Source organism: Bos mutus, chromosome 7, assembly GCF_027580195.1.
Source record: "Bos mutus isolate GX-2022 chromosome 7, NWIPB_WYAK_1.1, whole genome shotgun sequence".
In the NCBI taxonomy this organism is placed as follows: domain Eukaryota; kingdom Metazoa; phylum Chordata; class Mammalia; order Artiodactyla; family Bovidae; genus Bos; species Bos mutus.
In genome coordinates, this window is record NC_091623.1 from 50644537 (window position 1) to 50788715 (window position 144179).

The window sequence follows — 144179 nt, forward strand, 5'->3', positions numbered from 1 at the left end:
GCTCTGGGAGTTGGTGATGGACAGGGAAGCCTGGCATGCTGCAGTGCAAGGGTCACAAAGAGTCAGTCACAAGTGACTGAACTGAATTGAACTGATAAAGCACCCTAAAGTTAGATAGAGGTCAAAGGAATTTTATTAAAATTGATTTGGGAAGCCTTGTCAAAAGAACACTTAAAAAAAAATTAAAAATACAACAGGACCATAGGTCACTGTGAAACTTAGCCAAAGTGATAATTAAAGATTTCAAAGGCAAATACAGATTGCTTAAAAGGTAAATAAACAAAATCTGTTATAAAAGGCAGTTTAGCATTTTCAGAAAACTTGTCTGTTTTAATAGAAAAGCCAAATTTATATTTTGCACTAGCTTAATTTTAAGGTTCATTTACTCAATTAAATTTGTTTTAAACTTAGTCAGTCCTAACTGATCATATACAAAACCCTTTTGGGGTTCTATTTTCCATAAACCTTTCATTATTTAACATACTTTAGCACAATTTTAATTTTTAAGTTGTAGAATATCTAAAGATCATTAAACATATTTCTAAAGGTACACACAAAACTCTTGTCTCATTTGTACTTTCTTTCCTCAAAAGTTTCTTCACACTGAGTTACTTTCCCTGCTGACAAATTTGTAACGGATGTAATACCTTATTTACCTCATGTTAAACCTAGGCACAATTAAAGTACTATACTTAATATTATATTAAATATGTTGATGACTCACAACATGTCTATATTATATATAATTAGATCAACAAGCTTAAACATTAATAAAATGAAAGTGAAAGTCTCTCAGTCGTGTCCAACTCTTTGCAACTCTGTGAGCTATACAGCCATGAAATTGAAAGATGTTTACTCCTTGGAAGGAAAGTTATGACCAACCTAGATAGCATATTGAAAAGCAGAGACATTACTTTGCCAACAAAGGTTCTAGTCAAGGCTATGGTTTTTCCAGTGGTCATGTATGGATGTGAGAGTTGGACTGTGAAGAAGGCTGAACGTCGAAGAATTGATGCTTTTGAACTGTGGTGTTGAAGACTCTTGAGAGTCCCTTGGACTGCAAGGAGATCCAACCAGTCCATTCTGAAGGAGATCAGCCCTGGGATTTCTTTGGAAGGAATGATGCTAAAGCTGAAACTCCAGTACTTTGGCCACCTCATGTGAAGAGTTGACTCATTGGAAAAGACTTTGATGCTGGGAGGGATTGAGGGCAGGAGGAGAAGGGGACAACAGAGGATGAGATGGCTGGACGGCATCACTGACTCTATGGACGTGAGTCTGGGTGAACTCCAGGAGTTGGTAATGGACAGGGAGGCCTGGTGTGCTGCGAATCATGGGGTCGCAAAGAGTCGGACACGACTGAGTGACTGAACTGACTGACGGAACTGACTGAGCTATACAGTCCATGAAATTCTCCAGACTAGAATACTGGAGTGGGTAGCCATTCCCTTTTCCAAGGGATCTTTCCAACCCAGGGATCGAACACAGGTCTCCTGCATTGCAGGTGGTTTCTTTACCAGCTGAGGCACGAGGGAAGCCTTAAATATTAATGCCAGGTACTAATTTGATGTTAAATATTTCCAAGTTCATGTGAGCCTGAAACTCATTTTGTTGGGGCCAGTGTGAGTAAAGCAGGAGAGACACCATCGTGAAGCCTATCATCCATCTTAAAGACAGGATGTGAACTGGGCCTGAACCCTGCCCAAGAGTGAGGAAACCATTGCTAATGAATACCAGGTCTCCTGGAGACTTCCCTCCCTACAGATGGCAAACAGAGATTGTAGTTGAGGTCTGGCTGCCCCTATTAGATTAACCATGGAGACATCCCCCTTGATGTATAATCATTGTCCCCCCACTACCAACCTTAATTGTTTGTTCTCCTAGCACCCACATGTTGTAAAACTCAATCATATACAACATACACAAAGAGTTTGCTAACACGTAACCAGTCACATAGCAGGGGGCGTGGGGGAGCAGGAAGTGGGGGCGGGTATAGAACTGGGCCTCTCAGAAACACCAGGGTCCTTGTTGGGTACTGATTTTCCTTGGACCTGCTGGCATAATAAACTGTACTCCATTGTCTTGAATGTCCTCTGAGGTGTGTTTTGTGACTCCAGATTCCACAACATTTCAACTTCTCTTTTATTTAGAATTGTTTGGTTTGTAAGCACTTATTACTTTTATTTAAGCTAATTAAATAGAGCTCTTTTACAAATCAACCATGACAGTGCTATCCAAAGACAAAGATGCATACAAATACAGGGAGGCCTCAATTCTTCTTTCAAGATTTCAGTCCTGAATCAGGTATAGCAATGTAAACCCATCAGTTTACAAAAGAGGTTGGGTTAAAATTGGGTTCTGACAGTTGGAACAAATCAAACTCACTTGGCTAGATAGCTAAATATTTACAAAAAAAAAAGCAATTTCTAATTACCTTGGACAAGCCAATTCTAAATTACTTTACCCTATCTAAAATTTGCATTTTAAAAAGACAGCAGAGATAAAGGTTCCTGAGAAGATCAGACAGGACATTTGCATCTCAAAGATACAGACAAGTTTTTCCTGCTGTTGTTCATTTGTTTAGTCTGTTCAACTCTTGGCAACCCCGTGGACCATATCCCGCCAGGCTCCTCTGGGCATGAGATTTTCCTGTCAGGCATACTAGAGTGGGTTGCCATTTCCTTCCCCAAGGGATCTTCCCAACCCAAGGATCAAACCTGAATCTCTTTTAAGTCTCCTGCATTGCAGGCAGATTCTTCAGCACTGGGCCACCAGGGAAGCCCAAGTTCTTCCTAAGATGACTTTGTTACCCTTTGTTTAATATCTACAAGCCTCTTAATATAAACAAAGGAAGGTTTGGGGAGTAGTAAAAGGATTTTTGGAGCCACCCTTCTGGTCTTGTAAAGACTACATTTGTAAAAACAAGGACAATTTTGTTTTTCCTTTTTGTTTTGAAAGAATTGGGTGGCTACTTTAAAACTGAAGGACTGGCATACCCATTTACCTATGTTGAAAAATTTTACTTTTCCTTCTTTGGCTTAGGGGAGAAGGCCTCTTGGGAAGACTAAGAGGCAACACCTTGGCTCCTGTAAATCAATCTGGACTTAAAGGGAAAGAGGTGAAGGTAACAGGATTCTTCAGACTGAAGAATCCACCTCATAGTCCTGCTGGGAAGGCAGTGACCAGGAAAGTGGGCTTGAACCAGTATGTGCCTGACACAGTGCACGGAGTTTTCTTGTCGGGACAGATGCTCTAAGAGCCTGGTCTGTTCTGTGACCCTCTTATCCTGTCATGTTACTACTGCTGCTAAGTCACTTCAGTCGTGTCCGACTCTGTGTGACCCCATAGATGGTAGCCCACCAGGCTCCCCTGTCCCTGGGATTCTCCAGGCAAGAACACTGGAGTGGGTTGCCATTTCCTTCTCCAATACATGAAAGTGAAAAGTGAAAGTGAAGTTGCTCAGTCGTATCTGACTCAGCGACCCCATGGACTGCAGCCTACCAGGCTCCTCCATCCATGGGATTTTCCAGGCAAGAGTACTGTCATGGGAGTCTTCAAATGACAGGCGCCCTAATGGCTTTTAAGTGTCTGACCCCATGACCTCACCATATTGATTGGCCTGGTCCTCAGTTTAAGGGAGGAAGAGGAAAGGAGAGCCCTCACCCACTTGGGTGGCAGCTACCAGGGCACAGTGGGCTGTGAGCCTTTAGAACACACAGGAGAGTAACCTCAGCCAGAGTTCTTCAGTCACTCCCACAGCTACTCACCTGTTCACAGAGGGTCTAAAGGAGAAAGAAACAAACTGTAGAGGAAGCCTTAGAGGAAACAGTTAGTACCAGATGTCCATGCATCACCAAAGTAGCCAGAATAAGCCAGAACCTCGCCAGCCAGAAAGTCACATTAACTAACATGATTTCCCAGGCTCATTAGACTTCTGACCTTTCTCTAAAAGGTTGGAGTTTTCCTTCACAAGGGAAGCTCTCTAAACTGGAGCTGAAACTCCCCATTGTCAAATTTACCAGGGACTCCTGTAGGGGAAATTAGAATCACATGTTTCAAGTCCAGGCGAGCCTGTAGGGTTATTCATTATCACAGTGTTCCTCTACTTTGCAAGGTGCTTCTAATTGTGAGACTGTAACATGCACTCCAAAGAGCTTTCCTTTCAGTTCAGTACAGTTCAGTCGCTCAGTCGTGTCCGACTCTTTGCGACCCCATGAATCGCAGCACGCCAGGCCTCCCTGTTCATCACCATCTCCTGGAGTTCACTCAAACTCATGTCTATCGAGTCTGTGATGCCATCCAGCCATCTCATCCTCTGTCGTCCCCTTCTCCTCCTGCCCCCAATCCCTCCCAGCATCAGAGTCTTTTCCAATGAGTCAACTCTTCGCATGAGGTGGCCAAAGTACTGGAGTTTCAGGTTTAACATCATTCCTTCCAAAGAACACCCAGGGCTGATCTCCTTCAGAATGGACTGTTTGGATCTCCTTGCAGTCCAAGGGACTCTTAAGAGTCTTCTCCAACACCACAGTTCAAAAGCATCAATTCTTCGGCACTCAGCTTTCTTCACAGTCCAATTGTCACATCCATACATGACCACAGGAAAAACCATAGCCTTGACTAGACGAACCTTTGTTGGCAAAATAATGTCTCTGCTCTTCAATATGCTATGTTGGTCATAACTTTCCTTCCAAGTAGTAAGCGTCTTATAATTTCATGGCTGCAGTCACCATCTGTCATGATTTTGGAGCCCTAAAAATTAAAGTCTGACACTGTTTCCACTGTTTCCCCATCTATTTCCCATGAAGTGATGGGACCAGATGCCATGATCTTCGTTTAGCCAACTTTTTCACTCTTCTCTTTCACTTTCATCAAGAGGCTTTTTAGTTCCTCTTCACTTTCTGCCATAATGGTGGTGTCATCCGCATATCTGAGGTTATTATTTCTCCCAGCAATCTTGATTCCAGCTTGTGCTGCTTCCAGCCTAGCGTTTCTCATGATGTATTCTGCATATAAGTTAAATAAACAGGGTGACAATATACAGCCTTGATGTGCTACTTTTCCTATTTGGAACCAGTCTGTTGTTCCATGTCCAGTTCTAACTGTTGCTTCCTGACCTGCATATAGGTTTCTCAAGAGGCAGGTCAGGTGGTCTGGTATTCCCATCTCTTGAAGAATTTTTCACAGTTTATTATGATCCACAAAGTCAAAGGCTTTGACATAGTCAATAAAGCAGAAATAGATGTTTTTCTGGAACTCTCTTGCTTTTTCGATGATCCAGCAGATGTTGGCAATTTGATCTCTGGTTCCTCTGCCTTTCCTAAAACCAGCTTGAACATCTGGAAGTTCACGGTTCACGTACTGCTGAAGCCTGGCTTGGAGAATTTTGAGCATGACTTTACTAGCGTGTGAAATAAGTGCAATTGTGTGGTAGTTTGAGCATTCTTTGGCATTGCCTTTCTTTGGGATTGGAATGAAAACTGACCTTTTCCAGTCCTGTGGCCACTGCTGAGTTTTCCAAATTTGCTGGCATATTGAGTGCAGCACTTTCACAGCATCATCTTTCAGGATTTGAAAGAGCTCAACTGGAATTCCATCATCTCCACTAGCTCTGTTCATAGTGATGCTTTCTAAGGCCCACTTACCTTCACATTCCAGGATGTCTGGCTCTAGGTGAGTGATCATGATTATCTTGGTCATGAAGATCTTTTTGTACAGTTCTGTGTATTCTTGCCACCTCTTCTTAATATCTTCTGCTTCTGTTAGGTCCATACCATTTCTGTCCTTTATCGTGCCCATCTTTGCATGAAATGTTCCCTTGGTATCTCTAATTTTCTTGAGGAGATCTCTAGTCTTTCCCATTCTGTTGTTTTCCTCTATTTCTTTGCATTGATCGCTGAGGAAGACTTTCTTATCTCTTCTTGCTATTCTTTGGAACTCTGCATTCAGATGCTTGTATCTTTCCTTTTCTCCTCTGCTTTTCACTTCTCTTCTTTTCACAACTATTTGTAAGGCCTCCCCAGACAGCCATTTTGTTTTTTTGCATTTCTTTTCCATGGGCATGGTCTTGATCCCTGTCTCCTGTACAATGTCATGAACCTCATTCCATAGTTAATCAGGCACTCTATCTATCAGACCTAGTCCCTTAAATGTATTTCTCACTTCCACTGTACAATCATAAGGGATTTGATTTAGGTCATACCTGAATGGTCTAGTGGTTTTCCCTACTTTCTTCAATTTAAGTCTGAATTTGGCAATAAGGAGCTCATGATCTGAGCCATCGTCAGCTCCTGGTCTTGTTTTTGCTGACTTACAGAGCTTCTCCATCCTTGGCTGCAAAGAATATAATCAATCTGATCTTGGTGTTGACCATCTGGTGATGTCCATGTGTAGAGTCTTCTCTTGTGTTGTTGGAAGAGGGTGTTTGCTATGACCAGTGCATTCTCTTGGCAAAACTCTATTAACCTTTGCCCTGCTTCATTCTGCATTCCAAGGCCAAATTTGCCTGTTACTCCAGGTGTTTCTTGACTTCCTACTTTTGCGTTCCAGTCCCCTATAATGAAAAGGACATCTTTTTTGGGTGTTAGTTCTAAAAGGTCTTGTAGGTCTTCATAGAACTGTTCAACTTCAGCTTCTTCAGTGTTACTGGTCGGGGCATAGACTTGGATTACTGTGATATTGAATGGTTTGCCTTGGAAACGAACAGAGATCATTCTGTCGTTTTTGAGATTGCATCCAAGTACTGCATTTCAGATTCTTTTGTTGACCATGGTGGCCATTCCATTTTTTCTAAGGGATTCGTGCCTGCAGTAGTAGATATAATGGTCATCTGTGTTAAATCCACCCATTCCAGTCCATCTTAGTTCATTGATTCCTAGAATGTCGACATTCACTCTTGCCATCTCCTGTTTGACCACTTCCAATTTGCCTTGATTCATGGACCTAACATTCCAGGTTCCTACACAGTATTGCCCTTTACAGCATCGGACCTTGCTTCTATCACCAGTCACATCCACAACTGGGTATTGTTTTTGCTTTGGCTCCATCCCTTCATTCTTTCTGGAGTTATTTCTCCACTGATCTCCAGTAGCATATTGGGCACCTACCGACCTGGGGAGTTCTTCTTTCAGTATCCTATCATTTTGCCTTTTCATACCGTTCATGGGGTTCTCAAGGAAAGAATACTAAAGTGGTTTGCCATTCCCTTCTCCAGTGGACCACATTCTGTCAGACCTCTCCACCATTACCCACCCATCTTAGTTTCACTGAGTTAGACAAGGCTGTGGTCCTAGTGTGATTAGATTGACTAGTTTTCTGTGAGTATGGTTTCAGTGTGTCTGCCCTCTGATGCCCTCTTGCAACACCTACCTTCTTACTTGGGATTCTCTTACCTTGGACTAGGGGTATCTCCTCATCTTCGCCCCTCCTGACCTTGAACGTGGAGTAGCTCCTCTAGGCCCTCCTGCGCCCGCGCAGCCACGGCTCCTTGGACTTTGGGTAGCTCCTCCTGGCTGCGGTCCCTGGCCTCAGGTGGTGGGCAGCTCCTCTCCACTGCTCCTGCGCTGTCGCAGCCTGGCAGTCTCGGCTGCCGCCCCTGACCTTGGATGCGGGGTTGCTCCTCCCAGCCGCCCCTGACCTCAGATGCAGGGTAGCTCCTCTCGGCCACTGCCCCTGACCTCGGAGGCGGGATAGCTCCTCCCGGCCGCCACCCCTGACCTCGGATGTGGGGTAGCTCCTCTCGGCCGTTCCTGCGCTGTCACAGCCTGGCACTCTCGGCCGCTGTTCCTGACTTCGGACGTGGGGTAGCTCCTCCCGGCCGCTGCCTCTGACCTCCGACATGGGGTAGCTCCTCTCGGCCGTTCCTGCGCCATCACAGCCTGGCACTCTCGGCCACTGTCCCTGACCTCGGACGTAGGGTAGCTCCTCTTGGCCGCCGCCCCTCGGGCATGGGGTCCTCCCGGCTTCTACCCCTGACCTTAGACGTGGGGTGTTGGAGTTTTCTCTCTGGGACTTGGAAACAGCGAACCTGAAAGAACAACACTTGGACAGTCTCTGCAAGGACTGACAAGTTTATTTTTGCAGTAGAGCCTTTTTATAGGAACAAGGAACAAAGAGCTTAGAGCATACGGCCAGCAGAGCACTTACAAGGCTAAGACATAATCAGTAAAAGATACTTCAAGGAACAGCACATTCTTAACCACCCATGTGTTTATCCATGACCCATTTTCTCAAGCAACATCTTTAATGTTTAATTGTTAAATCTTGGCACGGAGCATAGCCAAAGGCAGGAAATGTTTTTCAGCTATCAGAACATAATGCCTGGGTACTTCTGGCCCTTTGCCATTTTCCCACAGACCTTCTCCTTCAAGGCTATTTTGCACTGTGCCTCCCAACATGGGGTATCTCCTCCTCTCGGCCGCGCTTTAGTGCCATCACAGCTTTCCTTTAGGATAGATGAAATATGTCCCATTTTTATAAGTGTCATAATATTAAAACAGAAAAGATATAGGCAAATTTCAACCAAAAACAGCACAAATAAATTGTATCAATGCTCAGATGATCTGATTCCCAACTCAGATAAATAAATTTACCTTACAAAAATGAACTAGTTTCAACTAGGGTAGGCTTACCCCCATAAGAACTTTTCCAATGAACCAATTCCAACTCAGATAGTCCAACATCTCCCCCATCCAACAGGGTAGCCTGACCAAATTGGCTTGTCCTGTAAAAGAAAAAGCCCAAGTTGAGGGTGAAAGATGTTCTTGGTGCGCACACCAGAGTGATCTACCCTACAGAATCAAGCCCATCAACTCATAACACAAAAAGCACACACAAAACCACAAGCAAATGAACTGCTATTGTATTGGGTAGATTTATTCTAAAAATAAGTTTTTTCAGTTCTGTTTCACAACTGCCAAGCACTGGGACAGTTGGCATTGTTTCAGGGAACCTTGAAAGAAAGATCCTCAGGACAAATGGTCCCAACAGCTGCTTAGGGCCGTGTCTCAATACTTCCTAATAGGGGCTGGCTAGCCATGAGCAGCAAGGCTCCTGAGTTGGCTCACCAAACTTGTTACCGAGTCCAAGCTCACTCTGCTTGTTGCACGATAGGCCAGTGAGATGTTGAGGCAAGGAATGTGACCTGAGAATCCTGAGAAGAGGAACATGAGCCCCTGAGTACTTGGGAAGCAGATGCTGACCAGGGACAAGGACAGATGCGGAACCAAAAGTCATGAATGACATCACTCCTAGTCCTCTGCCCCACTTGGTCCTGGCAGTGAGGTGGGCTTTAATCCTTGCTGCTCTAATGAGGAGACAGAGGGGCTCAGTCCTAAACAGACCCATCCCCTAGAAGGCTACTCCCCGGGCCCAGAGATTTGTCTCTTTTGTTCCCAGAAGTGTCCTGAGTACCCACTGCAGGGCCTGGCACAGGATGGACCACTCATCAATACTTGTGGAACCAGGGGAATACTTGCTGGTCACTAAGCAACCACTCTGAAGGGACAGGTGAGTCTCCTTTGGGGTGGCCCCAAGGCTATAATGTGGCTACTGCATTGTCTTTACAAGGAGACTGTATTAAGCATCAGAGATACCCAGGAGTGGGAATAGCTGTGAGGACCAGGCCTTTCTCCTTTTCCCATTATGGCCCTAAGGGCAGGATCCAGCCTGATTGGGCTCCTGCACCCACTAACTCCAAGGGATGGGGTGAGCCTGAATGTTTGTTGAATGGACAGTCCTTCAGACCCTAGGAAAGCTGGTTTATGCAGGAAAGCATCAAGGCTGTATACCCAATCTCAGTCCCCTCCCCACCACTGCCTTCAGCAGCAGGTCTGGGCACCAGCAAGAGTGGAAACCCTGGAATCTTAACTCTGTGAAGACTCCCTGGACCTCCCTAGCACTCTCCTCAGGTGTTCTGGTCCTATCAGCAACTCCCCTCATTTCTGGGCTCAGGCCCATGACTCCTCCTGCCAATCTTTAACATCTGTCTCACATCCACACTTCTGAAGCCACCCTTATGCCCACTCAGCTGGATTCCCACAGCTGTGCTCCATGCTCCCAGCAGGACGTCAAAGCTCTGGCTTCAGCCACTGGACTCTGAGCCCTGCTGTGCAACTCCAGGAAGAGGTGGAAACCAGTGCTCTCTGGGTCCAAGATGAAAGACACGAGTTGCTTGCATCAGTTGAAACCTGAGGGTGGGCTACAGGCATCCCTTGGCCAGGGGCTGGTCCCATCTCCAGGTCCACGCATCTCCTCAGGTTCTCCTGCCTTCTTCCAGCTCTGTGCTGACTCTCAGGAAGGTCCCAGCACTTCAGACTTCCACGTGCCCAGCTTAACAAACCTACAGGAAATAGTCCCTACAAAAGTCTTCGGATAGTGTCCTCTCATTCTGGGTTCAACGGCTGCCCACCTCAGAACCAGTAGCTTTGTCAAGGAATGGAATTCTCTAAATCAGTCTTTGGGCCTTGGCCCTGTGCTTAGAGTGGAGGTGCTGGGAGAGGTAATCTTGCTTGGACCCCATATACTGAGAGTGGGGCAGGGGAGATCTCCAAGGAAAACCTACGAAAAGAAAGGTGGATGCTGAGTGGGCAGAAACAGCCAAGAGCTGTTTCACCAAAACACATTGGTGTCCGCTGTGTCCTCCAGTGGCACCCCTCAGCACGCCTCATGTCTCTACTGCTGATGCTGCCTAGACATGGCTATGGAACTGTGTCTGGCCACTGGATATGCCATTTGGGCTTCAGGGCCTCTCTTCTTTGTTCCCTCTGCATGCAAGCACCTGCCCCAGTCCCAGCCCAATAGGCCCTTTTGTGGGGAATAGCCTGAACCAGCTGAGTCCTGCAGTGGAACCCTCCCCACATTCCCCACTGGAAGAGTCAGTGAGGGGCATCAGGGCAGGGAAACATGCCTGACACTTAATATTCTAGAGGACCGAGTCCCAGCCTTTCTGATCTCTAAATGGAGATTAGTGGCCCAGGAGTTATCAACTGAATTCCACTCAGAGGCCTTTGTGGCTTCTTGGGTCTGGCATGGTCACCTGATGTTTGAGGCCCCCTATGTTCACATTCCCAAACCCTTCTACTCATTACCACGATTCTGTCTTTAAGGATGAGGATATCTTCTTAAATTAAGGGTGAGGATAGCTGTGGGAGGATTATTCTTTGCAGAATAAGTCATTCTTGAATATAAGCTGGCCAATGTGTCTCCCAGGCAGTGCTTCTAATGAGGCAGTAAGCTTGGAGAACATGCCTTAGACATCCCTAGATGAGCTACTCCAGGTTGGAGTGGTTTAGGCAAACCAGATTATTGTTTTCAGGGACATAAACAGTGGTTCCTAAAGGTCATCCACAAGTAGAGTGTCCTCTGGAGTCTGGAGCAGAGGTAAGGGGTGAGAATGGTCCGACTGAATTCAGTGACTGAATTCAGGGGCTGACCCAGCTCCTCCTTCCACAAGCTTCTTGCACCATCTCCCCACAACACCTGTTAAGAACACAGCGGTGAGGGGCAGGCCTGCTCAGGGCCTTGCCTCTTGCCCTCTGACAGGACTAGGAGGGACAGCATTTGCTTTGGCTTCATTGGCTGATCAACACCCAACTCAAACCTGTACATTCAGAGTGTCAGGCCTATTCCACTCAGAAGAGAGCAACAGTGAGGGTGGAGAGAGTTCCCCAGTCCTTCCCTTGGTGGGACTGTACCTGATCCTTTCTGAGAGCAAGAGAACCTGGAGGGCTTGGAGCATATCAGATCTAACAGTATGTGTGCATGGGGCTCCTGGCAGCCCTTGAGCACTGGGAACTTAGCCAAGGCACAAAGGGAAGACTTGGCACAAAGCCCCAAATTGATGAATGAAGTTCTGCGTAAGGCCCAACATTGTCCATTCCAAGTACTATCTTAAGTGGCACAGACAACTGAGTTCAGTCCGGAGGAGAGCACTAGCTGGTGGGGCTCATCCAGGAAGCTCCTCAGAGAAAGAAGCCTGAAGTTAAGAGAAAGGGGAGCAGCAGGCAGTGTGTGTGGGTGAGGTCACAGTGGTGAGAAGGTAACAGGCAGGAAGGCCAAGGGTCTACAAACAGAAGAAATAGGCTGCAGGTGTCAGACATTTTTTATCTCTCCCTTAAGCTGCAGGAGGAAACAAACTACAAGTGTCAATTTTTTTCCTTCTCTATACAAAATTAAAAGGAGGTTTCTCTTAAAATTCTGTGTTGCCGTGATGACACCTGGTTCCACCTGAACTTAACTTTTCTCAAATCTTGAACTAACCAATGTGTTTTTCTTATAGAAATGTTTTTCTTAACCTATGTTAATGAAACTACCTATTTGCTTTGGAATTTGCCTTTCTTCAAAATCATTCCACCTAAAACTAACTTTTTTTTCTTTTCTCAAACCCTGGGCTGATAATAGCTCAGCCAACCAGTATTCATATCAATTGTTTTATGGCTGGGGGATGACACACCTCGTGCCATGCTATGTCAAAAATGCATATTGTGGGAGAGGGGCCTGGTGAAACTCCCTCAGCCTTAAGGTGTCTTTCCTATCTGATTAATAGCTTTCTAACAGACATAAACGGAGAAGGCAAGGGCACTCCACTCCAGTACTCTTGCCTGGAAAATCCCATGGATAGAGGAGCCTGGTAGGCTGCAGTCCATGGGGTTGCTAAGAGTCGGACATGACTGAGCAACTTCATTTTCACTTTTATGTATTGGAGGAGGAAATGGCAATCCACTCCAGTGTTCTTGCCTGGAGAATCCCAGGGACGGGGGAGCCTGGTGGGCTGCCGTCCATCGGGTCGCACAGAGTCGGACACGACTGAAGCGACTTAGCAGCAGCAACAGACATAAAACATCTGTCTAAAGACTAAGGGCAGCACCCTGCTAAGGGGAGCACTCTTTCTGCCCTCTTCTGATGTCTATGTCAAAAGCTTTGTCTATCTCTTTTATAATTTAATAAAACTTTGTCACACAAAAGCTCTGAGCAACCAAGCCTTGTCACTGGCCCTGGACTGCATTCCTCTGCTCTGGAGGCCAAGAATCCCGGTGTCTTTCACAGCTCAGCAACAACCTTCCAGTGGTACTGGGAGGCAAGAAACGGTGACTCAGGTTAGCAGCAGTAACAATCTTGGAACTCCCCAGGGTTTTCCAGAAGTCAGGGAGCCAGGGTGGAAAGGGTTATCCCTCCTGTCTTGTTCTTCCTGCACCAGCTCCAGCTAGGAAGCCCTGGGCAGATACCCAGGGGCAGCTGGCACACTCTGCTTTTAGCAGAGATTCGAGGTGGGCTGGGAGGACTAATGGAGGGAGGAGGGCCTGGGGTCCTGAGCCAAGGCCCCGCCCTGCACTCAAGATAAGAATTCCGAGAGCTAAGGGGAGAGGGTGACAAAGGGGGCCAGCCCATCCAGCTATTGTGCAAGAAGAAAGGAATGTTTCTGGTCAAATTTCAAGGCTTGTGGAAACTGTTTACTGGTCCTGGGTTAGCTCCAGCAGACCCCCTCCCCACTGACCTAGATCTGAAGTATGGAAGATAAGGGAAGCATTTCTCATTGTCAGGGAGAAGAGATTCTCATCCCAGTTTACAGACAAGAACATTGGAACTCAAGGAGTTGATAAAGCAGCCAAAAGGTCAGGCAAGTGGGAGCAGGCTGGGAGAAGCCCAGGGTTTCTAACTGCTGACACTGGGCTGTGGAAGGAGGGGCTGGATGGGCTTATGCTGGGAAAGGGCAGACCTCTGGGGCAGTTGTGATTACTGACTTGGAGAACAGGAGGGTGAGAGTTGGGAAGACTGACAGGAGTCAGGTTCAGAAGCCAAGGCGATCTTGGGTCAGCAGGGGCAGAGCCATACTGTGGACTGATCCAAAGGGTATGGTCAGGTCAGGAGGCAGGGCATCAGGAGCGGCCCAGGAGTATCACTTGGATCCTACTCAGAGGCCTCTGGGGCTTCCTGGACCCAGCATAGTCACCCAGTGTTTGAGGCCCTTTGTGTTCACATTCCTGAATGCTTCTAGTCAATCCCATGATTCTGTCTTTAGATAGGTCTGTCTTTTATCTCACCGTAAGCGCTTTCAGTCCCATCTCACGATTGACTGCTTGAACTAGGCTGTACTTACAAACTGCAGCTTACCAAAATTCTGAGCTTCTGCCCCCACTTCCAGTTTTATCTCACAAACGCCTTCCAGGAAGCACTCCTGCACCCGGAATTTCTCTGGGTCCTGGAACATATCAGTGAATCACTCAACACTGGCAGAAAAACTAGTGTGTGTCAGACACTCACGGAGAAAAGAGTACCCACCATCCTCACTTCTTGGAGCTGACATCGTTGAGAAGACAGCCAGCCAGGGGAAGAAGCAAATACACAATGGCAACTTTGACATGGACTAGTGAAGGGAATGATCAGTGTGCTGAGAATGGAGATGAGAGGGGAGGCCTCTCTGAAGTGGGGAGGCCTCTCTGAGGTGGGGAGGAAACCTGCTGGCATTCCTGCGTGGACCTGAGATGGAGCAGGAGGGCAGGAGGCTGGCGCTGCCTGTGGGGGATAGAGGCCCTGGCAGAGTGGACAGATTGTGTGCACTGAGGGCCTGATGGCAGGTTTGGGCTTTGCTCTTAGGTCCATAGGAAGCCACTGTAAACTCCTGGGAAGTGTGTAATAATGATAGTAACCGATTTGAATTTGGGAAACTTCTCTGCCTGCTGTTGTGGGATGAATTGGAGAGTTCAAGGTTGGATCCTGGGACATATTTGAGGCCATGGAAGTCGTCTGGTTCAAGATGATGTTCTTGGATCAGGGTGGTCGCAGTAGAAATAAGAAATAAATGGATTTGGGAAGCAAATCCTTCACTGCTACCCACCCTTCCAGACGGATTTCATTTGTACTGGGGACAGCCATCACAGGTATGTTCCCAGTTCCCAAACCAAGCACTTCTTGCCAGATCTGGACCAACTCCCAAGCTCCTTCCAAACACTGCACCTCAGGGTCCTCAGGCACCCCAAATCCCATAGGGCCAAACGAAACGTACATATCTCCCACCCTTCCCTCAACCCCTGATCGCCCCTGGCTCCTGTTTCTCCTCCTGCATACTCTACCAGAGCAAAGTCACAACAGTCACCACTCTAGACCAGGGCCTTCAGACTTGAAGGTACATGTGTGTGTGCATGTTCAGTCGCTTTAGTTGTATCCGACTCTTTGTGACCCTATGGACTATAGCCCATCAGGCTCCTTCTCTAGGCAAGAATACTGGAGTGGGTTGCCATGCCATCCTCCAGGGATTCCTGGCCCAGGGATCAAACATGAGTCTCCTGCAATTGCTAAATTGCAGGCAGATTCTTTACTGCTGTTTACAGCATCGGACCTTGCTTCTATCACCAGTCACATCCACAACTGGGTATTGTTTGTGCTTTGGCTCCATCCCTTCACTCTTTCTGGAGTTATTTCTCCACTGATCTCCAGTAGCATATTGGGCACCTAGTGACCTGGGGAGTTCCTTTTTCAGTATCCTATCATTTTGCCTTTTCATACCGTTCATGGGGTTCTCAAGGCAAGAATACCAAAGTGGTTTGCCATTCCCTTCTCCAGTGGACCACATTCTGTGAGGAAATGGAAAAGTTCAGTTTTCATTCCAATCCCAAAGAAAGGCAATGCCAAAGAATGCTCAAACTACCACACAGTTGCACTCATCTCACACGCTAGTAAAGTAATGCTCAAAATTCTCCAAGCCAGGGTTGAGCAATACGTGAACCATGAACTTCCAGATGTTCAAGCTGGTTTTAGGAAAGGCAGAGGAACCAGAGATCAAATTGCCAACATCCCTGGATCATTGAAAAAGCAAGAGAGTTCCAGAAAAAACATCTATTTCTTCTTTATTGACTATGCCAAAGCCTTTGACTGTGTGGATCACAATAAACTGTGGAAAATTCTTCAAGAAATGGGAATACTAGACCACCTGACTTGCCTCTTGAGAAACCTGTATGCAGGTCAGGAAGCAACAGTTAGAACTGGACATGGAATAACAGACTGGTTCCAAATAGGAAAAGGAGTACGTCAAGGCTGTATATTGTCACCCTGCTTATTTAACTTTTATGCAGAGTATATCATGAGAAATGCTGAGCTGGAAGAAGCACAAGCTGGAATCAAGATTGCCGGGATAAATATCAATAACCTCAGATATGCAGATGACACCATCCTTATGGAAGAAAGTGAAGAAGAACTAAAGGGCTTCTTGATGAAAGTGAAAGAGGAGAGTGAAAAAGTTGGCTTAAAGCTCAAGATTCAGAAAACTAAGATCATGGCATCTGGTCCCATCACTTCATGGTAAATAGATGGGGAAACAGTGGAAACAGTGTCAGACTTTACTTTTTTGGGCTCCAAATCATTTCAGATGGTGATTGCAGCCATGAAATTAAAAGACGCTTACTCCTTGGAAGGAAAGTTATGACCAACCTAGATAGTATATTCAAAAGCAGAGACATTACTTTGCCAACAAAGGTCTGTCTAGTCAAGGCTATGGTTTTTCCAGTGGTCATGTATGGATGTGAGAGTTGGACTGTGAAGAAAGCTGAGCACCAAAGAACTGATGCTTTTGAAGTGTGGTGTTGGAGAAGCCTCTTGAGAGTCCTTTGGACTGCAAGGAGATCCAACCAGTCCATTCTAAAGGAGATCAGTCCTGGGGGTTCATTGGAGGGACTGATGCTGAAGCTGAAACTCCAATACTTTGGCCACCTCATGCAAAGAGTTGACTCATTGGAAAAGACTCTGATGCTGGGAGGGATTGGGGGCAGAAGGAGAAGGGGACAACAGAAGATGAGATGGCTGGATGGCATCACCGACTCGATGGACATGAGTTTGAGTGAACTCTGGGAGTTGGTGATGGACAGGCAGGCCTGGCGTGCTGCAGTTCATGGGGTTGCAAAGAGTCGGACATGACTGAGCGACTGAACTGAACTGAACTCTTTACTGCTGAGCCACCAGGGAAGTCCAAGGTACACATAAACCACCCAAATAAAGGTACTGATTCAGCAGGTCTGGAAGGTCCAAAATTTCGAATTTTTGATAAGCCCCCAGAATGTGGCTTGTGGACTTCCCTCTCCCTCACCCACCCACCTCCACATCCTATATACTTTTTGAATCTGCCGTCTCCTTTCTTCCTACCACACCTACTTTCAGGTCCCATGATCACTAACCTGGGCTGTTTCAACACCTGCTGATCAGTCTTCCTTAGGTTCATGTTGCTAAGGGGTGTCCCCAGGAGAAATCAAATGTTCCATGAGAAGTACTGCTTGGTCAGGCATCTTGACCACAATTGCCAACAGGGTTCTTGCCAAGGGCAGGCTGCAGAGTTGAAGATGTTCCTCACCACCAACTCTGAGCAAGGCCGGAGGCTGTGCACAGAGTGGAGTCCTGGAGGGGCATCAAGATCCAAGCCAGCAAACGGGCTTGAACGGAGTCATCCCATCAACCCTGGGATGCATCCGACAGCGGACCCGAAGGTCCTGGGCCAAGGAAGGACACTACATAATGATCAAGTGATCAACCCAAGAAGAAGATATAACCATTTTAACTATTTATGCACCCAACATACGAGGTTCTTAATACAAAGGTAAATACTAATAGCCATAAAAGGGGAAATAAATAGTAACACAATAAGAGTAGGGGACTTTAACATTTCACTTACACCAATGGATAGATCATCCAGATAGAAAATTAATAAGGAAACAAAGAGTCACATTTTGGGACAGCAAATTTTGCTCTTTTATGATATATGGACACACTGCACAGGAAACATCCCTAGGTCCTCCATAAACTAGTAGTGAAAGTTAATGATGTTTCTGGCATTATCATCTTTCACTTGATTTATGATAATTTTACAGGATAGATTTAAAGCAAAATTTTTTATTTTACTTTTTAATCCTAGCAAATTTTTAAATAAGAGATTATATTAGATGACAATACATTTTGGTTTTTTCTCTTTTTTAAATTTTTATTGGAGTATAGTTGCTTTACAATGTTGGGTTAGTTTCTGTTGTACAGCACAGTGGATCAGTTATACGTATACATATACATATACATATACATATACATATAGCTAATCCTTTTTAGATTCCCTTCCCATTTAGGTCGCCACAGAGTACTGAGTTCCTTGTGCTATACAGTAGCTTCTCATTAGTTATCCATTTTATATATAGTAGTATATATATGTCAACCCCAATTTCCCAGTTCATCCCACCCCCTCTTCTCCCCTTGGCAACTGTCAATTTGTATTCTACATCTGTGACTCTGTTTCTGCTTTGTAAATAAGTTCATCTCTACCAGTTCTCTAGATTCCACATATAAGAGATATTATATGATATTTGTCTTTCTCTTTCTGACTTACTTCATTCTGTATGATAATCTCAATATGGAATTGGCATTCTTTTATTCCTTTGAACAAAATAAAATTCCATTGTATATATGTACCACATCTTCTCTATCCATTCCTTTGTAAATTATAATACATTTTGAATTGGGGAAAGAAAAGAATTAAAAACCCCAAACTTCTATCAATTTCCTCAAAATAAAAAAATATATAAAATTATATAAATATAGGTTAACTCTTCCCACTATGTAAATTGATGCTGCTGTTTGAAAGGCTTGAAAATTATTTTTCAAGTTTTAAAGTCCATCTCAATCCCTCAATAAAGTATAACTATATTTTCTGAATGCTAGTTTCTGGGAAGGCTTCCTTGGTAGCTCAGCTGGTGAGGAATCTGCCTGCAATGCAGGAGATCCCAGTTTGATTCCTGGGTTAGGAAGATCCCCTGGAGAAGTGATAGGCTGCTGCTGCTGCTACTTCTGCTGCTAACTTGCTTCAGTCGTGTCCGACTCTGTGCGACCCCATAGACGGCAGCCCACCAAGCTCCCCCATGCCTGGGATTCTCCAGGCAAGAACACTGGAGTGGGTTGAAGTGATAGGCTACACACTCCATATTCTTGGGCCTCCCCGGTGGCTCAGGCAGTAAAGAATCTGCCCGCAATGCGGGAGACCTAGGTTCGACCCCTGGGTTGGGAAGATCCCCTGGAGAAGGGAAAGGCTACCCACTCCAGTATTCTTGCCTGGAGAATCCTCATGGATAGAGGAGCCTGGAGGGCTACAGTCCATGGGATCTCAAAGAATCGGACACGACTGAGCGACCGAGCACAGTTTCTGGGAGAGAAACTACTCCACGTGCTCAATCAGCGGGTCTCAGATTTTCATAGTGTGTACTAAAAATCACTTGTTAAAATGCAGATACCCTAGCCCCAATAGAGACTGTGATTCTGTCTCCTCTGGGGAATTAATATTTTATAAGAAAAAAACAGCAAACCAAAAAAACCGTTCAGGAGACAAAGATGCGCATTCAACTTTGGTTCTGGCTGCTTTTCTTCCCTGATGCAAATGGCCCCACCTGGCGGTCTTAAGGTGAATTACAGGCACTCCTAAAGGAAGGTTACCAGACGAAAGGTTACCCTTTCTAGGGCAGGGTACAGGCTCAGGACATACAGTATCTCTTCTAATTTTCCTCAGAACTCCTTTCATGAGATAGCCTCATCCAATATCACTGATGGAAAAACTGAGACTCAGTAAGTAGAGGTGACTTGCCTTATTGATTGCTTTGCAGTTTCTACAAATATCATTATGCCTGAAACTAATATAATGTTATTTGTTAATTATACCTCAATAAAAGTAAAGAGGAAAAAGAAAAGGGAGTATTGACAGTTAAAGGTTTCCACAGAGAAATGGGGAGTGGGTGAATTGGGTTGCAGCAGAACCTCTTGAGGTCCTCAAGGTCACCCAGCCCAGAGGGAGTTCAGGAACTATTCCCAGCTGCCCAGGGGGCCCAAAAGTACCAGGCTTGCCAAGGCCAGGGGCACCTACTCTCTCCCAGGGCAGCTCTGTGGTGGCAGCTACTAGCCAGCAACCCTGCCTGGTTTTTCTTCCCTGTACATGCAAACAGAAGAACAAGAGCCATTTGGCACTTAAGGAAAGACTAATAGAATCCCCATATTGCATATTTTATCCTCACCTAAATGATGTCCACAGGCTTCCCTGATGACTCAGACAGTAAAGAATCTGCATGCAATGCAGGAGACCTGGGTTTATTCCCTGGGTTGGGAAGATCCCCTGGAGAAGGGAATGGCTACCCACTCCTGTACTCTTGCCTGGGAAATCCCATGGATAGAGGAGCCTGGCAGGCTACTGGGGGTTGCAAAGAATCAGACACAACTGACTGACTAACACTTTCATTTTTTTTTTCCAAATACATCCACAACTTGCTTTTTCTTTCTGTGTGTTTTTTCAGATTCTGTTGCTGTTTAGTCGCTAAGTCATGTCTGACTCTTTGCAATCCCATAGACTGTAGCCCACAAGGCTTCTTTGTCCATGGGATTTCCTAGACAAGAACACTGGAGTGGGTTGCCATTTCCTCCTCCAGCAGATCTTCCTGACCCAGGGATTGAACAGATGCTTGAGAGGTGGATTCTTTACCACTGACCTTCCTCTTGAGAAACCTGTATGCAGGTCAGGAAGCAACAGTTAGAACTGGACATGGAACAACAGACTGGTTTCAAATAGGAAAAGGAGTACATCAAGGCTGTATATTGTCACCCTGCTTATTAACTTATATGCAGAGTGTATCATGAGAAACACTGGGCTGGAAGAAGCACAAGCTGGAATCAAGATTGCTGGGAGAAATATCAATAATATGATATTTAATATCATCATAATATCAAAATTATAATATCAAATATCTCAGATATGGAGATGACACCCTTATGGAAGAAAGTGAAGAAGAACTAAAGAGCCTCTTGATGAAAGTAAAAGAGGAAAGTGAAAAAGTTGGCTTAAAGCTCAACATTCAGAAAACTAAGATCATGGCATCTCGTCCCATCACTTCGTGGCAAATAGATGGGGAAACAGTGGGAACAGTGGCTGACTTTATTTTTCTGGGCTCTAAAATCACTGCAGATGGTGACTGCAGCCATGAAATTAAAAGACGCTTACTCCTTGGAAGGAAAGTTATGACCAAACTAGAGAGCATATTGAAAAGCAGAGACATTACTTTGCCAACAAAGGTCTGTCTAGTCAAGGCTATGGTTTTTCCAGTAGTCATGTATAGATGTGAGAGTTGGACTATAAAGAAAGATGAGTGCTGAAGAATTGATGCTTTTGAAGTGTGGTGTTGGAGAAGACTCTTGAGAGTCCTTTGGACTGCAAGGAGATCCAACCAGTCCATCCTAAAGGAGATCAGTCCTGAATGTTCATTGGAAGGACTGATTTTGAAGCTGAAACTCCAATACTTTGGCCACCTGATGTGAAGAGCTGACTCATTTGAAAAGACCCTGATGCTGGGAAAGATTGAGGACAGGAGGAGAAGGGGATGACAGAGCATGAGATGGCTGGATGGCATCACCGACTCGATGGACATGAGTCTGAGTGAACTCTGGGAGTTGGTGATGGACAGGGAGGCCTGGCGTGCTGCAGTTCATGGGGTTGCAAAGAGTTGGACACGACTGAGTGATTGAACTGAACTGAGCCACCTAGGAAGCCCTCTTTGAGATGTATTCATTGTAAATAAATCAAGTAGTTAAAATTTTCAAAATTCCTATGTATGCATGTTTCTCAATTTATTAAATGACATGTAGGTTGATTTGGTATGGCTTTGTTCTGGTTACTATAATTACAAATAATGCTTAATAGCCCTGTGGCTTTGAAAAGTTACTTCGAACCTCTCTGAGCTTTTGTTTACAGAAGCTCAGTTTACAGATATTGATCTGTAAAATCAGGGTAACATTAGGTTTGCAATTAGGAGTAAATGAATTCATAAATGTAAACAGCATGTCTCAATCAGGATAATTTTGTGCCCAGGGAAAATTTGGCATTGTCTGGAGACAATTTTGGTTGTGACAACTTGGGGAAGAGGCTGCAGCTGTTACTGGAAGGTAGGTTAGAGACTAATGTTACTCTGGTAGGCAGAGGCCAGGGATCCTACATTGTACAAGACAGCCCCCATGCACAAAGAATTATCCAGCCCAATATATCAGTAGTGCTAAAGTTGAGACATCCTGGAATAGTGCATGGTACAAAAAAAGCACTCAGTAAACATTAGTTTTGAATTGGTGTTGGAGAATACTCTTGAGAGTCCCCTGGACTACAAGGAGATCACACCAGTCAATCCTAAAGGAAATCAGTCTTGAATATTCACTGGAAGGACTGATGTTGAAGCTGAAACTCCAATACTTTGGTCACCTGATGTGAAGTACTGACTCACTGGAAAAGACCCTGATGCTTGGGAAAGACTGAAAGCGGGAGGAGAAGGGGTCGACAGAGGATGAGATGGTTGGATGGCATCACCGACTCAATGGACATGAGTTTGAGTAAGCTCTGCAAATTGGTGATGGACAGGGAAGCCTGGCGTGCTGCAGTCCATGGGGTTGCAAAGAGTTGGACATGACTGAGCAACTGAACTGAACTGAAACATTAGTTATTTTTCAAGAGCAGCAGTGAAGATTCTCTTATTTTCTGTATACAAGCATAAGAATCTCTCATAGAAATAATCACTGCCTACAAATACTCATAGAACATTTACCAAAATTATTTTACTCAGCCATAAAGAGCACCTCAGGAAATTCTGCTGCTAAGTCATTTCAGTCGTGTCCGACTCTGTGTGACCCCATAGACGGCAGCCTACCAGGCTCCCCGTCCGTGGGATTCTCCAGGTAAGAACACTGGAGTGGGTTGCCACTTCCTTCTCCAATGCATGAAAGTGAAAAGTGAAAGTGAAGACGCTCAGTCGTATCCGACTTTCAGCGACCCCATGGACTGCAGCCTTCCTACATCCACGGGATTTTCCAGGCAAGAGTACTGGAGTGGGGTGCCATTGCCTTCTCCGCAGCAAATTCTAGAATATAGCAATTGTGCAGAATATTTTCTTACCAAGAAGCAGTAATAGGGAATTCAACTACAGAAGGAGAGCTTCTTCCTGCCCCACCAGTACCTCTCACACGTACTAGAATTCCAAGGCCACAAGAATTTTTAAATTTTGTCAGTAGCTCTTTTTAAAAAGAGTGACATAGAGTGAAATATTAATTTATAAAGTACTATCAATAATATATCATATATTAAAAGCTATTGAGCATAACCAAAAGAAAATGCAGGAATAAAACATACCACAATCTTATGAAATTTTATAAAATAAACATTTTTAACTTTTTAATTGAAGTATAGTTGATTTGCAATATCACATTAAGTTTCAAGTGTACAGCACAACAATTCCACTATATACGTGTGTGTGTGTGTATATATATATATATATATATATATATACTCTTTTTCAGATTCTTTTCCCTATAAGTTATTATATGATACTGAGTATAGTTTCCTGTGCTATACAGTAGGTCCCTGTTGGTTCCACACTTGGTTTTGATGTAACAAATGTTATCTTTCTTCTTCCCCTTCTTTTCTCCTTCTCCTCCTCCTTCTTCTCCACCACTGCTGACACCATCACCACCACCACCATCACTCAGCCCCATCCTGGGCTACACACTTCCATGTGTTGCTTCTTAACCGTTTTCACTGCAACTCCAAGAGGGAGAATTATTATTTTATAGATGCAGAAACTGAGGCACAGAGAGGCAAAGCCATCCACCAAAGGTCCTAGAGTCCCAGTGTGGTTGGGACTAGAGGGCAGCAAGTGAGCTGAGTCATACATGTGGAGGGTCTGCTTTGGGCTTGATTGAATGAAACAAAGAAAATTCAAAATAAATGAGTTAAGCATTCACTTCTATAAAGATAATAAGTAGTAAATACCAAGATAGTAAGAAGAGGAAATTAATAACAATAAAAAATGAAATAAGAAACAAAAACAGCCCCAATAAATACATATTTTTGTAGCCCACCAAGTTCCTCTGTCCTAGGGATTTTCCAGGCAAGAATACTGGAACAGGTTACCATTTCCTACTTCAGGGGATCTTCCTGACCCAGGGATCAAACCTGAGTCTCTTGTGTCTCCTGCATTGGCAGGTGGGTTCTTTACCACTAGCACCACCTGGGAAGAGAGGTGAGAAACCCACAAAACAAAAATGCAGAGAAGAGGGGGGAAAACTTACTGTTTTGGAGTACTTCCATGGTAGTCCAGTGGCTAAGACTCTGCACTCCCGATGCAGGGGGCCCAGGTTCGTTCCCTGGCCCAGGAACTATATCCCGCATACCATAACTAAGACATGACACAGCCACATAAATAAATATATTAAAAAGTTTGGAAGCTAGAAAGCAGATATTGACACATAACTGACTTAGACTCCAGATAATCCACACAATAAGCCAGTGAGGAAAGCTGAGAAACTCAATTAAAACCTTGGATTAAACCCCTGAACCACAACCTGAACCACGTGATCCACCAGCAGCCACAGAGCAGCAAAGTCCCTGGCTACCACAGTTCTCACTCCAAAAACAGTGCATGGGTGGTGGTGGTATCTGCCTGCAGCAGCAGCCAAGTCTCGGAGTGTCCCAAATCGCACACTATAATCAGGGACTAGCAGGCCCTGCAATGGCACCAGCAGGAAAAATGCTATGCTTCCCTGACTTTCACCAGTGGCCAAAGGAAATCCAGCCCCAGTATCTTCTGTGTAGACATCAGTTCAGTTCAGTTGCTCAGTCGTGTCCAACTCTTTGCAACCCCATGAATTGCAGCATGCCAGGCCTCCCTGTCCATCACCAACTCCCGGAGTTCACTCAAACCCATGTCCATCGAGTCGGTGATGCCATCCAGCCATCTCATCCTCTGTTGTCCCCTTTTCCTCCTGCCCTCAATCCCTCCCAGCATCAGAGTCTTTTCCGGTGAGTCAACTCTTTGCATGAGGTGGCTAAAGTACTGGAGTTTCAGCTTTAGCATCATTCCTTCCAAAGAACACCTTGATCTGATCTCCTTTAGAATGGATTGGTTGGATCTCCTTAGACTGTGAAGAAAGCTGAGCACCGAAGAATTGATGCTTTTGAGCTGTGGTGTTAGAGAAGACTCTTGAGAGTCCTTTGCAGTCCAGGACCCAAGGGACTCTCAAGAGTCTTCTCCAACACCACACTTACAAGACTGGAGCAGTCTGTGGCTCAGATCATGAACTCCTTATTGCCAAATTCAGACTTCAGCTGAAGAAAGTAGGGAAAACCACTAGGCCATTCAGGTATGACCTAAATGAAATCCCTTATGATTATACAATAGAAGTGATGAATAGATTCAAGGGATTAGATATAATAGAATGCCTGAAGAACTAGGGACAGAGATTTGTAACACTGTACAGGAGGCAGTGAACAAAACCATCCCCAAGAAGAAATACAAGGCAAAATGGTTGTCTGAGGAGGCCTTACAAATAGCTGAGAAAAGAAAAGAAGCAAAAAGCAAAGAAAAGGAAAGATATACCCATCTGAATGCAGAGTTCCAAAGAATAGCAAGGAGCGATAAGAAAGCCTTCCTCAGTGATTAGTGCAAAGAAATAGAGGAAAACAATAGAATGGGAAAAACCAGAGATCTCTTCCGGAGAAGGCAAGGGGAAACCACTCCAGTAGTCTTGCCTGGAAAATCCCATGGGCGGAGGAGCCTGGTAGGCTGCAGTCCATGGGGTCGCTAAGAGTTGGACACGACTGAGCGACTTCACTTTCACTTTTCCTTTTTATGCATTGGAGAAGGAAATGGCAACCCATTCCAGTGTTCTTGCCTGGAGAATCCCAGGGACGGGGGAGCCTGGTGGGCTGCCATCTATGGGGTTGCACAGAGCTGGACACGACTGAAGCAACTTAGCAGCAGCAGCAGCAGCAGCAGCAGCAGAGATCTCTTCAAGAAAATCAGAGATACCAAGGAAATATTTCATGCAAAGATGGGCACAATAAAGGACAGAAATGGTATGGACCTAACAGAAGCAGAAGATATTAAGAAAAGGTGGCAAGAATACACAGAAAAACTACACACTAAAGGTCTTAATGATCCAGTTAACCATGATGGTTATGATGGTTAACTGCGATCACTCATCTAGAGCCAGACATCCCGGAGTGTGATGTCAAGTGGGCCTTAGGAAGCATCACAATGAACAAAGCTAGTGCATGTGATGCAATTCCAGTCGAGCAATTTCAAATCCTAAAAGATGATGTTGTGAAAGTGCTGTACTCAATATGCCAGCAAATTTGGAAAACTCAGCAGTGGCCACAGGACTGGAAAAGACAGTTTGCATTCCAATCCCAAAGAAAGGCAATGTCAAAGAATGTTCAAAATACTGCACAATGCACCCATCTCACACGCTAGTATAGTAATGCTCAAAATTGTCCAAGCCAGGCTTCAACAGTTCAACCATGAACTTCCCGATGTTCAAGCTGGACTTAGAAAAGACAGAGGAACCAGAGATCAAATTGCCAACATCTACTGGATCATCGATAAAGCAAGAGAGTTCCAGGAAAACATCTACTTCTGCTTTATTGACTACACCAAAGCCTTTGAATGTGTAGATCACAACAAACTGTGGAAGATTCTTCAAGAGATGGGAATACCAGACCACCTTACCTGCCTCCTGAGAACTCTGTATGCAGGTCAAAAACCAACAGTTAGAACTGGACATGGAACAATGGACTGGTTCCAAATTGGGAAAGGAGTACATCAAGGCTGTATATTGTCACCTTGCTTATTTAACTTACAAGCAGAGTATATCATATGAAATGCCAGACAGGATAAAGGACAAGCTAGAATTAAGATTATAGGGAGAAATATCAATAACCTCAGATATGCAGATGACACCACCCTTATGGCAGAAAGTGAAGAGGAAGTAAAGAGCCTCTTGATGAAAGTGAAAGAGGAGAGTGAAAAAACTGGCTTAAAACTCAACATTCAAAAAATTAAGATCATGGCATCTGGTCCCACCACTTCATGGCAGATAGATGGGGAAACAATGGAAACAGTGACAGACTTTATTTTCTTGGACTCCAAAATCACTGCAGGTGGTGACTGCAGCCATGAAATTAAAAGACGTTTACTCCTTGGAAGAAAAGCTATGACAAACTTAGACAGCATATTAAAAAGCAGAGACATTACCAACAAAGGTCTGTATAGTCAAACTATGGTTTTTCCAGTAGTCATGTATGGATGTGAGAGTTGGACCATAAAGAAAAGTTGAGCACCAAAGAATTGATGCTTTTGAACACTGGTGTTGGATAAGACTCTTAAGAGCCTTTTGGACTGCAAGGAGATCAAACCAGCCCATCCTAAAGGAAATCAGTCCTGAATATTCATTGGATGGATTGATGCTGAACCTGAAGCTCTAATACTTTGGCCACTGATGCGAAGAGCTGACTCACTGGAAAAGACCCTGATGCCGGGAAAGATTGAAGACAGGAGGAGAAGAGGACAATAGAGGATGAGATGGTTGGATAGCATCACCAACTTGATGGACATGAGTTTGAGCAAGCTCCAGGATTTGGTGATGGACAGGGAATCCTGCTGTGCTGCAGTCCATGGGGGGTCACAAAAAGTCAGACACTAATGAGTGACTGAACTAAATTGAACTGGCATAAAAACACTTCAACAATCAATTACAAATTGTCTCAAAACACATGAAAAAAGTTTCAGCAAAGAAAAACATTTATAAAAAAAGAATCAAATGAAAACTGTAGAACTGAAAAATACAACATCCAAAATTTAAAACCTCACTGAATAAACACAACAGTAGGTTGGAGACGACAGAAGACAGAATCATTGAACTTGAAGACAGTCTGAACTACAGAGAATAGACTGAAAAATAATAAACAGAGACTCAGGGACCTGTGGGTCTATAATAAAGGATCCATATAATCAGGGTTAGAGGAGCAGAGGAACATGTGGGACCAAAAAGATAATCAAAGAAATAATGGTTGAAAATCTCCCAACCTTGGTGAAAGACATAAACCTACGGTTTCAAGATTCAGAGAGAATCCCAAACATGAGAAACACGAATAAATCCACATCAGGACACATCACAATTATACTTCTGTAAACTAAAAACAAAGGGAAAAAATTGAAAAAGCTAGAGAGAAATAATGTACTATTTACAAAGCAACAGCAATTCAAATAACAGTGGCTTTCTGATTTCTCTTCTGAAACCATGGGGCCAGAAGGAAGTGGCATAACATTTTTCAAGTGCTGAATGAAAAACTGTAAACTCTGAAGTGTAAATCTGTTGAAACTATCCTTCATAAAAGAGAAGGCAATAAAAAACTTCTCAGATAAAGGACTTCTAAGAGAATGTACTGCCAGCAGATCTATTCTTAAAGAATGGCTAAAGGGAATTCACTAGAAAGAAAGGAACTCATGACAGAAGAGACTGGGCCCTCAGAAAAGAAAGAAGAATGATACAATTAGTAAACAGACGTAAACACAACAGATTATCCATTACCGCATGAGTTTAATTATATTTTATGGATGAAGCCAAAAGGTGCTATAACATTTAATGTATTAACAGTATAACTTTAACGGGGGTGCTTTCCTGGTGGCTCAGCTGGTAAAGAACCCACCTGCCAATGCAGGATATGCAAGAGATGTGAGTTTGATCTTTAGGTTGGGAAGATTCCCTGGAGAAGGAAATGGCAATCTTCTCAAGTATTCTTGCCTGGAAAATTCCATGGACAGAGGAGCCTGCCAGGCTATAGTCCAGGGGGTCAAAAGAGTTGACTCATTGGAAAAGACTCTGATGCTGGGAGGGATTGAGGGCAGGAGGAGAAGGGGTCAACAGAGGATGAGATGGCTGGATGGCATCACCGACTCAATGGACATGAGTTTGAGTGAACTCCTAGAGTTGGTGATGGACAGGGAGGCCTGGCATGCTGTGATTCATGGGGTCGCAAAGAATCAGACACGACTGACCGACTGAACTGAACTAGGCTGGTCATAACTTTTCTTCCAAGGAGCAAGCATCTTTTAATTTCATGGCTGCAGTCACCATGTACAGTGATTTTGGAGCCCACAAAAATGAAGTCTGACACTGTTTCCACTGTTTCCCCATCTGTTTGCCATGAAGTGATGGGACCAGATGCCATGACCTTAGTTTTCTGAATGTTGAGCTTTAAGCCAACATTTTCACTCTCCTCTTTCACTTTCATCAAGAGGCTCTTTAGTTCTTCATCACTTTCTGCCGTAAGGGTGGTGTCATCTGCATATCTGAGGTTATTGATATTTCTCCTGGCAATCTTGATTCCAGCTTATGCTTCATCCAGCCCAGCGTTTTTCATGTTGTACTGTGCATATAAGTTAAATAAGCAGGGTGACAATATACAGCCTTGACGTGAAAGTGAAGTCGCTCAGTCGGGTCTGACTCTTTGTGACCCCGTGGACTGTAGCCCACCATGCTCCTCTGTCCATGGGATTTTCCAGGCAGGAGTACTGGAGTGGAGTACTGGAGTTGCAATTTCCTTCTCCAGAGGATCTTCCCGACCCAGGGATCGAACCTAGGTCTCCCACATTGTAAGCAAGATGCTTTACCGTTTGAGCCACCAGCGAAGTCCTCCTTTTCCTATTTGGAACCAGTCTGTTGTTCCATATTCCATGTCCAGTTCTCACTGTTGCTTCCTGACCTGCATACAGATTTCTCAAGAGGCAGGTCAGGTGGTCTGGTATTCCCATATTTTAAGAATTTTCCACAAACTGTGGAAGAGTGGATTAAAAAATAATAACTCAACTCTATGTTCTTTATAAGAACCAATACAATATTGTAAAGTTAAAAAATAAAGTAAAATTAAAAAAAATACATTCACTTCAAACATGATGACAGAGGTAGCTTCAAAGTAAAAAGATGGAAAAAATATCTCCAAACCCAGATGGCTTCACTGGAGTATTTTACCAAACATTCAAAGAATTAATAAATGATTTTAACCTATTTCAGAAAATAAGAGAGGAAGGACGCCTTCCAACTAATTTTATGAGCCTATACTATTCTGATCCCCAAATCAGACAAAAATAGCACAACAAAGAAAACCACAGACCATTATCCCTCATAAATTTAGATGCAAAAATCCTCAGAAAAATTTAGCAAATTAAAGAACACATTAAAAGATGATATACCACAACCAAGTGGGGTTTATCTTTCCAGTTATAAAGGTTGGTTACATATTTCACAACCAAGACTGAAGGTCATATGAACATTTCAAATTACACAGGAGAAACATTTGACTAAATTCAACAAGTTCATCATTCATGATAAAAATTCTATGGAATAAAAAGGGACTTAATCTCATAAAGAACATTTACAAAGCCAATAGAGAACATCATACTTAATGGTGTGACTTTCCCCATGAGACTGAGAAAAGAAGGCAACAATATCTGCTTTCACCACTCCTACTCAACATAATACTGGAATTTCTAAACACTGTCACAAGTCAGTTCAGTTCAGTTCAGTCGCTCAGTCGTGACTCTTTGCGACCCCATGAATCGCAGCACACCAGGCCTCCCTGTCCATCACCATCTCCTGGAGTTCACTCAGACTCACGTCCATCGAGTCGGTGATGCCATCCAGCCATCTCATCCTCTGTTGTCCTTTTCTCCTCCTGCCCCCAATCCCTCCCAGCATCAGAGTCTTTTCCAATGAGTCAACTCTTCGCATGAGGTGGCCAAAGTACTGGAGTTTCAGCTTTAGCATCATTCAGACAAGGAAATGCAAAAAAAAAAAAAAAAGAAGAAGACATCCAGAGTGGAAAGAAAGAAATAAAACTTTCTCTACTTGCAGACAACATGCTTGTTTATGTTGTAAACGCCAAGGAATGTATAAAAATCATCTAGAATTAATAAGTGAGTTCAGAAAGATGGCAGGATACAAAGTTACTGTGCAAATGTATTTCTATATGCTGATGACATTCAAGTGGAAACCAAAACTAAAGATACCACATAGAATTGCTCCAAAGAAATGAAACAGGTATAAATCTAACAACACATGCCCAAGATCAATATGGTAAAATTTATGAAATACTGATAAAGAGACATAACTTGTTCAAGATTTGAAAGATTCAACATAGCAAAGATGCTAATTCTTCTCAAACTCATTCACAGATTTACCACAATCCTCAACGAAATCTCAACAAGATCTCTTTTTATAAATATAGAACGGCTTATTCAAAATTTTAGATGGAAAGGCCCTAAAACAGCCAAAACAAATTAAAAAAAGAAAAGCGGGAGTCATCATTCTTTTAAATGTGAAGCGTTTGCTACTAGCTACAATAATATTAATAATATCATATTAGCAGAGGGATAGTCATATAGATTAATGGAACAGATAGAAAATGAAGAAATAGATCTATACAAATTTGTTCATCTACTTTTAACAAAGGAAAAAAATCATTCCAGTGAGAGAGAGAGAGGGTTTTCAGTAAATGGTGCTGAAGTAGGTACCTATAGCAAAAACAAAAAACCTTAAACTAATCCTTCAACTTTATACAAATTTTAACTCAAAATGGTGAGTTTTTACAAGTACGTAAAATGTAGAACTTCTAAAAAAAATATGATAAAATAGTCAAGACCTATTAGGCAAAGAGTTCTTAACCAAAAGTATGATTCATAAAAGGAAAACTTGATTAATTGAACCTTATACATTCTAAAACTTTTGCTCAGCAATTGACCCCATTAATGAATACGAAAAGACAAATTATGGACTAGGAAATATTTGCAAATCACATATTTGACAGAGGATTTGTGTGTGGAATTTACAAAGAACATCTCAAACTCAAGATTTAAAAAGACAAACAATCTAACTTTTAAAACAGGCAAAAAATATGCATAGATGTTTTATGAAATAAGATATGCATATGGAAAATAAGCACATGAAAAGACATTCAACATCATTAGGAAAATGCCAAATAAAACTGCATATCAAATAGAACTACATACCATTCATAATTACAGAAATAAATACAGTAATAACACAAATGGCAGTGAGGATGTGGAGAAACTGGATCCATGATAAATTGCTGCTGGGACTGTAAAATGATAGAGTAATACAATTTTTGTAAATGCTATCTTGACCCCTTTTTGATGCCCTGGCTAGAGGTTGGTCAGTTTTCCTTCTTGAGCACCCAATTAAGCCCAAACTCCCAACTATTGATTTACTGGGCTCTCATACTCCTAGCCATTATTTGTTGTTTTTGATGTCAGTCACTAAGTCATGTCCGACTCTTTGCGACCCCATAAACTGCAGCAGGCTAGGCTCCCCTGTTCTTCACTATCTCCCAGAGTTTGCTCAAATTCATGTCCACCGAGTTGGTGATGCCCCTTCTCCTTATGCCTTTAATCTTCCCCAGTATCAAGGTCTTTTCCATGAGTTGGCTCTTCACATCAGGTGGCCAAAGTATTGGAGCTTCAGCATCAGTCCTTCCAAGGAATATTCAGTCTTGCTTTCCTTTTAGGATTGACTGGTTTGATCTCCTTGCAGTCCAAGGGACTCTCAACTGTCTTCTCCAGCAGCACAATTCGAAGCAGCAATTTTTCAGCGCTCAACCTTCTTTATGTTCCAACTCTCACATCTGTACACAACTGGGAAAAACCATAGCTTTGCCTACAGGGATCTTTGTCAGCATGTGATGTCTCTGCTTTTTAATATGCTATCTAGTTTTGTCATAGCTTTTCTTCCAAGGAGCAGGTATCTTTTAATTTCATGGCTGCAGTCACCATCCACAGTGATTTCGGAGTCCAAGAAAATAAAATCTGTTCCTGCAGCCACTTTTACCCCTTCTATTTGCCATGAAGTGATGGGACCAGATGCCATGATCTTTGTTTACTGAAGGTTGAGTTTTAAGCCAGCCTTTTCACTCTCTTCTTTCACCCTCATCAAGAGGCTCTTTAGTTCCTCTTCACTTTGTGCCATTAGAAGGGTATCATTTGCATATCTGAGGTTGTTGATATAGCTCCAGCAACCTCGATTCCAGTTTGTGAGTCATCCAGCCCAGCGTTTCACATGATATATACTCTGCAAATAAGTTAAAGAAGAGGGTGACAATACACAGCCTTGTCCTACGCCTTTCCCAATTTTGACCCAGTCCGTTGCTCCATGCATCTTTATTGGATTTTAACAGTCTGCAGGACGTGCCTCTCGCCCCTGTGCTGTGACCTTACTCCTGGCAGGCTGGAGCCTGATTCTTCTCTCGGCCCTGGTTGGAGGCCAGAAGAATCATTCACGACTAAATGTCTTGTCTTTATAGAGATCAACATACTGGCTAAGCGCGAAAGTCTGAAAGCTTGTCCTGTTTCTAAGTAACTGACAGGCCAAATGAAAGAGAGGGACAAAAATGAACAGCCTGAGACAAAAAAAGAAGAAGAAGAAGAAAGAGTTAGTTGGAAAGAGTAGGAGCGTCAAGAAGATGATAAAGTAGAAACGACAGGCAGTAACAAGCGAAGAGAGCGAGAAGAGGAGAACTCAGACCCTGAGAGGCGGGCACTGATCACGGAGCCCCAGGGCCCGGGATAGGGAAGAGAAAAGGCGGGGCCTGCGGAAACTGCGAGCCGAGAGCGACCGCCCCGGATGCTGAGTGGTCGCGCCCTGCGGCGGTGGCCAATGGGCGCCCGGGATGTTGGAGCGGCAGCGTCAGTCGCGGCGCTCTCTCGCTCGCTCGCCGCAGAGGGGGTGAGCTGGGGGAGGGGGACGGCGGCCGCCGCCATGATGCTTGTTTGCTTTCAATGAAAACAAGGGGGACGCGGAGGAGGAGGAGGCGGCGGCGTCGGTGGCGGCGGCGTCGGCTGCGCGGAGGCGAGGGCAGCGGTGGGTGCAGCGAAAAGGGAGAGGCCGGAGGCCGAGAGGCCGAGAGGGCGTAGTGGCGGCCCGTCGAGGAGGCTGAAGCGGGCGGCTGACGCGGTGGATCTCGGAGGGGGAACAAAGAGCGGCGGCTAAGGCGGCAGAGGAGCGGCGACGGCGGCGCTGCAGCTGCGGGCGGGACTGGTATGGTGGTTCCACAGGTCAGACCCCGCTGCACTCACAGGCAGGAGGCGGCGGCAGCGGCGGAAGAAGGCGGCGCACCCCAAGAGGTGAGCGACACCGGCCCGAGGCCCAGCCGGGCGCTGCTCCTCGCACTGGCGGCGCACGGGCCGCTCTCAGTCGTGTCCCGGGGACCGTAGCGCGGGGCACTCGAGCGAGAGCACCTTAAGTTTTGTGGGCGGCGGGCCTGCAGCTTGGAGGAGATGCCGACTGTTGAGGGGTCCCTAGATGCGCATCTGTCGCGACCCCGCTGATTCCGGGACCGCGCCCCCGCGCAGAGTACGGGGCTGAGGGGTGTTGATTGACTGCGGGGGTGGGGGCGCGCAGAGGGGCGCCGGGATTGGGGGGAATGCCCTGGCTCTCGGCTCTGGCTCTGGCCACTCGTAGGAGGAGAGTTGTTGTCTGGGACTCTGGGCCAGGATGGGTGGCAACTTTGGAGAAGTGGCAGTGTGGGATTGCGCGAAGTGTAGTATGGAACTTCGCACTTACCGCAGAGCGGGAAACTGTTTGCCCCAAATGTGTTTAAAATTAAGTTTTAGGCAATTATTTTTTTTGGGGGGGGGCGGGGAATGGATTGGGAGGATGGGAATGACATGGTTAAAGAAGCCCTGAGCAGCAGATGGAGAGATTAGGATATTGCTGAGGACTCAGAGATACAGTTACTTGAAGCTTTTATGTTTAATAACCTAAATCTTATCTTTCCTCCTTTTTTCTAACTACCAGTAATTATTTTCTCCGGAAACTTTTTTTCTTTTGACTCTTCTCCTTCTATCCCTTTCTTGAAGAGCTTGCTAAGCAATACCTGTAATCGTTTCTTGAACTGTTAACTGTAAAAGACCGCGTTGTGAATGGTTATTTTGCTTGTCCTTTTTGGATGTGTTATTGTGCTAAACTGACGTTTAAATAATCTCCTTGAATATGAGTTACCATACTTATTTCCAGGTGGATTGCCCCATAGAATCTTCTTGCCTCTTTGTATCTGGGGATTTTAATTTTGGGGAGGAAGAGAGTGAATATGAACAAGTGAAAAATAAAATGGCATTTAATTACACTTTGTGTTTTTCTGAATGCACTAGAGTTTATTATCCCAAAACAGTTTTGTAGGCTATAGGAGCTATGTCCATTGATCAAAAGGGTTTGAAGGCTTGTTTTGTAATTGCTATCAGGGTAATTATTACAGTCTTTAGAATATGATGACTTTTAGAATAAAAATTGCTTAATATTTTTAGATCAGTGATCTGGTCCAGTCGACTTGCTTTAAACAAAAATTTTTTTGAATAGCTACTAATGAGGAAACAAACTTAGAAAGGTTAAAGCGACTTGCCCAAGATATTACAGTTAAGAGGGAAAGGACTAGGTTTTGTGTAAGTGTGAGAGCACATGAGAGTGATATACTTGCCAAAGATTAGTTCTTTGGGGAGGGCAGAGTGTGTTTTAATAAATGGAAGTTATTTGAGGTAGTTGAGTCTGATCAGTTTCAGTAGGTGAAAAAGATACTTAATGAAGTGGTCAAAAAGGGAGGATGTGACAAAAGACAAAGTTTCTTGTGAAGCTAAGAAGATTTTGCATAGTTTCAGAAGTGTCTTCATCAGTGGTAATGTGTTAATAGATTAAGAAGCTCTTCTGAATGCTTATTTGTTTGTAGGGATTTTTAGTTTTCTTAGACCTTGGTGGCAAGGTAAAACTTTTCAGACTCTTGAATAGACATGAAGTTGGTTATAGAACTTAGTCCTGACTACAGATATTGGCATTTGCTTCTGTACTTGTGGTTTATAAATAATGTATTTTGGTTAGTGCTTAGGCATTCCACTGTGCCCACATTAGCCTTTTTTTAATGTTCTTTAAAGCATAAACCTTTTTCATGTTGTAGTGCAGCAGAAAGGGGTAATGTGTAAGGCATACTGGAATAAATGGTCAAGGCTGCTCACAACTTGTAGCTTTTGGGTCATAAAGCATGAAGACTCTTCAGCACCCTTGTAACTTTCTCATACGTAAGGTGCACTGGTTGAAAAACTGCTTTTAAAGTGTTTATTTGCATATAAGGTGGGGGCTCATTTAGGCTGCCTTAATCTTACCCTTCTCTGGGCTTTACCTCTCCCTCATCCATTTTAATTTTCTTGGTTCCTTGTGCAAGGAATAGTATATGCTGGACATAGTGTTGGACCCTGAGAATTAAAAAGTGAATAATAGTTGCTGTCTTATTATTGCTGTAGTCTTAGTAGGTGTAGAGAGCTGTGGGAGAACAGGAGAGAATGATTAAATTTGTAGAAGGTGTGGGAGCAGTTTACAGAAAATAACATGGAATTAGGTTTGTCAAACTGGGGAGACGGGTCTTTTCAAACGTAAGGAACTCTGGGTGCACTGAGGCGCCAAATGTTGGGGTAAGGCCAGTGGTGACATGTTACTGAAAAGGAGAGTGACGAGATGAGCCTGCAAAGGTATGTCCATCCTAGATTTTGAAGAACCATGCTTATTAAGCTAAAAGTGAGGTTTATATCTTTATCCTATAGGAAAGGAAAGAGCAAAATATTTTTCAGAGGGGAGCAATGTGATTTAGAGATCATTTAGGCATCAGTGTGGACAACTAAGTGGAGGCCTTACATATAAGAAAGTCACATTTGAGATAGTGTGAAGTTAGTGAATCTGAATCTGTTTTAAACTTAGATATATAGGGTATTTTGTTTCTGTGATCCCTTTTGTAGTGGGCTTGAGGACTCGGTTCAGTTGCTGTGTAATAACAGGGTAATTTAAAATGTTTTGAAGATTAAGAGCAATGAAAACAATGAAACCCATATAGTGTTACTGTAGGTAGGCATTCAGGCTTTTAGAACTTGTCTTCTCAGTTAGGCTGAGGCAGATTGTAGTAGTTAAGCTGGAAAAATCAAGCCTTTGCCCACCAGAAGTGAGAGCCACCAAGCTCAAAGGTTATGGCTATCCTGATGGTCTGTGAGGATATGGACTGTAAACATTTTGTGAAATTGGGTGGAGGACAGAGTTTTCCCTTCTGTATGGTGGTGGTGGTTTAGTTTCTAAGTTGTGTCTGACTCTTGAGACCCCATGGACTGGGGTTCCTGCCAGGTTCCTCTGGGATTTTCCCAAGCAAGAATACCTGAGTGGATTGGCATTCCTTTCTCCAGGGAATCTTCCCAACCCAGGGTTTGAACCCAAGTCTTCTGCATTGGCAGGTGGATTCTGAGCCACCAGGGAAGCCCAGAGCAACATATAGGTTCCTAAAAGTCACCATGGTAGGCAGAATTGTGCAGTAAAAACTATAGGCCTTTTGGGAAAAATGGTGCTGGGACACAACAGTCAGAACATTGTCAGTGACTTTATTTTTTTAAAAAGGAACCTGATAAAAATGGTAGCATAGTTTTAATCCTAAATGATTAAGGAATACATGAATACCACAGGTGCTGGAGAAGATTCTTCAGAGTCCTTTGGACAGCAAGGAGATCAAACCAGTCAATCCTAAAGGAAATCAACTCTGAATATAGATGGGAAGGACTGATGCTGAAGCTGAAGCTGAAGCTCCACTGTGAAGCTGATGTGAAGAGCTGCCTCACTGTGAAAAGACCCTGATGCTGGGAAAGATTGAGGGCAGGAGGAGAAGGGGACGACAGAGGAGATGGTTGGATGTCATCACCAACTTGATGGACAAGAGTTTGACCAAACTCCTGGAGATAATGAAGGACAGGGAAGCCTGGGGTGCTGCAGTCCATGGGGTTGCAAAGAGTTGGACACAGCAGCTGAACAAATACCATGATAAATGTGACACTTTACCTTGAAAAAGACCTGGTTTGCTTGTGGAAATGGGCATCAGAAGGGTTGCTGCTTGTGAGTTATTGTAAGGTGATGGAAAGAGGGTTACCTGAAATCAAATGGAATGTTATAATAACACCAGATGTGGATGGGTGTGGCTCAGCATATGTGTACACACAGACTGAACTGATGGAGCTGATAGGTGTTTTCAGGTGTGTGTATTTTGTAAATTTCTATGTAGCTCTGTTCAGCCAGGGGCAGGTTTCTGCCTTTTTCAAGTGTTTTTCTCAGACAAAATCGTATGTAAGCAAATGGGAATTTTGTGTTATGCTCAAATTTTCTAATATATTAGTTACATTGGAACAGATTATTTTCAGAATAAAGGATACAGCAGAACTAATTACGCTTCAACATAGCATTTTAAAGTAGTGCTAAAACTCAATTCCAGAAATACCTGAAACACGCTATTTTAGACTTGCTACTGTAATTGGGATGGTTGGAAAGCGTCACCAACTCTGGACATGAATTTGAGCCAACTCTGGGAGATAGAAGAGACTGGAGGAGCCTGGTGTGCTGCAGTTTATGGGGTTGAAAAGAGTCAAGACTTAGCGACTGAACAACAACAACAGCAGTAGGGCTTATGCTCTTTTATTTCAAGTGGGCTTATAATGGTGCAGAGAGAAAAACAAATGAACCAATAAAGCGCTCATCAAGTTACATGAGGAATACACACAGTATTTGGGGGATGCTAAAGAAGGAACAGAGGCTTCCCTGGTGGCTCAGATGGTAGAGAATCTGTCTGAAATGCAGGAGACCTGGGTTCAGTCCTTGGGTTGGGAGGATTCCCCTGGAGAAGGGAATGGCTACCCACTCCAGTATTCTTACATGGTGAATTTCATGGACAGAGGAACCTGGCCAGCCGCAGTCCATGGGGTCGCAAGAGCTGGACGTGACTTAGCAACTAAATCACCACCGCCAAAGAAGGAGCATCTAATTCTGCTTTGGAAACGGGGGAATTCATCTCAGAGGTCTTTGGGCTGAATTTTGAAAGTTGAATAGAGGTTTGTTAGACTGAGTGGAGGCATTTCAGTGGGAAGAAAGAGTATGTGCGAAGACAAGTTACGTACAACTTGGACTGTGAAACAGGTTGCAAAGATGTAAGGGACAGGAGAAGTTGCCAGAAATAGTCTATGAATGGTCTTAGGCTCTTTCTTAAAGTGTTGGGATGTAAGTTTGTATATAATAGGGATTCATTGAGAGTTTAGGTGGATGGGGTGGGGAAGTTGTATGTGTGACATACTTTTTCAGGAGACATAGTAAGAATGTGAAGGCTTGATGAAGAGGGTCAAGAAACTGGGGTCAGAAAGTCCTTAGGACTTCACTTAAGTCCTTATGAGGGAAATACTCTAGAATTGTTAAAGCCTTCATGATTTATATGGTCAGCATTTTGTGAATGATTTTCTGTCTTAGTTTTCAGGGGGAAAAAGGACTAGAGGGTCAAAATTGATTTCTAGTATACTAGAACTTCCCACAATGATTGTATGTATGACTTAGCAGCTAGAATAAATGTTGAATGTCTCAAAAGGCCAAAATTGCAATGAGATATGGTGTGGTCACTCACGTAGAGCCTGACATCCTGGAGTCTGAAATCAAGTAGGCCTTAGGAAGCGTTACTACAAACAAGGCTAGTGGAGGTGATGGAATTCCAGATGAGCTATTTCACATCCTAAAAGATGCTGTGAAAGTGCTGCACTCAATAAGCCAGCTAATTTGGAAGACTCAGCAGTGCTCACAGGCCTGGAAGAGGTCAGTTTTCATTCCAATCCCAAAGAAGGACAGTGCCAAAGATGTTTAGAGTACTGTACAATTGAGCTCATTTCACAATGCTGGTAAGATGTTGCTCTATATCCTTCAAGCAGGAACTTCAGATGGACAAGGTGGATTTAGAAAAGGCAGAGGAACTAGATATCAAGTTGCTGACATTTGTTGGATCATAGGGAAAGGAAGGGAATTCCAGAAAAACATCTAGTTCTTCTTCATTGACTATGCTAAAGCTTTTGACTGTGTGGATCACAGCAACTGTGGAAAATTCTGAAAGAGATGGGAATACTAGACCCCCTTACCTGCCTCCTGAGAAACCTGTATGCAGGTCAAGAAGCAACAGAATCTTACATGGAACAACTGACTGATTCCAAATTGGGAAAGGAGTATGACAAGTCTGTATATTGTCACCCTGCTTATTTAACTTATATGCAGAGTAAGTACATGGTGCAAAATGCCAGGTTGGATGAATCCCAAGCTGGAATCAAGATTACAGGGAGAAATATCAACAACCTCAGATACACGGATGATACCACTCTAATGGCAGAAAGTGAAGAGGGCTATAGAGCCTCTTGATGAGGGTAAGAAGAGAGTGAAAAAGCTGGTTTAACACTCAGCATTCAATAAACAAAGATCTTGGCATCTGGTCCCATCACTTCATGGCAAATAGAAGGGAAAAAAGTGGAAGCAGTGATAGGTTTTATTTTCTTGGGCTCCAGAATCACTGTGGATGGTGACTGCAGCCATGAAATTAAAAGATACTTGCTCCTTGGAAGGAAAACTATGACAAACTTAGACAGCATTTTAAAAAGCAAAAATATGTTGCCAACCTAAAGTCCATATAGTTAAAGCTATGGTTTTTCCAGTAGCCATGTATGAATGTGAGAGTTGGACCATAAAGAAGGCTGAGTGCTGAAGAATTGATGCCTTCGAATTATGGTGCTGGAGAGTCCCTTGGACCACAAGCTGTTCAAACCAGTCAGTCCTAAAGGAAATGAACCCTGAGTATTCACTGGAAGGACTGATGTTGAAGCTGAAGCTCTATCTTCAGCTAGAGCTTTGGCCTCCTGATTCAAAGAGCAGACTCATTAGAAAAGCACCTGATGCTGGGAGAGACTGAAGGCAAAAAGAGAAGAGGGCAGCAGAAGAGATGGATAGAGAGCATCACTGAGTCTGTGGACATGAATTTGAGCAAACTCTGGGAAATAGGGAAGGATAGGGAAGTCTGGCGTGCTGCAGTCCATGGGGTCACAAAGAGTTGGTTGCGATTTAGTGAATGAAAGACAACAAAAAGGGGTAGCTATAATAATGTGATCGTAAGAGAGGAAAGAGCAATTAGATGATTGAAAATCTGGCCAAAGATAAGAGATGAAAAGGTTTCTGTTGGCAGCCATCATTGTTGGATTGGTTGTTGCTTGTCCTATGCTAAGAGAAAAGATTTAGATTTAGTACTGGTGGTTGGCTCTCCTTACCTTTTTGATCTCAGTGATGTTTCACCACCCAAATTTTGACTCAACGCCCTTCATATTAGTTGGCATTCAGCTTTGTTGATTAGATCATAAATCATGATTGTCTTAATATATTCTTTTGCTCTGTACTTCATATTTGACTTAAAATATAGAAATTAAGATTTCTACACTGAGAAATATTTGTATTTTAAATTGAAATTTGTGGATGACCTGTATTTAGGGTACCTTTGTAGTTATATTTTGAATTGATTTATTGAGTTGAATTTGCTAGTATTTGTCCATTTTTGACCTTCAAAATTGGTAGTTTCCTGTGGTGTTGCAGTACACTCTCGCTTCTCTCTGTATTTTATATTCAATCATGTTATTAGGCACAGGCACATGGTTAGAACTGCATTTTATCAGCAGTCTGTCGTGGTGGTTGGTGGTTTAGTTGCTAAGTTGTGTCCGACTCTTGAGACCCCATGGATTGTAGCCTGCCAGGCTCTCCTGTCCATGGAATTCTCCAGGCAAGAATGCTGAAGTGGGTTGTCATTTCCTTCTCCAGGGGATCTTCCTAACCAGGGATCAAACCTATACCTCCAGCATTGCAGGCAGATTCTTTACTGCTGAGCCACCAGGGAATCCCCCTTAATAGCAGTCTAGTAAACTCTTATAGGCGGTTGGTTATTGACTGGGCACTGCAGATACAGACGGGTATGCCAGTCTTCTCCTTTGAGAAATTAGACTACTACGTCTGCTGTTTGACTCTGTATTTGGAGGATTATTTTATCATAATTTAAAAATCTTTTTTGCAGAGGTTTTACTGGTTGTAAGTTTTAGTTAAATCATTATGAACTTAAAGTGAGAAGTGTTAGTTGGTCAGTCATGTCTGACTCTTTGCAACCCAATGGACTGTAGCCTGCCGAACTTCTCTATCCATGGAATTTCCCAGGCAAGAATACTGATGTGGATTTCCATTTCCTCCTTAAATTTATTTTTATTCTCTGTGAGAAAAGGATTTAAGGAATTGAGATTTTGGGACACAGGAGAAGGTAGCTACTGAAACCTTAAATTTTTAGAAATACCACTGCAATGTTCTTTGCCTTTTTCGTTCTCATCCTCTTATGAGTATACTGTGCAGTTTTTCATAGACTAACAAATGTGTATGATATCTGATTAATTGAATTTAGAGTAGACAGGCTGTCTTCCAGCATGTTAGACCTTAAAGATTTGTAAAAATGTAAGACAGTGTCACTCTTCTTGCAAAATTTTGCTTTGTTTTTGAAAGTAGTTACTCTTCATTAAAATGCTGTGGTTAACATGTGCTAGGTTTATTATATTTAGTGAGTTAATACATGCCGGAGTCCAGCTCCAGCAGCCAGGGAATCAGCCTGAAGAGATGAGTGGTGTCGGCGGAAAATGATGCAGCCTCCAACCCACTCCAGTGTTCTTGCCTGGAGAATCCCAGGGACGGGGGAGCCTGGTGGGCTGCCGTCTATGGGGTCACACAGAGTCGGACACGACTGAAGTGACTTAGCAGCAGCAGCAGCTGACTCAAGGTGCGGGACTGCATGTTTATTTCAAGCTTCAGGTTTTCTTTTATACTTTGACAAAAGCATTAGGTCAGAGGTTTGACATTTTCAGTTCCTCTTCACCCAGATTATTGTCTCATTGTTGTCCTTCAAACAGAGTTCCTGATTACATTATAACTCATGCTTATGTCTGGGCTGCATACCACATTCCTCAGTTTATTTCTTATCTTTCTAAATCCTGCTTGCCCCTAGTATCTTAAGCTCACTATCTCCTAAAAAGGCTTATAGCTATCTCTAAAATTCCTAATCCCTACAAGCTATAGTAAAATATGCTAACACTACAACATTCCTTAAACTTTTAGCTTCTAACTATTCTTAATTATTCCTAAACCCTAAACTCTGCAGACTTCCTTTGCCATAAACATTCCCCTCACAAACAGGTCTTAGATAACAATCCTTCCCATGGCCTCGAGCTGCAGCCTGCGTGCTCATCCTGGAACGTTCTTTGTAAAGATCCTTGAACGAATGTCAATAGTTACTTTATAGATTATTTTCTGGGCACAACTGCAGAAGGCTTTGTGCTTTCTCATGCTTCTCTCAAGAACAATAAGCACCTTAACATTCTTTCCAGCCAACTCAACTGAAGAAAGGAAAAAACAAGTCAAAATCACAAGGCCTAACTCCTTCATCCCAGGACCGTGCCTGCGGGACAAGGAGAGGGGGTTGGGGCCATGCCTCCATTTTGTCAGTAATGCCTAACATGGCTCCCGACAAATACACTTTTAAATTCCTTAGTTCTTATTTCTAATACAGTAAATATTGATAGATAGAACTCACATACAAAAGGTCTTTGAGGTACTTGAGTATAAGGATCCTGAGATGATAGCATTTGAGATCTGCTGGAGAAGGCAATGGCACCCCACTCCAGTACTCTTGCCTGGAAAATTGCATGGACAGAGGAGCCCGGTAGGCTACAGTCCATGGGGTTGCTAAGAGTCAGACACGACTGAGCTACTTCACTTTCACTTTTCACTTTCATGCACTGGAGAAGGAAATGGCAACCCATTTCAGTGTTCTTGCCTGGAGAATCCCAGGGATGGGGGAGCCTGGTGGTCTACCGTCTATGGGGTCGCACAGGGTCGGACACGACTGAAGCGACTTAGCAGCAGCAGCAGCAGCAGTCTTAAGTATTAGGCAGAGTTTGGGAGTAGAGAATATGAGTGAAGAGTGGTTTGTAAAGATGATATATCTGAGAAGGCAACTCAAGGACTCATGGTCTTAGTAACATAATATTTGAAGAATGAACCCAGAAGATCTTGGTTTCATCAGTGACAGAATTCTAGAGTTGTATGAGGCATTGGTGTACAGCTTGCAACTATATTGTCCCAGGTTCAAATCCTAGCTCTACTATTAGGTTGGTGCAGACACAATTGCGGTTTCAGACTGTGAATCATTATAACTAGGCTGAAACACAAATCTTTATTAATCAAAACTGTTGACCAGTTCTGGCTGCAGGCCTTGCAGTTTTTGGTGCATCTCATTGATTTGTTGAGCATACTTCTCAGATGTAATGGTTTTGCCCTGATTCAGAAAGCTGTAGTGGATCAGACCGGCAGCAGACCACCAAGTTTGGCTTTGGGAGAAGCTTTGGAGCTTTTTGGTTCAACCACTGTTGCCAGTTGTTGTCTAAAATCCACGTTTCGTTGCATGTTACAGTCTGATTGAGAAATGGTTCATTGTTGTGTAGAATAAGAGAAGATGACACTTCAAAACAATGATTTTTTTTTTAAATTTTCGGTCAGCTCATGACCCACTTAACCAAGCTTTTTCACCTTTCCAATTGCATCACACACTGAATGACTGTAGAAAGCTGGACATTGAAGTCTTTGGCAACTTCTTGTGTAGTTGTAAGAGGATCAGCTTTGATGATGGCTTTCAGTTGGTCGCTGTTAACTTCTGATGGCTGCCCACCACGCTCCTCATCGTCAAGGCTCTCGTCTCCTTTGCAGAACTTCTTGAACCACCACTGCACTGTATGTTCATTAGCAGATCCCCAGGCCAAATGTGTTGTTGATGTTGAGAGTTGTCTCCCCTGCTTTACAACCCATTTGAACTTGAAGAAGAAAATCGCTCAAATTTGCTTTTTGTCTAACATCTTTTCCATAATCTAAAATAAATATAAAATACATAGAAAGTAATGTCAAGAGCAGGGGAAAAAAAGGCAAGAAATGTGTATTAAAATGATGTATAACATAATCACATTTATTTAAGAATGCATTCTAATATCAAACAGCAAATTTCAACAGTGCTAAAACTGCGATTACTTTTGCACCAACCTAATACTAACCAAGTGTGTGTGACTTTGGGCAAGTTACTTAAATGTAAGAGCCTCAGTTTCCTCATCAAAAGTAAAAAGAGGATAGCGCCTACTTCATGGGCTGCTATGAGAATTAAATCGAGATAATACAAGGAAATTATTGCATAATGGTTGAAAGCCAGACTGTTGGATCAGATTTGAGTTAAAGTCTCAGTTGTGCCACTAGTACCTGTGATCTAGACAAGTGACTCTCTGACCCTTCCTTTCTTTATGTATGAAGAGTAGTAGTATTTATTTCTAGGAGTTGTGAGGATTAAATGACATAATGTATGTGAAGGGGCAGCCAGTTGGTGAGTGCTCAGAACATGTTAGCTGTTATATGCCCTGTGCAGATTGTGGCAGACAGGCACCCAGCAGTTTTGTCATTACTGCCACCTGTTTGAGGTTTGCTCTCATTTTGCTCTAGTATGTCACTAAGATTATATAGTTTTTACCTTTAAGTTTGGGCTTTCCTGGTGGCTCAGTGGTAAAGAATCTGCCTGCCAGTTCAGGAGATGTGGGTTTGATCCCTGGGTTGGAAAGTCTCCTGGAGAAGGAAATGGCAGCCTACTCCAGGGCTGTAGCCTGTTCCCATGGACAGAGGAACCTGGCAGGCTACAGTCCATGGGATCGCAAAAGAGTAGGACACGACTTAGCAACTAAACAACAACATTGACTGAGCACCTACTATTTGCCAGGCTCTGAAAATATAAAACTATTTAAAATGTAAGTGCAAGGATCCTATAGTAGAGTAGGTGAATGAGATGTAAAAAAAATTAAGGTGGGGTTAAAGAGGCAACATTAGAAATACCTTCAAGGTTCAGAATAGCTCAAAGCAGGAAATTATAGACTCCTGTGTTGGTGAGGGATAGGGAAGGAGTCCTAAATTAATGTTTGTAAAAAGAAAGGTTTGTAGTGTGATTACACTGTTGTAAGGTTTTTGTTTGCAACTCCCTCCCCCAACCCCGTAGATTAAGATCCAAGATCATGTACGTGTTTCCTGCTTATTTTTTCCCAGCACCTGACAGAGTGCTTGAAACAGAAGCAGAAGGTGCTTAGTAAATATTTGTTGAATGAATGATTCTGTAAAGAAAGCTTCCTTAAGGAAGCATGATTTCAGTTGTATTGAATTGCCCTTTTTTTTAAATTATTATTTTTAGTTTTCTTTGAAAACCTGATTTTGAGTTTGAAGGAAAGAATGTTAAGACCACTTTATTAGTGTAACATGCTAGGTCTGACACAGGACGCTGGGAGATAACAATTGGACTGATAAATGCTGAGTAAATGTGTGGTGTGCAGAGGAAAGAGGAGTGGATTTGTGCCTTTGTTGGGAAGGGCTTACAGGGGCTCTGATGTTAACTTGAGTTGCTGTGAAGGGGATGAGTAGGAGTTTCGAGTGAAGGTTGTCTGGTGAAAGGATTAGGATGTATCATTGAAAGATTGTCTTCAAAGTAGGTATGCTTTGATCAACTTTGGACTTGATAGAATGATGCACATGTAAGTGGCTGAAGATGAGTGAGAAAATAGTGCCCTAAATCCAGGTCATAAAGGACTTTGATGTTAGGGTTTTAACTAACTAGGTAGGCAGAAAGGGCCATGTTAGATTTTTAAGCAGGAGAGTTACATGGGCAGGCATCAATCAGGAAGATATAGAGAAGGTTGTTTAAAAGTTGTAGCTGATAAATGAGGGTGTGAATTAACTTTAATAGCTGTAAAAGTGGAAAAGACAGGTTTAGAAGTCCTGAAGAGGTAAAAATTAGTTGGATTTAGTGAAAGATTTGTTAACACCTAGTGAAAATTTGGATTGGAAAAAGTCAATGGGCACCAAGGCTAGTGGCACTACCTTTTGTTTTTCCCTAGCTTACAGTTCTTTGAGGAGCCTGATCAATAAATAAAAGGGTCTTTTTTTGAGAAATGAGTCTATTTCTCCTTTTTTCCCTTGCCTGCCTTTCCTCTGCCCCACTCACTCTTTTTCTTTGTGTTTCTGAAAGAAGTAAACACCAAGAATGGAGGAGAAAATGTAACAAACAAGAAAAGGAAAAGAACTTACCTTTTTGTCTTGTCAGTTAAGATTGGCTGTAATTTGAAATTGGTCATTTGTAGTGATATGGATGAACCTAGAGTATGTCATACAGAGTGAAGTAAGTCAGAAAGAGAAAAACAAATACATATTAACACACACACACACACACACACACACACATATATATATATGGAATCTAGAAAAATGGTACTGATGAACGTATTTGCAGGACAGGACTAGAAACACAGACCTAGGCGATGGACTTGTGGATGTGGGGAAGCAGATAGTGGGACACGTTGAGAGAGCAGCACTCACATACATACACGGCTGTGTGTGAAATAGATGCTAATGGGAGCTGCTGTGGAGCACAGGAAGCTACGCTCCATGTTCTGTGATGACCTAGGGAGTGGGGCTGGGGGCTGCGATGGAGGCTCAAGAGGGAGGGGATCTATGTATGCTTACATCTGATTCATGTTGCTGTACAGCAGAAACTGATGCATTATAAAGCAATCATACTCTAATTAAAAAATAAAAAAATTGGCTATGACTCAACCTTATTTCCCTTGGGAAAAAAATCTGGCCATTACAATTAAATTATTTAACTTTAGAGTGTCTTTTAACAAGTTTTTATACATTGCTGCAGTAAAATCTCATAATAATTTATTAATATTTCAAAATATGAACTAGGTATTAAATGTTTCTCCAGCTGTCTGCAGAATGTTGTTGTGGATTTGTGGATCATTCATTACATCTCATTATATATATCTCTTCATTCTCTTCAAATCTATAATAGTTCTGACCCCAGTTTGTTGAAGGTAGCAGACCAGTTATCCTGGAGAAAGTCCTTCATTGCAGTTGCTGCTTTGGTGTCATCTAGCCAGTTGCTCTGGGCTTCCCTGGTAGCTCTGCTGGTAAAGAATCCACCTGCAATGCAGGAGACGCCAGTTTGATTCCTGGGTCAGAAGTTCCCCTGGACAAGGGATAGGCTATTTACTCCAGTGTTCTTGGGCTTCCCTGGGGGCTGAGACTGTAAAGAATCCACCTGCATTGCAGGAGACCTGGGTTCGATCCTTGGGTTGGGAAGATCCCGTGGAGGAGGAAATTGCAACCTACTCCAGTATTCTTGCCTGGAAATCCCCATGGACAGAGGTGCCTGGTGGGGTACAGTCCATGGGGTTGCAAAGAGTCGAACGTAACTAAGCACAGCACAGCACAGCCAGTTCCTCCAGTTCTGAAAAGGGTAAACATTATTGGTGTGTATTTCATATTCTGTCAGATCAAAAGACCCACAGTGTCTGGTTCTGCCCCTTACTAGTGTTGAGAAGATTGATGAAGAGGTAATAGTTTATTCCTCTGTTGAACATTTTCTACCTTATAATCAAAAAACAACCTGGGTGGTGGTGTTACCTTAGCATTATGCCAGTGCCAGTGATTCATCCCAAGGTTTTAACTCAGTTTATAAGTCTTTGTTTTAGAAAGACTCATTGGGAATTGTGAAATGATATTGTTTTTATTTTTTCATACTTCATTTATTGTCTTTCTTTTGTAAAATGGGACTTTTTTTCACCTGGGCCATTTGATGACTGAAATAGAGTACCCATTGAAAGGATAGACGCTTAAATCTTTTTATTTAGTACTAAATTTCTTAGTTTGGAAGCTGCCTCAAATGGTGTTTGGCTTGCAGTTAGGGTCCCCCACCGGACCCCTTCCCCTCTCCTCCTCCCTCCACTTCTCTGTTACCCTTCCTCCTGTGTATTTTTAAGCCATTACATAAAATCTTTAATAATGTAAGCATATCTTTCTGTCTGGTAAATAATGTCCTGTATTTCTTCAAGATAAATAATTATTTTATTCTAAGATAATGAAAAACCATTTCTCTGAGGTCTAGATCAGGGACAGGTTTTATGCTGCCAGTATCAGTAATGATGTTTGGCATTGGATTGGGGGAGTTGAAGATTGACTAGTCTGGGGTTATATACATGCTGACTCTGGCCTAGCTATTTTTTAAAAGTCTTATAATTTTCCTTGGCAATTTTCCAGTCAGTTTTGAAAACCTTTTACTCTTTTCAGATAGTAATCTGCAGCGACATGCTGTATTTTTTAGAGAGCAAGAGCTGCTTGTTGATTTCAAGGCCTGAGGAAAAATCCTGAATTGTTTGTGTTCTTATGTCCTTTTTACTACCTAGTTTCCAATACTGTGTTCTGTTGGACTCCAAGAAAAATGGGTGGAATTGCTTAGTGGGCAGATATGCTTCTCAGAAGGGCTTAATTGTCCAGTTTGCTACCATTTCTTTTATTCTGTCATGTTCTTTTCGCACTCTCGGGCATTTGGAAAATAAAGACTGTGCCTCTTTCAAGTTTAGAGTGATGTGCTGTCTCTTAAATTTTAAGACAACCCATCACATGTCTTGAAAACTCAGAAAGGGAGTGGCTGGCTGCCTAGGCAGAAATCATGACTCTTGATGGAATGACCCCAGGTCTAAGACCTGGATTTCAGATTTCAGTCCTGTAATACTTTTATTTATTCTCTGAAGCATGAACTCTGGACATTGATCCACACTAACTAAGCTTGCATGAGATTGGTAAATCAGACTTCTGAACTTTCACTAAGTCAAATGATTTAATAACTCAAAGGGAACCCTCTTACACTGTTGGTGGGAACGCAAACTGGTATAGCCACTGTGGAGAACAGTGTGGAGATTCCTTAAAAAACTGAGAATAGAACTGTCATACAAACCAACCTCACTGCTGGGCATACACACTGAGGAAACCAGAATTAAGAGACACATGTACCCAAGTGTTCATTGCAGCGCTGTTTACAATAGCTGGGACATGGAAGCAACCTTGATGTCCATTGACAGATGAATGAATAAGGAAGATGTGGTACATATACACAATGGAATATTGCTCAGCTATAAAAAGGCACACATTTGAGTTATTTCTAATGAGGTGGATGAAATTGGAGCCTAATATATAAAGTGGAGTAAGAAAGAGAAACACCAATACCGTATATTAACACATACATATGGAATTTAAAAAGACGGTGATGATGATCCTATATGCAAGGCAGCAAAAGAGACAGATGTAAAGAACAGACTTTTAGAAGAAGGGGAGGGTGGGATGAATTGAGAGAATAGTATTGAAACATGTATATTACCATATGTGAAATAGATGACCAGTGCAAGTTCAGTGCATGAAGCAGGGCACTCAAAGCCAGTGCTCTGGGACAACCCAGAGGGATGGGTTGGGGAGGGAGAGGGAGTGGTTCAAGATGGGGGGGACACATGTGCACCCATGGCTGATTCATATCAATGTATGGCAGAAACCATCACAATATTGTAAAATAATTATTCTCCAATTACAGTATATTAGTTTAAAAAAATAGCTCATAGGACCAAAATACTAACCTTAGCTGAATACAGCAGCTTATCATTAAATTCTATTTGGAAAGCCAGTGAAGATCAGATGGTTGCTTTGTAAGTAAAATCTAGTCAGAACAGTGGCATTTGAGTGATCATAAGGACTCTTAAGGGATGTTGTCATTAAGCTCTGGTTGCCTTACACAGTGTTTTGTTATTACTGGTATATTCATATGATTCACAGTAGGCACTTGCTTTGCCAGCTTGTCCTCTAGATGGAATAGGAACAGTTCTTGACAGTATAGCTCTTTGTTAGGTATGTTTTGTATTAGTCTAAAAACTTCAGTCATTGCTATTCTGGAGAAATCAACATGTAGGAGAACAGTTTTATTAAGAATATTTAACAAAACAAAAACTAGATATTCTGTTCCTTGTGCAGGTGGTTAGTCTCACTATTTACTTACCTTTTTCAAAAAGGGATTACTTACCTCTTCCTGTGTTTTGACTACATAGTCAAAACCATCTTTGTGTTTGAAAAATAGCTCTAGTTCTCATCAGTACAGAAGCGGCATAACATAATGAAAGTAGCTTTAGCCCTTTTCTAATTTTTTTACTGTGTAAAATATACATAACATAAAGTTTACCATGTTAACCATTTTTAAGTGTAGCATTCAGTGTTATTAGATACATTGATGATGTTATGCAGCCATCACCATCATCCTTCTTTGCAACTCTTTTCTTTTTGTAAAACTAAAACCTCAAACCCATTTAGCAGTAACTCCATTTGAGGTAAGTAATTGCTGACTGGCTCACTTTAACTTCATATGATAGTGGGTTTTTCTCCAGCTTTGTTTAGCTGTGTAAGGTATCCAGAGTAGGTGTTCAATTCAGTTGCTCAGTTGTGTCCGACTCTTTGCTACCCCATGAACTGGAGCATGCCAGGCTTTCCTATCTATCATCGTCTCCTGGAGCTCGCTCAAACTTTTGTCCATCGAGTCGGAGATGCCATCCAACCATCTCATCCTCTGTCATTCCCTTCTCCTCCTGCCTTCAATCTTTTCCAGCATCAGAGTCTTTACCAATGAGTCAGTTCTTCGCATCAGGTGGCCAAAGTATTAGAGCTTCAGCGTCAGTCCTTCCAGTGAATATTCAGGATTGATTTCCTTTAGGATTGACTGGTTTGATCTCCTTGCAGTCCAAGGGACTCTCAAGAGTCTTCTCCAACACCACAGTTCAAAAGCATCAATTCTCTGGTGCTCAGCTTTCTTTATGGTCCAGCTCTCACATCCATACGTGACTACTGGAAAGACTGTAGCTTTGATTAGACGGATCCTTGTTGGCAAAGTAATGTCTCTGCTTTTTAATACGAATTTTAAAATAATGACAAGCAAAATGCACAGTAGTCCCAGTATCAGCTTAGATATAATTCTTCCAGTTTGTCTGATTCTCATAAATGTTTTTTACACTTAATTTGGTCACATTAGACCCAGATGAGGCTTATACATTACATCTGATTGCTGTGCCTCATAAGTCATTTAATATCAGTTTCCTTTTCATATAATTTATTTGTTGGGGAAATTGGGCCTTCTGTCATGTAGAACTTTCTGTTGTCTGCATCTGGCTGGCTGTATTATTGTGGCATTATTTTAAGAGTTAAGAAAAAATTTTTTTACTCATAGTAAAATATACATAGCAAAATATGCTATTTTAATAATCATTTTAAGTGTGCAGTTCAGTAGTGTTAAGTATATTCACATTATTGTGTCTTATGTTACTTTTACCATATTCCTCTGTCTCCTTACTTGATATAAACTGGTTCCAGATCTAGAGAGGCTTATTTGATTCAAGTTCAGTCTTGTAGTTTTTTTTTTGGATGAAGGGGCAAGAGTGTACATAGTATTGACATATAAGTCTAGTTGTCCTGAGATTGATCCTTGGGTTGAGGTCTTACAGTCTGATCTATTTAAATTTTTTCCATTGGACATTTTTCACCTGATTCCTTTATTAGCCATTAATGGTCATCCGTTTTTTTCATTAAAGGTTGTGAAATAGTGGTTTTTCTAATTATGTAACTTTCTGCATTTATTAGCTAGAATTCTGTTAAGAACATTTCCTCAACTAGTTTCTGCCAGAAATGCTGGATAAATACTTGATTCTTTCCCTTTATTTTCCAACTTCAGGTGACAGGTTTTTTGTTTTTCTTTCATCAGAGTTTTGGAGTCATACAGTTTAAAATTGATTCGTAGTCTTCCTTTTGTTGTTCAGATTGTCTTATCTTGGCCAGTGGGATCTCTTCAAGCTAACTCCTGTGCCCTTCACAGCTAGAGCATCTTTCTTAGTGTCCAGGCTTGTTTATATTTTTCCAATCCCATTCTTGAAATCTTCCATTTCTTTTAGGAGTTCCTAGTTTGTTTTGGTGGGAAATTGTGTTTAGAGATCATAATATGGATGTCTACTTTTTAAAAAGATGTTATTTTCAGCTATTTGACTCTTTCAAATATTGATTGGTTTCTTTTCTTGATTCAACAGGCATGCCCAAAGAAAAATACGAGCCCCCTGACCCTCGGAGGATGTACACAATTATGTCCTCTGAGGAAGCAGCAAATGGAAAGAAATCTCATTGGGTGGAGCTTGAAATAAGTGGTAAGACATACACGGCTAAATTTATGGTTTGGAAGTTAAGATCTAGTAATGCCAGTACACAAGGGAAGCAATGCTGTATTTTACCAATGCTGATTTGTCTTAGAAGCTGAAATGTTCAGTAGGAAAAACATGGTTTGAGTCAAAGTTCAGAACCCATTCATTGCTTATTTTCTCACTGTCAGTGTCCTTTTATAAAATCAAGATGATAATATCAAAGATGAAATGAAAATAGCATATGTAGTGATTAGTATACAAAGGTTTGTCCTGTTCCTTAATTCTCTGATGACGTAGGGTAGGGATTTTTGTGTTATCCAGTTACAGGTTTCCAATGAGGTGGGGAATGCCTGTTTGGCTGTAGATTCTGGGATAGATTTATTTCTCCTTATTTTCTGAATTTGTGTTTCAGTCTGAGTCTCTGGGGACAGCCTTGTTCAGAAACACAAAATCTTGAAAGAGTTTGAAGCAGCTCTCAGGATTCCCTTCTGCCTTTAATGCAAGTCTTCAAAAATATGGCCAAGGGGCGTGATTGCTTCTTAAGGCAACCAGGGCTAAAGAAATTTTGTGTTCATGTTGGCCTAACATGCCTCCTCATGCTTTCCTTCTAGTTTTTCTTGACTCTTGCTTTCTGAAATAATATTGACCAAATTGTCTTTTCTTTCACCTGGCTGCCCTTGATATTTTTAAAAGTTTAATGCAACAAACATACTGAGTATATGCTATGTGTAAAACATTTTCCAGGTGCTGTACTAGGCATATGTAAGATATATAGGTGGGGGGGAAGGTCTGTTTCATTCTGACGCTTTTGACATATTACTGGGCGAGAGGAAGGGACTATGCCAGTGTGAGTAACTAATAGACAAAACATAGCTGTGAAGTCTAAGTAGAAAAGTGCTGTACAGAAAGCAAAAGGAGGTAGTGATAGTAGCATCTCTCCCCTGTCAGCTCCGAAGTTCTGATTACTTATTGAGTAACCTAAGCACCTTCATGCAGCCATGGTAGAGGTTGGTACCTATATGGGTCTCTCCTGTTTTCCCTCTTCCAGTTTCTGGAGTGCTGGTGTAGAGTGGTGGGAGAGTGAAATTTCTCTCTTCTTTTGGCTGTCCTGTCAAATTTGATTTTCTCTGTCAGAGAGCCTTTGAAGCATAGGCAATTACTGTTCCAACTTCCCCTTTTAATTTCTGCAGGGTTGGTATTTAACTATATTTTTCTTTTTTCAGTCTGTATTAGCAGTTTTTGAATTACAAGTCGTTTGCTTCTAGGAAATTTGGATAATCTATAAAGTGTTCACTTAGGTTAGTGAGGTTATATCTCAGAGGTAAAGGGGATTTTTCTCTGTCTGCTCACTCTACCTTATGTTTGGAACTCAGTGGCAATTTGGAGTCATTGTTCTCTGCTTACTCTGAACTTTGGGAAGAGATCTGTGTAGAAGATAGGAATGAAAAGGAGAGATTTTTCCTTTAAAATAGCATTCTTAACAGTTTTATCTTTACCAAGTGTTGTGGAGGATAAGCTGTTGATTGAATAGGTCTGGTGGAATAAGACCTTGTAATTAACAAAACCACTATCAGGAAGGTCACTTTATTATCTTAATACATGAATATAAACTCCAGTGTGTAGAAATTTTCAAGACTGAATTCATTTCATGCTAAGATTAGAGTTATCATGTATATTATATACTCTAGCATTCCTTAAGATCTGTGATACAAAATTCTAGGGATCTGAGGTCACTGAATTCTGGACCTGAAGTAATCTCATATATTCTTCTGGTTCTAGGGAGATGAGTGGTTAGATCCTTGTGCCATTGGAGGTAGCCAGATAATCCAAATGGCTGTTAGTCATTTACTTTTTTAAAGAAGGCCATTTTTTTAATGGTAAAATCAAACACAGATAAAGAAAACCCCAGAAGCATATTAGTGAATTATTTTAAGGCCAGAAGCCTAGTAATACCCAGGTCAAGAATTAGAAGTTTTCTGATCAGTCCAATAGGCATGAAACGCATGTGGCTACTGAGCATTTGAAATGTGCTTAGATTAGTCCAGGGCTTCCCTCAGTGGCTCAGTGGCAAAGAATCCTCCTGCCAGTGCAGGGCCCATGGTTTCCATCCTTGGTTTGGGAAGATCTCACGTGCCTTGGAACACCTAAGCCCATACACCACAACTAGTGGCCTGTGCTCTAGAACGCATGCTCTGCAACAGGAGAAGCCATCACAGTGAAAAGCCTCTGCTTGCAGCAACTAGAGAAAGCCCATGTGCAGCAACGAAGATCTAGCACAACCAAAAATAAATAAAAAATCTGAAAAAGAAATGTCCTTAGTCCAAACTAGGATGTAGTCTAAGTATAAAACATTTGCCTGATTTCAGAGAATTATAAAAAAGAGATGTAAAACCCTTTGTTAATAACTTGATATTAATGAAATAAATGTTTTAGATATAGAGGATTAAATATTATATTACAGTTTAAAAAAAAGGAATTAGAAGTTTTTCACTTTTCCCAGAACCCCTTCCACACCACAGCCAAACACAATCCCTTCCCCACTCCCCAAAAGTAACTGTTACTCTAACTTTTATAGTAATCACTTCTTTTGTTTCCTTAGGGCTTGCCTGGTAGCTCAGATGGTAAAGAATCCGCCTGCAATGCGGGAGACCTAGGTTTGATCCCTGTGTTGGGAAGATTTCCTGGAGGAGGGCATGGCAGTATGGCAATACATTTCCAGTATTCTTGCCTGGAGAATCCCCATGGATGAGGAGCCTGGCGGGGTTGCACAGAGTTGGACATGACTGATAACTAAACACAAGTGTTAAGAGTTTAGTGCTCAATTTACATGTTCCCTGTCCATCCTTTTCTTTACAATTTATCTGTTGAACTTCTTATTACCCTGCAGTATGTATTCTCCTGCATGCAGTTCAACATGTTTTTCATCCATATTTGCAAGTAGGATGCAGAGACTTGATCAAGAGTTGGATTTAAGACCCTTGACAGGACTGAAGACTGCGTTATGTGTGTGGTATTATTCTTTTTCTTTAGGAGGCACATAAGATACAAAAGCCTTCTTTTCTACTGATGTTCAGTGCCTAGAGCCATTAATTCTTTGAAGGTTGCAAAATAGTGATAGATGAGCTGTATCTGTTAAGAGATACTTTCCCTCATCTTAAAATTTTATTTTATTTTATCTTGGGCTTCCCAGGTGGTGCTAGTGGTAAAGAACCCTCCTGCCAATGCAGGAGACACAAGCAATGCTTGATCCTGGGTTGGGAAGATCCCCTGGAGGAGGGCATGGTGACCACTCCAGTATTCTTGCTTGGAGGATCCCATGGACAGAGGAGCCTGGCAGGCTACAGTCCACAGGCTCGCAAAGAGTCGGACACGACTGAGTGACCTATGGTGCACACAGTTGATTTATTCCCTCATTTATTAATTGATTGCTCAAGATATAAATTTGTATAGGAGAGGTAGAAAAGAATGCTTCTTTCTTTCCTTTTATTTACGAGTTTTCAGGATAACCTGTTGTCCTTTGAAGGTGACCAATCAGATTTTTAAAGTTTCATTTTTAAAGTATCCAGTGGTTTAAGAATCCAACTTCCAATTCAGGGAATTCAGGTTTGATCCTTGGTCCAGGAACTAGGATCTCACATGCTGCAGAGTGACTAAGGCCTTGTGCCACAACTACTGAGCTGATGTGCCACAACTGGAGAAACCCCCGTGCCACAAGGAATAATCCCACGCCGCAGCTGAGGCTCTACCGATCCAAAAATAATTAAAGAAATAAAGTATTTTACTATTATATTTGGGTTTCAAACATATGCTGTGAGTTGTCATTATTCCTCTTTATTTTATTGCTTAAAATTGTCCTCTTTTGCCGTAGGCTTGATGGCAGTCAGATTTCTTTTCATTATTCAGTTCAGTTCAGTTTCCCAGTCGTGTCCTACTCTTTGTGACCCCAGGGACTGCAGCATGCCAGGCTTCCCGTCCATCACCAACTCCTGGAGCTTGCTCAGACACGTCCATCGAGTTGGTGATGCCATCCAACCTTGTCCTCCTTCGTCCCTTTCTCCTTCTGCCTTCAATCTTTCCCAGCAACAGGGTCCTTTCTAATGAGTTGGTTCTTCGTATCAGGTGGCCTGCGTATTGGAACTTCATCCTCAGCATCAGTCCTTCCAATGAATATTCAGGACTGATTTCCTTTAGGATTGACTGGTTTGATCTTGTAGTCCAAGGGACTCTCAAGAGTCTTCTCCACCCTCACAGTTCAAAAGCATCAATTCTTTGGTGCTCAGCTTTCTTTATAGTTCATTATTATTTTCTCTTTTTTGCTTAGATGCTCAAAGGATTTTTTCCCTTTAAAGTCAGTAATTTTTACTTGAATATATTTTGGTATTGGTTGTTCTACTTTGATATTCTTAGGTATAGTATGCTCTTTCAATGTGTAGTTTGAGTTTTTTCTCTTTTAATTTCAGGGAAGTTTCCTTGAAATTAAAATAGCTTGAATAGCTTTAGTGTTTGTTCTGAGTCCTTTCTTCACTTTTTCTTTCAGAGAGATTTATTCTCTGAATTTGAATATTTACATATTTGTCTCAGAATCACTTTAAAGACAGAGTACAGTAAGTTCACTCCCTTACTGTTGTACCATTCTTTTACATGTACAGTCAGACAGTCGTTCAGCCACCATCACAATTACAATATGGAATGATTTCATCACTGCAGAAAACTTCACCCTGTTCCATTTTAGGCAGACTGTCCCCCCACTTTCGGCCCCTGGAAACTACTGAGTTTTAATTTTTTTTTTTTTTTTTACTAAACTGTTTTAGGTTCATAGCACCTTTGATGTAAAGTACAGTGTATGATCCTTCCACTGTCAACATCCCCCACCAGAGTGGTGCATTTGTTACATCCATGAATCTGCTTTCGCACCCCAAGTTCATAGTTTACTTTAGAGTTCACTCTTGATATTGTAGATTTTTGGGGTTTAGACAAACATATAATTAAATGTATCCATCACTGTCATATCATACAGAGTAGTATAACTGCCCCGAGAGTCCTCTGTGCTCTCCCTGTTCGTTCCTGCTTCACTCTGCCTGAACCCCTGATCTTTTTACTCTCGCCATTGTTTTGCCTTTTCTATCCTTGGGATCAAACAGTGTGTAGACTTCTTAGATTGGGTTCTTTGACTTAGTAATATGCATTTAAGTTCCTCCATGTGTTTTCATGGCTTGATACTTCATATATTTTTAGTGCTAAGTGATATTCCATTGTCTAGATATATCACAGTTTATCCATTCACTTACTGAAGGACATCTTGATTATTTCCAAGTTTTGGCAATTATGAATAAAGCTGCTACAGATGTCCACATGCAGATTTTTGTGTGTTTGATGTAGGTTTTCAACTCCTGGGTAAATGGCAAGGCGCGTGATGATGAGAATGTTTAATTTTGTAAAAAAAAAAAAAAAAAAGCCAGACTATTCCAAAATGGCTATTATTTGGCATTTCCACTAGCAGTGAATGAGAGTTCCTATTGCTCTATATCCTCTCCAGCATTTGACATTGTTCTGGGTTTTGCCCATTATAATGGGTATGTATAGTGGTATCTCATTGTTATTTTAATTTTCATTTCCCTGATGATAAATGATTAAGAGCATCTTTTCATATAATTATTTACTATGGACATATCTTCATTGGCAAGGTGGTGTCTGTTCAGTTCACCCCCCCAGTTTTTTTTTTTTGATTTTTTTAAAAATTATTTTTAATTGGAGGATAATTGCTTTAGAATATTATGTTGGTCTCTGCCATACATCAACATGAATCAGCCATAGGTATACATACATCTTCTCTCTCTTGAACCTCCCTCCCACCTCCCACCCCATCCTGCCCCTGCATCATACAGCAAATTTCCATTGGCTGTCTGTTTTACATTATGGTAATATATGTGTTTTCATACTACACTCTCAATTCATCCCATCCTCTCCTTCCTCCACTGAGTTCATAAGTCTTTTCTCTGTCTGCAGTCCTTTGCTGCCCTGCAAATAGGTTTATCAGTACCAGACTTGGCAGCAGTAGCAGCGTATATACACATTAATTACAATACTCTTTCTGTCTTCATTCTATATAAAAAGTTCTAGATTCAGTCATTAGGACTGATTCAAGTGTGTTCTTTTCTATGGCTGAGTAAAATGTCATTTAATTTAGATGACCATTACATTACTACTGTAGGCATGAATCCCTTAGAAGAAATGGAGTAGCCCTCATTGTCAACAAAAGAGTCTGAAATGCAGTTTTTGGGTACAGTCTCAAAAATGACAGAATGATCCTGTTCATTTACAAGGCAAACCATTCAATACCATAGTAATCTAAGTCTATCCCCCAACCACTAATGCTGAAGAAGCTGGAGTTGAACGGATCTATGAAGAACTAAAAGACCTCCTAGAACTAACACCAAAAAAAAGATGTCCTTTTCGTCACAGGGGACTAGAATGCAAAAGTAGAAAGTCAAGAGATACCTGGACTAACTGGCAAATTTGGCCTTTGAGTACAAAATGAGGCAGGCAAGGGCTCACAGTTTTGCCAAGAGAACAGACTGTTCATAGCAGACACCCTCTTGCAACAATACAAGAAACAACTCTATGCATAGACATCACCAGATGGTCCATATCAAAATCAGATTGCTTATACATTTTGCAGCTGAAGATGGAGAAGCTGTATACAGTCAGCAAAAACAAGACCTGGAGCTGACTGTGGCTCAGATCATGAACTCCTTATTGCCAAATTCAGACTTAAGTTCAAGAAAGTAGGGAAAACCATAAGACCATTCAGGTATGACCTAAATCAAGTCACTTGTGATTATACAGTAGAAGTGACAAATAAATTCAAGGGATTAGATCTGATAGAGGGCCTGAAGAAATACAGATGGAGGTTCATAACATTGTCTAGGAGGTGGTGATTAAGACCATCCTCAAGAAAAAGAACTGCAAACAGGCAAAATGGTTCTCTGAAGAGGGCTTACAAATAGAAGCGAAAGGCAAAGGAGAAAAGGAAAGATGTATCCATCTGAATGCCGAGTTCCGAAGAATAGCAAGGAGAGATAAGAAAGCCTTCCTCGGTGATCAGTGCAAAGAAATAGAGGAAAACAATAGAATGGGGAAGACTAGAGATCTCTTCAAGAAAATCAGAGATACCAAAGGAACATTTCATGCGAAGATGGGCTCGATAAAGGACAGAAATGGTATGGACCTAACAGAAGCAGAAGATATTAAGACGTGGCAAGAATACACAGAAGAATTGTACAAAAAAAGATCTGAATGATGTGGATAACCATGATGGTGTGACGACTCATGTAGAGCCAGACATCTTGGAGTGCAAAGTCAAATGGGCTTTAGGAAGCATCACTATGAACAAAGCTAGTGGAGGTGATGGAATTTCAGCAGAGATATTTCAAATCCTAAAGGATGATGCTGTGAAAGTGTTGCACTCAATATGCCAGCAAATTTGGAAAAATTTGGAAGTGGCCACAGGACTGGGAAAGGTCAGGTTTCATTGTAGTCCCAAAGAAAGGCAATGCCAGAGAATGTTCAAACTGCCACATAATTACACTCATCTTATGTGCTAGCAAAGTAATGCTGAAAATTCTCCAAGCCAGACTTCAACAGTACATGAACTGAGAACTTACAGGTGTTTAAGCTGGATTTACAAAAGACAGAGGAACCAGAGATCAAATTGCCAACATCCATTGGATGATAGAAAAAATCAGAGAATTCCAGCAAAATATCTGCTTCATTGACTACACTAAAGCCTTTGACTGTGGGGATCACAACAAACTGTGGAAAATTCTTCAAAAGAAGGGAATACCAGACCACCTTACTTGCCTCCTGAGATACCTGTATGCAGGTCAGGAAGCAACAGTTAGAACTGTACATGAAACAGTGGACTGGTTTCAAATTGGGAAAGCAGTATGTCAAGGCTATATATTGTCACCCTGCTTATTTAACTTATGTGCAGAGTACATTGTGCAAAATGCTGGGCTGAATGAAGCTCAAGCTGGAATCAAGATTGCTGGGAGAAATATCAATAACCTCAGATATGTAGATGACACCATCCTTATGGCAGAAAGTGAAGAGGAACTAAAGAGCCTCTTAGTGAAAGAGGAGAGTGAAAAAACTGGCTTAAAACTCAACATTCAAAAACAAAGATCATGGCATCTGGTCTCATCACTTCATGGCAGATAGATGGGGAAACAATGGAAACAGTGATAGACTTTATTTTTGGGGGCTCCAAAATCAGTGGAGCTGGTGAGTGCAGTCATGAGATTAAAACATGCTTGCTCCTTAGAAGGAAAGCTATGACCAACCTAAATAGCATATTAAAAAGCAGAGAGATTACTTTGCTGACAAAGGTTTGTATAGTTGAAACTGGTTTTTCCAGTAGTCATGTACAGATGGGGAACTGGACCATAATGCTGAGTGCTGAAGAATTGATACTTTTGAACTGTGGTATTGGAGAAGACTCTTGAGAGTTCCATGGAACACAGGCAGATCCAACCAGTCCATCCAAAAGGAAATCAGTCCTGAATATTCATTTGAAGGACTGATGCTAAAGCTGAACCTCCAGTACTTTGGCTACATGCGAAGTAGTGAAGTGAAATCTCTCAGTCATGTCCAACTCCTTTGCGACCCCAGGGACAGTAGCCTGCACCAGGCTCCTCCGTCCATGGGATTTTCTAGGCAGGAGTACTGGAGTGGGTTGCCATTTCCTTCTCCAGGGAAGAACTGTCTAATTGGAAAAGACTCTGATACTGGGAATGATTGAAGGCAGGAGGAGAAGGGGACGACAGAGGATGAGATGGCTGAATGGCATCACTGACTCAATGGACATGAACTTGAGTAAGCTCCGGGAGTTGGTGATGGACAGGGAGGCCTGGCATGCTGCGATTCATGGGGTCGCAGAGTCGGACACGACTGAGCGACTGAACTGAACTGAAAATGTCATTGTGTATATGTACCACAACAACTTCTTTATCCATTCATCTGTTGATGAACATCTAGGTTGCTTCTATGTTCATGTTGTTGTTTTACAGTCACTAAGTTATATCTGACTCTTTGTGATCCCATGGACTGCAGCATGCCAGGCTTTCCTGTCCTTCACTATCTCCTGGAGTTTGCTCAAACTCATGTTCATTGAGTCAGTGATGCCATCCAACCATTTCATCCTCTGTCTCCCCCTTCTCCTCCTGCCCTCAATCTTTCCCAGGATCAGAGTCTTTTCCAATGAGTCAGGTGTTCGCATCAGGTCACCAGAGAATGGGAGCTTTAACTTAAGGTTTGCATGGGTCCTTCTAATGAATATTCAGGGTTGATTTCCTTTAGGATTGAGTGGTTTGATCTCCTTGCTGTCCAAGGGACTCTCAAGAGTCTTCTCCAACACCACAGTTAGAAAGCATGAGTTCTTTGGCACTCAGCCTTCTTTTTGGTCCTGCTACTGAGTCCAGGCTAAATCTGTTCATAGCAAGTCAGTGAAAATCAGATGAGGTGTTGGGACCAGGAAGATGGGTGCCTCCTGCCTCAAAAAAAAACTATCATGTTGGGGCCTGGATGTCAGATTCTTTTATGGATCAGGGATGAGGGGAAGTGAGGAAACAAAGAAAAAAGATCATTTCATTCCTGCAAATATCTCTTAGAATGGCAATACTGAGGTAGGGGGATATATTAGTTTCACTTTTTCACAGTCATTTCATGGGTAGTATGAAATGGAATATTGCCTGTCATACAACAAAGATGCCACATTTATCTGTGATTCCAGCCTCTCGAATTGTGAATTTCTGGGGCGAGCCTGTGAGCAGAAAATGAAGGATGCCTCGTGCCGTGCCTCATGCTGAGCCATTTGCCACACAAATGATTTAAGTTGTCACAGTCCTTCACAGGTGGGCTGGGTCAGGTTATCTTCCTGAGGCACACCATTGTGTATGCTTAATAACAAAAAGGGTTAAAGTCACAGAAGCTGTTCCAGTGTAAATTCAAAATTAACCCTTCTTGGTTACAGTCCAACTCTAGTATCATTACGTGACTGCTGGTTTGACGATCCAGACCTTGTCAACAAAGTAGTGTCTCTCCTTTTTTAATACGCTGTGTAGGTATGTAACAGTTTTCCTTCCAAGGGCCAAGTGTTTTTAATTTCATGGTTGCAGTGATTTTGGAGCCCAAAAATAGTCTGTCATTGTGTCTGTTTTTCTTCCTGTCTATTTTCTATGAAGTGATGGGACTGGATGCCATGATCTTAGTTTTTTGAATGTTGAGTTTTAAGCCAGCTTTTTCACTGTCCTCTTTCACCTTCACAAGAGGGTCTTTAGTTTCTCTTCCATGTCCTAGCTATATACAATAGTGCTGCAGCAAACATTGGGATACATGCGTCTCTTTCATTTATGAAAGAGAATATGCCCAGTAGAGGGATTGTTGGGTCATATGGTGTGTTTTACTCCTAGTTTTTTTAAAGGAATCTCCCTGTTCTCTTACTGTTCTCCATAGTGGCTGTATAAGTTTATATTCCCACCAACAGTGCAAGAGAGTTTCCTTTTCTCCACTCCCTCTCGAGTATTTATTGTTTGTGGATTTTTTGATGATGGCCATTCTGACCAGTGTGAGGTGGTCAGTGTAGTTTTGATTTGCATTTCTGAAGGAGATCAGCCCTGGGATTTCTTTGGAAGGAATGATGCTAAAGCTGAAACTCCAGTACTTTGGCCACCTCATGCGAAGAGTTGACTCATTGGGAAAGACTCTGATGCTGGGAGGGATTGGGGGCAGGAGGAGAAGGGGACGACAGAGGATGAGATGGCTGGATGGCATCACTGACTCAATAGATGTGAGTCTGAGTGAACTCCAGGAGTTGGTGATGGACAGGGAGGCCTGGCCTGCTGCGATTCATGGGGTCACAGAGTTGGACACGACTGCGAGTGAACTGAACTGAATACTGCGTGATGTTGAGCATCTTTTCATGTGTCTGTATGTCTTCTTTGGAGAAATGTCTGTTTAGGTCTTCTGCCCATTTTTTGATTGGGTTGTTGGTTTTCCTGATGTTGAGCTGTACGAGCTTTTTACATATTCTGGAGATTAATGATTTGTCAGTTGTTACTTTCGCAATTATTTTCTTCCATTCTGATCTTTTAATTTTGTTTATTGTTTCCTTTGCTCTGCAGAAACTTTTAAGTTTAATTAATTCCCATTTGTTTATTTTTGTTTTTATTTCCATTACTCTAGGAGGTGGGTCAAAGAGGATCTTGCTGTGATGTATGTCAGAGAATGTATTGCCTGTGTTTTCCTCTTAAGAGGTTTATAGTTTCTGGTTTTACATCTAGGTCTTGAATCCATTTTGAGTTTATTTTTCCGTATGGTGTTAGGAAGTGTTCTTGTTTCATTCTTTTACACGTAGCTGTCCAGTTTTCCCAGCACCTCTTATTGAAGAGACTTTGCCCATTTTTTCATTGAGTTGTTTTCCTGTTGAGTTTTAAGAGTTCTTTGTATAAATAACAGTCCCTTATCAGCTATATCTTTGCAAGTGTTTTCTCCCAGTCTGGCTTGTCTTTTCATTCTCCTAACAGTCTTCCATTGAGCAGAAGTTATTTTAATGAAGTCCAGTTTATTCTTTCTTTCACAGATTGTGCTTTTGGTATTATGTGTAGTCACTGGAGAAGAGTGAAACAGAGACCAGAAACAGACGCCATAAGTACCAATAGACCCACGTAAATATGTAGTCAGTGCAGACTCAAAACCATGTGGGTTTTCTCCTGTGTTGTTTTCCAGGAGCTTTATGGTTTTATGTTTAGTTCTAGGATCCGTTTTGAGTCCGTTTTTATGAAGAGTGTGAGGTTGGATTTTGTTTTACTCTTGGATGTTCCAGCACCTTTCATTGAAATGACTTTTCTCTATAGTATTGCCCTTGCTCCTTTGTCAGAGATCAGTTGACTGTATTTATGTGCATCTGTTTCTGGTTTCTTGTTCATTCTTTTGCCAATACCACAGTCTTGATTACTGTAACTTTGTAGTATTGAAGTCAGGTAGCATCCAAATTTTATTCTTCAGTTTTGTGTTGGCTATTCTGTATCTTTTCCTCCTCTGTATAAACTTTAGGATTAGTTTGTCAGTATCCACAGTGTAACTTAATTGGCATTTAGAAGTCTTATTTATGTTCATTTATCATTTCTTAATACCTTTCCAGTCATTTTGAAATTGTAGGTGATAGTTTCGGGGTGTGTTTGGTATGTTTTTGTTGTCTGTAGGGAGTTTTTCCTGCTCCTTATATATATGTTTTCCTGTTCCTTATATATGTTTTCTTATATAATTTTTAGAACTATATGACAACTTTTATAGGATTTGACCTTTTAACTTGTTCATTTTTATTTAAATTTAATTTTTATGAACTTTTAGGTGTGCTTCAGGATAGTTTTTCTAACTTTAGAGCTCCTTCTCCTGTGTTTTTTGTTTGCAGAGTGTTCACAATTGTGGTAATGTATTTTATTTTCTGAAACTTTCTGGTTCTCTTCCCTTCTTTCATTTTTATCTGGACTTTTCCCCCCTTTATCTCTTTTATACCCGTCCTACTTTATTTTATTTCCTATTTTTTTGAGTTTTTTTTTCTTTTTTTCTCAGTCTGGGGCCTTGGCTGGTCAGTTTGGAGAAATTCTGGGACCCAGGCTACTGTGAAATGAAGTTATCTCCTGCCATATCAATAAACAAGAAATGTCACAGCCATCAGCAATTTCGGGCCTCCACATGTGAGTGAGGGCTCTCAAAACGGAACACAGGGCAATCCAGCACAAGTTGCCACCTTTCCCCTGCCCCGTGTGGTGATTGCTGAGGTGCTCAGAGGAATGGAGGCAGCAGCCATCCCCACTCCTTAAGGTGAAGGTGGTGAACAAGGCATTAAGGATGTAAGCAATCAGGAAACTGGATTTGGCCCCAGATAGCTGAGATGCATATGACAGGAATGAATTCAGTGAGCCCAGAAGCTTGCATCTTCCCTTACAGAGAGGAATAGCAAATTCCTTAACTCAGTATCTGAGTTTCCTTACCTCGCAGTAATCTTTGATGTTCAGACTGCCTGCTCTCTTTGGTGCAAACTTTGTTGCAAACTGACTCCCCCTTCAGTGTCCTCTTCAGGTCTCCAGAGCTTTCAGTCTGTGTAGTCTCTCCTCTTTGGTGCTTTGCCTTGTCACCTATAGTCACCTTGGCATCTTTGGACTCCCAGCATCATCTCTTCAATTTACATAATGTTGCCAGACTCCATTTGGCAATGTACTGCTCCTTGTACTACTTTGGAAACTGTAGCCATAAAGTGGAACAGACTTAAGGGCTCACCTTGTTTTCCGTCTCATCAGTGATCACTGTCCTGTGTTGCCTATTGTCTGTCCAGTGCCTTAAACTCAATATTTCATATATTTGTCCGGTTTTTTAGTTGCTTTAGGTGGGAGGGTAAATCCAGTTCATGTTACTCTATCTTGCTGAAAATTAAGTCTGTCAGTTTTTTTTTTTTCTGTTTAAGATTGTGTTTGGTAACTCCAGTATCTAAATCTCCTGGGTGTTCTGTTTTGTTGTTTCTCTTTTTCTTCTGTTTTTCATTTGTTTGGTCTGGTAATTTTTATTAAATAATAGGAGTTATATGTTAAATGGTAGAATAATTTGATGGTCTGAATGGTATTCTCTTTCTTAGGAGTGAATTTTCCTTTTTGTTTGTCAGACAGTTCTGTAAGGAGTGACCTTAATCTAATCAGGGATTCATTCATCTCATTTAAACTTGGTGTTGGCAGGGGTTTTAAGAGTTGACTTACTGCAGAGTCACCCCTATTCCATTTATAGATGCCAGCTGGAATCTTGATGGTTAACAAAATCAAATTCCTTGGTGGTTCAATTGCTGTTTTGCGTTCCCAGCTGTGTAAGAGGACTTAACGTTGTGCTCAACACTTCACCCTCCCGGCCCCAACTTTCATTTCATCTGCTTGCTTCTGCTGCTTGTGATTCAATGCATTCCTTTAGAAGTAATGTGGTGGGATGTGTCTCACTCATTACTTCTATATTTGCTTCCCTTTTCTCCAGGTTCTTTGTCTCTCATGTCTTGCTGCCTCTATAGTCCTCCATTTCTTTTGAACTCATTTGTGGTGGTCTTCCTCTTTTTTTACTTAGTTTTTCTTTTGCCCAGCGGGATTATTGGTCAGCAACAAATGACTCTCATTATAGTGTTGGAAATGCTCTCAAACGGTGTTGCAGGAATAAAATAGACAATTGAAAATGGCTCCGCAAGGTAGTCTTTACTTCTGCAGAAGGATGTGCTACAGACTCAGGTCTGGGAGCAAGCACACCAAATGGGAAGTCCACTTGGTCTATTCCTAAGGTGCAGATTGCCTCCCCTGGCTCCTCATAGATTGAGGACCACAGAGTTTTACAGTCTTTCCCAGACATTGCCTAAGTTTTTTATTGGACAATTGATAACTGTTTTCCCCACCCTTTTAGTTCTTTGCACATGTCCAGGGTAAAGCCTGCAAACTTAGCCTGCCAAAATGTTCTTATGAGGAAAGAGAATCAGGACATGAAAAGAGCAAAGGATTGATACCTAGCCACCATTTAGGAATCTTATTCACAAGCTGGCTATATACCTTTCTGTTCAACTATTCTAAGAGTGAATCACTTCTTTATTTCTTATACCTTCTCCTTTGATAGAAAAGACTATAAAGTAAAAAGTGAAGTTGCTCAGTTGTGTCCGACTCTTTGTGACCCCATGGACTGTAGCCCCACCAGGCTCCTCCATCCATGGAATTTTCTAGGCAAGAGTACTGGAGTGGGTTGCCATTTCCTTCTCCAGGGAATCTTCCTGACAAAGGCATCAAACCCAGGTCTCCCTCATTGTGGGTGAAGGCTTTACCATCTGAGCCACCAGGGAATCCCAGAAAAGACCATATCTTTCTTAAATAATTGGAAACAAATAACAGATGTGTACTAATTTGAAAATTCTGCTTAAAGAATCTGCAGATACCAAATTTCTTTTCCTGTTCCTCATTTGGTGGTGGTCTTACTGTTTTTTCATTGTGTGGGGTAACACTGGTTACCTGTTTTTAGGTACATCTGTAGCCCAGAATAACTGCTTATTCCAGGCTTTTGAGGTAGCAGTGTAGGGCAAGGACAGTATACTGATCAGAGCTGCTCCCAGGAATCTTCCAGTAAGTAGAGCCTTAAATCTGCACTCCTTGGTAGTCATTAAATGATCTTAGAACTAGGTGACCTGGCTGTAGGTTACATATCAGTCTTAACTACTTTGTGACATTTTCCAGCATTTTGAAAGCTTGAGTTTATCACAAAGTTAATCTCTATTCAGACTTAACTGTTTTCCACTGGAAAGTGATAGACCATGTCTCCCAAATTCTGAATCAAATATTTCTGATTAAAAAAAATTTTTTTTAAATATTGTTTTTGGTTCTTTGATAATGTGGTAAGTAACTTCAGAGTCAGGTAGCTTTCATTATGTTATCAGCTTGTGCATGCCCACCCTCTGGACAACCCTGGTGTCTGCTGTATGGAAGTTCATAGTGGGGATGGGTAAACAGGAGAGGAGGGAGACCCAAGGAGATACAGCAGATACTGAATGGTGGCTCTGAGGCCATCATTAGAATCACTTATATGTCACTCATTCATTTATTGAAACTTTGGTGGGACAGATTTCAGTAATCCAGCAGACTGTAGGAAGAAATTCCTTCAAGAAGGTACTTAATCAAACCTTGATAAATACAAGGGAGAAAGCTTGAACTGTTTGTCATTTTTAAGATTGTCTTAACCAGGAATCACAGAAAGCATCCTTAAAATAGCTGACTTTCGAGTTAATGATATTAGGAGAGGGTGGAGTTAACATCTTAGGAAGAGGGGACATGGAGAATATAAAGTACCATGGAAGTCTCTCATCCCCTTGTTACACTTCCTAGCAATCACAGGCACGTGACCATTCACATACAGCTTTATTAATTTCTTTTGCATGCTTTTAGAGTCCCTCTATGTATATATAAAATAAATTCTTGTTCCATCCCTTATTTTTAACTCAAAAGGTGTTGTACATTATATACAAATCTGCACTGGGCTCTTTCTTTAAACGTAACATGTTTTAGAGAGATTTCTTAACATGTATATAGATAACTCTCCTGTATGTTTTAAACTCCATATATTCTGTCACATGTATACTGTAATTTCATTGGTACAGTACTGATGTCTGACAAGCAGTGCTATAGTAAATAAACTTGTAGGTGATTTTGTATTTCTGCTAATAAATCTATAAGTCAGAGGGTATATGCATTTATAGTTTTGACAGATGTAACGTAATGATTGGATGGGAAGAAGAATAAAACAATGATTTCTTACTATTTTACTATAGGGAGTCAAGTGTAAAAGTGAAGCATGCAGTTAAAACTGTAAAGAATAAGCTTTAATGTTTTTTAGAACTTAGCTTAACCAGAGAGGGATTTTAGAAAATCTTCTGTAGCAAAAGAAAACAAAATTTGAAGGTCTGTATTCCCATTATTTTTTCATTTTTTCTTTTATTAAATCAAATTTAAAGAAGCTTTCAGTCCATTTTCATTGCTTTTTATATTAACATATTAATGTGATACAATGGTAGTCATGCTAGGTGATAGAATTTTGGTTTTTTAAAAATGATGCTGTGTTACCACGTGGTAGAGCTACTTAGTGTTAGTTCAGTTCAGTCACTCTGTTGTGTCTGCCTCTTTGCAACACCATGGACTGTAGCTCTTAGTGTTAGAGCCAGACTAGAACGTAAGTCCCCTGACTTGAATGCATCATTCTTTTCTACATCACACTGTGGTGGTCATTTTATTTTCAACTAACATTTTCACCTTTCTCTCAATTTTTGTGTTTTTCCTAATACTTAGTTTTAGTCTTCCCATTCTCAAGTTCTAGGCTTTTTACTTTGAGCTATAATCTTTTGCTTAAATCAGATCTGTTTAATTTGAACAAGCTGCATCTTTTTGTTGCTATTAGGACATGAAAATGGCAACCCACTCCGGTGTTCTTGCCTGGAGAATCCCAGGGATGGCGGAGCCTGGTGGGCTGCTGTCTTTGGGGTCACACAGAGTCGGACACGACTGAAGTGACTTAGCAGCAGCAGGACATGAATTCCTTCCCACAAGAGTTCAGCAATGTGTATATATACCTTGGCGATTGCGGTTTCCTTTATGAATTGAAATTTTTGTTAACTCAAATGCTTGGTGCATTAAGTTCATTTTCTCCCTCGCCAATCCTACTATTTTTAAACTAAGCATTATTACTGTACTTAATCTGCCAAGTGTTTTCCTTAGCACCCTTTGTGTATTTTAATCTGGTCTCTTTCCTTCCTTTTAATCCAATTTGCAAATCTTAAAACTGAATCTTCCTTTTGTAAGCTTGCAGTCTCCCTTGCTAGAAGCCTGAAATCCTAGTCTTGAACTTCAACAGGAGTTTTGACTGGAGAAAAATTTAAATTACCACTGTTTCCAATTATAGTTGATTCTCATTATTCACTGTAGTCATGTTCTATATAACTACCTGAATTAGCAAATACTGAACTGTTACTGTCAGATGAAATCGTTAGGTTCCTAACAACCTTTGGTGGTAATATTTCTGTCAGTTGTGATACATAAGCTGTTTGACATGTGTTTCTATTTAAAGACAACTTATTTAATGTATGTTGTCACTCATTAAACTCATGACCAGCAACACTGTAACTTGTGCCTGAAGGAAGCTTATCTAAGGCATATCACACAGCCTTGTGTTTAGCACTACACTTAGGGGCTGTTATCACTCATAAAGCAAAAAAATGCAAAAACTGGCAACAAATAGTGAAAAAGATAACTTGTTTACATTGTGAGAGCAGCAACAAGAAAGACTATTACCTGTTGGACCTCAGCTGGAACCTTGGGCAACTCCAGTTTTTACTACTCTGTGCTTATTTGTGAATGACTATGAAATTGTAAGAATTGATTTGGCAGTTAGAAATAAATTTGAAGTGAAGTGAAATGAAAGTTGCTCAATTGTGTCCATCTCTTTGCAACTCCATGGAGTGGGTAGCCTTTCCCTTCTCCAGGGGATCTTCCCCACCCACGGTTTGAACCTAGGTCTCCCACACTGCAGGTGGATTCTTTACCAGCTGAGCCACCAGGGAAGCCCAAGAATACTGGAGTGGGTAGCTTATCCCTTCTGCAGTGGATCTTCCTGACCCAGGAATCGAATCAGGGTCCTTTCCATTGCAGGCAGATTCTTTACCACCTGAGCTATCAGGGAAGCCCAGGGAATAGGCAGATTTGCAAATACAGAATCCAGGAGTAATGAAGATCAGCTGTAATTCCCGATACTAGAGTTTCAGAGATTTAGTCAAGATTTCTTCCTTGTTTTATCTCAATCTGCAAATGGGAGATAGTGATTTCTCTATAGATAATCCTAATTATAACACCCAAAAAAGATGTCCTTTTCATTATAGGGGACTGGACTGCAAAAGTAGGAAGTCAAGAAACACCTGGAGTAACAGGCAAATTTGGCCTTGGAGTACGGAATGAAGCAGGGCAAAGGCTAATAGAGTTTTGCCAAGAGAACGCACTGGTCATAGCAAACACTGTCTTCCAACAACACAAGAGAAGACTCTACACATGGACATCACCAGATGGTCAACACCGAAGATGGAGAAGCTCTCTACAGTCAGCAAAAACAAGACCAGGAGATGACTGTGGCTCAGATCATGAACTCCTTATTGCCAAATTCAGACTGAAATTGAAGAAAGTAGGGAAAACCACTAGACTGTTCAGGTATGACCTAAATCAAATCCCTTATGATTATACAGTGGAAGTGAGAAATAGATATAAGGGGCTAGATATGATAGAGTGCCTGGTGAACTATGGATGGAGGTTCGTGACATTGTACAGGAGACAGGGATCAAGACCATCCCCATGGAAAAGAAATGCAAAAAAGCAAAATGGCTCTCTGGGGAGGCCTTACAAATAGCTGTGAAAAGAAGAGAAGCGAAAAGCAAAGGAGAAAGGAAAGATATAAGCATCTGAATGCAGAGTTCCAAAGAATAGCAAGGAGAGATAAGAAAGCCTTCTTCAGCGATCAGTGCAAAGAAAGAGGAAAACAACAGAATGGGAAAGACTAGAGATCTCTTCAAAAAAATTAGAGATACCAGGGGAACATTTCATGCAAAAATGGGCTCAATAAAGGACAGAAATGGTATGGACCTAACAGAAGCAGAAGATATTAAGAAGAGGTAGCAAGAATACATAGGAGAACTATACAAAAAAGAGCTTCATGACCCAGATAATCATGAGGATGTGATCACTGACCTAGAGCCAGACATCCTGGAATGCAAAGTCAAGTGGGCCTTAGAAAGCATCACTACGAACAAAACTAGTGGATGTGATGGAATTCCAGTTGAGCTATTTCAAATCCTGAAAGATGAAGCTGTGAAAGTACTCCACTTAATATGCCAGCAAATTTGGAAAACTCAGCAGTGGCCACAGGACTGGAAAAGGTCAGTTTTCATTCCAATCCCAAAGAAAGGCAATGCCAAAGAATGCTCAAACTACTGCACACTTGCACTCATCTCACACGCTAGTAAAGAAATGCTTAAAATTCTCCAAGCCAGGCTTCAGTAATATGTGAACCATGAACTTCCAGATGTTCAAGCTGGTTTTAGAAAAGGCCTAGGAACCAGAGATCAAATTGCCAACATCCACTGGATCATTGAATAAGCAAGAGAGTTCCAGAAAAACATCTATTTCTGCTTTATTGACTATGCCAAAGCCTTTGACAGTGTGGATCACAATACACTGTGGAGAATTCTGAAAGAGATGGGAATACCAGACCACCTGACCTGCCTCTTGAGAAACCTATATGCAGGTCAGAAAGCAACAGTTAGAACTGGACATGGAACAACAGACTGGTTCCAAGTAGGAAAAGGAGTACGTCAAGGCTGTATATTGTCACCCTGCTTATTTAACTTACAACATGAGAAACGCTGGGCTGGAAGAAGCGCAAGCTGGAATCAAGATTGCCGGGAGAAATATCACTAACCTCAGATATGTAGATAACACCACCCTTATGGCAGAAAGTGAAGAGGAACTAAAGAGCCTCTTGATGAAAGTGAAAGAGGAGAGTGAAAAAGTTGGCCTAAAGCTCAACATTTAGACAACTAAGATCATGGCATCTGGTCCCATCACTTCATGGCAAATAGATGGGGAAAGAGTGGAAACAGTATCAGACTTTATTTTTTTGGGCTCCAAAATCACTGCAGGTGGTGACTTCAGCTATGAAATTAAAAGATGCTTATTCCTTGGAAGAAAAGTTACAACCAACCTAGATAGCATATTCAAAACCAGAAACATTTGGCCAACAAAGGTCCGTCTAGTCAAGGCTATGGTTTTTCCAGTGGTCATGTATGGATGTGAGAGTTGGACTGTGAAGAAAGCTGAGCGCCAAAGAATTGATGCTTTGAACTGTGGTGTTGGAGAAGACTCTTGAGAGTCCCTTGGACTGCAAGGAGATCCAGCCAGTCCATTCTGAAGGAGATTAGCCCTGGGATTTCTTTGGAAGGACTGATGTTGAAGCTGAAACTCCCAATACTTTGGCCACCTCATGTGAAGAGTTAACTCATTGGAAAAGACCCTGATGCTGGGAGGGATTGGGGGCAGGAGGAAAAGGGGATGACAGAGGATGAGATGGCTGGATGGCGTCACCGACTCGATGGACATGAGTTTGGGTAATCTCTGGGAGTTGGTGATGGACAGGGAGGCCTGGCGTGCTGCACTTCTCGGGGTTGCAGAGTCAGACACGGCTGAGGAACTAAACTGAACTGAATTATACCTAATCTGTTTGCTAATCATCCCTTTGATTTCAGGGAGCACCAGTGAGATTCTTTCTGTTTCTTGGTATTTAGCAATTAAGAATTCTGGACACTTTAGAATGAATTTGCCTATCAAAACAGGGCTCTTAACTTAGACCAGGATAATCCCAGCGTTTCTGAAGTCACTATAAACTGCTTAAAATGGAATGCAAATTTTTGAGTGCTCATGAATATGTTTAGTTTTTATAGAAAAATAAATAGATATCATCAGAACCTCAGAAAGTCTGTATTCTTCTTTGACCTCTATCAGAAAATTAGGAACCTTAGTTTCTTGAATAGCCTAGTTCTGTCAGTAGAGATTTATCTTTCTCTATAGTGTTACATTCTTTTGCTTTTATAACTGTTGATCTTTTAAACCAACATCTTTTCCCAAATGGAGTACTGTAATGTTTTGAAATTTGCTTTTTTCCTCTTTATGTTGACCATCTTTCCATATCATTGTATATAGCTCTACTACATTCTCTTTAATAGCTGCAGAATATCATTGTGTATATGAGTCATAATTTAAGTATACTGTATTAATGATCATTGGTTATTTCACATTTTTCCCTACTACCAATAGTATATATTTCTTGGCATTCTTGAATATATTTTTATAAGATAAACCTCTAATTGTAGAATTGTGATAGGGCAAAGAATATTCAAAGTTAAATTTTAGTAGCTGTTATTACAAGATTGGTTTAAAATATGGTTGTATGTTTCCCATAATGAATGTGTTTTTCCCTCTTAGCCTTGCCAGTACTGGGTATTAATCTTCTTACTTTGCTATTTGCATTGGTAGCAATGTTTTATTTAGATTTGCATCTCTTTTATTACTGAAATGAACTTTGTAAAATGACTGACCCTTTGTTTTTTATTAAGTTACTTGTTCTTATCTGTTGTTCATTTTCCTATTGCTGATTGCTATTTTGATTATGGAGCTCACATAAAAAAATCCTGAAGTTGGGAACTTTGTCTTATTACCATTCTGTTGCCATGCCACACTAGTCACTAAATGTTGGCTGAATTAGTGAATGTTGTCTCTTTAGCTGCCAAACACGTTGGCAACTCCACCATATACAGTTGAGCCTTGAACTTGCCTGTTTGAACTGCGTAGGCCCACTTAGGTGCAGATTTTTTTCAATAATGTGTACTACAGTACTGCACCATCTAAGGTTGGTTGAATCTGAACAGAACTGCATATTAAGAGGACTGGCTGTAAGTTATGTGTGGGGAACTCTGCATTGTTCAAAGATCAACTGTAGAGGTTATCTCTTCACTTACTTAGGACTCCTTTCATTTTTTTTTAGCATTCTTTTGTAGTTCTTAATATACTTGGATTCTGCACTTTTTTTTTTTTTTTGGTCAAATTTGTCCCTAAGTGTTAACATAAGTTTGATAGATAATAATATATAACTGTGGATAATTCTTCAAGAGAAAGGAATACCAGACCACGTTACCTGAGAAACCTGTATGCAGGTCAAGAAGCAACAGTTAGAACCAGACAACAGACTGGTTCCAAATTGGGAAAGGAGTATGTCAAGGCTGTATATTGTCACCCTCCTTATTTAACTTATATGCAGAGATCATCATGCGAAATGCCGGGCTGAATGAATCACAAGCTGGAATCAAGTGTGCCAGGAGAAATATCAAAAAACTCAGATATGCAGATGACACCACCCTCCCTTATGGCAGAAAGTGAAGAAGAACTAGAGAGCATCTTGATGAAGGTGAAAGAGGAGAGTGAAAAAGCTGGCTTACAACTCAACATTCAAAAAACTAAGATCATGGCATCCGGTCTCATCACTTCATGGCAAATAGATGGGGAAACAATGGAAGTGATGGACTTTCTTTTCTTGAGCTTCAAAATCACTGCAGATGGTGGCTGCAGCCATGAAATTAAAAGAGGCTTGTTCCCTGGAAGAAAAGCTATGACCAACTTAGTAGCATATTAAAAAGCAGAGACATTACTTTGCTGAGAAAGGTCTGTCTAATCAGAGCTGTGGTTTTTCCAGTAGTCATGTATGTATGGGAGAGTTGGACCATATAGAAAGCTGAGCGCTGAAGAATTGATACTGTTGAGCTGTGGTGTTGGAGGAGACTCTTGAGAGTCCATTGGACAGCAAGGAGATCAAACCAGTCATTCCTAAAGGAAATCAATCCTGAATATTTGTTGGAAGGGCTGATGGCTGAAATTGAAGCCCCAGTCCTTTGGCCACCTGATGCAAAGAGCTGACTCATTAGAAAAGACTCTGATGCTGGGAAAGATTGAAGGCAGGAGGAAAAAGGGATAACAGAGGATGAGATGGTTGGATGGCATCACTGACTCAATGGACATGAGTTTGAGCAAGCTCCGGGAGTTGGTAATGGACAGGGAAGCGTTGCCATGCTGCAGGCTGCTGTGGGGTCGCAAAAAGTTGGACACGACCTAGCGACTGAACTGAACTGAATTGTAAATGCTACAATTTTAAAATTTCAATTCCTCATTGTTTATTGCTAGCATACAGATACACAGTAGATATTTTTGTATATTGATCTTTGCTGTACAACTTTGCTAAACTCACTACTGGTAGCATTTTCATAGATTCCATAGGATTTTTTTACATAGATGATTTGATATTTGCAAATAAAGATTTTTATATCTGCCTTTTTAATTTCTCTTGTCTTGGAATAGCTAGAACCTACAATATAATGTTGAATGGTAGTGGTGAGAGTAGATATATTTGCTTTGTTTCTGACCTTAGGGAAAGAATTTATTTCTTTATCACTACGCTTTTTGTAGATGCCCTTCATCAAGATTGAGGAAGTTCTTAGCTTACTGAGCATTTAAAAATTTTTTTCGTGTATAAGGGGATTTATTTTTATTAAAATTTTAAAAAATTCATATGTTTATAGAGGTTACATGCTGTTTACAGTTATTGTATGATATTGGCTGTAATCTCTGTGTTGTGCAGTCCATCCTTGTGGCCTTTCACACAGAAGTTTGTGCCTCTCACCCCAGTATTGCCCTCCCTTCCCACTGGTAGCTGCTAGCTTGTTCTCTGAATCTGTGAATGTACCACCTTTTTGTTATTACACTAGTTATATTTTTTTAGATTCCACATATAAATGATACTGTACAGTATTTATTTTTCTCTGTCTGACTTAGCTCACTTAGCTCAGTACCCTCAAAGTCCATCCATGTTGTTGCAAATGGCAGAATTCATTAATGGCTGAGTGGTATTTCACTATATATATATATTTATCCATTCATCAATTGATGGACACTTAGGTTTCTTCTGTATCTTAGCAGTTGTAAATAATGCTGCTATAAAGATTGGAAAGCATGTATCTTTTGGAATTCGTGTTTTTGTTTCTTTTGGATATATATCCAGGAATGGAATTCTGGGTCCTATGGCAGTCTATATTTAATTTTTTGAGAAACCTCATATGCGTGTTCACAGTGGCTATATCAGTTTACATTCATACAGCATTGTAGAAGGGTACCTTTTGCTCCTCATCCTCACCAACATTTCTTATTTGTGTTCTTTTCAGGGATAGCCATTCTGACAGGTGTAAGGTGTTATTTCATTGTGGTTTCAAGAAGAAATAAATGAATTATTCTGAAGATAGTTATCCCATTTTCTGAAACATGACATGATGGGGAATTCATAATTCAATAGTCAATCATTTTTAAAAGGTAATGAATACAGCTGACCATAACAGTATGCCCCTTCATCTTTTAAATTTGGCTGACTTTTCTCATTTCACACTATCTGTCCCTTACTAATCAGATAATTTAGTTAATTTTCAAATAAATCCACTTAAACCTATCTTATTTTTCCTTTTATGCTCAGTCTTTGCCCCATTAGAAATATTTGAGGGACTTCCCTGGTGGTCCACTGGTTAAGACTCCATGTTTCCAATACATGGAACTCAGGTTCAGTCCCTGGTTGGGGAACTAAGCTCCAACATGCAATGCAGTGCAGCCAAAAAAAAAAAGAGAGAAGGGAGCGAAATATTTGAAATGAATATTAAAGAAGGGAAAATGTAAGACTGTAAGACATGGGAAAGTTGAGACTAGTCTTATTGGACAGCTTCCTTTTAAATACCCAATCAAATCCTACATTAAAATGTGCTTCCAACTGCTCTGGTCTGAATATGTATTTCCCTAAATTCATATATTTATCCAACCAGTCCATTCTAAAGGAGATCAGTCCTGGGTGTTCTTTGCAAGGAATGATGCTAAAGCTGAAACTCCAGTAATTTGGCCACCTCATGTGAAGAGTTGACTCATGGGAAAAGACTCTGATGCTGGGAGGGTTTGGGGGCAGGAGGAGAAGGGGACGACAGAGGATGAGATGGCTGGATGGCATCACCGACTCGATGGACATGAGTTTGAGTTAACTCTGGGAGTTGGTGATGGACAGGGAGGCCTGGCGTGCTGCAGTTCATGGGGTCGCAAAGAGTCGGACACAACTGAGCAACTGAACTGAATGATGAGTAATGTTGAGCTTCTTTTCATGTACCTGTTGGCCATCTGTATTTCCTCTTTTGAAAACTGTCTATTCAGTTCTGCCCATTTTTTAATCAGGTTGGATTTTTTTTTTTGGCTGCACTGGGTCTTTGCTGCTACCCACGAGCTTCCTCTAGTTGTAATGGGTGGGGCCGTTCTCCACTTGGTGCGTGGGCTTCTCGTGGTGGTGGCTTCCCATGTTGCAGAGCACAGTCTCTAGTGCACACAGACTTTAGTAGTTGTGGTGTGTGGGCTTAATTGCCCCGAGGCACGTGGACTCGTCCCAGACTAGGGATCAAACCCAAGTCTCCTGCACTGGCAGGTGGATTTTTCAACCACTCGACCATCAGGGAAGTCCTGGTTGGTTGTTTTTTTGATACTGAGTTGTATGAACTGTTGAATATGTTGATATTAATGTTAATATTATGTTGACAGGCCATAACATTTGCAAATATTTCCTCCCATCGACTAGGTTTTTTGTTTGGTCAGTGGTTTCCTTTGCTGTGCAAAAGCTACTTAAGTTTAATTAGATTGCATTTGTTTATTTTTGCTTTTATTTACTTTGAGACAAATCCAAAATAAAAATTATTGTTGTGATTTATGTCAAAGAGTGTCCTGCCTATATTTTCCTCTGGGAGTTTTTCAGTATCTGGTCTTAAATTTATTTATTTATTTTTTTAAATTTTATTTTATTTTTTAACTTTACAATATTGTATTGATTTTGCCATATATCGAAATGAATCCGCCACAAGTATACATGTGTTCCCCATCCTGAACCCTCCTCCCTCCTCCCTCCTGATACCATCCCTCTGGGTCGTCCCAGTGCACCAGCTCCAAGCATCCAGTATCGTGCATCGAACCTGGATTGGTGACTCGTTTCATATATGATATTATACATATTTCAGTGCCATTCTCCCAAATCATCCCACCCTCTCCCTCTCCCACAGAGTCCAAAAGACTGTTCTATACATCAGTGTCTCTTTTGCTGTCTCATATACAGGGTTATTGTTAACCATCTTTCTAAATTCCATATATATGCGTTAGTATAAGATCATGGCATCCGGTCCCACCACTTCATGCAAAATAGATGGGGAAACAGTGGATACAGTGTCAGACTTTATTTTTCTGGGCTCCAAAATCACTGCAGATGGTGACTGCAGCCATGAAATTAAAAGATGCTTACTCCTTGGAAGGAAAGTTATGACCAACCTAGATAGCATATTGAAAAGCAGAGACATTACTTTGCCAACAAAGGTTCGTCTAGTCAAGGCTATGGTTTTTCCAGTGGTCGTGTATGGATGTGAGAGTTGGACTGTGAAGAAGGCTGAGCGCCGAAGAATTGATGCCTTTGAACTGTGGTGTTGGAGAAGACTCTTGAGAGTCCCTTGGACTGCAAGGAGATCCAACCAGTCCATTCTGAAGGAGATCAGCCCTGGGATTTCTTTGGAAGGAATGATGCTAAAGCTGAGACTCCAGTACTTTGGCTACCTCATGCGAAGAGTTGACTCATTGGAAAAGACTCTGATGCTGGGAGGGATTGGGAGCAGGAGGAGAAGGGGACGACAGAGGATGAGATGGCTGGATGGCGTCACTGACTTGATGGACGTGAGTCTGAGTGAACTCCGGGAGTTGGTGATGGACAGGGAGGCCTGGCGTGCTGCGATTCATGGGGTCGCAAAGAGTCGGACACGACTGAGCGACTGATCTGATCTGATCTGATCTGATACTGTATTGGTGTTTTTCTTTCTGGCTTACTTCACTCTGTATAATAGGCTCCAGTTTCATCCACCTCATTAGAACTGATTCAAATGTATTCTTTTTAATGGCTAAGTAATACTCCATTGTGTATATATACCATAGCTTTCTTATCCAAATCTATTTTATTTTTGTACATGGTGTTAAAGAATGTTCTAACTTCACTTATTTACATGTAGCTCTCTAGTTTCCCCAGCACCATTTATTGAAGAGATTGTCTTTTCTCTGTTGTATACTCTTTGACAGAGAAGGCCTCCTTTGTCATAGGTTGACCATGAGTGTCAGAGATTGATATAGATTGTCATGAGTGTCATAGATTGTCATGTCATAGATTGTCATGAGTGTCATAGATTGTCATGAGTGTCATAGATTGTCATGAGTGTCATAGATTGACATAGATTGTCATGAGTGTTATAGATTGTCATGAGTGTCATAGATTGACAGAGCTTGTCATGAGTGTCATAGATTGACTTAGATTATCATGAGTGTCATAGCTTGTCATGAGTGTCATAGGTTGACATAGCTTGTCATGAGTGTCAGATTGACAAAGATTGTCATGAGTATCATAGATTGTCATGAGTGTCAGATTGACATAGATTGTCATGAGTGTCAGACTGACATAGCTTGTCATGAGTGTGATAAATTGACATAGTCATGAGTGTCATAGATTGACATAGATTGTCATGAGTGTCATAGATTGTCATGAGCGTCAGATTGACATAGATTGTCATGAGTGTGCCGCTTTATTTCTGGACTTTCTGTCCTGTCCTGTTTTTGTGCTGCTACCATACTGTTTTGAGTCCTGTGCAGTAGGACTAAAGTCTGGGAGTATAATTCCTCCTGCTTTGTTTTTCTTTCTCAAGATTGTTTTGACTATTTGAGAGTCTTTTCGGTTTTGATACAAATGAAAATTTCTTTGTTCCACTTCTGTGAAAAATGCCATTTGTAATTTGGTAGGGATTGCATTCAATCTGTTGATTGCCTTGGATAGTATCATTTTAGCAATACTGATTCTTCTAATCCAAGAACATAATATACATTTCTATCTACTTGTATCTTCAATTTCTTTCATCTTTAATTCAAGATTATTTAATTATAAAGCTGGATAACTGGAAAAGAATTTTCCATTAAAAATAGTTTCAGAGCTAGAAAGTAATATAATGGTTAACAGGTTATGACTTTAGTACAGTGACGTGATTGAATAGAAATGGCTTGAATCTTCTGGATGCATTAATCTACATTTGCTGTTGGTTCAGAAATTTACAAATAAATTTCAAAACAAATTATGATTCATCTTGATTTTTCTTTCCAAATCCACAAAATAAAGGTTTTCCTGATTACCAGTTTATCATGCAAGAGACAAGTAAATCTCATGGCACTACCCAGAAATGTGTACACCTTAGGAACTTCACAGCAACTGGCTTCTTAACAGGAAGACAGTGAGAGTCTGATAGTTTCTGGAGTAGTCTTTTGCCTCCTTAGGTAGGTTTACTCCTAGGTATTTTATTATTTCTGAATAAAAATAAATGGGATTCTTTCTTTAATTTCTTTCTGATAGTTTGCTTTTAGTGTATAGAAATGCAGCAGATTTCTGTATATTAACTTTATATCCTGCAAGTTTACTGAATTCATGAATGAACTCTAGTAGTTTTCTGGTGGTGTCCTTAGGATTTTCTGTGTATAGTTATGTCATCTGCAAAATAGTGACAATTTATTTCTTCTTTCCTAATTTGGTTCCTTGTATTTCTTTTTCTTGTCTGATTGCTGTGGCTAGGACCTCCAACAAGACTATGTTGAATGAAGGTGGGAAGAGTGGGCTTCGTCTTGTTCCTGATCTTAGAGCCATACTCCCCCACCTTTTTGGCACCAGGGTTGGTTTGATGGAAGATAATTTTTCCCAGACCAGGAGATTGAGGGAGATGGTTTCAGGGGGATTCAGGTGCATTGCATTTACTTTGCATTTTATGTCTATTATTATTACATTATGATGCAGAGTGAAATAATTACGCAGCTTGCCATAATGCAGAATCAGTGGGAGTCCTGAGCTTGTTTTCCTGCAACTAGATGGTGCCATCTGGAATGATGGGAGACAGTGATGCCCACCGTGTGTTGCTTGTGTCCAGTCTACTCTAATCTCGTTTCAGTTGCTGTCACTGCAGAAAACCCCTTTTCACAAAGATAGGATGTTGGAAATGGAAGCAGGCTTTTCAGTGCTTTTGTGGCCATCTCAGGCTATTCCACCTTGATTTTAATCCAGAATGTATGGAGATTTGAAGGTGTCTCAAACATACTTTAAAGGCCAAATCGTTTGCTCTCTCAAGCAGTTGATCCTTTTCTAGCAAGGACAAAGTCGTTTCACCTGTCTTATTCACAGATGGGTTGTGGATCTATTCCTTCCCAGTTCAGGGTCTTTTGTGGTTGGGAAGTAATTCTCAAACTTACTTGAAAGCTGAGACAGGTGATCATGCACCAGCTGGGAGAAAGAAGGCCCTGGCTCAGTCTCTTTGAAAATCTCTGCCAATGTTTGAAACATGTCAGAAATCCCCATGTTCAGTTGTCATCCCCATCATTCCAGTTTGGCGTTGAATGCAACCACTTTTTGCCATTTCATACTGTTCCTGGGGTTCTCAAGGCAAGAATACTGAAGTGGTTTGCTATTCCCTTCTCCATTGGACCATATTTTGTCAGAATTCTCCACCCTGACCCATCTGTCTTGGTTGGCCCTATGTGGCATGGCTCATTCATTGAGTTAGACAAGGCTGTGATCCATGTGATCAGTTTGGTTAGTTTTCTGTGATTGTGGTTTTCATTCTTTCTGCCCTATAATGGATAAGGATAAGAGGCTTATGGAAGCTTCCTGATGGGAGAGACTGATGTGGGATAAACTGGGTCTTGTTCTGGTGGGCAAGGCCATGCCCAGTAAATGTTTAATCCGATTTTCTGTTGATGGGTGCGGGTGTATTCCCTCCCTATTGTTTGGACTGAGGCCAAACTATGGTGGGGTTAATGGTGACCTCCTGCAAAAGGACTTAAGCCAGCACTGTAGTATTCAGTGCCCCTGACCCCATAGCAGGCCACTGTCAACCCACGCCTCCGCCGGAGACTCCTGGACACTCACAGATAAGTCTGGCTCAGTCTCTTGTGGGGACACTGCTCCTTTCTCCTGAGTCCTGGTGCGCACCAGGTTTTGTTTGTGCCCTCCAAGAGTCTGTTTCCTCAGTCTTGTGGAAGTTCTGTAATCAAATCCCACTGGTCTCCAAAGTCAGATTCCCTGGGGATTTTCAGTCCCTTTGCTGGATCCCCAGGTTGGGAACTCTGTTGTGGGTCCTGGAACTTTCTTAACACTGCAAGGATTTCTTTGGTGTAATTGTTCTGCAGTTTGTGGGTCGTCTGCTCGGTGGCTCTATGGTGGGGCTAATGGCGACCTCCTCCAAGAGGGCTTATGCCACATGCCATGTGTCCCAGGTCTGCTGCAGCCAGAGCCCCTGTCCCTGCAGCAGGCCACTGCTGACCTGTGCCTCGGCAGGAGACACTCAGACACTCAAAAGAAGGTCTGGCTCAGTCTCACTGGGGTCTCTGGGTCCTGGTGCACACAAGGTTTAGTTTGAGCCCTCCAAGAGTCTCTGGTGGGTTTGGGGTTTGATTCTAAATGCAGTTTCACCCCTCCTACCATCTTCTTGGGGCTTCTCCTTTGCCCTTGGACCTGGAGTATCTTATTTTGGTAGGATCCAATGTTCTCCTGTTGAAAGGCAGAAGAACCAGAGATCAAATAGCCAATATCCATTGGATCATAGGAAAAGCAAGAGAGTTCAGAAAAACATCTGCTTTATCGACTGTGCCAAAGCCTTTGACTGTGTGGATCACAACAAACTGTGGAAAAAGAGATAGGAATACCAAACCACCTTATCTGTCCCCTGAGAAATCTCTATGCAGGTCAAGAAGCAATAGTCAGAACCGGACATGAACAACAGACTGGTTCCAAATTGGGAAAGAAGTAGGTCAAGACTGTATATTGTCACCCTCCTTATTTAACTTATATGCAGAGAACATCATGCGAAATGCTGGGCTGGATGAAGCATAAGCTGGAATCAAGATTGCCAGGAGAAATATCAATAACCTCAGACATGCAGATGACTCCACCCTTATGGGAAAAAAAAAAACGAAGAGGAACTAAATAAAGAGCCTCTTGCTGAAGGTAAAATAGAGTGAAAAAGCTGGCTTAAAGTTCAACATTCAGAAAATTAAGATCATGGCATCCAGTCCCATCACTTCATGGCAAATAGATGGGGAAACAGTGGAAACAGTGACAGACTTTATTCTTTTTGGGTTCCAAAATCCCTGCAGATGGTGACTTCAGCATGAAATTAAAAGATGCTTTCTCCTTGGAAGAAAAGCTACAACAAACCTAGTCAGCATATTAAAAAGCAGAGACATTACTTTGCTGACAAAGGTCCATCTAATAAAAGCTATAGTTTTTCCAGTAGTCAGGTACAGATATGAGAGTTGGACCAAAAAGAAGGCTGAGTGCCGAAGAATTGATGCTTTTGAAGTGTAGTGTTGGAGAAGACTGTTAAGAGTCCCTTGGACTGCAAGGAGATCAAAGCAGTCAATTGTAAAGGAAATCAGTCCTGAATATTCATTGGAAGGACTGATGCTGAAGCTGAAGCTCCAGTACTTTGGCCAACTCATGTGAAGAACTGACTGACTGGAAAAGACCCTGATGCTGGGGAAGATTGAAGGCAGGAAGAGAAGGGGATGACAGAGGATGAGATGGTTGGATGGCATCATGGACCTAATGGACATGAGTTTGAGCAAGTTCCAGGAGTTGGTGATGGACAGGGAAGCCTGGAGTGCTGCAGTCCATGGGATCACAAAGAGTTGGACATGACTGAGCATCTGAACTGAACTGAAAGAAACCAACAAACCATCTAGTCATGGCAACCACTCTGTCCATGCATATACAGACACAAAATGACCAATTCTGTTTCTCTGATGTGTAATCATTTTTGAATAGTTCTGCAGCTGTGATGTTGTTGCCACAAAAGTGTATATAACATATCCTCATGCACGTATCACACAGAGACAAGCACTTTTGTCCTTTTGTGAACATCATAGACTTTCAACGTGGGTTGTGTGCAACAGTGACTTACTGATCCTTTCTAATAATGGTGCTGTTTAATCCATTCGTCTACTTATGCCGTTAGCCTAAAGAGGAACTCATGTCACCTTTTGAACTGCAGCATCTCCTAAAAGTTCATTATAAGTGAACTTTAGCAGCAGTCAGGATCAACTCTTCACCAATAGTAAAGGGCTTTTAGTTTTAGCAATGCAGTTAGCCACTAAGAATGATGCTCTCAGTGCAGACACATTTGATGATGTGGTGGCCTTCAGTAATTGCTTCTGTTTTTCATATTTGCATGTTTGTTTTTTAACTCTAAAGCCTTGTTGTTTAATGAAGTATCCTTGGTCTCCATATGGTGAAGCAGTTCTCATGGCTTCATGGCTTCTTGGATAACTGGTTGCCACATATTACATAAAGTGGCCTTGGAGAATGTGAATCACTTGTTGCAATGAACCCCTAATTTAAATAGGACTCTGGTATTTAAAATACAGCTTTCTTTTTGTTAGTAGTCTTGGAGTCTTCTGCTGTCTCATCATGGGTCTTTCGCTTTGTTCAAAGACACTCTCTAGCAACGTTTGTGTTTTACTCATTTTGGCTGGGATTACCTTGTGGGCTTACCAAAACTGACTGAGACAGTATGCAGTGCAGGAAAGAGGCACAGATGGAAGTGGTAAAGAAGATAATGGGTGGGCCACTCATGGACTAAAATAGTGTCGAATTCTGACTTAAAGCCTGCCACCAGATGCAGCTGTACAATTGAAGTATGTCAACTTACTTGCAACTGTAAACCCTGACACCAGATGCTGCTTAACTGTCTCTTGCCACTCACTGATAGGGATTTGATAGGAGTCTGCAAGCAGTTGATTTATTATAGTCTCTGTGAGTCAAACCTCTCTGCTGATGATAATGTGTATTTGCAGCTGCTCTTCAGTGCCAGCATCAGTGCCTCAGCTCCACCTCAGACTCTCATAAGGAGCTCAGAGTGTAGATCCCTTGCATGTGGTTAACAGTAGGGTTCATGCTGCTATGAGAATCTAATGCCACTGCTGATCTAATAGGAGGTGGAACTCAGATGGTGTTGTCAGCAATGGGGAGAGGTTGTAAATACAGATGAAGCTTTCCTTGCTACCCCAGCCATTCATCTGTGCAACCCAGTTCCTAACAGGCCATGGACCAGTGTGAAGATTGGGGATCCCTATCTTAGAGGGAATGCTTGCAGCTTTTCATAGTTAAGTATGATGCTAGCTGGAGAGAACCCACAATCTCTGGAGAGATTTTTTGTCATAAATGGATTTGAATTTTATCAGAAGTGTTTTTGCATCTGTTGAGATAATCCGATGACTTTGTAAAAGATTCATTCATTGATTCATTCATTTTTGGCTCTGCTGGGTCTTCATTGCTGCATATGGGCTTTCTCCAGTTAACTGTGAGTGGGGTCTGCTGTTCATTGTGCTCGGCTTCTCATTGTGGTAGCCTCTTCTGTTGCACAGGCTCTGGGATGTGTGGGCTTCGTCGGTTGCTGTTCTCAGGCTCTAGAGCACAGGCTCTGCAATTGTAGCACACGGGCTCTTTTGCTCTGAGGCATGTGGGGTCTTCCAGGACCAGGGAATATTCCTGTACTCTTGAATGTTTATTCTACTGCTGTCAGATGGAATGTTCTATATGTTTATCAACTAAGTCAATTTGTCTAATGTGTCATTCAAAGTCTTTGTTTCCTTACTGATTTTCTCTCTGATGCCTTGTCAGTTGTTACTGTTGGTTTCTCCTTTTATGTCTGTTGACACATTATCGACCAGGGGAATTTTTACACAAACTTAATGCCTGTGGCTGGTGATTTGTTATGTAAGTGAATGTTGACATGCTCATGTTTGAGTAAATACTAACAAGTTTTTTTTTGCACTTAATGTATTTATTTGAAACTTTGTACATGTGTTTCTAAAGCCTTCTAATATTTTGTTAGCATGTGATAGACAGTACATCAGGCATCTCTGTGCAGAGGAACAGAACATCTATTACAAATATACCGTTTCATTGTGCTTTCCCTGGGAAGCGCAGACTCTCCACTTTCTGGCAGGATTCTTTTTTAGTCCTGTGGGTATTATTTCCTCTAGAACATGTTCTTTTATTTTACCTGATAGTTAACAAGGTGGATCTTTGAAGGGGGCTCTTTTTCAAATGAGAAATTTTGTGATATGTCATTTGTGATAGTTTTACAGTAATAAACTTGTGTTTATAATATTTAGAAGGTTGACAAAATCTTAACGGAGCAAAATGTGAATGATAATAACAACCACAAGTTGTATAATGAACCCTTGATAAGTTTTAAGTTCTAACAACTTCGCATAGTGATGTTAATTGTACCACTCTCTAAAACTATTGATCTCCCTGGTCAATAACGCACAGGTAACAAAAGACATATTAATGTGTCATTGGTCAATACTGTGTTAGTATTTGCGTTATGTATTGAGGTGCTCCTATGTTGGGTGCATATATGTTTACAATTGTTATAAATATTCCTGGATTGATACTTTAATCATTATGTGGTGTCCTTTTTTGTCTTTTCTAACAGTCTGTATTTTAAAGGTGATTTTTCTTTTTTTTTTTTTGGGTATGATAAAAGTATTACTACTCTGGCTTTCTTTTGGTTTCCATTTTGCATACACTTCCTTTTTTCATTCAGTCACTTTGTGTGTATCATTAGTTCTGAAATGAGTGTCTTGTAGGTAGTATATTTATGGGTATTGTTTCTGCTTCCATTCATCCACTCTTATCTTTTGGTTGGAACATTAGTCCATTTACATTTAAGGTAATTATTGATTTATATATAATCAGTATTACCATTTTGCTCATGGTTTTGTTGTTTTTTAGGTCTTTTTGCCCTGCTTTTATTCTTTGTGATTTGATGACTGTCTTTAGTGTTGTTTCAGTTACTTCCTTTTTTTTGTGTATATCTATTTATACTTGGTTTGCAGTTAACCGCGAGGTTTTTATATAACAGTCTTCATTTGGCCCCAGTAGCTCAGCAGTAAATTGGAGATGCAGGAGACACAGGTTTGATCCCTGGATCAGGAAGATCCCTTAGAAAAGGAATGGCAATCCACTTCAATATTCTTGCTGGGAAAATCCCAAAGACAGAGGAGCCTGGCAGGCTATTTAGTCTATGGGGTTGCTGTAATTTTTAAAAATTGTTTTTAAAATAAAAATGAAAATTTTTAGTTTGTGCTGAAAAATCAACCGATAGGAGAGGTTTTTAAAAGTCAGAAATGGATACTGATTTTGTCAAATGCTTTCTTTTCTGAGAAAACATTTTTTAAATTATATTTTTAAAATGTTCAACAAACCTAGCATTTTCTGGCACAAATCTTACTTGGTCATTATCCCTTTTAATGTATTGTTGGATTTGTTTTTGTTAAATTCACATTTATGTTCATGAGGATGTTGTTTTGTAGTTTTCTTGTCCTAGTGTTGTGTGGTTTTGGTATCAGGATGGTGTTGACCTCATAATGAGTAGGAAAGTATCCTTTTCAGTTTTCTGGATGAATTTGTATAGAATTGTTTTTAATTCTTCTTTGAATGTTTGGTAATATTCACCAGTGAACCCATCTGGTTCCAAAATACTCTTTATGGAAAAGCTTTTTAGATACATTCATAATGTGCATTTGTCACTACCATCCATCTCCATAGCTCTTTTCATCTTGTAGTTTGCCTTCACTTTTGACAATATCTCTCTGGGTTGCTAGATCGTTGCATTAATGTGGGAATTTTTCTGCCTATGTGTTTGTGTGTCTGTCTGTCTCTCTTTTGGTGGCGGCTATAATTGGTAACAGTATAATTCACACAGTTCACCCACTTAAAGTACAAATTCAGTAATTTGTATATATTTTGTTGTGCACCCCTTACCATAGTTAATCTGAGAACATTTTCATGGTTCCCAGAAGAAACCCTGAATACACTAGCAGTCATTCTCCATCTCCTCTTAACCATGGTGTTCAACTTGAAAAGTTCAATATGAGCATCTGTGCTGTCTTGTTCAGCTGTCTAGCTTTTGACAGTATAGAATATAATTAAAGTGACTTTTAACATCTCTACTAGTTGTATCATTGTTATCTCTTGTGGACTGGTCTTAATTGACTGATTTACAGTCTCTTTGTGTACCTAGTAATTTTTAATTAGGTGCCAGATATTGTGGATTTTACCTTATTAAGTGCTGTGTGAACCTGAGTGATGTGTGAACCTAGGGATTATTACCTCTGCTCCTTTTGGGTGTTTTTTTCCTCTGGCTCAGGCAGTTTCTCACATGCATCTGCTGATTAGTTGATAACTTGAGGGGGCAAGTCAAATCTCTAAACCTCTTTCTTCATCTTTCTCCTCTCTGCTCCTCTGCCTTTATAAATTCTAGTCATCTTGGCTTCCCTGGACGTTCGCTGGGTATCTTGTACTTGGGGGAGATCAGTGTTCTTCCCCTGGAATCCCCTGACTGTGCTGAACTGTTCAAGAAGTAAGCTCAGATAATAGTAGACCTGACTTGTTTGTTTCCCTTCCTTAACGGATCACTCTCCTGCCTTGATTGGTGTCTGATCTCTGAAATTGGTTGATTCATGTATATTAGACTTATTACTATAAATTACTCATACTTTTTCTTTTCATAGCTGAGGCTAATTAAAGGATAAAGTCTTTTAACTATTGTGCTCTTAAAAATAACAATGCAATCTAAACACTGATATATTTCCTTAAATGAGTTGTGGTTAGTTTGCTAAGTGGAGAGTTTATAACTTAATCCTAGCAGTGAATTGTTCTAGAATCAATAAGGTGTTGACCCCTTTCTCACAATTTTTTGTATGATGAGTAATTCTAAATGTTACTTAATCCAGAGACCAAATTGTAGAGTTAATTCTTGTCCCATTTTTTTTCTTTTACAGGAAAAGTAAGAAGCTTAAGCTCATCTTTGTGGTCACTAACTCACTTGACAGCTTTGTATCTGAGTGACAATTCCCTGTCCCGCATTCCTTCAGACATTGCCAAGCTTCACAATCTGGTGTATCTGGACCTGTCCTCTAATAAAATCCGAAGTTTACCAGCAGAACTCGGAAACATGGTATCACTCAGGTATACAGATTCAACTCAGTGCATAGTTGTATACCCTTAAAACAAAATATTGTTATATCGTTAGGAAACATGACTTTGTTAGGAAACACCACTTTGTTAGGAAACAACATTGTGAATTTAATGTTATTTGAACAAAATTAAACATGAGGTTTTAAACAAGAAAGTTTTCTGGGAAAATTGAATGTCAGCTAATAAATCATAAGTCACGTAGATCCATTGCCTAACACTTATTTCATTGCTGTTTTGTATAATATACTTCATATTTGAAACAAAATTTTAAGACAAAGTGGAGCAAACAAATACAAAGTGTTTGTGTTATTCCATATATGCACACACTTGTGACACAGTTGAGGTGCTTTTTCTCCACTAAATTCTGGGGCCCCTTATCCTTAATACAGGATCTAAGAAGTCATTGCCAATTAGTGATATCTTTTTGACTGTCCCAGGGCTTCTGTGCATGATAGTAACAAAGATGGGACTTGAAAGAAGCTAGAATTAGTGATTGAATGTGGGGGACTGTAGTGTGGAGTATAGGAGGCAGATAGAATGTGGAGTCATAGAGTTCAGATTAGAAACTTTGTCGTTTAAAAATTGTGTGATTTGGGGCAAGCTTCTTATAACCTTGCTGAGTGTTCCTTCATCTGTGAAGTTGCTGTAATAAGGACCCAGCTGAGATCAGCAGTATTTGGGATACTGACTAAAAAGCTATTAGCAGCCCTGTTTGGCAAATACTGTATTAGTAAATGGTGATTCCTGTAACCTCTGTTTTCTAAGATAGATGAGATTTACTCAAGTTGAATATAAAGCCAATTTCTAGCTATTATGTTAATCCTAATGGAAAATCTTGTACCATTTCATATTATCTGCCTTTAAAAAAAACAATTACACTGACTTTTTCTGCTGCTTTCTATCATTTCCTGCATAATAAAAAAAGGTATAAGGACCTTGTGAGAGGTGTTTTTTTTTTTTTTTTTAAAACCTCTGTTGTTTGCCGACAGCCCTTTGACAATTTCAGGCTTAATGAGTATATACCATGACTTTTAATCCTCTGAACCAAATTTACTTAAAGGACCTCCTTTCCTATGTGATATATGTGGAAATAACAGGTATTCAGAACAAGTTTTTCTTGTTCATTTTATGGCCTCACCAACCTCTGGTTTTACTCAGTAGTAACCAAGCTTCTTTTAAATTCTAAGAACCAAGGATTTCAGAAGTAGTTCTCATTCACATGTAAAAATTGACAAAACTTACTATTATAGGATATTACCAGTATCTTCATATTGGATCTTTCTTTTTTTTCCTACTGAAGGTGTCTTTCATAGTTAAATTTTGTATGCAAAACAAATCATTGAAATAATCAGTGGTTATTAATATAGCTGCCATTATTTATAAAGTGAAACAGTAAATTTGGAAAAATATTAATCATAAACTTATGCAGCTACCATAAAGTATTTTGTTTCGGCATGATATGATCACTTAAATTCTATTTTCACAGTTTACATGTTAGGCGGGGTTTTCATTTCCACTTTCTGGAATATGTGTGAGAGACTTCCATCTGTGCTGACCCGGGCAGTCTCTGGACTGTACCAGTTCAGAGTGTGTCACCAGCTTGCAGTGAGATACACAGCATGTATCTGTTGAATCTCATGCTCTTAAAAAATGGGCTTATATTTTGTTGCTCTTTTTCTTTCTCACTTTTACAATAATTGATTCCCCCCCCCCCCTGTGTTTTATAAATGTATGTCTTTGGCAGTTTGTGATTTTTTTTGTTGTGTCTTTTTTTTTTTTTTTAAACCACATGAGAAGCACTGTACTAGACATTAGCTTATAATACTAAATTTGTATTAAGAATTTATATTTTTATATTCCTAGAAATCATATTGTTGATTTTAGCTGTTAAAGTTAATATATCTTTTGACTTCCTGGAATTTTTACATCTACAGGGAACTCCATTTAAATAACAACCTGTTACGAGTTCTACCTTTTGAGCTGGGAAAACTGTTTCAGTTGCAGACTTTAGGCCTGAAAGGTATGACTTCCCGTATTTGTGCTGCTCATGGTTTATATGTATGTCTTTGAGTCTGAAGAAGGCATAAGGGAATCTTTGCCGGGATTTGCAGTTCATTCTTACCCAGAGTGCATCAGTTTGTTAGATGCAGCCCACTAGTTTTTTCTCTTTTTCACTGATAGCTTGTCTGCTAGTCCTTTTATTGTTTTTTCCTCCTAGCCTAGCATTGCTTTTCTTGCCCTTATTTCAGTCACCTCTATGTTTCGGTTATACATTCTTGATATCAGACTTTATTTCATCATGCTGTAAAACAGCTTATTTCTTTTTTTAATGTTCAGATCTCAAAAAGCGGAGATTCTTACAAAGTGCAGAAAACAGAAAATTTTGATCCATTTGAATCCTCTAATATAAAGACCAGTATTTAAGCATTTTTTAAAAAATAAAAAAAAATTGATTTATAAGGACTTCATTAATATGTTAGAACTTGGGGACATAATTGACGTAGTAAGAAGTATTAAGAAATATTTTTTTAAACCAGCAAGGTTAAAAGTTATATTTTAAGTGTATGTTAATGCCTGTAATTTTTTTTTTTAATCACATTATGATTGTTCACTAGTCTTGTACACGTGGCCAGCTTACTCTCTAATTGATTCCTAAATAGAGAGCACAGGGAGACTTCCTTCTCCGTCAGGTGGCTGTGGCTCTGCCCTTGTACTGCAAGGGGCCTGCGTTCGGTCTCTGGTTGGAGAACTAAGATCCCACATGCTGTGTGTTGTGCCGCCCCTTCCACCCCAAAATCACATGGTTAGGTCTTCAAGAATTTTACTTCTTAAAAATAGTTATAGAATGAGGTTTTGTTTATATAAATCCATGTCATATTATAAAATTAATGTTATTGTTCACAAAAGCAATTGGAAGAAAATAAATAATACCTTTACAAATATATGTAAAACCATGTTCAACAGACATCACCTTTATAAATGGTTCTTTGGAAAGGTTTTATCTGTATGGTTACACTGGGTGAGGCCTCTTAAAATGGATGTCAGGGAAATGTGAGTTGCAAAAGCCTTTTTCTGTTCTATTTCCCTATGGTAAGTCTGATTTATTCTTATTTTCCTGTTTTTAAATTTGAAAAACAGAAAAATATAAAATGTAGCCAAGTGTAATCCATATAAGGACTACCAGAATTAGCAATATTTTGTCACTTTTGTGTCTTTTTTTTAATGTAAAAGAAATAAAACGTTACAGAATGTTAAGGCCCTCTTCTTTGTTCCTCTTCTAGTCTTTTTCTCCTCTCAGGGGCAGCTACTGTTGTATGTCCTTCTGGTTTAAGGTTTTTTTGTAATCTTATATATATATTTACAAACCTTAGCCTATATTCATTTCTCTAAAGATTTTGCTGTTGTTGTTCAGTCACTAAGTCATGTCTGACTCTTTGCGACCCCATGGACTGCAGCACGCCACGCTTCCCTGTCCTTCACTGTCTCCTGGAGTTTGCTCAAACTCATGTCCATTGAGTCTGTAATACTATCCAACCATCTCATCCTCTAAAGATTACAAACTTTATTTGAGGTTAGGGTCATTGGTCACAGGTTTTACACTGATTTAAGGTATGTAAAAGCCTGTGAAAGTAAATGCTGGGGATGGGTAGGAAAGTCTTTATGGCACCTTCAGTTTTGATTCCTTGGTCTTCCATTTCAGAAAGATCCTTTACCATTTGACATTTGTGCTGTATGATTCTCTCTTGGAAGTATAGTTTCACTGAGGTGTTTGTATGGCTCAGCAATTCTGTTGGACGTTGTTACATATCTGTCTATAACAGTAGTCTTTTCACTTAATTTCACTGTTTTAAGACAGATCTCTGTTATTTTCCTGAGCTTTGCAACTTTGCATTGTAATGTTGTGCTAGCTACTAAAAAACAGTTACATTACCCTTTCTCTCTGAAAACTTTCATAATTTCTCATATCACTGTTCATTATTTGAAAGAGAAAATGTATCACTTTGTTCAAAAATCAAGTCTATTTGCCTATATCATCCATTCATACAGAGCCAGAGTATTTCTGCCATGTAAATCAGTTCATAGCATTTTCTTTAAAGTTGTTTGCCTAAGGCTAGCATGTGTCACTTTTTTTTTTTTTAAGTTTTTCCATGTTCTTCAAAATTGTTCTACTGTGAAAGATAGGACTATAACCTTAGATGCACATTCATTTTTTTTTTTTTTTTTTTTTTTGTCAGCAAAGTAATGTCTCTGCTTTTTATTTATTTATTTTTTTTTTCTGTCCACAATTTCTTTTTTTTTTTTTTTTTTTTTTTTTTTTATTCTTCCAATTTTATTTTATTTTTTAAACTTTACATAATTGTATTAGTTTTGCCAAATATCAAAATGAATCCATACAGGTATACATGTGTTATTTTGAGGTACTTAAAAGATTCACATGAACCTGTAAGAAATAATGCAGAGAACAATTCATATGCCTTTACCAATTTCCCTCCAGTGATAACATCTTTCAAACCTATAGTACAGCTTCACAACCAGGGTATTGGTTGGGAAGCTCCCCTGGAGAAGGGAATGGCTCTCCACTCCAGTATTCTTGCCTGGAGAATTCCATGGACAGAGGAGCCTGGCGGGCTACAGTCCATGGGGTCACCAAGAGTTGGACACGACTGAGCAACTACACACATATGCACAGTCAAGGTACAGAACGGTTCCATCACCAAAGGATCCCTCCTGTTGCCCTTTAATAGCCACACTTGCTGCTTCTTGCCCCAGTTCACTCCTTAATTTCTTACAACCACTGAAAAAACTTTCTGTAATTTTGTTATTTCAAAAATAATATGTAGAACTTGCTGGTGGCTCAGTGGTACAGAATCTGCCTGCCAGTGCAGGAGACAACAGGTTCGATACCTGATCTGGGAAGATCCCACATGCCTCAGAGCAGTTAAGCCCATGTGCCACAGTTTTGAGCCTGTTTTCTAGAGCCTGCGAGTCTCAGCTCCTGAGCACAAGTGCCCTAGAGGCACTGCTCTGCAACAGGAGAAGCCACCACAATGAGAAACCCGTGCTCCGCAGCTGGAGAACAGCCCCTGCTTTTTGCACCTACAGAAAAGCCTGCACAGCAGTGAAGACCCAGTACAGCCATTAAATTAATTAATTAATTAAATTATTTTTAAAAATACTATGTAAATAGAATTATGCTGTGTCTAACCTTTTGAGATTTTTTTTTTTTTTTTAGGTTAATTCTTTGGAAAGTCGCCCAGGTTGTTGGGTGTTTGCTTGATTATATTGATGAGTAGTATTCCATAGATATATATCTTCATGGGTTGTTTAACCATCTTACTGGGTGTTTATGGAGGCTCCATTTTGCAGGTCTAGTTGATTAGATCATTGGCTGTTGGTGTTTTGTCCCTTCTGGGGGTGGGACTGAAAGTTCCAACCTTCTAGTCACATAATAGTTCTCTTAGCAATCAGCCCTGTCTTTCAGAGAAATCCAAATATCACCTCATTAACATAAAGCATCTTTATCAATCTCATCACTTAGGAAATTTCAGAAGTTTTAGGATCTGTGTACCAGGAACACCAGACAGAAAGTAAATATATATTTCTTATTGTAAATCATACTATCACACAGGGTATTTTATATAGCAGAAGTCTTAAATTTTGATAAAGTCCAGTTTATCAGTTTTTTTGTTTCTGGAGCTTACTTCTGGTGTCAAGTCTAAGAACTCTTTAAAATAGCTCTACATGCCCAGTTGCTCCAGCACCATTTGTTGAGAAATTTATCCTCCATTGAATTGCTTTTGCACTGTTTTTGTAAATCAGTTGAACATATCTATGTAGATTCTCTTCTTTTCATCAGTCCCTGTGTCTGGCCTTCTGCCAATATCACATAGGTTTTGGAACTTGAAATAGAGTAATAAGTCTTAATAGATAGATTGATTCTTCCTCTGCAGTCTTCTTAAAAATGGTTTTAGCTATTCTAGTTCTTTGGCCTTTCCATATACATTTTAGAATAATTTTGTCTGTGGTTATAAAAAAATATTGCTGGGATTTTGATAACTTGTATCAAATTGGGGAGAACTGACATCTTTACTATGTAGTGTCTTCCAATCAAGGAATGTGCTATATCTTTCCATATATTTAGATCTTCTTTGATCTTTTTCATCAGTGTTGTATAGTTTTTGGTATATAAGTCCTGTAAATATTTTGTTAGACTTAATACTTGTCTTTTTGTTTGAGTGAATATAAATCATAATGTATTTAAATTTTGCTGTCTTTGTGTTCATTCCAATATTTGTGTGGTGTGTTAAGTGGCTTCAGTTGTGTCTGACTCTTTGTGACCCTATGGACTGTGGCCCAGCAGGTTCCTCCGTCCATGGGATTCTCCAGATGAGAATGCTGGAGTGGGTTGTTGCAGTGCCCTCCTCATGTTCATTCCCTGTATATAGAAATATAATGGATTTTTAAAGTTTTATTTTATATCCTTCTACATCATAGAACCCTATTTTAGTTTTAGGAGTTGGTTTTTCTTTTTTTTTTTAATAGGTTATTTGGTAATTACAAATTTTTTTTCTATGTAGAAAATTAGTTACTTGCAAACAGGAACAAGTTTATTTTATTTTTTCTAATATGTATGCTTTCCCCTCCTTTCTCTTGCCTTATGGCACTGACTGACTAGAACTTCCAGCGCTATGTTGAGTAAAAGCTGTGAAAGCAGATATCCCTCCTTTTACTTGATCTTAGAAAGTATTGTTTTCATTTATGAGTATAATGTTAGCAGTAGATATTTTGTAGATTCTCTTTATCAATTTGAGGAAATTTCCTTCTGTCTTTTTTCTGAGCATTTAAAATCATGAATGGGTATTAAATTTTCTCAAATATCTGTTTTATATCAGTTGATATGATGTAATTTTTCTTCTTTAGCTTGGTAACTAATTTTTGAATATTGAACCACGCTTGCATTCCTGGAATAAAATCTGCTTGATCATGATGAATAGTTTATTTATTGCCCATGTGTGTATCCTAATATTTTCTTAAGGATTTTTGACCCTCTATTCATGAGAGATGTTTGTATTTTTGTTTTTTGTTTGCTTTATACTCACCTTGCCTGGTTTTGGTATCAAGGTGATACTCGTTCAGTTCAGTTGCTCAGTCGTTGTGTCCAACACTTCGTGACCCCATGGACTGCAGCACACCAGGCTTCCTGGTCCATTACCAACTCCCAGAACTTGCTCAAACTCACGCCCATTGAATCAGTGATGGCATCCAACCATCTCATCCTCTGTCGTCCCCTTCTCTTCCTGCCTTCAGTCTTTCCCAGCATCAGGGTCTTTTCCAATGAGTCAGTTCTTTGTATCAGGTGGGCACAGTATTGGAGCTTCAGCTTAGCATCAGTCCTGATGAATATTCAGGACTGATTTCCTTTAGGATTGACTAGTTAGATCTCCTTGCAGTCCAGGGGACTCTCAACAGTCTTCTCTAACACTACAGTTCAAAAGCATCAATTCTTTGGCACTCAGCTTTCTTTATGGTCCAACTCTCACATTCATACATGACTACTGGAAAAACCATAGCTTTGACTGGATGGACCTTTGTTGGCAAAGCAATGTTTCTGCTTTTTAATATGCTGTCTAGGTTGGACATTAACTTTTTTTCCAAGAAGCAGGCATCTTTTAATTTCATGGCTGCAGTCACCATCTGCAGTGATTTTGGAGCCCAAGAAAATAAAATCTGTCACTGTTTCCATTGTGGCCCCATCTGTTTGCCATGAAATGATGGGACTGGATGCCATGATCTTAGTTTTATGAGTGTTGAGTGGTAAGCCAGAGTTTTCAGTCTCTTCTTTCACTTTCATCAAGAGGCTCTTTATTTAGTTCCTCTTTACTTTCTGTCATAAGGATGGTGTCATCGGCATATCTGAAGTTACTGATATTTCTCCCGGCAGTCTTTATTCTAGCTTGTGCTTCATCCAGTCCAGCATTTCACATGATGTACTCTGCATATTAGTTAAATAAACAGGGTGACAATACTCAGTCTTGACATACTAAAATTACACTTGGAGACATTAATACCCCTCTCTCAAAAATTGATAGAACCAGACAAAAGTCCACAAATGCCATCAGTCCAAGAGGTATTAGACAAATATACTGGATATAACTGATATTTATAGACCACCTACCCAATAATAGCAGAATACAACTCCTGTTCAATGCCCAAGGGACAAAAAGGTTCATGCCTGGGCCATAAAACCAAACACCCACAAATTTAAAAGAAAGGACAATAGGAAAATGTAAAATTACACTTGAAAGGACAATAGAGAAATCTAAAATTACACTTGGAGACATTAATACCCCTCTCTCAAAAATATTTTGAGTTTTGTTACTTAATGAGTACAGATTCAGAATTGCCAGTTCTTCTTGAGGATTGGCCCTTTGTCATTACACAAGACCACTCATGCTGTGGTAATTTTCTCTGAAATTTACTGTATTTGATATTGATATAATCACTTCTGCTTTTATTTGAGTAATATTTGCATGATTTTTTTCCCCATCCTTTTCCTTTCAACCTGCTTAGACTGGTATATTTGAAGTGAGTTTCTTGTTTATAGCATATAGTTGGGTCATGTTTTTAAATCCATTCTGCCAATCTCTATGTTTTAATTGGTATATTTAGACCATTTACACTCACTGTAATTATTGATTTATTGGGGCTACAGCTGCCTCTTCATTTTTTGTTTTCTATTTTTTCTCCTTGCTTGGTTTTTTGTTTTCTTTTTCTTGCCTTTCTATGGTTATTTGAGCATCTTTTTATATTACCGTTTTAATTTGTCTAAGAACATTTGAATGATCTATTTGTGTATCTTTAGTAGTTGCTCTTTGTTTCTTTGGTATTTAGCTGGAATAAAGATGCTGCTATCTATGAGTTTTGTTTTGTTAGGTTGCCGTTTCCTGGTCCTTCAGCTTTTGTTGGATTTTTTTTTTTTCCTTGTTCCCATTTATATGTTCAAGTTGCTGGCTTTTTCAGTTCTGTATCTGGCGTATGTTAGGCAAATAGTGAATTCAAGGAGTTCTCTACTGTGTTCCTCAGGCCCTGATCATTCTGCCTTCTTAACCACATTTCATTCAGTCTTATGTTTCTTTACAGAGGCTTTAGTTGTTTTTGATAGGAAGAATAGGGAAAAGTATGTTTACTTCATCTCTTCAGAAGCAGCTTCTCTCAACTCACTTTTCTTCCTTAATTTTGAGGGCTCAACATCATGTTTTAATTGCAGAATTGTGTTGTACTTTTTAAGTTTACCCTATGTATATTATTTTTCCAGGCAATGAAAAGCCAGATTAATTATAAATTTAAAGGAATTTCAAAAAAGTACACGTATGTTGTGGGAAATACACCATTTGACTTCATCCATTTATTGTTATTATTCAGCCACTCATTCATGTCTGATCTTTTGCAACCCCATGGACTGCAGCACACCAGGCTTCCCTGTCCTTTACCATTTCCCAGAGTTTGCTCAAACTCATGTCCATTGAGTCAGTGATGCTATCCCACTATCTTGTCCTCTGTTGTCCCCTTCTCCTGCCTTCACTCTTTCCCAGCATCAGGGTCTTCTCCAGTGAATTGGCTCTCTGCATCAGGTGGCCAAAGAAATGGAGCATCAGCTTCAGCATCAGTCCTTTCAATGAATATTCAGGGTTGATTACCTTTAGGATTGACTAATTTGGTCTCCTTGCTGTCCAAGGGATTCTCAAGAGTCCTCTCCAGCACCACAGTTTGAAAGCATCAATTCTTTGGTGCTCAGCCTTCTTTATGGTCCAACTCTCACATCCATACATGACTACTCGAAAAATCATAGCTTTGACTAGGCGGACCTTTGTCGGCAAAGTAATGTCTCTGGTTTTTAATGTGCTGTCTAGGTTTGTCATAGGTTTCAAACCTTCCAAGAATCAAGCGTCTTTAAATTTCATGGCTGCAGTCACTGTCTGCAGTGATTTTGGGGCCCAGAGAAAGAAAGTCTGTCAACGTTTCCATTGTTTCCCCATCTATTTGCCATAAGATGATGGGACTGGATACCATGATCTTAGCTTTTCTTTTTTTTTTTTAAATTTTATTTTATTTTTAAACTTTACATAATTGTATTAGTTTTGCCAAATATCAAAATGAATCCGCCACAGGTATACATGTGTTCCCCATCCTGAACCCTCCTCCCTCCTCCCTCCCCATACCATCCCTCTGGTTCGTCCCAGTGCACTAGCCCCAAGCATCCAGTATCGTGCATCGAACCTGGACTGGCATCTCGTTTCATACATGATATTTTACATGTTTCAATGCCATTCTCCCAAATCTTCCCACCCTCTCCCTCTCCCATAGAGTCCATAAGACTTTTCTGAATGTTGAGTTGTAAGCCAGCTTTTTCACTCTCCCCTTTGACCTTCGTCAAGAGGCTCTTTAGTTCCTCTTCCCTTTCTGCCATAAGGGTAGTGTTACGCATATCTGAGGTTATTGGTATTTCTCCTGGCAGTCTTGATTCCAGCTTGTGCTGCATCCAGCCCAACATTTTGCATGATGTACTCTGCATATAAATTAAATAAGCAGAGTGACAGTATACAGCCTTGACATACTCTTTCCCAGTTTGAAACCAGTTCATTGTTCCATGTCTGGTTCTGACTGTTGCTTCTTGACCTGCATACAGGTTTCACAGGAGACTGGTGAGGTGGTCTGGTATTCACAACTCTTTCAGAATTTTCCACAGTTTGTGTGACCCACATAGTTAAAGGCTTTAGTGTAGTCAGTGAAGCAGAAGTAGATGTTTTTCTGCAATTCTCTTGCTTTTTCTGTGATCCAGTCGATGTTGGCAATGTGATCTCTGGTTCCCCTGTCTTCTAAATCCAGCTTATACATGTCGAAATTCTTACTTCACATACTGTTGAAACCTAGCTTGGAGGATTTTGAGAATAACCTTGCTAGCATGTGAAATGAGTGCAATTGTGCTGTGGTTGGAACATTCTTTGGCATTGCCCTTCTTTGGGATTTGAATGAAAACTAACCTTTTCCAGTCCTGTGGGCACTGCTGAGTCTTCCAACTCTGCTGGCATATTAAATGAAGCACTTAAATAGCATAATCTTTTAAGATTTGAAGTAGCTCAGCTGGAATACCATCACTTCCACTAGCTTTGTTCATAGTGATGCTTCCTAAGGCCCACTTGACTTCACAGTTCAGGATGTCTGGCTCCAGGTGACTGATCACACCATCGTGGTTATCTGGGTCATTAAGATCTTTTTTGTGTAGTTCTTCTGTGTATTCTTGCCACCTCATCTTAATATCTTAGAAAGTCAGATCCCTGTCCTTCACCATCTCCTGTATTTTGCTCAGATTTATGTCTGTTGTGTCGATATCATCCAACCACGTCATCCTCTGTCACCCCCTTGTCCTCTTGCCGTGGATCTTTCCCAGTGTCAGAATGTTTTCCAATGAGTCAGCTCTTCACTACAGGTGGCCAAAGTATTGGAGCTTCAGCATCAGTCCTTTCAATGAATATTCAGGGTTGGGTTTGATTTCTTTTAGGCTTGACTGATTTGATCTCCTTGCAATCCAAGACACTCTCAGGAGTCTTCTCCAACACCACAGTTTGAAAGCATCAATTCTTCAGCACTCCGCCTTCTTGATGATTCAACTCTCTCATCCATACGTGACTCCTAGAGAAACAATAGCTTTGACTATAGGGACCTTTGTTGGCAAAGTGATGTCTCTGCTTTTTAATACACTGTCCAGGTTTGTCATAGCTTTCCTTTCATTGAGTAAGTGTCTTTTAAGTTTCACGACTGCAGTCACTGTCTTCAGTGATTTTTAGAGCCCACGGAAATAAAATCTGTCACTGTTTCCACTTTTTCCCCTTCTGTTTGCCATGAAGTGCTCGGACCTAATGCCATGGTCTTAGTTTTTGAATGTTGAGTTTTAAGCCAGCCTTTTCACTCTAGTCTTTCACCCTCATCAAGCATCTCTTTAGTTCCTCTTGCTTTCTACTATTAGAGTGGTAACATCTGCAAATCTGAAGTTGTTGATGTTTCTCCTGGCAATCTTGATTTTAGTTTGTGATTCGTCCAGCCTGGCATTTCACATGATGTATTCTGTATATAAGTTAAATAAGTAGGGTGGACAGTATTTAGCTTTGACCACCTCCTTTCTCAATTTTGAACCAGTCCATTGTTCCATGTCTGGTTCTGTTATTTCTTGTTGACCTACATGTAGGTTTCTCAGGAGACAGCTAAGGTGGTCTGGTATTCCCATCTCTTTCAGAATTTTCTAGTTTGTTGTGAGCCACACAATCAAAGGCTTTAGCATAGTCAATGAAGCAAAAGTAGGTATTTTTTCTGGAATTCTCTTGCTTTCTCTGTGATCCATTGGATGTTGGCAATTTGTTCTCTGGTTCCTCTGCCTTTCCTTTTTTATATCCAGCTTTTACATCTGGAAGTTCTTGTTTCACGTACTGCTGAAACCTAGCTTGAAGGATTTTGAGCATAACCTTGCTATCATGTGGTATGAGTGCAGTTGTACAGTAATGGGAACTTTCTTTGGCATTGCCTTTCTTTTGATTTGGAATAAAAATTGACCTTTTCCAGTCCTGTGGCCACTACTGAGTTTTCTGTATTTGCTGACATAGTGAGTTCAGCACTTTCTCAGCATCATCTTTTAGGGTTTTAATTAGCTCAGCTGGAATTCTGTAACCTCAGTAATTGCCTTTAAATATTTTTTACGCTAGAAAGTAGTAAAAAAGATAGTGTTAAGTGTAATCTGGTTAGAATGGGATGCTTACCTGGTACTGAGAAATTTTTAGTTGACTTCATTTTCTCAACACACTCATAGCGTCCTGGTAACTTTCAAGTTATAGCTATCTGTTTCATAGGATTGTGACTAAATGAAAATTTCAGGACTCTGGTATCTGTAAAGAACTGTACACATATGTTGTAACTTGTCTTCCTGTAATTAATACTTTGCATTTATAGGAGCACCTTTTACCTTTACAGTTATTAAAGTTGTAGAGATCTTAAAAGCCAACTAATTTAGCTGTTCTTCCCACCCATGTAATCTGGCTTTTTATGAAGGATATTCCACTATCTCACAGGTCAGGGCGTGTTATCTTAAATAGTTCCAGTGCTTACCATCCACTTCTCTTCTGAGCTGGTTTTCTGTTAGATCCTGTCCCTTGTCCTCATTCTGCTTTTTGTGTCTGTTCTTTCACAAGAGAAAAGAATAAATGCAAATTGCTTTTTTTCTCTGTTTGGTGATGATTCTTAAATTCCATACTTAAAAAAAATTTCAAATGACTAAAATGTCTTATTATTTTAACTGTCTTCAGTCTATAGAATTTACTAGTCTTTCTTAAAATGGAACATGGATAGGAACTTTGGTTTTAAACTGTACTGTGTTGTTACTTCTCGTATGTAAGAAACCCTTCTGAGAGATTTCAGACTCTTAACAGTACATGTAAACCATTGCATTTGCTTTCATTTTTGGCACTTATGAAACAGTGATTGAATTTGCTGTTGAAATACTGCTCTGGGGTTTTCCCCCTTTGTTAGTGAGTTAATCTTAAACCAAATCTGTCTCATTTTGCTATTTCATTCTTTAGAATTTTGAAAAATCTAAGTGCTGGACTGCATTTCTCAGTAGGATATTTCCTTATTAACTCTGTAGCATTCTTAAATTATGATTCTCAGGTTGATTATATTGGCTCTCCCCTTTCCTTCTCCTAGTCCTTCTTCCCACTCTTCCCCAATCCCGTTTTACTTGCTTTTGATCATTATGAAAATGTTGAAGAGGCAGGGTCAAATACAGAGCACTATTAGATATCTTCTAGATTGACATCAGTCCATTAGTAATCATTTTTGGATACTTCTATGTAATGTGGTATGAATTATTTTTACTCTTCACATCAAAAACTGAAAAAATATTTTTTCTAGTTTGATATATTGAGTTAATATATATATATTTATATATGTGGTTAATATATACAATTACATAGTTAATACACAAATGATCTGATAGTTTTGGTATATTTTTAAGTTTTAAAATATTTTAATATTTGTCTTTGTTTCATTTTGCCTATTCTAAAAATATTTCCAGGAAATCCACTTACCCAGGACATATTGAACCTCTATCTGGAGCCAGATGGAACAAGAAGGCTACTGAACTATTTGCTTGATAATTTGGCAGGTACTGCAAAAAGAAGTAAGTGGTCATTTGATTAAACCGTTTTTTTAGAAAGACGTCTAAGAATATTGTTTAATTTTGTGTTTTATGTTCAACTAGTTGCAACAGAACAGCCACCTCCAAGATCTTGGATTATGTTACAAGAACCAGACAGAACACGGCCAACTGGTTGGTAACCTGATTTTTTTTTTAATCTTATTTTTACTTTGTCTTTATAAACCTAATAATATTGTTGGTATGCTTTAGATTATGGGCAGTATTACAGTAGAACGCTTAAGGTTGATTTGGTTTGAAGATAATAATAATAATAATAATAAAGGCTTGTGTGAGTGACGTGGAAGTCGCTCAGTCATGTCTGACTCTGTTCTCATGGACTGTTGCCCGCCAGGCTCCTCTGTCCATGGGGATTCTCCAGGCCAGAATGCTGGAGTGGGTGGCTGTTCCCTCCTCCAGGGGATCTTCCCAATCCAAGGATCGAACCCAAGTCTCCCGCATTGCAGGCGGAATCTTTACTGTCTGAGCCACTAGGGAAACCCTGGTGTAACTGGCCTGTATATAATCATTGTCGAGGAAAGTTTGGTATAAGGCAGTACTTCTCAGCCAGGGGCGGTTTTATCCCCCAGAAGACATTCAGCAGCATCTGGAGATATCTTTTCATTGTCAACAAGTGGTAGATGTGCTCTTGGCATCTTGTGGCTAGAGATCAGAGATGCTGCTGTGCATAGCACAGCCCTCAACAACAAAGAATTACCTACTCATGATGTCCATGGTGCTGCTTTTGAGAAACTCTGCTCTAAAGTATTGATCAAATTCAGTTATAATAAACACACCCAAATCTTTCTATATTGTAATTTCCCAAATTCTACAGTATTCCAGATGTATGATAATACAAAATTATAAGATAGCGAAAACACCTACTTGAGAGAGAAATCAAGCTAATGACCTCTAATCTTTTAAAATTGTATGAAAATAGTTTGGGCACTTCTGTCAGGGGTGCAGTGGTGTTCTTCTTTCATGTAAATTAATAGTTGCTTTGTAGAAGAAAAGCAGAGATGGCTGTTAAGAAAAAACTTATGTTTTCTTAGTTAAATGTCAGAGTACATTCTACATTAATAATTGATGAAGTGGTGGAGGGAGCATAGAAATGAGGAGTCTTGGTCTTAGAAGCTGAAGGACTCGAGATCTTAGTCTGTTTCCTTTTGAACCTTCTGTCTGTACTTGCGTAGTGGGAAACACAATTATTATCTATATTTGTTCATATATCTGTTCTTCCTTTATTATCTGACTTATGCCATGTCTGGCATATGGTAGCTTTTCTGTGAATATATTATTGAATAAATAAAATCAAACTTAGTTTTAAGTGAAACAAAATTAATTTTTTTTTTCTGCCACGTGTGTGAATAAGTAAAGTTATCTTTCCTACAGCCTTATTTTCTGTCATGTGCTATAATGTTCTTTGTGATAAATATGCGACCCGGCAGTTATATGGCTACTGTCCATCATGGGCACTAAATTGGGACTACAGGAAAAAGGCCATTATTCAAGAAATCTTGAGTTGCAATGCTGATATCATAAGTCTTCAGGTAAGTCATCAGAAGAATACTTGTTTAAATTGCAGAAATGCCCCTTGATCAAGCAAGGAATAGCTTGAGTATGCATTACATTAACACATTTGAAGTCCTGGCTTTAGCGGTTCTTAAAATACAGACTTTTCCTGTATTGACTGAATTCCGGGAACATTCACTGCATCCTGTGCTTTTAGCACTGTGCTGCCAAGTTAAGCAAACGGGTTAAGCTGGGTGTTTTGGTGTTTGCTATTACAGCTAAATGTTTACCTGCTCCTCCCTTATGTCCCTCCACACTATTTTTAATTGGGTGGCAATGTTACTGAAACTGTGGCACTGTCAAGGTATAATTTTGCTTTACCACCAGTGGTAATTGAATAATTAGGGCCAAGTGGAAAGAACATTGAATCTGGTAGACAGTAACTGGGTTCTCAGTCCAACCCTCATAATAACACGTGACCTTCGGCAAGTGACTTTCTCCTTGTGGTCTGAAACTTGATCTGTGGAGTTCCTTCTACTGCTCTGATTTTTGTTTACCCCAGTTTTAAAATATAAGAAAATACATATGCATAGGGGTATATGGCTTTCCATTCTTTACTCCTAAACAGCAAAGAGGTACTTTATCAACTGGTACCTGTAAAATGACAAGTAGGTGTTATGATTGATTTCAGATAAATTACATTGAAAAGATGTAATTCTTCATTCTTCAGATCAGTCCTTTGAATTTATTTTAAGATCTCAAACTGTACATATAAAGATAGTGCATATGACTGGATTTTGTCTTATGAAATAACTGCTGTTTACAATTTTTCAGGAAGTTGAAACAGAACAGTATTACAGTTTTTTTCTGGTAGAACTGAAAGAACGTGGCTACAATGGATTTTTTAGTCCTAAATCTAGAGCTAGGACAATGTCAGAACAAGAAAGAAAACATGTTGATGGCTGTGCAATATTCTTTAAAACAGAAAAGTAAGTCATCTTCTTTCTTTCTTCTTTTTTTTTGAGGGGTAGGGGCGTCCATGCCATGTGGGGATGTTAGTTCCCTGACCAGTGATTGAATCTGTTCCCCTGCAGTAGAAGTCAGAGTCCTAACTACTGGACCACCAGGGAATTCCCCAGTCATCTTACTCTTAAAAAGAAAATATTCTCTGTATTTGCAGGATGAGGGTCAAGGGAATGGAAATTAGTTGGCAACTAAGAGAATGAGGCACCATATTATTTCTCAAGAAAACAGTACTATGATTTAAAGGGTTTTGTTTTGATTCATCAGAAAAAATGTTTTTGGAAGACATGTTGAAAGTTCTGCTATTTTTTCAGGTGTCTTCTAGGGTTTAACTCCAGTTGTTAATTGAAACACTTTGTAATTGCATTCCCTCTGGGATGGTAGAGAGATTCTTAAGCCCATACTTTGGAAAAAAATTATTTTAAAATTGTAAGAGGAAATATTCCAACATGAAACCTAAATAGAAAATGACTGCATTATCTTAAGTTGTAAAAGTTTTTCAAGATGTTATTTGTATCTGTGACAGACTGAGAGCAACTGAAATGGACATGGGAAGCTTAGTGCTAAGTGTGGAGGATTTTCTATAATGTAATTTACATGTCATCATATCTGTTAAGGAAGTTGGGGGGAAATTGCATTTACCACAAAACGAATGTCTTGGTATTCCCAATTTTATATTTGTGTGTGTTTTGTTTTAGATTTACTTTGGTTCAGAAACACACTGTTGAATTTAATCAACTAGCCATGGCAAATTCAGAAGGGTCTGAAGCCATGCTGAACAGAGTCATGACAAAAGATAACATAGGAGTTGCCGTACTGCTAGAGCTTCGAAAGGAATTGATTGAAATATCATGTGAGTGACCTTTCCACTTCCTGTAAAATTTGGCTTCCAAAATGGAATAAAAGACAGAAAATGTTTCATATTAATACTCTTGTCTAATGTCTGAAGAAATTCAGAATTTAAATGTTTTCTAAAATCTCATATCCATTTTTCTCTACCACAAAGCTCAAGAAGAGGAAGCATTGCCTAGAAAAATATTTCAAATCTTAAAAGGCATAAAACAAGGTTTTTTTCTGCTTGAGAATTTTTCACATAAAATGCTGAAGTAAATAATTAGTTAAAATAACTGCTCAGAGAGAAGAATTCTGTACACTTAATACAATTTCTTGGCAACAGGGATATTTCTGTGTTGACTTCTCTTCCTGACCTGCTTTTAGTCATTATTTTAAAGGTCTTAAGTCTTGGAGAAATGGACCACTTATTTCAAATTAAATGTATATTTAGAGAGTGATCATCATGCTAAGAACTGAGACTTCCATCACTTGAGGAGCAGTTGGAAATGGGGATATTTAATCTGAGGGATAGAAAAGATGAAAGATGGAACTTAGTGACTGTTTTAAATGTTTTTTAAGAAAAAGGATGTCCGTTTAATTTTGTGATGCTCAGTTTAGGATATCTAGAAGATCAGAAGTTTTAAGGAGCTGGAACTATTTAAAAACCAAGCTGTCCCAAATAGAATGGGCTCTCTTTGTTCAAAGAGTGAATACCCTGTGCTGGAAGTACTCATCTCAGAGGCCAGATGTCTGTTTCTCAGGTTTGTTACAGAGGGTAGATCAGTTTTCAGATGGGAGATTTTCAACCAGATTTTAGCGTTCTTTTTTTATTCCCAGGACTCTGAGATATTACTTGCTTTCAGAGCATGTGACAATATATGGGCTTTGTTTCTTTTCTTTTTATCTAATATAGCTGGAAAGCCACATCTTGGAACAGAAAAGCAGCTTATTCTTGTGGCTAATGCTCATATGCATTGGGACCCTGAATACTCTGATGTGAAGTTGGTTCAAACGATGATGTTCCTCTCAGAAGTGAAGAATATTATTGATAAAGCCTCGAGAAGTCTCCAGTCCAGTGTATTAGGAGAATTTGGAACTATTCCACTAGTGTTGTGTGCAGATCTTAATTCTTTGCCGGACTCTGGTAAACAAAACAATGCTATTTTACATAGAACACTTGCTGACTTAAAATGCTTTTGTAATGCGTTGTTTCTGATAATTCCAAATCTAGTCAAAATGAAAATTCAGTTTATAGTGGCCGCTATCAATCAGGTTAAAAAAAATTTTTTTTTGTGGAGTAGGGAGACCATTTTGAAAATGAAATGGTATTATTACCACTTCATTATAAAATGAAATAGTAAATGGTAATGGTATTATCCTCTGGTACCTCCAGAGGAAGGATGTTAATCATCTTCAGAAAACACATGGGCATATTTTATTATCCTCATGTTATATGTATTGCAGACTCTGAAAAGGTTATTAAGACAGACTCTGGGATTCCAGCATGTGGTAATAAAATCCAGTTTAAATTTGACCATATATCACACAATCTCAAATTTTGGTAGACTTGATTAGAAACGTGCTCCTCAGGTGGAATTTGAGATTTTTCTATTTACAGAGGTCAGACAGTGGTTTTAACAAAAAAGGATCAAGAATGTTGATATTTAGTCACAGAATGGAAGAATACACAAAGCCTTATTCTTAAACTTTTCCATAGATAGTACAGTGAGTAACAACCATACTTTCTTGGATACTCAAGAGAACTTTTCCTTGAACTTACTTGCATGCATGAATGCATGCATTCACACACATATACACTTGGAGTAGTTAAATTCAGTGACATATTGCTGCTATCACAACAGATGAAAGAAAAGATAATGAAATTAAATTTATGTTAAAAATCTGTTTTCGGGGAAATAAAGGTGCCTAACATCCATAATTCTTTAGTCCATCTCATCAAAGCCATCTGGGGATTACTGGAAAATTCTTTATTTGCTTTTCATCCTCTTTAGCTACAAAATATGTGAGGGGCAAAGAGAGACTCTTGTCACATGATACAGATCTTAAGACTCATTTCTATGTTGCATTGTAATAACAAAACACATGGGAAAATGTCTAGTTTTGCTAAGTGATTAAATGAAAGTTAAATATTTGCAGAGCCCACCTTATGCCTGTGTGTGTGCTAAGTCACTTCTGTCATTCCGACTCTGCGATCCCATGGACTGTATCTTTCCAGGCTCCTCTGTCCATGGGATTCTCCAGGCAAGAATACTGGAGTGGGTTGCCACACACTCCTCCAAGGCATCTTCCCAACCTAGGGATTGAACTCAGGTCTTCCGCAGTGCAGGTGGATTTTTTACCATCTGAGCCACCAGGGAAGCCCCATCTTATGCTTAGCACACTGGAAAAATAGTGTCCAGAGATGGTGAGATGGCTCTGTCATTCTTTCATAATTCATGTATTCATAAGCACCATGAAGCCTAATCTTGGTATTTCATACTAACCCTGAACAGAAGCCTACATACCAAGATGTTGATTGTGGTGTTAATTTTTTTAAAAAAATAGGAATAACATGAATTTTTTTTAAGAAATAGGAAACTGGTTTAACAAATACTATATGTCAGCCCTGTTGTATTACACAATTATTAAAAAAAATAATTGAGATGATGTAAGTTCATATGGTACAGTAAAGTGTAAAATACTATAATTAAAACCATGGAAAAATGTGTTTATACAAGTTTTGGCAAAGGTGGAAAATAGTGAAACATTTTAAAAAGTGAGAATATGTGTGATTTAAAACTTTACTATTGAATTGTCTGTTTAGTTATGTATTGCACATTGTATATTATACTTAACAATGCAGAAAGTACATTTATATTCTTTATAGGTGTTGTAGAATATTTGAGCACTGGTGGAGTAGAAACAAATCATAAAGACTTTAAGGAACTGAGATACAATGAAAGTCTTACAAACTTCAGCTGTAATGGGAAAAATGGGACAACCAATGGAAGGATCACTCATGGCTTCAAGTTAAAGAGTGCCTATGAGAGTGGCCTGATGCCTTACACCAATTACACATTTGATTTTAAGGTGAGTTTTGAGATGAATAAACATTTAAAACTCCATTTATTTTTTCAAGAGCATTTTATAATTTTGTGATGGCTTTAAATGTTAACAGAATGGAATTAAGCCATCTCGAATTAGCTGACAGCAGTATTCTTACGTAGAATTCCATGTGATTAGAATTCTACCTCTACTTTATAGATATTATTAGAATCATTTCCAGGGTTAGAAATCAGATGAAATAATGATATTAAATCCTGAGTTACCTGTCATCTCTTTAGGGCTTTTTTTTTTCTTTTTTTTTTTAATGGGCTCATTACTAACAGCTGGATATGCAGGACCATTGTATTTTATTTGATGTTAGTTTGATGTTCCATTTCTTTTATTTCATTATAACTGAAACAGTACTATTTGAGAACCAAAATGTAGTTTACTATTAGCTGTTGTAAATTTTCTACTACACATATTGTTTATATGCCTTCTTATACAATTAATGGATTATTACAATATGGGGTTTTTTTCCTTAGTAATTCTCCTCATTTTTATTATCTGTGGTTGTTTAGGACTTGTGTTCAACTGTCCTTTTTTGCTATCTTTTGCATTTTTGCTCTCTTAAATCCTAGTTTTCCATTTCTAACCTGCTGAAAAAATAATCATTCAGGTTAGATTGTCTTTTTTTTTTTTATCAATGCTACTTTCTCAATTCATCCCACCCTCTCCTTCCCCTTCCTTATTGTCTAATAAGACAATAGATTGTCTTATTAGAATAGTGTAAATACTTGTGTTAACTGTTGCTTAATTTTAGAGGGGAGGGTTATTTAGACTCCTTTGAGAAACTGTTGAAAACTAAAAAAAATTTTTATTTGACTTTTGAGGATCTACAGAACTGTAGATAATGATTTAACACTGGGAAGAGATGAGTATGTATAGTTAAAGAGAGACTAGAGTAGACTGGACAAAACTAACATGTAAATGATGTTAGTAACCAAAGAGGTGGAAAACCATGACAGTATAAGGAACTTAAATGCCAAGGAAAGAAAGCCTTTCTAGGGAAAGAGGAGTGAGTGTTAAGCTTCAGAAAGATTTGCTCAGAGTTGTCTGTAGAAATGGTCAGAGAAACTAGAATATAATGAGTTGAAGAGTAACTGAGCAATGAGAGAGAAAACCAGCTACAGATTTTCGTTTCAAGGAGGTTGATGGCAGAAGAGGAGAGGATGATAACCAAAAGGTGGGAGAGATTAGAGGTGTTTCCCTTCTGACTGCTGTTACTGGTAGAAAGTTGGGAAGAATTTAGAATGTGCTTAAATACTTTGGCCAAGAGCATGTAAAGGACAGACTGTTACAGTTACTGGACAGAGAGGAGCAAACTAAGAGTATCCTAGCTGTGTGCCGGATGCTGTGCCTGCATGCTGTTGAAGGTGTGAAAGGCAGAGATGTGCTTGGCCTTTGTGACATCATGGTCTGGTGGGAACGTAGATCTCAGCCACACAAATGAGTATATAGTTGCACTTTAGGGTATGCATTAGCGAGGGAAAAAAATCAGCTGGTAGCTTTAAGTGGATGAGGGTAGGATTCCAGAAGGCCTTGGGAAAGTAATTAAACTTGGCACTTGAAGGTTAAGAAGGATTTAGCCAGGTGACAAGTAGAAGAAAGTGTTCCAGACACGTGCGGAGGCCCTGGAGGAGGATGGAGCTTATCACCTAAAGGAATTGTACCTCAGTCACACCCTGCTTCCCCAAAAAGGGCTTAGTGTGGCAGTGGAATAGTGAGCAAGGAAAAGTGTCACAAATTAAGTTAGGAAAAAGAAGCAGAGGCCATATCATGAAGGATTCTTTTAGGTCTCGTTAAAGATTTTGAAACGATCTATATAAGAGGAAGAATGATTACCATCCCTAAGGTTTCTTCATTCTCAATTTGGGGATGCTATTTGATCTGTGTAATAACTGCCCTTTTCTACAGGCCAGTAAGTTTCTTTGTTTACCAAACATGACTGGGGATATGTCTTGAAAGTTCTCAGTATTTCAGTGTCATTTTATGTGTTATTTTCTTATTTTTCTTTTTGCCTTCTGTTTTTCAGGGTATAATTGACTACATCTTCTATTCTAAACCTCAGCTGAACACTTTAGGCATCCTGGGACCTCTGGACCACCATTGGCTAGTTGAGAACAATATCAGCGGCTGCCCACACCCACTCATCCCCTCTGACCACTTCTCACTTTTTGCACAACTGGAGCTCTTACTGCCTTTCCTGCCCCAGGTTAATGGCATTCACCTTCCTGGCAGGAGGTAGTCAAGTACCTTCAGAGGATGACCTCAGTTTTACTCGTAAACTTGTAAAAATTCTGAATATAGGGGAGTGAGGTATGGCCACTTAGATTTGTTTATTTGTTTGTTTTTTCTTAATGATGATTTGAGTTTTCAGTCTGATCATTTGATAAGGATATAGTATGAAAGCCAGGTGCTAGCAAACAAATTCTGAGCCCAGTATGCTTTATATACTGTTAGACAGGGATTGGTGTGTTTGCACCTATCTTTAATTTGTTGCAAATAATTTTCCTGTTTCTTCTATCCAATATAATATTTTCATGCCTTGAAATAGGAAACTGAACAGCATATTCTCTTTGCACAGAAATCTGTAGCACTACTTTTTTGAGGCCAGTAATAACATCCAGAGATCATTCTTCCATACTTTACTCCCTCCTTTTTCAGACTTGTTTGTAAAATATAGAATTTGAATTTAGCCTTTATGATTGTATATGATCCACAGAAGACCTGATTTATGAAATTTTGTACTAAAAAAATCAGATTTGGAAATGATTGTATTGTAATCTAAGGCTAAGGTTTTTTTTACCTGTTTCATGTGTTATAAAGCTTGTAAAAGAAGTTGCAACAGACTTTCTCTGCTGATGATTTGCACTGTTAGGGTTTTGTTAGCCCTTTTGTACTACTTTGTTTTTAAATTGAGAACATTGCTCTTTAAATTTAACTCTGTTTAAAGTTTAGGACATTTGCTTGGACTAGAGACAACTTACCGATGAATTCCTGGGTTTTTGCAAAAAACTATTTACCAGGACAGATAATCTGAGTAGTGAATGATCTGAAGGCATTTATGGACTGAATGTGTAATGGTTGATGTATGTACATTCTGATGTTTTTAAATCCTTAACTTTTTTAAGTTAAAAAATTATGGCTGCTTAGGTACAGCTTCTTAACTCCTTTTTGAGACACTTCTTGTCCTATCTCCACTGTGCCTGCCTGAATTTGTTCCCACCAAGCACTGCCTGTGCATGCAGAGAAAATCTGTGCATCCTCTTTTGTATTTTTTAAATACTGTTTAACATTTGTGAGAGTTTTATGAAAATCCTTTTGTATGAGCTGTGGGTTTTTTCCATTGTGAAGCATTGAATATCACATTTTGGAACGTGTTCATAGGGTGGGGAGCCCTGGGTCTTTGTTTGCCAGACCCAAGCACTGCTTCTTGGCGTCATTGCACAGTGCTGTTCGTCACCCAGAGTACTACTATCATGTGAATTCTTTTTGTTTTCCATGTATTCCTTAGTTTCCATGTTTTTAAAAAATCATTCCCTTTTTTTAAAAAAGAAAAAAAGTAATTTTCCGTTTATGAAGCAGTATAAAATAAATGAGATGTATTTTCAAAACAGGTCCCTAAGACAATACTTCAGATCATTTTTAAAGTGACCAAGTCATTTTAATATGTCAACCAAGATAAAAGATATTATACCTTGTATTTTGCCTGTAGTGCCATTAGTAGAATAGAGATTAAAGCCAGCTTTAACTTTGCAAAGTTAACTCCTATATGTTCTGTTCTCATTCATTCATTCTCTCAAAAAACAAATGAATTCAGAGGGAACTTGGTCTAACTGCTTTTGTTTCAGCTGCAGGCAGGGAAGCAAAAGGACACCATGTATCCAGTGAGCATTAAGAAGAGAAATTGTTGAATGTTAATAACAGTTTTTATACAGAGAATGAGTCATTTTGGATAATGACTTAAAATTTTATGAAAAATGTTTAGCACTTAAATGTGCTTATTCTAAGAGAAAATAAAATTACATACTGTTTAAGTAAAAGATTCTTTTTTTTTTTCCTTTAAAAAAAATTCTACAAAAGGTTTTGATCTTGAATCTTTGTCTGGGACCTGGTTTTTCCTTTGAGGTTTGCTTTTTCTTTCTTTTTTATTTTTTTAAAGATTTTGTTGTGATAGTTTTTTATTTTTTGCCTTTCGTTTTACGTTGTGCTGACACCAAACACATCTGGTTTATAATCAGTACATTGGAAAGCTGGTATTATTGATATAGAACCAATGCATAGCTTTCTTTAGGGTTTCTTTTTGGGTTTTTGTAAAGTGTGAATAAAAGGTGTGTTTACTCATTTTTCCTAAACACTGTGTTGGTAGTGTGCATCATGACAGTTTCCAGCAAAGGCAAGCTGGAGCTGGCTGGACTGATGAGATGAAGGAAACTGCTTGAGCTTTATGGAAGAAGGGGAGAAGCACTTACTCTGTTTTTAATGGAGGATGTATTCTTTTCATAGATGCTGGAACTAGAGTGCACTTGTTAGATGCTAAAGGTTTGAGCTTTACACAAAATATTTTCATCTGTATTTGTTATTGTCTACAAAATATTTTAATTTGGAACCAGCATACTAAGATATAATGGCTGGTTATGTCTTGAAAATATTTGTTCTTGCCTCTTCTAGGCATACTGCATTCTGTGGGTCAGTTTGAACAGCTTCTCCACCTTATTAGATAGTGATAAATTGAACCAGGATTATAGATTTACAACCATAAGCTTCAAAAGAGAAAAAATAATTTCAGTCTATAGTGAATAAATGATCACACCAAAATAGACTGAAACTTTGGTTAAGCAAGGTTTGTGTTTTAAATATTTTCTGTGTTCTGGATAATTTCCAGTAATCCGTACTCCCTAAAATGCAGTAAAAAAAAAAAAAAAAAACTAGTAAGTTTTCACAGTATAGGTTTTCTTCAAAAATTCTGTAACAAACATATTTAATGTGGTGTTGCCATAATGTAATTTCAGTGTTCTTACAGGATAAATCCATCTTATGAATATTTTGCAGAAAATTTGGGGTATATTTTCTTTTTAATGATCAGAAATTCAGAGGTGCTCAATTCCTTGTAAAATCTCTTGACATACAGTTTACTGTATTAGTGGCTGATTATTTATGCTTTATGAACTTAAATACTGTTCATCAAAATTAACTTACGGCATAATTTTAAGTTGTAGAAATAAATTGTTGATTGCAACTTAACAGTCCTAGAAGATAAGCAGGGAACAACTCCAAGAAGTGTTTTCTATTTTACTTGATTTAGTGACAACCAGGAAAACTTGAGTTAGCACTTTGAAACCTAAGGACATGATTAAATTGGGTGGAATGCACTTCTAAATGTTGAAATTAAAATTTCAAAGCTCTTCTAAGATGTCAGGTTTTCAATAATAAGTTTTAAGTTTTTGTATTCCACTTTTTACTACTTAAACTTACAGAATTTCCATAGTAACTTTTAAGGTTTGGGGGTTATGCTATATAAGTACAAGAACCATCCTGGGCAAAACAACAATTTACAGCAGATTTGTTCTTTTAATGAAACAATAAGAATACCCAGCAGAGATGCTGCAGAGAATTCAAAGAACCTTTATAGCAATTGTTTATCCCCTACTTGTAAACAGTGTTTTAAGATGTTCACTTTGCTCTCTTCGGTTACATAAATTTTAGTAACCATTCTATTGAAATAGTGTCTAAAATAGAGTATCTAGTCTTTATTCACAGTACATTATATTATGTAATGCACTGGACTAACTTTTGTTTACCATTCATGTAACAAAACCCAGCACGTTATCTGCACTAAACTCAAGGAATGTCCCATTTGCCTAGGCAGCTCTTTAATAAGGGTAATGGGAAACTGAATATGACCTATGGACTGATGGTAACAAGGGCTTTTACTGTTCTTTTCAGTGGAACCTTCATTGTAACTAGCTAGTATTATATTTATATACAGGGTCTCTTTTCTTTACTGATGTATTTTCCTACTCATAGCCAACCAATAAATTCAATTATCTGTTTCAAATATTTTTAAAGTGTAATTTGTATAGCTGTAGTACTGAGGTTTGAGGAGATACACGTTAATCAGCAGACCACCTGTTTAAAATTCTGAGTTCTCTGGAACAGAGTTGTAACTCTTTGAAGGGGAAGAGTGAACAGGGCCCATGATGTGAGAAGATGGTGTGAAATTAAGGATCTCCTTATTGCTGTGTTATCCTGTGTAACACATCTTTGCCAAAGATCAGTTTTATATTTAGGCAACTGATGGTCCTTTTGCATTTAGGTTTTTTGTTGTTGTTACCATATACCTCATAGCATAAGAAATGGGCTCATGTGTCTTTCATCCTTTGGAATGAGCTTGACGTATTTTGAATAAATGCTTTTAAATACAGTAGCAAACATTGTATTGGTGGGGTTATACTAATTAATTAAATGTTTTAATTGTTACATGTATATTTTGTTGTATATATAAACTTTTAAAATGTCTGATTTCTCAACTCTTCAGAGCATTACGTCTATTTACTTTTTAGAAACTACTTCTTTAATAAATAAATGTAAATTTTTATGTAGATGCTGGGAAAAAAATCCTTTAAAAATACAGCACAATTTAGATAAAATGTTTGCTGAGATGTCCAGTTTTTAAAGCAGGCATTTTCTAAATAATCGTTAATATATAATTTTACATCTATAACAGAAGAATTTTGCTAGATATGAAGAAAGATCTCTGGGATTACAAGGTGACTGAAGACCAGTTTCTACAGTTACTTTAGGAACATTAACATTTTAAATCAAATGAGTACGGAGATGTCCATTTTCTCACTTTCTTTGAACTGCACACTTCAAATAACTTGAATCTGTTCAAAAACTACTGAATTATTTTGGGCCTGTCATGAAAAACTTTGTTCACTATACCAACATGACTGTTAAGTGATCCCAAGAGCTCTTACTGCCAGATACTTTTCAGGCTTACCAGTAAAGTGAGTTTAAGCTGTGGGATCTCAGAGCCTGCTTCATTAATTCATTAATTAAAGACTTTTGACTCTCATCCCTGTAGCCCTGGTGATTTTGGTATCTCCCCTTCATGGCAATCCTGCTAGTAACTTTTTTCCCCAAGCTTTGTGTAATTCTTGAAAGTATGGTCCTTGAAAGACATTGAAAAGGGATGCTGCTGTGATCAAATTCAGGCAGAAGAAATCTGCAAAATCGTAGGACTTGCTTTCCTTTTAATATTCATAGTGATGAAGATGTGAGGGGTATGTGCTCACATTCTGAGCTTTATATGGGAAATAACTTTCTCCTCTCTCCATTAACATGATGCCTCCTAGTGGTGCCTTTGAATAGACCTGATGAGTGGGAGAACTGTGTGTACTTGGTCCCTTTTGATTAATCAATTGTCATTAATCTACTTTTCCTACTATACTGATCAGCGTTACTAGTACTATACTGATCAGTGGGCTTCCCTGTTAGCTAAACGGTGAAGAATCTGCCTGCAACTCAAGAGACCTGGGTTTGATCCCTGGGTCAAGAGGATCCCCTGGAGAAGGGAATGGCAACCCACTCCAGTATCCTTGCCTGGAGAATCCCACGGACAGAAGAGCCTTGCGTGCTATAGTCCATGGGGTCGCAAAGAGTCAGACACGACTGAGTGACTAACACATACATAAATACTGATCAGTACTCATTTAGAATTTCTTCTTTTCAACCCCATGTTTAGATTGGAAATAGAGATTTATGAGACATGTCCTCTGACTTTAAGTTATTCATGGGTCATTATAATCTAGTGTAATATGTGCTAAAGATATACCAGGTATGAAGGGAGCAAGTCTGTCTACGTGGGTCTATGAAGTCTTCAGAGGTGTTTATAAAGCTGGTTTTAAAGGACTAAGAGCTTGTTTACTGTATGACTAATAGGAGCTGTATTAATTAACATGGTGTATTAATATAGTAGGAGCTGTATTAATTAACATATATTAACATGGTGAGGATCTTTCAGTTGAAAGTGCCCTAGTGTGTTGTCTGGAACACAGTGGGCATCTTTGAACTTTGAAGCATGTACTAAAGTTTGAATTTCATCCTGTAGGTGGTGGTAAAGAGCCACAAAGGGTGTTCAATGGGAGTAGCATTAGCCAATTTGTGTTCTGGAAAGGTCCTGGCAGTACCGTGGAGGGTGGATTAAAACAATTACTGTTAGCTGGTTTTCTTGTCGTCCATTTGTCAGATGATAAACTGAGAAGAGATTGCAGGGCAGTAAGAGAAGAAGGGAGATTTGACATATTTAGGAAATAGAATCAGTGAGAAACTTGATCCCTGCCTTGTGGGAGAAAAGACAGGTAAGTGAATTTTGCTCATTCATTCATTATTTCCATTAAAAAAACCCTGACTCAACATCTCTTACGTCTTTACCACCAAGGCCCTTGTTTTTCAGGCCCTTTACTGGCCTGACAACATTTAGTCAAACATTTTTTTCTCACGTTTCATTTTACTTCATTTCCCAGTATAATTCATTCAGATTTTAGTCTGCAGAAGAGATCCAATGTGCCTCTACTAGACAGTTAAGTAATTCTGGAAAATAATAGAAGATAACATTTGATGCTAATTTGATTGTTTTAGCTTGTTTCTTCTAGGCTGTTTATGTCCTTGAAAATGCCATATGTATAAAAAGAGTTTTTTAAATCTAGATTACTAGGTAAGATTATTCTTTAGAAGATGTTTCAGTAGAGGAACCCTTAAATGGGAGGAATCCAGCCATTCTAAACCCACTTGTTTCCCCTCATGCAATGAATTAGACTCTTCAGTATGATGCCCTCTAACCACATGGTGTTGGAGCACTTGAAATACGGCTAGTGTGATTGGAGCTGTAAAATGCTTTCTGTTAAGTGAAACTTCATTTTGATAGGACCACATTTCCCTTTATATCTTGCACTGTGCTTGTTCATCCTACACATAAAACATCACCAGTTGATGTCAAAAAACTGGTTCTGTTCTAATTGTGATTTACTAACCAAAGTAATAGGTGTTCATCCAAATGCTTTATGTAAGCAGCACAAGCCACTGTGCCTATGTGAGTCACAATTAGTAATTGAGATACCTGTATTCATTTTGATATCATTAAATTATTTTTTCTAGTTCAAAAATAAATATGAACAAATTGCTAAATTTAAAATCAGTTCTACTAATATAGAACTGAGCTAGTACCACAACTGGAAAAGACTGGGAGATGAATTACAGTGAAATAATAATTGTAATTTGTGCACAGAGCAAAAGAAAAACTTTTTATGCAAAAGTAATAAAATGAACAATATTAAGATATATTGTGTTCACATGCATATTGGGTTTGTTGTTTTAACAGTCAAAAAAGTATGGATGAAATTAATCACCTGAAGTCAGAATTAAAAGTCCAACAGAGCAAGAGGTAAGAACTTACATACTTGGCTAGCTAAAGAAGATCTTGTACTCAGGCAGAGAAAACATTTTTTGATGGATTTATGGTTTATAGTATGGAAATCTTGTTGGAAATTGTGGAAAAGACAGTGTTTTACAAAGATGAAATATATTCAGTTAAGCAAGCAGATTACCTATAGACTGTAAGACCTTTCTGATAGTACTAAAGATTAGTTAATTCAAAATTGAAGTATTGGGTTGCCCCAAATGTTTGGGTTTTTCCTTAAGTAATATGTTACAGAAAAACATGAATGAACTTCTGGGCCAACCCAATGTTTTTTTTAGCTTTAGATGAGCTATAATGTAAAAGACACTGCTCAGTTAACAGTTTGTATGCTTTATCTTAAAGGAGTTCCAAATGGACCCGAAAAAGGTGAATTCTTAGCCTAAAAAAAATCACTTGTGGCATGTTTCTGCAACTTTGACATCTGCTGAAGAATTTTGCTAGATATGAATATAGAGGTTTCTATCACTACAGAAAGTGTTTCTGCTATGTCAGGTCAAAAATCTGGATTTCTTATGACTTTTTTAATAAGCCTGGATTTCTCTTACTGTTTTGTTTCATCTAGTGATGCTTATTGCAAATAAGTTTTCTGAAATAGACTCTTTGAAGAGCGTCACAGTTGTCAAAACTTGATCGGTATGTAGGTTCAAATCCAACTGCCATAACCAGTTTGTGATAAAAGACAATTTAATGATCTTGTCTACCTTAATGCTCATTGGTTGAATTGTTAATTTCTAACAATGATTTATTGTTCTGTTAATCCCAGTTTTGGATTTTCTTGCCAAATATCCAGTAGTCAAAAGCAAAACATGTCAGTATAATACACATTTTCTTGCCTGTATCACAGTATATTAGTAAACCAATACTGAAACTCCAAGGAAAGGAAAAACCTGTCACGTTCACAGCCAGGTGCAAAAATCTGTATTGAAGCATGATGATACAGATCAAGAAATGGTGATTGTACATATTTTCTGACATTATTTAAAAATTTTCATTGTAATCAGGCATTTTGTAAATTTGCAACAAAAGCAACCAGAAAACTTTGAAGAACACTGTTGATATTAAATAAGTTTAGAGTTTCTTTACAAATTATGCAAATACCTTTTTAAATTTGATTTAATCTAGAGTTGACAAGGATTGATACTTAAATAGAAAAGTTAAAAATTGATAACCTTTTGCTAAAAAGTTAAATAGGTTCTTCTACAAAATATTTGTTGCTGTGGATCCAAAAAGAAGGTCTTAATGACTTTCAAGTAGTTGATTCAGTTGTGGGAAAATAAGTACATTTCAAGCAATTTGGATATATGAGTCTGCTTAACTATGAACTCAGTTATGAAATGGAGAGCAAAATTTATAAAAATTAAACTGTTACACTGGAAAATACTTAACACAAAAAGGAATAAATGAACAGCAACCCAAAAAAGCATGAGAAGCTGAAAAAAGTAAAATGGTAGACCTAAGTCCAATAATGTTAAATGTGAATGGATTGCTTCTATCAAAACACAGAAGATCAGACTGGATAAAGATAAACATGATCCAACTAATTGCTGTGTATAGGAGACATACTTTAGATTTAAAGATACAAATAGTGAAAGTAAAAGGATGGGAAAAGGTGTCAGGCAGACAGACTATCAGAAAGTTGGAGTGGCTATACTAACATAATAGGCTTAAAAACAAAATATGCTTTTAGAAATAAAAGGAGGCATTTTATAACAATGCGCAGCACCAATGATAAGCAACCTCAAACTACAGGAAACAAACTGACAAAATGGAAGGGAATAATGGACAATTCAACAGTGATAGTTGGACACTTTAATTATTGTTGCTGTTTAATCACTAAGTTTTGTCAGATTCTTTGCAACCCAATGGACTATGCCCCACCAAGTTCCTCTGTCCATGGGGTTTTTCCAGGCAAGAATTCTGGAATGGATTGCCATTTTCTTCTCCAGGGAATTGCAGGAGATTCTTTACCCCTGAGCTACCAGGGAGGCCCAAACACCTTTAATACCTCACTCCCCAGTGGCTTAGATGGTAAAGGATCTGCCTGCAATGTAGGAGACCTCGGTTTGATCCCTGGATTGGGAAGATCCCCTGGAGAAGGAAATGGCTACCCACCCACTCAAGTATTCTTGCCTAGAGCATTGCCTAGATCACAAAGAGTCAGATACGACTGAGCAACTAACACACTGTCAATGGATAGAACCAGGGAGACCAACAAACAGCAGACTCTAAACACTGCAAGGCAACTAGATCTAACAGATACTTGTAGAACACTCCACACCAGAATGCATGTTGTTCCCAAGTGCACATGGGACTTCAGTATTCCATAGGCTACATCAAAAGCAAGCTTCAAAATTTTAAAAGAACTAAAATGAGAAGTATATTCTCCAATCATAATGAAGTTAGATACTTTGGAAATGTATGGAAATTTGGAAATATATGGAAATTAAACAATACACTCCTAAAAACCAAAGGGTCAAATGAAGAAAGAGAAATTAGCAACACTTTGAAATAAATGAAAAAGGATAACATACCAAACCTGATGGGAGGCAGTCAAAGCTTCATAAAGGGAAATTTATAGGTATAAAAGTCTAGATTAAAGAAAAAATAAGAACCCTAACCTTTCAGTTTAAGACACTGGAAAACAAACAGCAAAGTAAACCCCAAGCAAGCATAAGAAACTAATGATTAGAGCAGAAAAGAATGAAATAGAGAATAAGAAGACAAATGAGAAAGGAACAAAAAATGTGGTTCTTTGGAAAGATCAGCAAAATTGATCAAAGAACACTCAAATTAGTGAAATCAATAAAGGGGAACATTACTACCAAATTTACAGAATAAAGATTATTATGGAATACTATTGTAAATGAATCAAATAACAGACAAATTCCTAGAAAGACACTATCAAAACCGATTCAAGAAGAAATAGAAAAAGTTGAATAAACTTCAGGAAAGAGATTGAGTTAATAATGAAAAAAAGCTATGAAAAGAAAATCCCAGACACAGATGGCTTCACTGGTGAATTTTAAGAAAAGTAACAATTCTTCACAAACACTTCCAAAATTTGAAGAAGGAACACTTAACTCATGTGAGGCCAATATTACCCTAATACCAAAATCAGACAAAACTATCACAAGGAAAGAAAACCACACGCTAACATCACATAGGAATATAGATAACAAAATTCTTAATCTAGCAAAACAATCCAGCAAAATGTTAAAAGATCATGCAGTATGACAAAGTGAGATTTATCCCAGGGATGCAAAGTTGGCTTATGATCCCCAATTAATGTAATAGACTGTAATGCATGCAAAAATGATTACTACAACAAAGCTAATGGAGGTGATGGAATTCCAGCTGAGCTATTTCAAATCCTAAAAGATGATGCTGTGAAAGTGCTGTATTCAATATGCCAGCAAATTTTGGAAAAGAGCAGTGGCCATAGGACTGGAAAGGGTCACTTTTCATTCCAATCCCAAACAAAGGCAATACCAGCTGCACTTATTACACATGCTAGCAAGATAATGCTCAAAATCCTTTAAGATAGGCTTCAGCAGTATGTGAACAAAGAACTGCCAGATGTACAAGCTGGATTTAGAAAAGGCAGAGGAACCAGAGATCAAATTGCCAACATCTGTTGGATCATAGAAAAAGCAGAGGAATCCGCTCCCCCACCCCCAAATCTGCTTCATTAACTATGATAAAGCCTTTGTGTGGATCACAGTAAACTGTGGGACGTTCTTAAAAGAGATGGAAATACCAGGCCACCGTGGCTATCTGCCTCCTGAGAAATGTGTATGCATGTCAAGAAACAACAGTTAGACATGGAATGGTGGACTGATTGAAAATTTGGAAAGGAGTACATTGAGGCCATATATTGTCACCCTGCTTGTTAACTTCTATGCAGAGTACATCATGTGAAGTGCTGAGCTGAATGAATCATAAGCCAGAATCAAGATTTCCAGGAGAATTATCAATTGCAGATGACACCATTCTAATGACAGCGAAGAGGAACTAAGGAGCTTCTTGATGAAGATGAAAGGGATAGTGAAAAAGCTGGCTTAAAACTCATTCAAAAAACAAAGATCATGGCATCTGGTCCCATCACTTCATGGGAAATAGATGGGGAAACAATGGAAACAGTGACAGACTTTATTTTCTTGGGCTCCAAAAGTCACTGCAGATCGTGACTGCAGCCATGAAATTAAAAGATGCTTGCTCCTTGGAAGAAAAGCTATGACAAACTTAGGCAGCATATTAAAAAGCAGAGACATTACTTTGCCAACAAAGGTCCTTCTAGTCAGGGCTGTGGTTTTTCCAGTGGTCATGTATGGATGTGAGAGTTGGACCATAAAGAAGGGTGAGTGTCAAAGGAATGATGCTTTTGAACTGTGGTGTTGGAGAAGACTCTGGAGAGTCTCTTGGACAACATGGAGATCAAACTAGTCAATCCTAAAGGAAATCGATCCTGAATATTCATTAAAAGGACTGATGCTGAAGCTGAAGCTCCAGTACTTTGGCCACCTGATGCAAAGAGCTAAATCACTGGAAAAGACCATGATGCTGGTAAAGATTGAGGGTAGGAAGAGAAGGGGGCAATAGAGGTTGAGATAATTGGATGACTTCACTGACTCAATGGACATGAGTTTGAGCAAACTCTTGGAGATAGTGAAAAACAGGGAAACCTAGTGTGCTACCGTTAATGGGTTTGCAAACAATTGGACATAACTGAATAACGATAACAATGTCAAAAGGCAAAGGACAAAATGAGAGGAATTGGATAGGCACAGAAAAATTATTTGACAAAATTTAGACTCTTTCATTGAAAATAACAACAAAAACTGACTCGCCAAACTAGAAATGGAAGAGAACTTCCTCAACCTGATTAAAAGCACTTACAAAGAGGCCACAGCTAACATCTACTTAATGGTGAATGATTGAAGACTTCCCCCTGAAGATCAGGAAGAAAAGAAAAGTCCACTCTTAACACTTCTATTCAGTGTTTTATTAGATGTTCTAGCCCAGGGAAATTAGGTAAGAAAATGAAATAAAAGACATTTTTTATTGTTTGTAATACCATATGGCATGTGTTATTCTTTGGAAAGATCAACAAAATTGATGGGCCTTTAACTATACTGTTCAGAAAAAATAACACTCAAATTACAAAAACCAGAAATGAAATGGCTAGATTACTACCAGCCCTACAGAATAAGAAGGATTATTATGGAATCCCATGAACACTGGTATGCTGATGAATCTGGTAATACAAGTGGAATTGATTGGAGAGGAAGAAGTAAAACTATATTTGCGGTAACATAATCTTGTGCATAGAAAATATTAAAACCTGTTAGGACTAACATAAATTCTGCAAGATTACACAATAACAATATCAATATACAAAAATCAATTGTATTTCTACTCACTAGCCATGAACTATTCCAAGTTAAGTATAAACAGTTTTATTTACAATACTTTAAGCAGTAAAATACTTAGGAATAAATGTAACAAATGCACAACTTGCACACTGAGAACTAAAACATTGCAAAGAGATGTAATTAAATGGAAAGTCTTTTCACACGTTGGCTGTGGTGCTTCGTTTTTCATATTCATCCTTAGTTTGCTGCGGAATTTTAGAGGTAACTTCCCTACTGCTTGCCAGCGCCCTCTCGGCTTATAACCTTTAGGGTTTTGAATGACGTGTTTTGAAAATCTTAATACTGTTAGGATGACAGTACCCCCCAAATTGATCTACAGAGTCATTTCCATCCCTAACAAAATCTTACTGGCTTTTGTTTGTTGCAGAAGTTGACAAACTGATCTTAGAAATTTCTACCAAAACCTGAGAGACCCCAACAGCCAATCTTGAACAAATTTGGAAGACTCAAATTTCTTGATGTCAAAACATATTACTAAGCTACAGTAATCAACACACTGTGGTATTGGCATAAGGAGCGTATATACATCAGTGGGATTGAATTGAGAGTCTAGAAATAAACTCTTCCGTATATGGTCAATTGATTTCAAACAGAGATACCAAGATACCTCAATAGGGAAAAGAATATTGTCTCCAACAAATGATGCTAGACACCCGAATATCTACAAGTAAAAGAATGACGTTAGACTTATAACATACACCATATATTTACAATTAACTGACAACTATATAACATTAAATGTAAAGGCTGAAACTACAAAAACTGTTAGGAAAACACATAGGTATAAATCTTCATGACATTGGACTAAGGTAGTAATTAACTTAGATAAGACAACTTTTAAAGCACAAGTAACCAAAGACAAAAATAGATAAGCTGAACTTAAAAACTTTTGTGCTTCAAGGGAAAAGTAAGACAACCCATAGAAAGGGAGAAAATATTTGCAAATCATGTATTTGATGGGTCTAGTCCCCAGAATATATAAAGAACACTTACCGCTCAACAGTGAAAAGACAGCCGAATCTAAAAATGGTTGAAGGATTTGAATAAACATTTCTCCAATGTAGAGTGACTTCTAAGGGGTATAGTTTCTTTGGGGGCTGATAAAAATGTCCTGAGATTCAGTAGTGGTGATAATTGCACTACTCTGAATATTCTAAAACCTCTGAATTTACTTTAAAAGGGTAATTTTATGGTATATGAATTATCTCAAAAATAATACATGTGTGTCAACTTAAAAAATTACACAGCATGAGAGTTGTGAGTTAAGTTTTATTTGGGCCAAAATGCAGACTATAACCCAGAGAGAGCACCTCAGAGAGCTCTGAGAAACTGCTCCAAAGAAGCCGGGGGAAGATCAGTATATATGTTGTCTTTTTTTGCTTTTTGCTTTTTTTTTGAAGAGGGAGTGCATGTAATCAGTCACATTTTTTTGGGGGGTGGGCAGGTTTCTGCTAGTTACCATGAAGGATTTTAGTGCTTTTCTAGATGTGAGTATAAACAAGAATTGGGTTCATAAAATCAGCTCTTGAAAGTATCTAACTGTCTGAAAACCTGTTCTGCCTGTTTTCCCAGACCACAGAGTGCCTCACTTCTGCTCCTGGTGTTTGAAAATCAGCAGCTGCAGCAACTCATGATGTAATCCTTGTAGATGACAAGTGCCCATTTATAATTGACAGGGTCCCCTCTTGGTCATAAATTATACCATAATTTGTGAGGCATTTCATGACCATTTTGTCCCACAGTGCTAGGAAGGCTCATTTCTAGGTCTGGCAAAGATTTTACTAACTCAGTGTGCTGTTACTGAGCTAGGTCTTATCAAAAGTAACCAAAGGACTCAAGACTGTTACTAATCTCTTATAGTCCAGGAAAAATTCCTTCTTGTTGTGTCTTCCCATAGCTACACTATTGCAATCATTGATCTCATATAAAACTACATATTTCTGTCAGGAGCTCAGTCACACATTTGGTAATGCAAGAAACAACAATTTAATAAAACAGGCAAAGTACAAATAACATCACTAGCAGTATTATTAAAGTCATAAGTAATGATTAAGTGAAGAACTTCCGTTAGGTGCTGCCCAGTATATTCTCAGGTTGTCTAAATTAGTCTATTTTATACCAGTCTTTTTCTTTAGAGGAAATTATATGTTGGTCCTGTCCATCAGCTTTCAGGGTGGCACAGTGGTAAAGAATCCACCTCCCAGTGCAGGAGGTGCAAGAGATGTGGGTTCAACCCCTGGGTCCAGAAGATCCCTGGACTAGGAAATGGCAACTCTCTTCAGTATTCTTGCCTGGAAAATTCCATGAACAGGAGAGTCTGTGGCTTACAGTCCATGGGGTCACAAAGAGTTGGACATGACTGAGCGTGTGCGCGCACACACACTGTCCATATGGCTCGCAGTCTTGTTTCCTAGTGTTATTGAACTGGTTATCCTCAGCACAATTTCATTATTCCCAAGATAAAGGGGGGTCTTAAAACTTAAGTGAACACAGCTTGATTTTAACCACATAAATCCATCCCATAATTGTGGGAGGTTTTATTCCTTGGCTGAACTTTTGCTTGCTGTTCAATCAGCTTGAGTAACTAGAAGAAAATTCACATCTATTGCCAGGGTCAGAGCAGGTATTATTAATTGGCCAGGTAAGAGGGTCCAAATCAGTAATACCAAGAATGGTCTGAATAGGACTGAGCTTTGTTTCTTTTAAAACAATTTCCTAAGGGCTATCCAATCAGAGCCTTGGAGGGGAAAAATCCACCAAAATAACCCCAAAGTATTAGACATAGGTAATTGACCACAAACACAACAATTGAATTGATTTTTAAAATTAGCATAGGGTTTTGTCCATGACAGAAAACATTTAATTTATATGGAAAGGTCTAAGAAGTCAAGGGAGAAGGCACTGGCACCCCACTCCAGTACTCTTGCCTGGAAAATCCTATGGACGGAGGAGCCTGGTAGGCTGTAGTCCATGGGGTCGCAAAGAGTCGGACATGACTGAGTGACTTCACTTTCACTTTTTACTTTCATGCTTTGGAGAAGGAAATGGCAACCCACTCCAGTGTTCTTGCCTGGAGAATCCTAGGGATGGGGAAGCCTGGTAGTCTGCTGTCTATGGGGTAGCACAGAGTTGGACATGCAATGGCACCCCACTCCAGTACTCTTGCCTGGAAAATCCCATGGACGGAGGAGCCTGATGGGCTGCAGTCCATGGGGTCAAAGAGTCGGACATGACTGAGCGACTTCACTTTCACTTTTCACTTTCATGCATTGGAGAAGGAAATGGCAACCCACTCCAGTGTTCCTACCTGGAGAATCCTAGGGACGGGGGAGCCTGGTGGGCTGCCGTCTGTGGGGTCGCACAGAGTCGGACACGACTGAAGTGACTTAGCAGCAGCAAGAAGTCAAGAAAACATTAGAAATGATCATGCAAGTCATGTCCAGCATCTTGGGTAAGCTGTCTAATTCTGACATCTCATTTCAGGTGGAAGTACAGTTTCTTCAGTTTGAGCATTGTTTTAAGGTGAGTTTGAGGTTATCAGTCCTTCCTATAGAACAGTACAGTGCAGGGATCCTGTTGAGGGCCTTTGTATCTGGGTTGTGGTGAGTCTATTAAATGATGCCTTTTCCAGTATACATAATTTCCTGGTTGAATGTTGTAGAGCATCTGATCTTCATCCAGAAATTACTAAGATAAGCTTCAGAAATATTTTTTAATGAATCAGTTAAACTTTACATTAATGGAGCATAACAACAAGGAATTATCCGGAAAGTGAATCTTAGTAATACAGACCTCCATTAAATTGGAAATAAGTATTTATTGAAACATCTTTTTCTCTCTAAAATCACCTGCATCTCTACCAAATATATCCAAATTAAAGACTAATATGTTTGTAAAATACGTCTAGTGTCAAAAAACTTGGCCTGATAATTTATATAACTATAATTCATCATACAGGCCTTTTGCTTTCCTGAAACTTTTATGAGGAGTCTCAGACTGAACTTTTAAAATATCACTCAGAGCTAAGAAAGTCATGCCAATGGCTTATCACAGATTCCACCTAACAGATTTAGGTGAATTCCTTCCTTTTCAAGGTCCCCAAAATACCTTGAGGGACTTCCCTCATGTCTCAGTGGTAAAGAATCTGCTTGCCAAGTGGGAGATATGGATTCGATATTTGGATCAGGACTATGCCCTGGAGAAAGAAATGGAAGCCCACTCCAGTATTCTTGCCTGGGAAATCTCATGGACAGGCAGGCAGGTTACAGTCCATGGGGTCGCAAAAAAGTTGGACATGACTTTAGCGACTAAATAGCAACAATAACAAAATACCTTGAGGTTTCTGTACCTGCTAGTGAGGTAGTCTTGACAATTTATCTGATAAACCTGCCAGGGCCTAAGAGTTTAAAAATCTCTGGAGGGAACAGATAGAGAAAAAACATTTCAATTCTGCTTACAAACGTATAATTTACCAAATTACTGTGAATCATAATTAGTTTGAGGGTAAAGTTTCCTTATACATAGAAAAAATTTAAACCAGATAGAAACCGTAAGAATTATAACCGTATTCACCAGTTCACTCAGTCTTATGTAACTAACTCTCTTAGCTAACAGTTTATGAAGCCATCAGGTTCTCATTAGGATTTTTCATTTTCTTAACTAGTTCAGCATTATGGTCTAAAAGTCAGAAACTTGTATTTATCCAAAAGTTCTTTCTGTTAATCTTGGAGGGGAAAAATTTTCCCAAAGGCTTTATAATAAAACCACAACTGCCTATAATGACAAAGACTTAAGACATTTAAAATCTGATCGCAATGCAATTGACAGAGAGACTTGATCACTGCTGTGACATATAGCACTTTAATAACTAGAATTATGACCTATAGCATTTACAAGGATATGTCAGATCTTTAGAAATTCCATATAATCTCTAAAATGTCTATATTAATAAGCATTTATCCTCAATATAACCTGAGAAGATTACTCATTTAACAATACTTCAGGTAATTTAACATATCAAATACAACTAATTAATATCTCTGTTTGGGATGTTTCAGGGGCCCTTTGAAGCATCCTAAAGTTAGCAAGAGGGCAAAGGACTTCATTAAATTTTGATTTAGGAAGTTTTGTCAGTAAATATCAAAAGGGTTTAGAATAATAGTCAGATAGGATTATATGTCACTGTGAAAAATAGTTGTTCACTTAGCAAAATAACAAAAGATTTCAAAGCAAGGACAGAATAGATCACTTAAAGGGCAAACAACTTAAAATCAGTTATCAAAGGCAGTTTAGCATCTTAGTAAAACTTATCCTCTTAACAGAGAGAAAAGTGAAGTTCAAGCTTTATACAGCTTACTTTACTTTTTTTAACCTATCAGTAATTATTTTTTTTGCATTTTTAAACAATTATTTAATTTAATTGGAGGATAATTACTTTACAATATTGTGAGGGGTTTTGTGATACATCAATATGAATTGGCCATAGGCATACATTTGTCCCCTGCACCCTGTACCATCCTCCCAACTCCCTCCCTACCCCATCCCTCTAGGTTGTTACAGAGCAATGGCTTTGTTTGCCCTGTGTCATACGTCAGACTCCCAATAGTTGTCTATTTTGCATACAGTAATATATATGTTTCGATGCTATTCTCTCAAATCATCCCACCTTCTCCTCACACTAAGTCCAAAAGTGTTCTTTACATCTGTGTCTCCTTTGCTGGCCTTGCACATAGGGTTGTGAGTATGATCTTTCTAGATTCCATATATATGCATTAATATATGATATTTGTCTTTCTCTTTCGGATGTACTTCACTTCGTATAATAGGCTCTAGTTTCATCTACCTCATTAGAACTGACTCAGGTGCATACCTTTTTATAGCTGAGTAATATTCCACTGTGTATATGTACCACAACTTACTTATCCATTCATCTGCTGATGGGCATCTAGGTTGCTTCCATGTCGTGCTGCTACTGCTAAGTCACTTCAGTCGTGTCCGACTCTGTGCGACCCCATAGACGGCAGCCCACCTGGCTCCCCCGTCCCTGGGATTCTCCAGGCAAGAACACTGGAGTGGGTTGCCATTTCCTTCTCCATGCCCTAAGTACTGTAAATAGTACTGCAGTGAATATTGGGGGACATGTGTCTTTTTCAATCTTGGTTTCTTTAGGGCATATGCCCAGTAGTGGAATTGCTAGGTCATTTGGTATTTTTATTCCTAGTTTTTAAAGGAATCTCCATATTGTTCTCCATAGTAGTTGTATCAGTTTGCATTCCCACCAACAGTTTAAGAGGATTCCATTTTCTCCAGCATTTACTGTTTGTAGGCTTTTTGATGATGACCATTCTGACCAGTGTGAGATGATACCTCGTTGTGGTTTTGATATGCATTTCTCAAATAATGAGTGATGTTGAGCATCTCTTCATGTGTTTATTAGTCATCTGTATGCCTTCTTTGGAGAAATACCTGTTTAGGTCTTCTGTCCACTTTTTGATTGCATTGTTTGTTTTTCTGGTTTTCAGCCACATGAACTACTTATATATTTTGGAGATTAATCCTTTATCAGTTGTTTCACTTACTATTATTTTCTCCCCTCCTGAGGTTTGTCTCTGCACCTTGTTTATAGTTTCCCTTGCTCTGCAAAAGCTTGTAAGTTTAACTTCGTCCTACCTATTTAGTTTTGCTTTTATTTCCATTTCTGTAGGAGATTTGTCATAGAGGATCTTGCTGTGATTTATGTCAGAGAGTGTTCTGCCTATGTTTTCCTCTAAGAATTTTATTGTTTCTGGGCTTATATTTAGCTCTTTAATCCATTTTGTTTGTTTTTGTGTATGGTGTTAGAAGTGTTCTAATTTTACTCTCTTACATGTAGTTGTCCAGTTTTCCTAGCACCACTTGCTAAAGAGACTGTCTTTTTCTCCATTGTATATTTTTGCTCCTTTGTCAAAGGTGTCCAAAGGTGTGTGGATTTATCTCTGGACTTCCTGTCTTGTTCCAATGGCCTATATTTCTATTTTTGTGCCACTACCATACTGTCTTAATGACTGTTGCTCTGCAGTATAGTTTGAAGTTGGGAAGGTTGATTCCTCCAGTTCCTTTCTTCTTTCTCAAGATTGCTTTGGCTATTCAGGGTCTTTTGTGTTTCCAAACAAATTGTGAAATTATCTATTCTAGTTCTGTGAAAAATACTGTTGGTAGTTTGATAGGGATTGCATTGAATCTATAGATTGCTTTGGGTAGTGTAGTCATTTTCACTATATCGATTCTTCCAATCCAATGCTGGCCAGAAGAGGATGGTGGGATATACTTAAAGTGATGAAAAACCTGCAATCAGGATTTCTCTACCTAGCAAGGATCTCATTCAGATTCGATGGAGAAATCAAAGTTTTGCAGGTGAGCAAAAGCTAAGAGATTTCAGCACCACCAATCCAGCTCTTCAATAAATAGTAAAAGAACTTCTCTAGACAGGAAACACAGAAAAAGCCCTTAAGCAAACCCCAAACAATAAAGTAAATGGTAAGGGATCATACTTATCAATAATTACCTTAAACATAAATGGGTTAAATGCTCCAACCAAAAGACATAGACTGGCTGAATGGATACGAAAACAAGACCACTATATATGCTATCTACAAGAGATCCACCTCAAAGCTAGGGACCCATACAGACTGAAAGTGAGGGGCTGGAAAAAGATATTCCATGCAAAAAGAGACTAAAAGAAAGTAGGAGTAGCAATACTCTTATTAGATAAAATAGACTTTAAAATAAAGACTGCTATAAGAGACAAAGGACATTACATAATGATCAAGGGATCAATCCAAGAAGAAGGCATAACAATTATTAGTATATTTGCACCCAACATAGGAGCACCTCAGCACATAAGGCAAATGCTAACAACTATTAAAGGGGAAGTCAACAGTAATACAATAATAGTAGGGGACTATAATACTCCACTCACACCAAGGGACAGATCATCCAGACAGAAAATTAACAAGGAAACAGAAGTTTAAATGATACATTGGACCAGTTGGACCTAACCAACATCTACAGGGCATTTCACCTCAAAACAATGGAGTTCACCTTTTTCTCAAGTGTACATGGAACATTCTCCAGGATAGATCACATCCTGGCCCACAAATCAAGCCTTGGTGAATTTTAAAACACTGAAATCAGTTCAAGCATCTTTTCTGATCACACACTGTAAGATTAGGTATCAACTACAGAAAAAAAAAAAAAAATACAGAAACACAAGCACATGGAGGTTAAACAACATGCTTCTGAATAACCAACAGATCACTGCAGAAATAAAAAAGGAAATCAAACTATGCCTAGAAACATGACAACCCAAAGCCTATGGGATTCAGTAAAAGCAGTGCTAAGAGGGAAGTTCATACCAATACAAGCCTGCCCCAAGAAACAAGAGAGACATCAAATATAAACCTAACCTTACACCTAAAGCACATAGAAAAAGAAGAACAAAAACCTACAAAGTTAGTAGAAGAAAAGAAATCATAAAGATTAGAGCAAAAATAAAGGAAAAAGAAATGAACTATAGCAAAGATCAGTAAAAACTAATAGCTGGTTCTTTGAGAAGATAAATGAAATAGACAAACCATTAGCCAGACTCATCAAAAAAAAAAAAAAAAATGAGAAGACTCAGATCAATAAAATTAAAAATGAAAAAGGAGAAGTTACAACAGACAACACAGAAATACAAAGGATCATAAGAGACTACTATGAGCAACCATATGCCAATAAAATGTGCACTTAATTGGCATAACTGAAGGTTCATAATTGTTGTAGGTACCCCATTTTTTCTTAATGATTGTGAAAAATTGGTCAGCCAGTGTAATAAGGACATTTTTATATAACTCTGACCAACTTAGACTGTCTTTTGACTAGAGTAGCCAAATACTCATCTAGGTCCAAATCCTCCATCTAAGAGGTGTAGTTAAGCAAAGGATCATTTTGGTGGTTAGAAAATGATTTAAATGTCAAGTCAGAATATTGCTTTAAAGTTTTCTCAAGCATTTCACCATAGTTCAGAATTGATTCATCTGATCTTTTCTTGCACTGTTGAATCTGTCCAGTCTACATTTTTTGAAAAAGCTCTGGGATAAATTTGAGTAATTTCTGTGCTCAGTTCAGTTGAGTTGCTCAGTCGTGTCTGACTCTTTGTGACTCCATGAATTGCAGCATGCCAGGCCTCCCTGTGCATCACCAACTCCCGGAGTTCACTCAGACTTACATCCATCAAGTTGGTGATGCCATCCAGCCATCTCATCTTCTGTCATCCCCTTCTCCTCCTGCCCCCAACCCCTCCCAGCATCAGAGTCTTTTCCAATGAGTCAACTCTTCGCATAAGGTGGCCAAAGTACTGGAGTTTCAGCTTTAGCATCATTCCTTACAAAGAACACCCAGGGCTGATCTCCTTCAGAATGGACTGGTTGGATCTCCTTGCAGTTCAAGGGACTCTCAAGAGTCTTCTCCAACACCACAGTTCAAAAGCATCAGTTCTTCGGCACTCAGCTTTCTTCACAGTCCAACTCTCACATCCATACATGACCACTGGAAAAACCATAGCCTTGACTAGACGGACCTTTGTTGGCAAAGTAATGTCTCTGCTTTTCAATATGCTATCTAGGTTGGTCATAACTTTCCTTCCAAGGAGTAAGCTTCTTCTAATTTCATGGCTGCAGTCACCATCTGCAGTGATTTTGGAGCCCCCAAAATAAAGTCTGACACTGTTTCCCCATCTATTTGCCATGAAGTGATGGGACCAGATGCCATGGTCTTCGTTTTCTGAATGTTGAGCTTTAAGCCAACTTTTTCACTCTCCTCTTTGACCTTCGTCAAGAGGCTTTTGAGTTCCTCTTCACTTTCTGCCATAAGGGTGGTGTCATCTGCATATCTGAGGTTTTTTATATTTCTCCTGGCAATCTTGATTCCAGCTTATGCTTCTTCCAGCCCAGCATTTCTCATGATGTACTCTGCATATAAGTTAAATAAGCAGGGTGACAGTATACAGCCTTGACAAACTCCTTTTCCTGTTTGGAACCAGTCTGTTGTTCCATGTCGAGTTCTAACTGTTGCTTCCTGACCTGCATATAGGTTTCTCAAGAGGCAGGTCAGGTGGTCTGGTATTCCCATCTCTTTCAGAATTTTCCACAGTTTATTGTGATCCACACAGTCAAAGGCTAATTCCTTGCATTTAGTGCAAGCCTGTTGTTCAAAATACATTAAGGGATTGTCCCCACCTGCTTTCTTTATTCATTCCCTTGCTTTGTTTTCAGAAACTAACAACTGTATTAATTGATATATTAATAGATTTGAATACCCAGGGTCATAGGACTGGGTGGTTAACTCAAATTCCTTAGAAAATTGCAATGCATCCTGACTTAGCTAAGGCTAAGCTCTAGGTTCTGTTTGGGTCCAGGGTGTGTACATAAGGACTAAGGACAGGTCACCTCTTCCTATGATAGGCTTCTCCTTAAAGGGAGAAATCACTTCTGATTTTTTAAATCCTCTTTTACTGGAGAAAGGGGAGCAGCAGGAGGCTGAAGAGTTGGAGGAGAAAAAAAAGATAGTGTCTGGGCCAGGCAATTCAAATAGAAGAAGATACATGGGAGAAACAGACAGAGAGTACTTCTGGTGACCTTTTAAAATTCTGATATAGTTTCAAGCAATCTTGTTGTTTTCTACAAAGAAGTTACTCCATCATTTCCTCGTTTAGAAACTTCTAAATATAAATAAAAATACCAATCCATTCAGTATGTTGATCTTATGGCCAGCATTATCTAATGTATGTGTAAAAATATCAATTTTGGAATATCAAAAGAACCTCAATTTGACCATTTTAGGTTGACATTTTCTTTAGTATAATTTTCCCAATTAACTAGGTACTTGCAAGTATGAGTTTTGTATGTTCATAATCCTGGCCAAGGTGTGTTTTAGAGGTTGACTTCTGATGGCCCTTATTTCTGTGTTTGAGAGGTGCTATTTCCCATTTTAAAGTTGGATTTGTCAGGGATAAATTTACTAGTGAAATTGTGTGGTGGACCAGCTTGTGAGCTTATCTCCTCTAGTCATCACTCTCTATAGAGTCATTTCAGCCCTCTTACATGTCTTGGTTTTTCCCTTGGCAGCTTAAGACCAGCATGGGTGATTGGATCATTGAATGCAATTATTAGTTGTGATCCCTGATGAGCAAGTGTTTTAGTTAATGAGTGGGTTTCCCTGTGGGACCACTACACAGTATGAGGACTCTGCCTCCACCACTCCTGTAAATTTTTCAGTTGCCTGAGAAAGCCAGAACCTGCTGAGAGTCTTGTCACTTTTCTTCAGAGCAAAGTTCTCATATCTTCCCAAATCTTGACAAATTCTATTAAGGCAGCTGAATTGAGGAAGACTGCCAAATCAGCCTCTTACCTAACCATTCAGTCAAGACTGTCTCCTACAACTTAGAAAACTCTGAAATCTTTCAATCAAGGCTGTCCCCCCAGTATCTTTTACCTGGTGGGTATTCCCTGGTAACTTTCAACTAGCACCCACCCCCACACCCCCCGCAGTTTCCACTGGAAAGATTCACCAGTATCTTTCAACTGGCTCCCTCTCCCCAGTATCTTTCAACTGGGAGAGGGCAGATACCTGCTATACAACACCAAATAAAGCTCAGGATCATCAACCAGTATGGGAGATCCAAAAACCAGGACAGACTTACCCAAGTTTTTCTGGACTTTCTGAGGAGGCAGATGGGCACAAGGGCCTCTGCTGCTACAAAGACTCCAGTTCTTCATAGAGTTCAGGTGAAGGAGAGACGTCCACTGTGGGTCCCTTCATGGTCACTGTAAAACTTTCAACTTAAAAAAAAAAAAAAAAAAAGGCACAATGTAAAGGCTGTGAGTTAAATTTTATTTGAAGGCAAAATAAGGTCTGTAGCCCTCAGACAGCACCCCAGATAGCTCTGAGAAACAGCTCCAAAGAGGCAGGGTGGGGGCAGGGAAGATCATTTTGGTGAAGGGGGAGCACATGCAATCAAGCACAAATTTTTTTCGCAGAAGGTTTCTGCTATTCACGAGGAGCAGGTGTCACCATGAAGGATTTGAATGCTTTTCTAGATATGATTATATACAAAAATTGGGTTCATAATGTTGCTCCTGAAAGTGTCTAACTATCTGAAAACCTGTTCTGCCAGTTTTCCCAGAGCACAGAGTGCCTCATTTTTGCACTCCATCTTGAGCTCCGTACAGTGGCGTGTTGAAAATCAGCAGCTGAAGCAGCACATATTTCAATAATCCTTGTAGATGTCAATAACAAGTGCCTACTTGTAGTTGACAAATAAAATCATTTTGTATGATTTCTTCTGGGACTTGAATTCTTTGGTCGCTGCATTTCTGACATTCATTCATGTTAATACATGCAGTTGTAGTAGCAAATGTGTTTTCACTGTATATGATACTGTATTTTGTGAATATTCCAAAATATATTTATTCATTCTTCTCTGCAAGTGTCTTTGAATTGTTGTTTCTAGTTTGCTTCCTCCTTACCCCTGCTCTTAAAAATCATTCTGCTCTGAACATTCTGGTAGGTGTTGGAGTACAAGAGCTTCTCTGAAGTATTAACCTGAGGGTTGGAATTGCTAGGTGGTGATGGAATTCCAGTTGAGCTATTTCAAATCCTGAAAGATGATGCTGTGAAAGTGCTGCACTCAATATGCCAGCAAATTTGGAAAACTCAGCAGTGGCCACAGGACTGGAAAAGGTCAGTTTTCATTCCAATCCCAAAGAAAGGCAATGCCAAAGAATGCTCAAACTACTGCACAATTGCACTCATCTCACACACTAGTAAAGTAATGCTCAAAATTCTCCAAGCCAGGCTTCAGCAATATGTGAACCGTGAACTTCCTGATGTTCAAGCTGGTTTTAGAAAAGGCAGAGGAACCAGAGATCAAATTGCCAACATCTGCTGGATCATGGAAAAAGCAAGAGAGTTCCAGAAAAATATCTATTTCTGCTTTATTGACTATGCCAAAGCCTTTGACTGTGTGGATCACAATAAACTGTGGAAAATTCTGAAAGAGATGGGAATACCAGACCACCTGACCTGCCTCTTGAGAAACCTATATGCAGGTCAGAAAGCAACAGTTAGAACTCGACATGGAACAACAGACTGGTTCCAAACAGGAAAAGGAGTTCATCAAGGCTGTATATTGTCACCCTGCTTATTTAACTTATATGCAGAGTACATCATGAGAAACACTGGACTGGAAGAAGCACAAGCTGGAATCAAGATTGCCAGGAGAAATATAAAAAACCTCAGATATGCAGATGACACCACCCTTATGGCAGAAAGTGAAGAGGAACTCAAAAGCCTCTTGATGAAAGTGAAAGTGGAGAGTGAAAAAGTTGGCTTAAAGCTCAACATTCAGAAAACGAAGATCATGGCATCTGGTCCCATCACTTCATGGCAAATAGATGTGTAAACAGTGGAAACAGTGTCAGACTTTATTTTTCTGGGCTCCAAAATCACTACAGATGGTGACTCCAGCCATGAAATTAAAAGACGCTTACTCCTTGAAAGGAAAGTTATGACCATCCTAGATAGCATATTGAAAAGCAGAGACATTACTTTGCCAACAAAGGTCTGTCTAGTCAAGGCTATGGTTTTTCCAGTGGTCATGTATGGATGTAAGAGTTGGACTGTGAAGAAGGCTGAGCGCCGAAGAATTGATGCTTTTGAACTGTGGTATTGGAGAAGACTCTTGAGAGTCCCTTGAACTGCAAGGAGATCCAACCAGTCCATTCTGAAGGAGATCAGCCCTGGGATTTCTTTGGAAGGAATGATGCTAAAGCTGAAACTCCAATACTTTGGCCACCTCATGCGAAGAGTTGACTCATTGGAAAAGACTCTGATGCTGGGAGGGATTGGGGGCAGGAGGAGAAGGGGACGACAGAGGATGAGATGGCTGGATGGCATCACTGACTCGATGGACGTGAGTCTGAGTGAACTCCGGGAGTTGGTGATGGACAGGGAGGCCTGGCGTGCTGCGATTCATGGGGTCGCCAAGAGTCGGACACGACTGAGCGACTGAACTGAATGAACTGAAATCAAGCACATGTTTGACTTACTAGATATGCTTAAATTTGTTCAAAGACTTTGTTCCCATTTACTCTCCCATTAGCAGTATGTGAGGCTTTTTTCATCATTCCACAACTTGCTGTTGTTCAGTCGCTAAGTTGTGTCCACCTATTTGGGAGCCCGTGTGGTGAAGGTCTTCACTACAACTTAGCCAATGCTTGCTTTTGTCTGATTTTTAATTTTTGGTAGTCTGGTAGGTATAATATTTCATTGTGGTTTCAATTATATTTCAGGTTCCTCTTATGATTTTATGCCTATTGAGTGTTTTGTCCTTTTCTGATTGATGCATAATTCTTTGCATACTCAGGATACTTATCTTTTATCAATGATATGTGCTGCATATATTCTCTCACTTTCAATCTTTTTATTTTTTTGACTTTGTGTTTTGAAATATTTCTAACACATGCAGTAGTGTAGAGAACAACTGGAAGAAGGCAATGGCACCCCACTCCAGTTCCCTTGCCTGGGAAGTCCCATGGACAGAGGAGCCTGGTGGGCTGTAGTCCATGGGGTCATGAAGAGTCGGACACAACTGAGCAACTTCACTTTCACTTTTCACTTTCATGCATTGGAGAAGGAAATGGCAACCAACTCCAGTATTCTTGCCTGGAGAATCCCAGGGACGGGAGCCTGGTGGGCTGCCATCTATGGGGTCACACAGAGTCAGACATGACCAATGTGACTTAGCAGGAGCAGCAAAGAACAACTGAATGAACTTGATTCACCCATCACCAAGCTTCAATTACCACTATATAACTAATCTTGTTTCAACTAGCCTATCTGTTGTGTACATCCTGGGTTATTTCAAAGCAAAGTCCAGACATCATATCATTTAATCTATAAATATTTCAGTACATATTTCAAAGTGATAAGCATTTTTTAAAAATGTTTATCAATTTTCAGAACACTGAGTTGATTTCCTTGTATCTCTGTTACCACACAAACTATTTCCCCCATATCAAAATCATATGAATTTTAACAAGCTGGGTCATGGAAAAAGGAAGAGAGTTCCAGAAAAACATCTATTTCTGCTTTATTGACTATGCCAAAACCTTTGACTATGTGGATCACAATAAACTGGAAAATTATGAAACAGATGGGAATACCAGACCACCTGACCTGCCTCCTGAGAAACCTATATGCAGGTCAGGAAGCAACAGTTAGAACTGGACATGAAACAGCAGACTGGTTCCAAAAGCCCCTTGATGAAAGTGAAAGAGGAGAGTGAAAAGGTTGGCTTAAAGCTCAACATTCAGAAAACGAAGATCATGGCATCTGGTCCCATCATTTCATGGCAAATAGATGGGGAAACAGTGTCAGACTTTATTTTTTTGGGGTTCCAAAATCACTGCAGATGGTGACTGCAGCTATGAAATTAAAAGACGCTTACTCCTTGGATGGAAAGTTATGACCATCCTAGATAGCATATTGAAAAGCAGAGACATTACTTTGCCAACAAAGGTCCGTCTAGTCAAGGCTATGATTTTTCCAGTGGTCATGTAAGGATGTGAGAGTTGGACTGTGAAGAAGGCTGAGCGCCAAAGAATTAATGCTTTTGAACTGTGGTGTTGGAGAAGACTCTTGAGAGTCCCTTGAACTGCAAGGAGATCCAACCAGTCCATTCTAAAGGAGATCAGTCCTGGGTGTTCCTTGGAAGGACTGATGCTAAAGCTGAAACTCCAATACTTTGGCCACCTGATGTGAAGTGTTGACTCATTGGAAAAGACTCTGATGCTGGGAGGGATCGGGGGCAGGAGGAGAAGGGGATGACAGAGGATGAGATGGCTGGATGGCATCACTGACTCAATGGATGTAAATTTGAGTGAACTCCGGGAGTTGGTGACAGACAGGGAGGCCTGGCGTGCTGCGATTCATGGGGTTGCAAAGAGTCGGACATGACTGAGTGATTGAACTGAACTGAACTGAGTGAATTTCATCTACTCCACTTATTACCATTACTGATGTTCAAGTTACCCCAACTTTGGCTGGTGGGAGCTGTATTCAAACTGTTCTCTGTGTCTTTTTGGCACAATCTCAATAGTCTTCAGTAACTTCCTTTTGTTCTACATGGAAAGATGTTTCAGGTTCATCTTTCACATTTCCTGCTACAAACCTGGAACCAGCCATTCCTTGAAAGATCCCTGGTTCCTTTAGTGAGAAATGTTATCTAGAGGCCACAATTCTCATTAGTTAAGTTATAGGGTTAGGCTGTTCCTGGGTCCTTTTTGGAGACAGAGATAAGAGGTTTTCCCTTCTAAGGAAAAATACACCATACAATTATAATTATACTTCCAGTTCAAATCTTGAGGTATAAGATTTTTACTTTGATCATCTCATATCGGTATCAACTTTGCCAGAAATCTCAGGTTTCAATGAAAGTGAAAGTTGCTCAGTCGTGTCCAACTCTTTGAGACCCCATACAGTCATATAGTCCACAGAATTCTCCGGGCCAGAATACTGAGGTGGGTAGCTGTTACCTTCTCCAAAGGATCTTCCCAACCCATGGATCGAACCCAGGTCTCACGCATTGCAAGTGGATTATTTACCATCTGAGCCACCAGGGAAACCCAAGAATACTGGAGTGGGTAGCCTATCCCTTCTCCAGCAGATCTTCCTGACCAGGAATCAAACTGGGGTTTCCTGCGTTGCAGGCAGATTCTTTACCAGCTGAGCCACCAGGGAATCCCCAGGTTTCAATGACATTAACATAATTACTCATTTGGCTTAGAATATGCAAAGAATAGCCTCAGTATAGCAATGCTACCAACCAGAAAATTTCATTGTTTTTACAGTTCTTGTCCTTGGGGTGCAGGATGTAGAATCCCAAATTACTGCATTTTCATGTTACTTGAAATAGTTTCTCTCTGTTGATTATACCACCACTGGAAACAAGATTTGGTTTATATGTTTCTTTAAATTTTTTTTAATTGAAGTATAGTTGATTTTACTATATTAGTTTCAATTGTACACAACAGTGATGCAATTTTTATAGATCATAGTCCTTTTACAATTATTATAGGAAATTCCCTGGCAGTCCTGTGGTTAAGACTTGATGCTTTTACTATAGGGGCCTGGATTCAATTCCTGATTAGGGAAATATGATCCTGTAAGCCATGCAGTGTAGCCAAAAAGTAAATAAAATAAAGTTATTACAAAATAGTGGCTATATTTCTATGTGCTGCACAATATATCCTTGTTGCTTATGTATTTTGTAAGTAATAGTTTGTATCTCTTAATTGCCTACCCCTATCTTGCTCCTCCTTCCCACTCCTTTCCCCACTGGTAACTGCTAGTTTCCTCTCTTTATATATATATATATGAGTCTGTTTCTGTTTTGTTATATTCATTCATTTTATGTTTTAGGTTACACATATAAATGACAGCATACAATATTTGTCTTTCTCTGACTTATTTCACTAAGGATAATACCCTCTAGGTCCATCCACATTCTTGGAAATGGCAGAAGTTCGTTCTTTTCTGTATGGTCGAGTAATGTCCCCTTGTGTGTATATCTGTCATATCTTTATTCATCTGTTGTTGGACACTTAGGTTGCCAACTTTCTTGTCTTGGCTATTGTAAATAATGCTGCTCTGAACATTGGGGTGTATGTGTCTTTTGAATTAGTGTTTTCATTTTCTTCAGATATACCCAGGAGCAGAATTACTAGATCATATGGTAGTTCTAGTTTGACTTTTTGGAGAAATCTCCATTCTGTTTTCCACTTGCATTGATTTACATTCTCACCAACCATGTATGAAGGTTCCTTTTTGTCTACATCCTCACCAACATTATTATTTGTGGTCTTTCTGACAGACGTGAGGTGGTATCTCACTGTGGCCTTTCATTTGCATTTCTTTGATGACTATCAATGCTAAGCTTCTTTTCACGTGTGCCACCTTGTTTCATTTACTTATATTGAGGTGTAGTTGATGTACAACATTACATAAGCTTTAGGTGTACAACATAGTGGTTCACAATTTTTAAAGGTTACGTTTCACTTACAGCTATTACAACATACTGGCTATATTCCCTGTCACTAGTTTGTGCGGTGATATTTCAGATGTGAAGTGGTATTTCATTGTAGTTTTAATTTGTATTTCTCTGGTGATTAACCATATTGAGCATCTTTTCATATGCCTGTGGATATTCTTGTTTCTTT

General features: G+C 39.8%; 1 protein-coding gene across 2 annotated transcripts; it reads left to right on the plus strand.

Annotated features, from left to right (window-relative positions):
* The first annotated feature begins 33587 nt into the window (after positions 1–33587).
* Positions 33588–115013, plus strand: CNOT6 (CCR4-NOT transcription complex subunit 6). Of its 2 annotated transcripts, none has more exons than XM_070373505.1 (12): positions 33588–34001; positions 52779–52892; positions 90059–90245; positions 92189–92274; positions 104374–104463; positions 104560–104628; positions 105886–106043; positions 106840–106994; positions 107727–107881; positions 108776–109006; positions 110750–110952; positions 113003–115013. In XM_070373505.1, the coding sequence occupies exons 2-12, from the start codon at positions 52781–52783 to the stop codon at positions 113213–113215; spliced, it is 1659 nt and encodes a 552-aa protein (XP_070229606.1). In that variant the 5' UTR covers positions 33588–34001; positions 52779–52780; the 3' UTR covers positions 113216–115013. The 2 variants fall into 2 exon arrangements, with proteins under 2 accessions (XP_070229606.1, XP_070229605.1); XM_070373504.1 differs by having other exon boundaries at positions 33589–34001; positions 104374–104478.
* Positions 115014–144179: the final 29166 nt, after the last annotated feature.

Excerpts from the sequence above, each read along its gene's own strand:
- CNOT6 (XM_070373504.1), top strand. The coding sequence starts at position 52,781 with ATGCCCAAAGAAAAATACGAGCCCCCTGACCCTCGGAGGATGTACACA. Across the intron at positions 104,479-104,559 it reads GGCAGGTACTGCAAAAAGAA|TTGCAACAGAACAGCCACCT; the intron begins GTAAGTGGTCAT and ends ATGTTCAACTAG. Across the intron at positions 109,007-110,749 it reads TAATTCTTTGCCGGACTCTG|GTGTTGTAGAATATTTGAGC; the intron begins GTAAACAAAACA and ends TATTCTTTATAG.